The sequence below is a fragment of the Marmota monax genome, unplaced genomic scaffold (genome assembly GCF_021218885.2).
Source record: "Marmota monax isolate L192 unplaced genomic scaffold, Marmota_monax_Labrador192_F-V1.1 WCK01_AAM20220418_F8-fsc00099, whole genome shotgun sequence".
In the NCBI taxonomy this organism is placed as follows: Eukaryota; Metazoa; Chordata; class Mammalia; order Rodentia; family Sciuridae; genus Marmota; species Marmota monax.
In genome coordinates this window covers 405698-548356 of record NW_026692126.1, presented here as the reverse complement: position 1 = coordinate 548356, position 142659 = coordinate 405698, and the positions used below count along the sequence as shown (strand labels likewise).

At 44.3% G+C, this 142659-nt stretch overlaps 3 protein-coding genes and 2 non-coding genes across 12 annotated transcripts in view; 2 read left to right on the top strand and 3 right to left on the bottom strand.

The window, feature by feature from the left end:
- Ppp1r15b (protein phosphatase 1 regulatory subunit 15B) overlaps positions 1–6986 on the bottom strand; it is an 8739-nt gene extending 1753 nt beyond the window's left edge. Inside the window, exons 1-2 of one of the 2 annotated variants that reach the window (XM_046463132.2) lie at positions 4564–6973; positions 1–846 (exon numbers count right to left, since the gene is read on the bottom strand). The exon at positions 1–846 is cut by the window's left edge and continues 1753 nt beyond it. In XM_046463132.2, the coding sequence (XP_046319088.1) occupies positions 625–846; positions 4564–6471 (2130 nt within the window). In that variant the 5' untranslated portion in view covers positions 6472–6973 and the 3' untranslated portion in view covers positions 1–624. Of the gene's footprint in view, positions 847–4563 lie in introns of both variants that reach the window. The other variant, XM_058585619.1, reaches the window with a different exon arrangement.
- Positions 6987–23038: 16052 nt separating this feature from the next.
- Positions 23039–85755, bottom strand: Pik3c2b (phosphatidylinositol-4-phosphate 3-kinase catalytic subunit type 2 beta). 2 transcript variants are annotated; one of them, XM_046463122.2, is made up of 33 exons: positions 85329–85755; positions 64479–65498; positions 61230–61330; positions 60493–60647; positions 60062–60182; positions 57035–57146; positions 56821–56900; positions 56613–56676; positions 54778–54924; positions 54034–54067; positions 52698–52893; positions 51474–51596; positions 47181–47348; positions 46494–46605; positions 45247–45389; positions 43804–43992; positions 42688–42781; positions 42452–42546; positions 41890–42070; positions 40997–41104; positions 40310–40402; positions 38956–39085; positions 38030–38166; positions 33846–34015; positions 33219–33375; positions 32763–32872; positions 31744–31945; positions 31217–31341; positions 29711–29828; positions 27846–27927; positions 27345–27451; positions 25629–25757; positions 23039–25093 (listed from the first exon to the last, which is right to left on the bottom strand). In XM_046463122.2, the coding sequence occupies exons 2-33, from the start codon at positions 65409–65411 to the stop codon at positions 24905–24907; spliced, it is 4905 nt and encodes a 1634-aa protein (XP_046319078.1). In that variant the 5' UTR covers positions 65412–65498; positions 85329–85755; the 3' UTR covers positions 23039–24904. The 2 variants fall into 2 exon arrangements, with proteins under 2 accessions (XP_046319078.1, XP_058441595.1); XM_058585612.1 differs by lacking the exon at positions 85329–85755 and having other exon boundaries at positions 62676–64620.
- A 9029-nt stretch (positions 85756–94784) lies between these two features.
- On the top strand, positions 94785–94857 carry Trnak-uuu (transfer RNA lysine (anticodon UUU)). Its single transcript has one exon. It is a non-coding gene; the product is annotated as a tRNA-Lys (tRNA).
- A 347-nt stretch (positions 94858–95204) lies between these two features.
- Positions 95205–95277, bottom strand: Trnak-uuu (transfer RNA lysine (anticodon UUU)). The gene has a single exon. It is a non-coding gene; the product is annotated as a tRNA-Lys (tRNA).
- Positions 95278–101326: 6049 nt separating this feature from the next.
- Mdm4 (MDM4 regulator of p53) lies at positions 101327–135759 on the top strand. Of its 6 annotated transcripts, none has more exons than XM_046463079.2 (11): positions 101327–101474; positions 110203–110313; positions 110558–110632; positions 112923–113056; positions 114806–114861; positions 119404–119471; positions 120376–120475; positions 122188–122345; positions 124319–124468; positions 126050–126130; positions 128804–135759. In XM_046463079.2, the coding sequence occupies exons 2-11, from the start codon at positions 110236–110238 to the stop codon at positions 129374–129376; spliced, it is 1473 nt and encodes a 490-aa protein (XP_046319035.1). In that variant the 5' UTR covers positions 101327–101474; positions 110203–110235; the 3' UTR covers positions 129377–135759. The 6 variants fall into 6 exon arrangements, 4 of the variants coding, with proteins under 4 accessions (XP_046319035.1, XP_058441588.1, XP_058441589.1 ...); XM_058585605.1 differs by lacking the exon at positions 101327–101474 and adding an exon at positions 101644–101963; XM_058585606.1 differs by lacking the exon at positions 101327–101474 and adding an exon at positions 107117–108490.
- The last annotated feature ends 6900 nt before the right edge of the window (positions 135760–142659 follow it).

Here is a 142659-nt window from a genome sequence, read left to right as displayed (position 1 = left end):
GCACACATTCTGTGGCAGTCCTTGGAAATATCTCAAGTTGAACTTGGAAAAAAAAACCACATGTTTTCTACCAGTCATTTGAAAGGGTGGAAACAAAATAATGTACTTTCTGAAAAAAGATAATGTAGTTTTAAGTTGATAACATACACAAGATTATTATTTTTAGCCATAAGGCAGACAGGCCAAATCACTGAAATAAAAAAGTACAGAAAAACATCAAAGCCCATTAATTTCAGATGTTGGGGGAAAAAAAAAAAACAAGAAAAAGCCCAAAGTGTTTTGACAAGCATACATAATTTAAAATAGAACTGAAAATGAGCTCTAAGCCCTATAAATATTGTTTCCCAAGAAAATAAGTTTTGAAAGTGCAAAATTATAATTCAAAGGTCCCCTTTTCACCTCAAGCAAAGAATGTTAAAAACACATTCAACAAAATCAAAAAAGGAACATTAAAAAATCACACATCCTTCATTATCAGGGCTGACTTAAACCTGCACATTTCTAAGTGGAATATGTTGGGAAAAAATTTTAAAAAGTCAAAAGACAGCTGCCAGTATTTGTGTTAAAAAGAAACCTCTCAAGTAAGAGGTAGTGTATGCTAGGGCTACGGGCTGTCAGCTCATCTTAACGTTGCTCAGAAACATTAAGTCTTTTGAAGCATGTTTCCTGGAGTCTGTTAAACATTCTTTCTCTGTGCTCAAATGTCAAGCAATATCCAATAGCATCTTCTGTTTCTTGAATTCGTTTCTGGAACCTGCATCCATCCCTTGCAAGTTCTTCCCATGGTCCTTTGCGATCCTCATCACCACTTATATAATACTCCGTAACTTCTTCAAGGAAGGTTACCTATAAAGACAAAGACTAATTTTAACAACACTTCAGGATCTTAAAATCAGCACTGAAAGCAATAACCCTTTATGCTACTACTTCTTTGTTAAAAAAAAAAAAAAATTTTTTTAAGTTGTTGATAGACCTTTATTTTTTTAAATTTATGTGGTGCTGAGAATCGAACCTAGTGCCTCGCACATGCTAGACAAGTGTGCTACTGCTAAACCCCAGCCCCAGCCCCTACTACTTCTTTCTTAAGTCCAAGTATCTTAAATCACCTGAAATTTAAAAAAAGGACACTGTTTTGTTTGGACAAAACAGTGACCAAATGCCCTGAAATTTTCAACTATCTTTCATATAACTATAGACATCCACACAGTCTCCTCAACCTCAGTCCTTGGCTTTTAGTGCCAAGACAATAAATCCAGATGGTGAACTGAAACTTTTCTGCTATTATTAATTCCTGCTATTCTCTAATCCTTAGGGAAATACATACAGTTCTATAATATTCTTCCCCCACAATGTCAATGTATTTTAGAAAACAACCACTATATCCCTGGAAGGCAATGGCTTTATCATAGCAAAGGCTTTAACAAGATTTGTTTATTTCTACTTCATTTTTCCTTATTTAAAAGAAAATCACTTTCCAGTGCTTTCCAATTTTTGAATCATCAGTATTTTTATTACTTTTGTAATCAGAATACTGAAAACTATTTAGTAAACAAAATATATCAAAATTAGTACTTTTACTAGTACTAATTAGTACTTTATGTTTGAATTACTAAGAAAGACTTTGTAGTTAAGATTTTAAAATACTCTCTTTGTATTCAGTATACTATCACTATATTTTCAGGTAGGTGTCCCTTATCTGAACTATTTGGGACCAGAGATGTTTCAGATTTCAGATTTTTTTTGGATTTTGGAATATTTACATAAAGTTTACTTGGTTGAGTGTCCTAATCCAAAAATCTGAAATCTAAAATACTCCAAAATCCAAAAGTTCCTGAGTATGATGTTGCCACTTCAAAGTTTTAGATTTTGAGTTTTCAGATTAGGGAGGCACAACCTGTACATGAAACTGTGACTATTATAATATACATGATGACATGTAAAAAGTAACAGTCCCTACTCATTATTAGTAATTTCTACTTAATCTCCACTTACTTTTTATGAAGAAGTTTCTTTTGGGGCAGGGGTGCAGCACAGTGGTATCATGCATGAGGCCCTAGCTTCGCTCCCCAGTACCACAAAATAAATAAATAAAAAGTCAAATGGCATTCTAATACCTGATCCTTTGTGGTGTATGACATGATTTAAAAAAAAAAAAAGTTTCTTTTTAAGATAGCAAACTCCATGGGCTGTGGTTGTGGCTCAGTGGTAGAGTGCTCACCTAGCACGAGTAAGGCACTGGATTGGATCCTCAGCACCACATAAAAATGAAATACAGATACTGTGTCCACCTACAACTCAAAAATAACTATTTTTTTAAAAAGATAAATACTTGCTTTAAAGTATGTTTAACAGTTACATCAGCTAGTCCCACTGAGGACTACTACTTTCGTTCCCTTTACATCAGGCCGAGGAATGCCCCTGAGGACAATTAGTTGTATGTAACATCTTACTAGTTATTGCATTCTAGTCGTTACTCATTCATTGTGTCACTAAGATAAATAACAACAAGCACTTTATAATGTTTAGCTCTTTTCTAATAACTTTACAATTTTTATCTTATTTAACTCTCACATCAACCCTACAGATATATGGACTAATATCATCCCCATTGTACAAACAGAAAAAGAGAGGTTAACTAACATGTCCAAATCACACAGCATTTAGGTGGTATAATCAGAATTCAAACACTGTCTGGTTCCACAATCTGCACTATTTTGCCAGGCATGAGGTATTTATTTTAAACTTCTGGATCTGAAGGACATCTTTGAAGAATCAGGCACTATCCATTATTCCCATATACTAAAGAATGGCAGGTAGTCAAAGACTGCCAAATAATTTTATCATACTTAGACATTATCTTTTATAAGTTTTGCATCTGGTTCATAATCGACAGTCTTACATCCATTTACTCATTTAATTTTACTGAAGCTAAAATGAGATTGACTGGAGCCATTCAAACGCAAGGCAATGAATTCTGAGTTTTCTTTATTCATCTCATTGAAATTTTGCAAAAACTTGGGCTGGGGACATAGAGCTCGTTCTTGGGCTGCAGGAGACCTTGGGCTGGGTTCCCAGCACCACAAAACAATAAATCTTGCAATATTTGTAAACATTTATTATCATTATTACCATCAAGATAAGTAAGTAGATCAAGGCCTTTGAGTCAAGTAACTTCCTAGGTCTGGCTGTCTCCCCAAATCTCTTGGCCCTAAACCAGATAGGAGTGGAGCACACAGGTCTCCAGATGCAAAGTTCTCATTCCACCGCCCCACTCTGCTTCTTTCTTTATGTTGCAGTGCTGGGGACCCAACCCAGAGCCTCATGCATGCCAGGCAAATTGCTCTCCCACTGAGTCACATCCCCAGCCACCCCACGACCACTTTCTTTCTTGCCTGTTCACTCTAAATTGCTCATTTTTGCCAGAGGGGCCTTGGAAGAATAAAGAAAAAGCCCTTTTATCAAGTTACAAAGTATGAACTCAAATTTTATTTTAGAGGTACTAAGGATTGAACCCAGGGTTACTCTACCACTGAGCTAAATCCCCAGCCCTTTATACTTACTTGCAATCCTCCTGCCTCAGTCTCCCAAGTAACTGGGTTACAGTGCCACTGTGCCTAGATAAAATTTAACTTTTAATATGACTTACTCTGCTTCTACAAATTAAGACTACTAGGGCTGGGATTGTGGCTTAGCGGTAGAGCACTCCCCTAGCATGTGTGCAGCACTGGGTTCGATCCTCAGCACCATAAATAAATAAATGTGTTGTGTCCAACTACAACTAAAAAAATATTTAAAAAAAAATTAAAACTACTATCATTTAAAGATATTTTCAGCTGGGCACAGTAGCACATGCCAGTAATCCCAGTGGCTCTGAAGGCTGAGGCAGGAGGATTGCAAGTTCAAGACCAGCCTCAGCAATTTAGCAAGGCCCTAAGCAACTTAGCCACACCCGTCTCAAAAGCCAGGGCTAACTAGTATTTCATTCTTAAGGAAAAAGACAGTATCACTTCCTGTATTGTTTTTAAACCATCAAAAAGTTTGATACTAAAATTAGTGTTTTCTTTACTGGCAAACAACCAGATACATCTGACTTGTTATATGTTATCATCCCTCCAGGCTCTAATGGACAGGAATGAAAACACTGTTGTCATGCAAATAAATTAAGCATCTGTAAACAAAATACCACAAATAAATCTATTTTAAACCTCTATGGCTATATTAGGACCTTCTCAATTTCTAGAAATTTAATCATATATACACAAGGTTTAATATTTCTGTCCCTAAGAGAGTAAAAAGTTGGAAGAGTCCAGAGCCACAAATCCAAATGAAAATAATGTTTGCCTAACTGCTAACATCTATATACTGGCATCTTCCTTTTAAACAGGAACAGTTCTCTACACAGGAGAGGAAGTGGGGTCATTTGAAAATTTCTCACTCCAAGGCTATGAGCTCAGAGGCCTTCCTCAAAAATATGTACAACTATGCCTAAAAAAGTAAATTGTGCTGCTACATTGAACTATATCCAAACCAGACAAATTATCAGACATGTTAAAAATAACAAACCTTTTTTCTTTTGATATGCATGTGTCTCTCTCCAGAAGGAACCGCACACTGTCCCAGGTCTGGACAATCATTTTCTTGGCCCCCCAACAGTTGTACCTTACAAGAAAATAAGGTGTGACACTCAGAAATGGCCACCATGGACTTGGATGGGCTCTGGGGACCCTGACAGACTTTCCATTTTTTCCCTGATGTTTGAAAAGGAGCCTTAAAATTCAAAAGGTTGTAGGGATCATCAGAATTACAGAAAGAGTTCCACAGTTGCAGGTTTTCTGCCTCATCTGCACTAGATTCCCAATCATCTTCCTCCCCAGAATTAAGGTCAGATGTCTCAGGAAGGATTTCAGACTGGGGACAATTCCCAACATCAGACTTGTCAGACAAATCCCTCCTTGAATCAGAATGGTCTCCAGGAACAACTCTGGCAGCAGTCTGAAGTGTTGCTGTAAAGTTTTGGGGATTATAAGGATCTACACTGTAGAAAGAGTTCCAAAGGTGAAGCCCTTCAGAGTCGTGTTCAAAGTCTGATTCTGACAGTGAGCCATCACTATCAAAACCATCATCCTCAGCTTCCTCCTCCCAATCCTCACCTTCTGAATCAGAACTTGTTTCCGCATCACTGGATGCACCTCCCAAAATGTAATCTATCAGTTTGTTACTACAAGCTGGTCTGGCAGAAATGGGAAGATCATCTTCTATGTCTGAGGAATCAACCACACTGACTTGGTCCTCTTCAGGCTCTCTTTCCTCAGGTACCTCACAAGATGGACAGCTTCCAGAATGGTTTTGCTTTTCCAAGCCAAGTGGAACCTCTTTAGTCAACAATTCTATTTTTTCCTCCCTGGGCTCCTGGGTGGTTCCAGGAATGGCTTCCTCAAGGGGAACAGGCTGTGTAGGGTTATCCAAGTGGTGGTTCAGATCCAATCGGAGAAGGTTGTGTTCCTCCTCCAGGCTGTGGTAGCCATTATCTTGGTCAGGGGAGGGTAACTCTTGGCCCTTGCTAGCTTGCTGAAGGAACTCCAGCCGTTTCATACGAAGGTGCTGGATTTCAGGCAAGCCTTCTCTAGAAAGAGGTGGACAGCCCTGCCACGAAGCTGCGGAGATCTCTGCACGCAGTGGCTGGGGATGACAACGATCCTCAAAAAGGCAGCTGCTCTCTGGGGTTAATGCCTGGAAATCAACCAGCTCGCCACTTCCAGCACTGTTCTGACAGCCGAGCTCTAGCTGGGGAAGACAGTCATGGTAGGTGGGGTTCAGCACATAGGAGACGACGTTAAAATTGCCTAAGCGCTGAACTCTTAGAGACCCAGAGGGCGCAGAGCCAGGTTCTCGGTCAGGGAACAGACGGGCTTGAAGGCTACCTGGCAACAGCTCCACTCCCCACAGCTGCTGCTCCAGGAGAAACGCGTGTGCTGCAGGGTCCAAAGTCTTTCCCTGGGCTTTAAGCTCCAATTCTAGGTCTGAGGACGAGCACTGCCAGAGGATCCCCTCCTCTAGCCAATTAAGGGAACTGGCAACCGTGCTGTCCGACGGGTCCAGCCGGAGCGAACTCAAAGTTTTCTGCCCTGCGGGGGCAGCTGTTGCCTCCCGTCCCCTCAAGGCTCTCAAGGCGCTGTAGCCTCCCGCGAAATCTAGCCATCTGGTCGGAATTATGCCACTGAAAAGCTGGATCCAAATCAGCAACTTCTGAAGCAAGCTGGGGAGCGGGGAAAGCAGCTTCGCCCAGTAGCTGGTCCGAGCCTCGGGCTGGGAAGAGGAAGGTAGTGTGGGCTCCCCGGAGTTTTCAGGAGCAGGACGTACCGGGAACTTGGAAAAGCCTGCTTGCGATCGCCGAGGAAAGAAGGGCAGCCGGAACCAGGAGCCGGCCGGAGGGGCCGACTGTTTCCGCCATCCATGTGTCGCCGGCTCCATCTTCTTTTTCTTGGCAGTCTCTCGGGCAGACGGCGGAGCTCAGCGGCAACGGGTCGGACGGGACTCGAGAGGAGGCCTAGACAGCCTTGGCCGCGCCCAGCGGCGGAGTCGGGGCTCCAGGCCGATCCCAGCGCCAGCAGAAGAGCCACAGAGAGCAGCGGCTTCGGCAACGGGCGACAGACCACCGAGCAGGGCGGCTCACGCAGGAGGCGACGACCGAGGCGACATCCATCCTGACGGGGAAGGAGGCGTCCTAGTCCGCGCGAGGCCTCTCCACCATAGATAGGAGCCCTCCCGTGGCGGCGACTTCCTCGGAGACGCGGACCGCTGCAAAGCCCCGAGACCGCGAGACACCGGAAGGGCTGGGTAGGCTGGCGGGGGCGAGTAGAAGCGAAGCCCAAGATGGCCGCAGGGCCGGCGCCAAAGCAGGACAGCCAGAAACCACCGGATAAGACGAAGGACGGCCGGCGTCTACGCCACCAGCCCCACGCCTCCAGACGTCATTTGCAGAGCCCTAGGGGTGGGGGCGGGTCTTTCCTCACACTTCCGCGTGGCAGAGGATTGGTCTCGCCAGAGGTCCCTGTCGGCTTCCTTACTCTGGGTAAAGCAGCTCGCACGCGGGAGGTTGCATCAGCCTGGCACAGGCCGTACGCATGCGCGGCGAATCGCTGCGGTCTCCTGGGAGACCGCGCCCTCCGCCCTCTGGGTTGAAGGCTAGGCTCGCAAAGGTCGGAGGGTTAGGAATCCACGGAGCCCTTTTACGTGCCCTGCACACGGAGGGGGAGGTGTAAACACTCATTTTAGGCTTACCCATATTGGGATTCAGGGCTATCAGAACGTTTTAGCCGTGGGGCACATGCCTATAATCCCTACAAGATGAGGAGGATCACAAGTTCAAGGGCAGCTTCAGCAATTTAGGGAGACCCTGTATCAAAATAGAATTTTAAAAGAGCTGGGATGTGACTCAATGATTAAGCACCCCTGGGTCCAATTGTTGAGTGCTAAATACCATCACCCCAAGATCTGAATGAATGAGTTGGGCAATGCTGTATTGGACAAACACAGATTTGGTGGGTGCTAAGACACAAAACATCTGGAGTGAATAATAGGAGCGAAAAGCGACTCATTCTTAATGCATTTTTGTCCCCAAAGGGCTTCTAAGTTCTACTTGGTGTTGCCTGGTATCTAGGTTTGAGATCTTTCAACATCCGACTGACATCTATAACCCACCCCAAAAGAAAACTCAAGTGCCTCCCTGTTGGACTATTGTTACAGTGCAAACCGAATTCACAGTGGTGGGAAGAGACTTAGTCCCCCAAACTGTTAACCTTTTTTTTTTGCTTCCCAGCAGGCAACATATTCAATTTATATTACTTCCTGAACAACCAGAACCACAGGGTACAACACCCAATGTAGGAACACAGGTGACCACAATTCTGAGAAAAAAAAAAAATGGCTGGTAATTTTAGATGCTGTATTTGATTCTCTCTTATGAGTTTGGTCTTAGTTCATTTCCTTATTTCTGCTAAAACTTTTTTTTTTTTTTTCTGAGGATTGAACTAGTTTAGTCACACCCAGCTCTTTTTAAATTCTATTTTGATACTGGGTCTTCCTAAATTGCTGAGACTGGCCTTGAACTTGTGCTCCTCCTGCTTCAGCCTCCTCAGCTGCTGGGATTATAGGCATGCACCGTTGCAGCCCTGAAGTCCAGGGACTATTATAGAGGGACTAGTAATTATGAGAACCAGGGCCTGCAGCAAGATCTTTTGCTGGCCAAGGGCAGGCCCACTGCTGCTCCTGCAGAAACCTGCTTCCCCAATTTCCTCTGGGGTCAGGTCTCCCAAGCGGACTATCACGGAAAGGAAGAGTAAATGAAGCACGATTTATTTAAGCCAGAAGAGATAGAACTGACACCATGAGGGAGGGGGAGCCAGATAGCCGAATAACCCATATTAGTGTGCAAGTTTAGGAGTTTATATATGTTTCTAGGTAGAGCATGGAGTGAAATGTATGTAAAATAGGCATTGAAAAAGTATCAAGGCTATTATCTCCTTCCTTTCCATCTTCACCTGTGGGATAAAGGAGTTGGCTGGAAGTGTTCCCGCAAGTGAGCCTCCACAAGTGCATCTCAAGGTCTTTTACATTGAAATAGGCCTTGCAGGTGCTCATTAACATAGCTATAGGTTAACCTCCAGGTGTGGTTCCTGTGTTCAAATAAGAATGACCATTGAGGACTGGGTTATAGTTCAGTGGTAGAGCGCTTGATCGATCCTCAGCACTACATAAAAATAAATAAATGAATAAAGATATTGTGTCCATCCACAACTTAAAAAAAAAAAAAAAGACCATTGATATTCTTGTTCATTTTATTTTATTTTGTGGAGGGCGTACCGGGGATTGAACTCAGGGGCACTCGACCACTGAGCCACATCCCAGCCCTATTTTGTATTTTATTTAAAGACAGGATCTCGCTAAGTTGCTTACTGCCTCGCTGGCTTTGAACTCTGGATCCTTGTACCTTAGCAGCCAAAGACGCTGGGATTACTGGCAAGTGCCACCGCGCCCGGCCGACCAGTGACATTCTGATTCATTGCTTTATTGGGCCTTTTGAAGGAAGAGCTACTTCTTTCTATGAAGCAAAAAGGCCCTCAATTTCTATTGTTTATCCTTGTTATTATCCATATCTGAAAATAGATAGTTTCTCAATCCTAAGATCTTTAGAAAAATGTATCAATAATAGGAGTCAGTTTACATAATAGAAAAGCAATCCAAGTATGTGAATTAATTGCTGGAAACCTCTGTGCCTTTTGTTGTAAAATGAGGCTAATGCAGTAAGTAAGTCAGGAATTGGTGAGAGAACTGCATTCCTAATCCAGTGCCTAGCCCAGATAGAGTAGCAGCACAAACATTAGCTAATGTTCTGGTGGTGTTCTACTTGACAGTCTTCAATTGTTTCCCATTGCCTGCAGAAGAAAGACTCTATTCAGCTTGTGCCTCCAGGGTACTCCTCCAGCCTCCTCTTCCCCTTCTTTTCTTCCTGCATGTTATGCTCTAGAACACTGGACTTATCAGTGCTCCTGATTTCATGTCTTTCCTGGAACAGTTTCTAAGCCAGGAAAGCCCTCACCTTGTTTTCTTATACCTACTCCTGCTTCAGGGTCCAACTCATATGTCAACATCTGCTTGAAGCCTTTGCTGACCTTCCAGATGGAACTAATTGATCCCTCCTAGCACTTATACTATTACATTTTTGGAGAATTTAACACATTGCAGTCTATATCCCTATAAATGTTCACTCCTGCAGGTTCCTGAGCAACTTGAGGGCTGTATCCTAATACCTTTGGTTCCTAAAGTATGGTTTACGTGTTAGGTAGCAGCTAGCCATGAGCAATGAAACGCATGGCAAGGTCAAGAGCGTTTTTTAAATTATTTGAGGGTCTTCTTTAAACTATTTCCAAAGTAGTTTATTGTAGAAAATAAATAGAAGCAAAGGAGCTAGTTGGAAATCACACCAAGAGAAAAGGATCAATAGGACTGACTCTTGACAGGGTCGACTGAGGTTGATGTGAAGTTAGGAATATGGCCATAAGTGTCTCTGATTTTCTGGGAAGGAAGAGTCCTTTAGTAGTGCTAGTGCACTAAGGTAACTCCTGACCAGTTACTGACTCCAGTGCCCACATTACCATGGGATTGACTTGTAGATGAAACCCCCCTAAATAGGAGGGCCACCATGACAGTTCTGGAGAGTGGACCAACTAAGGCCAAAAACTCCACCACCCCATGTGAAGGAGGATTTGAACACCTGACTGGCAATGAGTACAGAAGGTGGTCCCCAGCTCTCCCGGTAATCAGCAAATAGTAATAAAATTGGAGACAGGCTGTTCTCTGCTCAGAGACGGCCCACCCTCTCTCTTTTGAGAGTGCTCCCTGCTTGAGCCTCACTTTGCTTTTACTTTCTGTTCACTCACTTTTACTTATAATAAAGTTATCTTGCATGACTTTTGGTATCTGACTGTAAATTTTCTTTCATCAGGACACAAGACCTGAGGTTTGGAGTTTTATTTCCCTGATTTCCAGTGATATAGGTTCCCTTGAAGCTGTTGTCTTGAAATCCTTTCAGAGGATCCTTACTAGGTAAAAAAATATTTTCATAATAATTCTAAGCTTTTATTTTCCTTTCTCATTCTCATAAACATATAATGAAGTCTTCGGGATACACGGGATACATGGTGTGTGATCTGGCAACAGATTAAAGTAAAAGCAGCTAAGTATGAAATTCCTGCTGTTTTCTATTAAGCCAGATGGTAAAGGCATTTGGAAAAAAAATGTACAACAATACCACTGTTCCTGATACACATTTTTATTTTGAAAAATAATTTTTAATTAGGGGCTGGGGTTGTGGCTCAGCAGTAGAGCACTTGCCTTGCACGTGCGAGAACCTGGGTTTGATCCTCAGCACCACATAAAAATAAATAAATAAAATAATTGTGACCAAACTACAACTAAAAAAATAAATATTAAAAAATAATAATAATTTTTCATTAAAAATGTTACTTACATTAACATGTAATGGGGTTTTTCATTTTTGATTTACTTATTTATTGTGGTACTGGGGATTAAGCACAGGAGTGCTCTACCATTGAGCAACACTCCGAGCTCTTTTTAATTTTTTAAAAATTTGAGACTGGGACTTGCTAAATTGCTGAGGCTGGCCTTAAACTTGATCCTCCTGCCTCAACCCCCTAAGTAGCTAGGATTACAAGTGCATTCCACTGTGACTGGCTGCTGGGAGCCATTAGCCAAGTAAGTATGACAATTTCCTTGCCAGCGTACCCCATGTTGCAGTGACATTGAATGTACTTAACCTTGCTCAAGGACCAAGGCAGATTAGGGTGTTCCCGGTTTTAAGATAGTCGTGTTTAGGGCGTTCCCGGTTTAGGTTCCAGGTTTAAGGTTTAAGATTATTCCTGCTGGGAATAGGGCGTATCCTGCTGCCTGAGTTCCCCTTGAGTTCTCACGGGATTCAGACAGTATATTTTGGGATAGAAGCCGAGTGGAGGTGAATTTGGGCAGAGAACGTGGATTTGGGAAGAGAACGTGGATTTCCCCAGAACGTGATTGTAGACGGCTGGTGTGAGTTCGGGAATAAAGAGTTGCTGTTTGAATCTACAAGCTGTGTGGTGGCTCGTGATTGTGTGCCCAGCCAGACTGCGGCATTTGTGCCCAGCCAGACTGCGGCATTTGGTGGCCCGTACGGGGAACTTCTGAAGCTTAAAGGTAAGTGAAATTTCTCACCCCTGAAGAAGAGCGAAAGAATGGGTGACCAATTCAAAAAACAATGTGTTCTTGTTTTGACTTATTTTGTTTTTATTTCAAGTTGCCTGTTCCTAGAACTTTCTCAGGCAAACTGGGGAAAATGGTTGACTCAAGGTTTGAAGTTGTTCACCTCCGAGCAAGAGAAATTGTTAGAGGAAGGAGGCACCCCAGTGAGACCAAGAACAATTAGGGCATATGTTGATACAATACAAAAATGTAGCCCATGGCTTTTTAAAGACGAGTTATTAAGTATATCAATGGGACCACCATGGTATCCTGTAGAAGGATTTTTCTTCAACAAGAAAGAGATGGCTAGTTCTGTTTGCTACACTTGTCTAAGATCTTGGTTTCTACAAAGTTCTGATTAATTTACAAAGCTAAAATGTTGAAACATCAACCACTCTTTACTTATTAAGTTACATAAGGTAATATATTTAAGCATGTGTGTTTTCATAAATTGGTGAATGGAAAAAAGGTTTAATATTGCTTTGGTCTGTGTCTTTGCTAAAACAAGGTTACTAAGAGTTAAGATTCTATCATGTGTAATTTATATACAAAGAGTATAAGAAGTTTCAGTTGGGTTTCAATTATAGTATTATAGTATCATAAAAAACATGAAAGTCTTTCATCTTATTAAAGTGGAGTAATTTGTCTAAATCAGAAATTTTATAAGAGTTGTTTCAGAATGTAAATTTATAAAAAGGGTTAACAGTTAAAAAAGAGATATAAAAAGATTCAAGATGTGGGAATATATTTTAATATAAAAGGTTAAAGGAAAAAGAAATGATTCTAGATGATATAATCTGTGTGGTAAAGTAAAAAGTTGTAAAATGCCATTTAAAAAGAATTTGAGGAAACTAGACTTAATTTAAAAGCTTGAGAAAGGAAGAAAGAAGAAAAAGATATTTGTACATGGCAGATTGAGACAAAGCTTCTCAATGGAGTTAAAAAAAAAAAAGCCTTTGGTTGAAGGGCAGCCATGTAAACTAACATTAAAGCGATTTAAACAGAATCTAAGCCTCGTTTAAAAGAGTGAAGTTGTAGGTGGTGAAAAAGTACATTTAAAAGTACAGTATAGATGATAATTAAAAGGCTTTAAAAGGTTAAATTGAAGGTGGTCGAGATACCTTCATGGCGGAAAAAAGATTGCTTTATTGCATCATTCGAAGCCTAGTTAATCTTAAAGGCATTACTTAAAAAAATGGGAAGATAATAGGATAAAAGATATTTAGATAAAGAAGATTAAAAATTTAAAGTGAAAAACTTTAAAGACAGAAGTATAGAAAGTTAAAAAGAATAAAGATAAAGAAGATGTAGAAAGATAAAAAAAATGTAGGAAGACAAGAATTTTATACCCACAAAATAGGAAAAAAAAAAACTAGGAGGAAAATAAGCAACTAAGGGTAAAAATACAAACCTTAGGGAAAAAAACTAGAAGATAGAAATAAGATAGAAAATGGATGAAAATGTCAAGTAAGGTATTACACAGATAGAAAATGCAAAAAGCTAAGACAACTATTAGATACAGACATATACTTATTAAAGCAAAAAGAGGGAATTGGAAGGGGGTATATATCCCCCAAAGATAAACTTAAAATAACGCTTTTTACTCTAAACTTTTTAAATTTGGATTCATCAGGACTTAGTGCTGCGGAAAGGCATATGTATCCAAAAAATGTATATAAGCCTAAAGTACTTTGGAAAGATATTCTAACAGGACAATGGAAAGGTCCTGACCCAGTGATTGTCTGGAGTCGGGGGTCTGTTTGTGTTTTTCCACAGGGAGAACAGCAGCCCATTTGGATTCCAGAGAGATTAACTAAAACAGTTTCTACAGATCGAAAAGAAGATGATTTGACTCAAATCCATAACAGCTGATATCCAGAGCTCCAGCTTGGCCATTCTTACATCTGCGACAGTGATTAACCAGGATGCTTTTTTCAATAGCTATTTTATTATTGCATTTTTCCACATCATAAGGTTCTATTTTTATTTTTTGAGCTCATAAAAACCTAGGTTAATGTTTTTCTGATCAGTTTTATTTTTTGACTGTGGAGTTTTTAAACATTGCAATGGAGATTTCACCTAGGTAAAGCTACAAGGCCTTTACTATTCTTATGTGTTGTACGTTTGTGTACACTCTTGTGTTTTGTGTTGTATGTCTGTATGTGCGTATGTCCATATTTCTTGTATGCGGAGCGCTCATGAAAAAATGGATCCGAATTATTATTATTTTTTTATTCACGTGATTTAAATGGTTTAATTTAAATTATGTAAACAGCTGTTAAGGATTGTTTTTAAAGGTGGTTAACAGATCTGTTTGTTTACTAATTTAAATTAGGTAAAAAGCTGTTAAGGATTGTTTTTAAAGTAGGTTAACAGATCTGTTTGTTTACTTTCACCTTTCCTTTTCATTATATTTAATAATTCTTTTCAGGATAATGTCTCTTTAGCATCATTGCCAGAATTCCTATCTCCATCCCAGTGCCGGTGAAGAACTCAACAAGTAATGCTCAATCAAGGAGTTAACTTACTTTGGGAGGAAACGGATTTTGGGAGGAAATGGACATATTGATAGATTCCTCTGCTTTGAACTGCTTGCAGAACTTGCCTGGACTATGTAACTATCGTTTGATGGTGTCACTAGTGATGCAATTTTTATTTCCTTGCCAGCGCACCCCATGTTAATTGTGGTAGTGCTGACATATCTTTGCTGATGGTGTCACCAGTGATGCAATTTTTCCCAAGGAGCCGTCAATTGGCTTGGTGTCGTGGCATTTCTGTATCCTCCTCCCTTCTGCTAGTGATGGTCTAAAATTTGGGGGCCAATGGCTTATGCTGGACCGGTAGTCAGTGACGGGTATGATTCAATTGCAGTGGTATCAACCTAAGACAGGAGGCTGACGCCTAAAGGTCAGTTTTCCGATGACGGGTAAGAACCATATGTTGAATTGGACAACCTACCAGGCACGGTCCATAAGCCACATTAACCTCACTCCCCCACTGGCACCAAGGCCAAATTTGGGGGCCAACAGAGGTGAGGCAAAGAACCTCACCCCCCCACTGGTGCATAGACCTATCCACAAGTATGGCTGTATGCTGGACCGGTAGTCAGTGACGGGTATGATTCAATTGCAGTGGTATCAACCTAAGACAGGAGGCTGACGCCTAAAGGTCAGTTTTCCGATGACGGGTAAGAACCATATGTTGAATTGGACAACCTACCAGGCACGGTCCTTAAGCCACATTGCTTGTTGTTTAATTAATCAGAAGGGGGGAGATGCTGGGAGCCATTAGCCAAGTAAGTATGACAATTTCCTTGCCAGCGTACCCCATGTTGCAGTGACATTGAATGTACTTAACCTTGCTCAAGGACCAAGGCAGATTAGGGTGTTCCCGGTTTTAAGATAGTCGTGTTTAGGGCGTTCCCGGTTTAGGTTCCAGGTTTAAGGTTTAAGATTATTCCTGCTGGGAATAGGGCGTATCCTGCTGCCTGAGTTCCCCTTGAGTTCTCACGGGATTCAGACAGTATATTTTGGGATAGAAGCCGAGTGGAGGTGAATTTGGGCAGAGAACGTGGATTTGGGAAGAGAACGTGGATTTCCCCAGAACGTGATTGTAGACGGCTGGTGTGAGTTCGGGAATAAAGAGTTGCTGTTTGAATCTACAAGCTATGTGGTGGCTCGTGATTGTGTGCCCAGCCAGACTGCGGCATTTGTGCCCAGCCAGACTGCGGCAACTGGCTGGCTTATTATTTTTAAATTCCTCGGTTTCAAGTTCAAAATTAACAAATATAGATAGATTTAATCCACACAAAGAAGTTTCCTTGGGGTCTTCAGTATTTAAGAGTATAACATTATCCAGGCACAGTGGTGCATGCCTGTAATCCCAGCAATTTGGGAGGCTGAGGCAGGAGGATCTTGAATTCAAAGCCAGTCTCAGCAATTTAGCGAGGCCCTAAGCAACTCAGTAAGACCCTGTCTCTAAATAAAATATAAAAGAAAAAGGTCAGGGATGTGGCTTAGTGGTTAAGCACTTCTGGGTTCAATCCCTGGCAGCAAAATGAATAAATAAATAAAAACAAATAAAAATGACTGGTCTAATGTGCTTACTGGCACAAAATAGGTTCCTAGTAATATTTAATAAATGGAAGAGAAATAGTTTTTTTTTTTTTTTAATTTACTGATTTGGTATTGGGGATTCAACCCAGGGGTACTTTGCCACTGAGCCATATCCTCATCCCTTTTTAAAGTTTTATCTTGCTACAGGGTCCCATTAAATTGCCCAGGATGGCCTTAAACTTGCAATCCTCCTGCCTCAGCCTCCTGGGTAGGTAGGATACAGGAGTACACTACCATGCTTGGTAAGAAATACTTTAAAATAGTAGTAGCTGGGCATGGTAGTACAAACCTGTAATCCCAGCAGCTTGGAGGCTGAGGCAGGAGGACTGTGAGTTCAAATCTAGCCTCAGCAAAAGTGAGGTGCTAAGCAACTCAGTGAGACTCTGTCTCTGAATCAAATAAAAAATAGGACTGGGGATGTGGCTCAGTGGTCAAGTGCCCCTAAGTTCAATCCTCAGTATAAATAAATAAATAAATAAATAAATAAATAAATAAATAAATAAATAAATAAATAAAATAGTAGTAATCTTCCTTATAACAAAGATTCTTAAGTCCCCTCTCAATATTTTCATTGAGTGATACCCCAGGGTCCTAAAATTTTTTCTTAAAACTTTATGGAATGGGCTTCCTCTTCCTCATTTAGTTACTGTCTTCCTTACCTTGGAAGTTGTTCTAGAGGGAAAAAATGCAATCATAAAGCTTTGGCCCTGAGTCTCCCTGGAAGATGAAGAGTGAGTCGCCTTCCCTGCCTGCTGTCAGCTGGTGGCTCTGTGCAGAGAGAACAGCATGTTGCCCTGGCAGTGTACAAGCCGGGGAAGACAAGAAGTCCTCACACTGGCAGCTGACTGGCTCTTTGGCAGAAGATCCTTACAACCTCGGTTCATTGTGTTTATTTGAAAAGATTTTGCCAGGCCTGAGGTAAAAGATATGTAGCTTTTGAGTATTTCTTCAGAGCTGGCACCGCCTCCAAAATCTGATTTCCGAGGATCCCATACTCTGGCTGCCACTTCCTCTTTCTGACTCATTTGTTCTGATCCCTGTTCAGCTACTTAATCCCTCAGAGACCACAGTCCATTCCCATTGCCACTCTTTTGGTGACCCATTGCCTCCTTTGCTCTCTTCTTTAACCCACTAACTCCCTACAGAATCCTTCCTATCTCTTGCCCCTCTCCTCCTCCAACATTCTTCTCAGGAAAAAATTCCAACCCAGCTGGCCAGCGTGGTGGTGCATACCTGTAATCTCAGTGGCTCTGGAGGCTGAGGCAAGAGGATCACAAGGTCAAAGTCAGCCTCAGCAACTTATCGAGGCCCTAAGTGAGACCTTGTCTCTAAATAAAATATTAAAAAGGTCTAGGGAGGTGGCTCAGTGGTTAAGTACCCCTGGGTTCAATCCTGGGTTCCAAAAAAAAAAAAAAAAAAAATCCAACCCAGCTACCTACTCATCCTGCACTTACATTCATACAGTGAGTCATTGCTGGAGAAAATCACTCAAGCATGCTGACCAAGGCACTTCCCACTGTGATCACTACTCCTGGGAATGCCAGCCCCTCCCACAATAGTTCCTATAAGCTCTGCTTCGCCCACACTGGGAGACTGTTTCTTCCAATTTCCAGCATATCCATAAACACACATTTGATTCCTCAAAAACACATTCTCAGTTTACAATCCTGTCTCATACTTTGTTGAGAAAATAGACCCAAATATAACCACTTCATGTTTCCCTGACAAATCCACCTGCATCTGGACCCCATACGCTGCCTTCAATTTCATCACGAGCCAAGAAACTTCCTGGATCTTAGCCCTTCACTTCTGCTCAAGGAATCCTGGCCTCTGTCATCCCTTCTCTCTTGTAAAGTTTCTCTTTCACTAGTATCTCGTTTATATTAGCGTAGCTTAATATCACCTGTCTTCAGAAACCTTCCCAGATACATGCCCCTCCAAGTATCTGCACCACTTCCGCTAAATTTCTCTAGAGTTGTCTAGGCTCAGTCTCCACTTTCTCCTCACCTGGTCTCCCTTCAACCTACTCATCCAAGCAGCTGTTGTCAAGGCCACCAAAAATATTTTGCCAGTCTCTTGATTGTTAGGCAATGAATTGTCCTCCTCCCAAATATATTGAAACCCTAACCAGGACTTCCCAATATGGCCTTTTTTGAAAATAAGTTCTTTGCACATAATCAAGTTAAGTGGAAGTAGTTAGGGTGGGGGCCTAATCCAATATCAGGGTATCTTGGTTAAAAGGGGAAGCTGGACACAGTCACTTGCATGCACATGGCCTTCAGGTGGACATGAAGGCCAAGATCAGGGGGTGTGTATCTCTAAGCCCAGAAATACCAAAGATTGCCAGCAAATAACCAGAAACTAGGAGACAGGCCTGGATCAGATTCTTCCTCTGGTGAAACAAACCCTGCTGACTCCTTGACCTTGGGACTTCCAGCCTCCAGAGCTATGAGACAAATTTCTGTTTGAAAGCCAGTCCGTGTGGGGTGCTTGGTAAGGCAGCCCTGGGAAACTGACCATACCTCTTTAGTTTTCCCCCAACACCATTCGTCTCGTTTTCCTATCATTTCAGTGCCTGTGCTTCTTCCTCTGAATGTTGGCCTCAGTCCCTCCTGTTCTCCTGGCTTCTCAAACCTGAGTGATCTCGTCCAGTTCCATGGAATTAAAGGCAGCCTACATTCTGATGAGTTCCCTATCTAAACTCCAGACAACTCTCCCTTGGACTTCAGGTTCCATTCTACTCCTTCTCCAACTGGGTGTCTATCGGGTGTCTCAAACTTACCATGATTAAGTCAAAGGTCTTGACTGGGCTTTTCCACGTTAACTCTTAGCACCTACCTGCTTTACCATTGAACTAGACTCCCAGACCCAGGTTCATCTGTGACTCCTCTTTCCCTTTCGGGAATTGAACCCAGGGCAGCGGAATCCAGGACCTCACGCTTAGGCGAGCACTCTACCATTGAGCTACACCCTGAGTCTCTTGTAAATTGGGCCTGGTGGTGGCCATACCTGTAATCCCTGCTACTCAGGAGGCTGAGGCAGGATTGCAAGTTCAAGGCCAGCCCTGAGCAATTTTGGGAGACCCTGCCTCAAAATAAGACAAAAAGGGTTGGGGATGTAAGTCAGAAGTAGAAATAACTTACCTAGCATGCCCCCTGGATCCAACCCCCAGTACTACAAAAAAAAAAAAAAATAGCAACACTGCCACCTTTTCTCAAAACCCACCAATGGCATCCCCTTTACTCTATTAGTAAAGTCCAGAGTGCTGACTTTAAAAAAAAAAAAAATTGTTCTTTTTAGATACACATGACAGTAGTGTGTATTTTGACATATTTTACATACATGGAGTATAACTTATTCTAATTAGGATCCCATTCTTGTGGCTGTACATGATATGGAGTTTTTCACTGGTTGTATATTCATATGTGAACTTAGGAAAGTTATGTCTAACTCATTCTACTGTCTTTCCTATCCCCGCCTTCCCTTCATTCCCCTTTGTCTAATCCACAGAACTTCTATTCTTTCCTCCCCCTCACCTTATTGTGAATTAGCATCTGCATCTGAAAACATTTGGCCTTTGGGTTTTGGGGATTGGCTTATTTCACTGAGCATGATAATCTCTAGTTCCATCCATTTACCAGCAAATGCCATAATTTCATTCTTCTTTGTGGCTGCATAATATTCCATTGTGTATTATATTTACCACATTTTCTTTATCCATTCATCTATTGAAGGGTACCTAGGTTGGTTCCATAGCTTGGCTACTGTGAATTGAGCTACTATAAACATCGATGTGGCCATGTCAGTATAGTATGCTGATTTTAAGTTCCTTTGGGTATATGCTTGCTGAGAGCCATTGCCAAGTAGGAATGACGCATGGCAATTTCTTTGTCAGCCTACCCCATGTTGCTTAGAGGAAGGACTCTCCATTGTGGAAATGGACTTGCCTTGGACCCAGGTCATTTGCAGTGACATTGCATGAAGTTTGAGTAAGGTGACCCTGCTCAAGGACCAGGGCAGATCCGGGTTTAGGGCGGATCAGGGTTTAGGGTGGATCGGGGTTTAGGGCGGTTCCAGGTTTAAGGTGATTCCTGCTGGGAATACGGCGTATCCTGCTGCCTCAAGCGCCCGCCCACTCCTTCAGTTCCCTTTGAGTTCTCCAGGGATTGAGAGAGTATTTGGGATGTAGAGTGCCGGTGGATTTCCCCCAGAACGTGCGTGCGTCTAGAGTGCCGGTGAGAGGTCGGGAATAAAGACTTGCTGTTTGAATCTACAAGGCTGTGAGTGGCTCGTGATTTTGTGCCCAGCCAGACTGCGGCATATGCTGAGGAGTGGGATGACTGGGTCAAAAGGTGGTTCCATTCCAAGTTTTCTGAGGAATCTCCGTACTGCTTTCCAGAGTGGTTGCACCAATTTGCAGTCTCATAAACAATGTCTGAGGGGACCTTTCCCCAACATCCTTGCCAATGTTCGTTACTTGTATTCTTGATAATTGCCATTCTGACTGGAGTGAGATGGAATCTCAAGTGTGTGTGTGTGTGTGTGTGTGTTTAATATTTTTTAGTTGTCAATGGACCTTTATTCTATTTATTTATGTGGTGCTTAGGATCGAACCCAGTGCTTCACCACTGAACCAAGCACTCTGCCACTGAGCTATAACCCCGCCCTTCAGTGTGATTTTAGTTTGCATTTCTCTAGTTGCTAGAGATGTTGAACATTTTTCATGTATTTGTTGACCAATCATATTTCTTCTATGAAGTGCCTGTTCAGTTCCTTTGCCCATTTATTGATTGGGTTATTTGGGCCTTTTTTTTGTTGTTGTTGTTGTTAAGTTTTTTTGAGTTATTTATAAATCCTAGAGATTAATGCTGTATCTTTACATGAGACTTTAAGGGGCTGGGGTTGTGGCTCAGCAGTAGAGCGCTCACCTAATATCATTAATTAATTAATTAATTATATTGTATCCAACTACAACGAAAAAATAAATATTAAAAAGAAAGAAAAGGAAAAAAATGAGACTTTAAAACTCAGTTCAAATATCTCCTCTGTGAAGCCGCCTCTGCCCATACCACCCCTCTTCTTTCCCTTTGTCACTGTACTATAATTGCAGTTGTCCCTGGGCATGGAGGTGGGTTTTTGTTTCAGGACCTGCTGCAATTACCAATATCCCCGAATCTCAAGTCTCTTATAATAAAAAATGGCCTAGTATTTGCACATAACCTATCCAATCCTCCCACATATTTAACTCATGTCCAGATTACTTATATTGCCTAACATAGTGTAAATGTTATGTAAACAATTGTTAGACTGCATAGTTTAGGGAATGCTGACCAAAATTTAAAAAAAAAAAAAAAACATCTGCACTTGTTCAATTTAGATGCAATTTTTTTGTTTGTTTGTTTTTTTAAATATAAATATCTTTCATCCCTGGTTGAAATACAGAGCCACCAATACAGAGGGGTGACTGCCTCCCTTGCTATACTAAGTTCCTTGAGGACAGGATCCACACCTGGGTCATCTGAGTAGCCACACTGCACCTGACTCCTCACCTGCCCGAGGGCCCTCAGTGTTGTCTACCTGATCAGATACCTCAGACAAGTCCCAGCCATCAGAATTATCCATCCACTTAAAAATGCTACTTTTTTTGTTGTTGTTGTTAACCTTTGAAATCCAATCTAATCTTTCCCCTCCAAATCCCAGCAAGTTGGGTAACTTGGTTTTCATCACCTCTTTGAAGTGGGAAAACCTGGCCTCCTGGGCCTCTGTTGTTCCCTGCTCTCCAGCAACCCTGTCCCCCACCCCCAGCTCTCATTCCCACTCCTCCCTCAGGAGGTTCAGGTTTCTACTCCACTTGGCCAGGAAATATCCTTGACTAAGACTCTTGCCAGACTCAAGTTTTAACTTTTAAAAGATCCATAGGGACTTGTCCAGAACAGCCATAACCCCTCAAAGGCACTTAGAAACATAACAGGTAACATTTCTACTGTTTACTGCTGCAAAATCCCCTGGAAACGCCACAAAATTCCCCAGTCTTATGAAATAAGACTCCTCACCAGAGAGTTTTTAACAACTTCTGGGTAAAATGTTTGAACAAGGGTCACACCCCCTGCATCCTCCATTTGGGGGTTCACTTCTGGGCTATAATTCTGCTCTAACAGCTTGATAGTTACCAGGCGCCCCAAGAGGTTCAGTTTCTTTTATAAAATGGAGTTGGTTAAACAGCACTAGATAGTAAACTTTCCCCCCCACCCCAGTACAGGGGCACTCAGCCACTGAGCCACACCCCCAGCCCTATTTTGTATTTTATTTAGAGACAGGATCTCACTGAGTTGCTTAGGGCCTGGCTTTTGCTGGCTTTGAACTTGCAATCCTTTGACCTCAGCCTCCCTAGCTGCTGGGATTACAGGCGTGTGCCACCACGCCCTACTTTAAATTTTTTGAGATAGTATTCTGCTAATTTGTCCAGGCTGGCCTCCAACTTGGAATCTTCCTGTCTCAGCCTCCAGAGTTGCTGGGATTAACAGGCACTTGATACCATACCCAGCTTAAACTTCTTAAATACAATTAATTGTTTTAATTTATTTCTATAACCTTCAGCTGCAGATCTGGTACAGGAAACAGTGTATAATTCCAGATGTACCCTCACAATGTGAGTGAAGACATGCCACTAGGTAGCACCAATACATTCATTATTGACAGAATTAATGAGCCATAGCTACTTCCCGAAGTGACTGTATTTAAAAACAAAAACAAGACATAATATATATTAAAACACTCCGGAAACTATCAAATAGTACATCAACTCCAGTGGTTGCATAATACATTTGCCTTCAGAGTCAAACAAACCTGGGTTCAAATCCTAGTTCCAAGACTGACTGACTGTGTGCCCTCAGGCAAGTTACTTAATCTCTCAGACCTTTAGTCTCCTCATCTGAAAAATGGGGATAATCATGTCTATCTGATGAAGTTCTTCTGAGGCTAGATTCATCTGACAAAGGTGAAATTGCCTTCAGCAGTGAGCCAGGAGGGCACATACATGTTACCATTTGTAAAACCCCTATCATTATTCTTCATCTTGTGCATCAGAGGCTGTCATCTAAACCTTTACACATCCATGTTTAAAATGGTAATTTCGTTTTTCTCAAATGTCATTTATTAGAAAATACAATTCCAGAGAAAGTAGAAGATACAAGGGGTTTGGGAAGTGGGTACAGTACACAGACCTCTTTACATCAGGAGCGTAGAGTCAAAATGTGCTACGGGCAAAAAGCCAGTAACATTTATGGTCCATACATCTGGAATAGTTCTGCCGTTTCCCTCTCCCCCAGCCTGTCTCCTCTGCAGCCAGCTTATCCCTGGCTTTTAAAATGTAAGACAAAGATTGAAACTTCCTTGCTGTTCTGTGGCTTCAATGAATGGAGCTTCTTTCTTGGCAATGGAAAGAGTCAGAAAAAAAAGGGAATTTCTGACCCTTGGAGTTGGGGAGGAGGCTGGTAGGGGACAGTTTGCAGAATGTCCTCTTCACTCCTTTCCCCACTCATGGGGCAGATCCAGCCAAGTGTGGTTTAAAAATTTAATATCATATCCAGAGTCTCTCCCTCTTTTCTCTTTCTGAAGGAAGACAACCCTTGGGGGAGGAACGCAACAGTGAATTTTAAAATCCATCTGTTAGGGAATAAAGAGTATAGAGAGGTAAGAGCCCCAGGTCCCTCCCTCCCAGCCCCTGAGCTCAGCTCCAGTGTGACAACCACGGCTCCCAATGAGCCTCCTGACCAATCACTGGGAATAATAAGGGGGTGGGTGGAATCCCTTGCCCCATGATGCTTTGCTTCAGAGTGGGCATCCCTTTGGCTCCAGACTATGTAGGTTGATGGCCCCACAGACGGAGGGAAATTCTTAGAAAACGTGACAGAAATGAATTTGGGAAGAGAAGCAGCTCGGCTGGAAGAAGTGGGGGGAAACGGGGGGATGCCCTCAGAAACTAAGCAGCAGGCAGCAGCCCTGGCACCTGCCACCTAGAGGCCTCCGCCTGGGGCCAGGGCACCCTTGGGTGTCCCACCATTCTGCCCCACTAGGAAAAAGGGAGAAACCTATGGGGAAGTGCCCCCAGCGTATTCACAGGGACTCTAGGGCCCACTGCAGGGCCAAGAGGGCTAGAGGGGCGGGGGGAGGGACAGTATTCAGGCTGAGTCCTAACAGAGAAGGGGAGATGGGGAAAACCCCCTCCCCCTACAGAGCATGGGTCCCTGAATACAGGTCCTTGGCAGGAGCCCGACATGGAAGGCCCTTCCTTACACATGTAGGTATCGCGTCGCTCTCCTTTGGAGGCAAAATCAGAACAGCCCAGTGGTGCAGGCCTCGGTCCAGCACAGACCACCCTCCCTGTCCCTCTCCAACCTGCCCTCAGACAGGGGGAGGCATTGACTGAGACCCACTGGGCCCCTCCTCAAATAATTCCTATAGCTAGAAAAAAACAAAAACAAAAATCCTAGGGAAAAGTCCAATAAGAACCTTAACCATACAAAAGTCCAAAGAGTCTTGCCCTCTTGCCTTCTGAGGCATATGTACGTCCCTTCTCGCAAAAAGCTTCCTGTCCCAGTTAGGACAACATTACTATTTCATTTTTTAAAAATAAAAATAAAGATATCCACCCACCCTCCCCTCAAATGCTACCTCGTCCGGCCCACCCCACACACACCCCAAACCAGGCATTGCTCCCTTGACACAAGGTAAACTTAAAACTCTGCTGCAGCCTCTCAGCTTCCAAGGGGCTGCTCAGCACAAACCAGCAACTCAAGCTCAGTCCGCAGAGGAAGGGCTGGCAGAGAGCACCCGACTCTCCCTGCCTCTTCTCATGGAGGCCAGGTCCACCTGGACGGAGGAGGAGGCCCACTAAGAACGCCGCCCCTTCCCGAGTTAAACGGCAGAGCAGGGGAGAGTCCACTGCCCCAGGTCCAGTCACCAGCTGGAGGTCCTGGGCTGTGGCTCCCATGGGCTCACAAGGTCCCATGGCCCCGAGACCCCAGCGCGAACCAGCCAGTCTTCTCCTGGGCCAGGTCCAGCTCCCGCAGGCGGATGTGCACCTCCCCAAGGAGGACGTTCTCCCAGAATCCTTGCTCACTTAGCACGCTCAGCTGGAGCTCCCGCTGCTGCAGGTCTCCCTTGGGAATCCCATCATACACCAACTGCAAACACAGGGGACAGGGGCGCGGTGAGAGAGAGAAGGGGCACAGGCCACAGGGGACAGGGAGGTGCTCATGTCCCTGTTGGTGGGATCTGGCTGTGACTGAGACCACTTTATTTCTTCAGACCAGCAGAGCCCAAGGGAATACAGGAAGCACACAGAATCCAAGGGAGGCATTTGAGAACTTTGTTCTCTGCTTAGAGTTCAAGCAGGTGAGGGCATTTTATTGGGGTCACTGGTCATTTCCAGCCCAGGACTCGCTTGCTCCTGCTCCCCGCAGGACAGGGCTCAGGCCTCAGTTCTGGACTCCCAACCCGAAGGGTCAGAGGCTTTTTATGTAAAGGAACACATGGCAAATATTTCTAGGCTTTCGAAGTAGAGTCTGTGCCAAAACTACTCAAGCCTGCCATTGCTACATGAAAGCCGTCACAGACGACGCCTAAATCACAAGTGTGGCGTGTCCCAATGCAACTTTCTTTTTAGGAACAGGCATAGTTTGCCAAACCCTGCCCAGCCCTGCCATGTCCCCTACACACCATCTCATTGTAGGTAGGGTTGCAGGTTTTCCGGGCCACTTTGGTTTTCCTTTTAGTGGTTTTCTGGGGGTCAGGAAGGAGGTAAATCTTCACATAGGGGTCAGGGTCGTTCCCATCCTGAAGCTGTTGCTAAAATTAAATAAAAAAAAAAAAAGATGAAGATTCTTACAGCAGCTGTCTCTTCCTCACAATGCCTGTGATGACACCCTAAGCCAGACTTTCTCTCCACATCTGGCTTCCTGCAGCGCACACCTAATTTGTTTGTCAGCTTCCAGCTCACACCATTCTGATAAAAATATCTCCTGGGACCGTGTTAGGTATCCTACGTCATTCAGATCCAAATGCTCAGGTCATCCCATAATGTGGTCTGTATTGAATGAGCCATCCCGCCCCGCCCCCCCCCCCACATCCCACCCCAGCCCCCAGGCATCTTCTTATGATGCTATTTTGTCATTTGGTCCATTTAACCCCTAAGAGGTGGAGCTATGAGTCAGAGTGATTAAGTTCCCTTATTCAAGGTCAGCCAACTAGTGATTCACCATATTACCATATTAATCCTTTTTTGGTTGGATCCAACCCGTGACACGTGACACGTTAAGCTATACATTCCAGCAATGAGAAATGACCCATCTGCCAAACTTGATCCTTTTACAGCTTATGGCTGGCCCAGGACTAGTCCACCACACCCTCTCCAACCTGAGCTCTGCTCCTCTGCCCTTTGCTCCATCGCTTCAGCCACTGGGCTCTTGCCGTTACTGACACATTCTGCGGGTTCCCACTCAGGGCTCTTGAAGGTCATTGCTCCCTCTTCCTGGAACACTCCTCCCTCAGATGGGATCTCTCCTCACCTTTGCTACGATCCTTCCTCATCCATGAGGCCTCTCTGTATAAACTGCCATTCCCCTCCTTCTGCCCTGGATTCCTTCTCTATTTCTTTCCTAGCTCTTACCTCCATCTTATATGCTGACTATTTTACTGGTCTTTTTATCTGTCCACCTTTTCCGGTGAGAATGTAAATGCCCTGAAAGCAGGGTTTTGTCTGGTTTTCTCCTGGGTCTGGAACTAATGCCCGAGGGCCTGGTGTACAGCAGGCACTAGATGATCATTGGTTGAGCCAATGAATGAATGACGGCATGAAAGCGGAAGCCAGGTTCCTGACTCCAAAGCTCATGCTCCTGGCTCTATGTCCCACTGCTCCAACCTACACAGAATACCTAACTTGGGGGGCAGCACACGGCAAGTATTCAATAAAAGTTCTCCTTCTCTTCCACCATGATGCTCTTAGAACCTGTACCAAAAATTTAGTGATTATACACTGCCTTGACTCTGCTCCAAGGATGTCAAGTGGCTGCTTTATTGCTACAGTCAGATAACGCGCCCCTGGGGCCTCCCTCTTTATAATAATGACCATAAAGTAAGTGCTCTCTCTGCATTATTTCATTTAATCCCCATAGCAACACTGTGAGGTAGATCCTAATATTATCCTTCCTATAATGAGGCTAAGTACTTAGGATATTGCCAAAGCACACAGCTAGCAAGCTGCTGGGTCTTGAATTGCCTGGTCATGCTACAGGCTAGCACGGGCAGGCCCCTGGAGGAAGCTCAGTAAACTTTTGTGGTTACTCTCAGACATGGGGGCAGAGGAGGTCTGACTACTCTAAAAAAAAATACCTGAAGAAAGATAAAGAACCAAATGAGGGTTGTGTGTGCACTTACCAAGCCTCGAATGTGCATCACCATGATGAAGAGCTTGTTGTTTTTGTAGGAGATGGACAGCTTCACCTCCCCCCCCACCTTCCCGACAGTCCGGGCCCATGTGCCATCTGCAGGGACAAAGGAAACTTTTGTCAACAGGCCAGCCGTGTTCCCCACTGGTGCCAGGGAGGTATTTCTACTTTCTTTTTGAACCCCCTGTGCTGGTCCTTCCATAACTAGGAAGGGGATCAACATGTGTGACTGGTATCTAACATGAGTTAGAGGGTGGGATCACTCTACCAAGCCCAAGAGTGTATTTACTAACTGAATATCCAACCTCTGGGGAACCCGACCAAGGAGTTGTGGACCCACAGTGTGAGTGGGAAAACAGATTTCCTAACCAGTAAGAAGAGGAACGGGGACAAGCCAAAGGAAAAAAAAACCTGAAGAGATGGGGGCAGGAGAAGTGACCCTTTGTGGTTCCAAGGGGTTGGCAGGAGCATCTCAGGGCAGGTACTGTACCTGAGGACTTAGGGGCTGGGCTGGTGCCTGCAGCCTTCTCATCCCGGGGTAGGGGGTGGAAGAAGGTGTACACCAGATCACACTGGAATGGAATCAGAAAACATGGCCATTCTTTAGTAAGATAAAGGCCCAGTTAAAAAAAAAAAGGAAAGACTGTTCTAAATTAAAAGAGACTATGAAACCTAACAACCAAATGCAATACACAGTTCTTGTCTGAGCAATGGCTCTAATAAATAAAATGTAAAAAGAGTTTGGGGAGTGATAGGGAAATTTTGAACATGGGCTATGTATTGGATGATGTAATGACACTATAGTTATGTAAGAATATATTTTTACTTTTTAGAGATGCACACTAAGTATCAGGATGCCTGTAAATTGCTTTAAATACGTCATAAAAATAGATGGAGCAAATATGGTAAAATACTGTTTAGGAATGGGTCTATAGGCACTAACTATATTGTTTCTCTACTTTTCTGTATGTTTGAAAGCTTTCATACTAAAATGTTCTTGAAAAGGAAAAAAGAAGGCAAGCACAATGTAATCCCAGCTACTCAGGAGGCTGAGGCAGGAGGAGGATTGCAAATTCAAGGCCAGCTTTAGCAAGTCAGTGAGAATGGGTCTTGAATTTAAAAAAAAAAAAAAAAAATTAAAAAGGGTTGGGAAATGTGACTCTGTGGTAGAGCAACCCCCAGTAGTATAGGGGTGGGGGGACAAAGAGAGAGGGAAAGAAAGAAAAACGGAAAACTAGGTTGCTTCAGGTTAAAATCAGAGTGTTCTTTTCTACACTGCTTCCTCGATCAACACACACATCACTCCAGCACAAATGCTTGAGTCAGCCTGGGATAAGAGCACAGATCTTGTTCTGGAGAATGTTCTCTAATGAGGGGAAGCAAAAACAAAATAAAAATCTTAAATATGTGCAAATGACCACTTGAGCATTAATAGTGGGAAAAAAATGGAATACTCTAATCTTTCAAAAGGCAAAAGGTTGAGATATGATACCGCCAATCCGTGTACTAATTTGGTTCAGATATTTAAAGCTGTGGCATATGCTTACCACAAATGCTAAGGGAAGAAAGTCTAAGAATATAGGTTTATATTTAAGCCATGGCCATCATCAAACTGTAAAAATCATGCCTGCATACAGATACATAGGAAGAAAACATAGAAAACAAAGTCAGATGATTTGCTGGAGAAATGGGATTCCCAGGTGACCATAGTAGGGCCATTATAATATCATTTGTTTTAAAAAAAATGTGTGTGTGTGTGTGTGTGTGTGTATAAATAAAATCAACCTGCTCAAAATTCTCTTTTTCCTTAAGAGGCACCCCTCTCTCTCTGCCTTCACAAGTTCTGATCAGTGCAGTCACTCCAGGATCTCAAATGCTGTTGTCTCTCTGGGACCCAGTTGTAGTAATGTTTGTTTTTGGTTTTTTTTGGTGGGGGGGATGTGCCAGGAATTGAACTCAGGGGCACTCAACCACTGAGCCACACCCACAGCCCTATTTTGTATATTTAGAGACAGGGCTCACTGAGTTGCTTTAGCACCTTCTTTTGCTGAGGCTGGCTTTGAACTCATGATCCTCCTGCCTCAGTCCTGAGCTGCTGCGTTTACAGTGTGCACCACGGTGCTAGCTACAGTAACATTTTTATTTACTTGTTTATGTGCGTGACACTGGGAGGCTGGAGGGCCCCCTTTCCTGTCCCTCATGGGCCCATGCTGTCCTCTCAGATCCAGGCCACTCCAGCAGACCCAGAAGCGCCAAGTCTCCTGCGTGACTCTCCAGGATGGAGTCCTCCTGCCCCCTTCCCACACCTAGCCTCATGGAGGTGACAGCCGGGATGCAGAAGGCAGGCAGACCCACCTCGGCCACCTCAGGGGCTGCATGGATCAAGTGCCAGATGTAGCCATTTAACTCTTCCTTCCTTCGCTCTGCCACCGCCTCTCCACGGGACCGGCCAATCACGAAGCGACTCGGGAAGCTGGTGAGGCAGGGTGGGCAGCGGGGAAGATGGGGAAAGAAAATAAGGCAGCAGGCCTTTTCCATTTCATCTTATTTCCCAGCAGCTTCCCTCCCCGGGAATCCTCACTCCACTTGACTCCACCCTGGCTCCCAGGTCTGTGCCCAGGTTTAACACGGCACACTCACAAGGACCCCAAACCATACTAAATTGTTGGGCAGAGTCCCGTGCTCCTCAAAAGTGCCCCTGGGGCTTTGGAGCCTCCAGTTTCTCTCTTTGGTGTAAAAATTCATTTGAAAAATGAATTGAAATAATTTTTTTAATTATGGGGAAATATACATGACATAAAATTGACCTATCTAGGGCTGGGGTTGTGGTTCAAGTAGTAGAGTGCTTGACCAGCAAGTGTGAGGCACTGGGCTTGATCCTCAGCACCACATAAAAATAAAATAAAGATATTGTATCCACCTAAAAAACTAAAAAATAAATATTAAAAAAAAATTGACCTATCAATCTTTACTGTTCATGGTATTAAGTATATTCACAATGTTGTACCACCACCATCTCCAGGAGTTTTTCATCTTGCAAAACTGAAAACCACCCATTAAACAATACTGCCTCAACTACCATTCTATGTTATGTCCCTGTGAATCTGATTAGTCTAGGTAACTCAGATGAGCAGAAGCACAGTTTTTAATCTAGGAATGGCTTATTTCCTTTAGCATCATGTCCTCAAAGTTCACTCAGGTTGAGTTACCTGTTGGAATGTCCTCCCCCCACCCCGCCTTCTTCTTCTTTTTCTTACCAAAAAAAAAAAAAAATTTTTATTTATTTATTTTAGGTGTAGATGGACACAACACAATGCCTGTATTTTTTATGTGGTGCTAAGGATCGAACCCGGGTTTCGCCCGTGCTAGGCAAACGCTCTACTGCTGAGCCACAATCCCAGCCCCCTACCCCCCGCCTTCTTTTTTTAAAATATTTTTTTAGTTGTCAATGGTTATATGCAGTGCTGAGAACTGAATCCAGTACCTCACATGCTAGGCAAGTGCTCTACCACTGAGCCACAACCCCAGCCCCTGTCGTTCCCTTTTAATGTCCAATAATAATATTTCATTGCATGTATATACCACGCTTTGTCCAACTGAAAAATGACCTAACTCTTTAATAGGTTGGAAACTGAAACATCTTCAGATTCAAACAAGGCCCCCTGCCTTTGCAGATGGGCCCAAGCTTATTTTCAAGGTTAGAGCAAGTGCACTGGCGTGTCAGGAGAGCTTTTCCAGCAGGGGGAGCACTTTTACCAAACTCAATACTAGGCCAAGTAATGAAGAGAGATGGGTATTCCTGCCAATCCCATCCCTTCCCCTCTCAGTCTCTCTCTGTGCAGGGAGTAAAGGGGAAGCTACCTGGGCAAGAGGGAAGAAGGGAAGAGCAGCCGAAGCTTATTGTGTAGTTCCTGGAACTCCTCAAACGTCCGCTGGATGTAAGTGGCTTCGTGGGCATTTTCCCGCATCACCTTTACCACGTATATCTGCAAAGTTTCAAATCGTAGAGTCTACCTGTCAGACCCTCTGCCCCCAGTGAACTCGTGGGTAGGTAAGGGAACTGAAGGGTGTACGTGTTGGGGAGCAGAAGGAAGAGGTCAAGAGAGTCTCCAATGGAGACAAAGCACATACACAGGAACTGAAAGCAAAGATTTCCTGTGCCTGTTTCTTTGGACCCTTGACTCAGAGGGAATTTTTTTACTATCTAATTCAGCTCTCTGATTCTAGCAATTCACTTGAGCAAGGAAAAAGGAAGTGATCTGGGACTGTTCCCAGCACAGGAGGCTCAATGAAGTCCAGTGTCTGCTGCATGGGTGTGAAGATTCAGAATCCCAAGGAGCCTGGGTCAGTGGGGAGCAGGACAGGGTCAGAGAGGAGGAAGTACTTACATAGCCCTTGTTGGGGTGGAAGATCTTCTCATGCCGGCAGAGAAAAACATCACTGATGCGGCCAGAGCTCTTTAGAGTGTGCGTTCGGGGGGCAAAGGAAAGGGTCAGCCGGTCGTCTGAGCCCGTGAACTTCATCTGAGCCAGGTTATGGATGAAAAAATTGAGCTTTGTGGCTACACTGCCCAAGCTGGACTCAATCAACCTGTGGGTGCGTGAGGACAGGAAGAAAAAGGCACAATCTTGGACCCAAGTCCCCTCTGCCATGACAGAGCTAATAAAGGAATATTTCCTGACTCCTGAGATTAACACCAGATAAAACCTCTTTTGCTGTGTAACATCCTCATGGAGGACATGACTGACACTCAACCACCTCGTGATGTATATTCATGTGACTCCTGGGGTCTTATTTTCCCTCTGAGTTGATCTGAGCTAAAGACATTCAAACTAAGGCAGGAAGAAGTTAGAGAAGAGCACTGGGGCTGGGATGTAGCTCAGTGGCAAAGCGTCTGCCTTGCATTCGCAAAGCCCTGGGTTCGACCCCCAGTTCCAAAAAAAAAAAGAGAAGAGCACTGAAGGGTCACCTCATAAATGTCTAGATAGTGTCATCAAACTGAACTCAAGGTTTAGTACAAAGGGACCTCACCAAGGAAATCCAGAGATTTCAACTTAAAAGTGAGGTCCCATCAAGAGGGAAGGATCTGACCCAGAGAACTAAAATCTATTACAAAATCCCTGTCCCCCATGCCCCATGCAGTCTTTGGCTGAGACCTGGTGAGAGTGCAGGAAAGAGCGGTGACAATATTCCTAAATACAAAGGTTGACACCAAAATGCAGACAGACACCCAAAGCTGGAGAGAAGTGATTTGCCAAAGTTAGAGGCCAACTTGGGACAACAGATCCAACACTAGGCTCTGCCACCTGAGCTAAGAAGCCTTTCCCATTTCTCTAGCCTGCTCCTGCCAATCAGGCAACCTGGGAGTGACGCAGGGTGGGCAGCAACTGGTGTGATCCAGAGTTACCTAGTGAAGTAGGTGGTAGCATTGGCCTCTGTGTCCTGAGGCCTCAGGGCATCATACACATACTTGAGGTCCTCCAGGTCTGAGAGCTCGGGGATCCCACAGGACAGCATCTAGGAGAGGAGGAGGGAGGGTGTCTGTAACAATAGAGAGATCTTGCTTCTTCCCAACCCTAAGGCAAGATTTTCTATAGCTAGGCTCTCTGATCCTTCTAGATGGTGGCAGACCGATGCTGTGGGCAGTGGCTTGAGGACCCCAGGAACTGAGGGACCGCAATGGGTCAGATAGCATTGTCCCTAGGTAGGGTAAGTCCCTGCCCTTATCTAGGGCACACAGGAACTCAACTGGGGCTCAGAGAAGTGGATCTCCAGGAATTCTTTGAAACAAGCCAGGGCAGTCTTTAAAGCTGGCACCAGGTCACAAGAAGGGGGTTTTCAGATGGGGCAGGGAGCTCCTCACCAGGCCCAGAAGGTTGAGGAAGAGGTGGGTATGCTTGCGAATGAGGTTGTAGGCTTGGCAGCAAAGGTCAACAAAATCATGGAAGCGGCTGGAAGGCTTGTCACCCCCGTTGATGACATACGCCATGTCCGAGGTGAAGACAAAAGGGGCACGGTCCCTGGGCCAAGGGGAACATACAGGCAGAAGGTCAACGTGGAGGAGGGAGCCCACCTGGTGGGCTGCGTGTGGGGGGGTTCCCTCATCCCAAGTATGAACCTGGATAGATGGGCTCTTTCTTTCTCTGCCCCTACCTTAATCTTAAAAGATCCCCAAGATAGATGTCCCACATCCTCCACTGGTTCCTTATCTGTGAGCTAGCAATATTTTCTCCCAGTTTCTTATTATGTTCCTTTTTTCTGAGTTTGGGCTCATTCCCTTTGCTCAGTCGTCAGGAAGGGGAGAGATCAACAGCTCCCCACCTTCTTCCGCAAGGCGCTGCCAGGACCTGATCTCCTTATGAGTCTCCTCTTCTCCAAAGCTGCTCAGCCCAGGGACAATGCACAGGCTTGTGTCCAGTCTAAACCATTCCTGCTGACCTCCCTGCCCTTCATACATGACATAGACATCTGGCTTCCGGAGACCACTTACCGCTTGATGTTGCCAAACATCTGGGCGTGGCCCAGGAAGCGGCCAAAATCTATGTGGAACATGTGACCAGTGGTCTTCAGCATGATGTTGTCATTATGTCGGTCACAGATGCCCAAGACATATGTGGCCACACAGCAGCCAGCACAGGAGTAGATGAAGTTCTCCACAGCCTGGAACAGTGAAGGCAGGTGAGAGGAGAGGACATGAAGCTGGCTTCAAGGGACTCTGGGGTCACAGCCAGACCAAATTCAGCAGCCCTGGCCTCAGTCTCTTATGAACCCCAGCAGCACCTCATATCCGCCTGTTCACCTTTACTGCATGTTAACACATACAGTGCACGCGTGCACCCACAGGACCCTCTCCCATGGATGCTGGAGGAGGAGATGCAAGGACTGTATGTCTGAACTTCATCTTCTTCTGGGAGACAGGCTGGAATGACAGTGACTGGTCCAAAAGCCCTGACATGAGCAGCCCAGACTGGGCTGAACTTAATGGACAGAAAGAGGGACGTTTACAACACTCCCAGTGGGTCACAATGACCCTAACTCAAGCATGGCTACCAAGACAGCAGACTTATGGGCGCCATCCTGACCCTGTACAGATTTCTTCCATCCTTCATGCTCCAAATAAAACCCCCTTCTCAGAACTCTTGGTAACAGCTCCACGCCTATCTAATTAAAGTCACTGCATTCCAAGGAAGAGCTGAGGCAGCTTCGCACTTCTAAGGAGTGTTTTGCACTTGAAAATCAGACCTCTCTACTTTGCAAAACGTGTTGGAGATATTTTTGAATTTAAAGGAGGAGGGTTGGTAGTGAGGGGTTGGGTCTAGTTGACATTTGTCCCCTTATCTTTTTTTTTTGTGTGTGTGTATGTGTGTGTGTGTGTGTGCGCACGCTGGGGATTGAACCCAGAGCCTCAAACATGCTAGTCAAGCACACTACCACTGAGCTACATCCCCAGCCCTTTATTAAAAAAAAAAAAAATTAGGGGCTGGGGCTGGGGATGTGGCTCAAGCGGTAGCGCGCTCGCCTGGCATGCGTGCGGCCCGGGTTCGATCCTCAGCACCACATACAAACAAAGATGTTGTGCCCGCCGATAACTAAAAAATAAATAAATAAATATTTTTTTTTAAAAAAAATTTATTTTGAGACAGAGTCTTGCTAAGTTGTGGACGCCAGCCTTGAACTTGGGATCCTCCTGCCTTAGTCTCCCTAGTACCTGAGACCCTTATCTGTCTTTTGAGAAAGTGAAAATAAAAGGCATCCTTTTTGTGAGATTTGAAGAATTCCCAAGAGCTCACGAAAGATGCAGAACACGATAGCCAGCTAGGAAGGGACCAAACTGAGAATGTGAGAAAAAACTGTCACAACCAACTAGGACTGTAAGGAACTGGGAACAAGAGAGAGCTTGCCAGACCCAGCAGACCTGCCCTCCCTGCCTCCCTCTGTCCTTCAAGGACCCACATCTTTCCACCCACTTTGAGCCCCTCCAGACTCACGGCCACCACCATTCACTGATTGCCTATCTAACCTCTTCCCAAGTTTAGGGATCTGATTTCCCAACAGCTTCTAGGCTGTTCCACAAGACCCACTCTTCAGCCAGCTACTCAACCCACCCCTTTCCAGATACTTGTCCAATCACAACCAGATGACTAATCCACTGGAAACTAAGAATAGAAGTTTGTAAAGACATCACAGAACTCATCTTCTGGAAGAAAAAGACCATTTCTAAAAAGGGAAATCTATGAATGAAAATAAACCATCCAAGAAGGAGCATAATCCATCCTCTCCCAATCTTGACCTTCATCTCCATCAATCCTCTCCTGTCATAGTCGGTTTTTTTTTTTTGGGGGGGGGGCAGGGGTACTGAGGATTGAACTCAGGGGCACTTGACCACTGAACCACATCCCCAGCCCTATTCTGTATTTTATTTAGAGACAGGGTCTCACTGAGTTGCTTAAGGCCTCGCTTTCACTGAGGCTGGCTTTGAACTTGCAATCCTCCTGCCTCAGCCTCCTAAGCCACTGGGATTACAGGCGTGCACCACCACACCTGGCACAGGTGTCCTTTTTATCTTAAATGAGTCCTATGTTGGCTCACAAAAGAGCTGTGTGCCCGGGGGTTAATGATTAAACTTGACTCCCCGAGTTAGGCAGTGCATAGTGGGTCCCTGGCAAAAAAAAAAAAAAATCTCACTCTAGAAATGGGCACCCTCCTGCTTTCAAGAGATTATCTTGTAGGATATGGGGTGCTACCTGGCTGAATACATAGTCAAGAGAAAAACCATCTCTAGTTCTTTTCTTCTGGAAGTTACCATCAGAAACTACCAGCATTGTCCTACCAAAAAGGCTCCCTTTGAAAGGCTGAGATTAAACATTAATATGCAAAGTTAGTTCTGTGTGAGTGTACACCTGTTGCACACACTTCCGTCACATTTATCGTGACTCTTTAGTACACTAGCATGGAGTCATTACAATTCTAGCACCTTGCACGGTGCCACTTTGTGGTGGGTGTTCAACACCTGAAAATACATGTTAACATAAATAGCATGTGGGCTTGGAGGAGGGAGGAGGAGGATGAGGCTGCAGAGTAGGGAGGGCCGGAACACAAAGAGCTTTGTGTGCAGGGCTGGGCAGGTTGGATATGCCAAGCAGCACTTTGAAGAACTTAGAGCAAAGGAGTGGGGTGAACAGGCTTGCACTTCAGAACCCCTCAGGAATCAAGCAGAGGATGGTGACAGAAGGAGGAGAGGCATTTTAGAGGTTCCGGGGACAGATAGCAAATTGCTGGACAAAAGTGATAGTAAGGAAATAGAAAGAAGGGGACACGCTGGTGAGAGAAGTGAAGGCAGAATCAGCAGGGCTGGGTCCTGCAGGAGGGAGGCAAACGGAAATTTCTGGAACTCCACGGCTCTGGCTTGGGTGATTTGCACAGAGTCCTACTGTTCACTGATGAGAAACCCACACAAAAAAAGCAGGCTTCAGGAGGTGAAAGAGAGGAAGAAAGTTCGATTTTGCTTCCACTGCTTTGAGGTGTGTGAGAATGGAAAAGTACAATAAGCCGGTTCCTACAGAGTATAAAGCGGGAGGAGGGAAGAGGGTTAGGGAAGGGCTTTGGAAGTCATCAGCACATGGGTGGGAGGAGAAGAGAGGATGAGCTGGCATAAGGAGCCAGCAAAGAGAGCTAGCAAGGCAAGGATTAAACCCTGGGGATGCAAACACTCAGGGCCATTTAAGATCATCTAATTACACATCCAGTAAACAACAGTCTGGTTATAATTTGGCTGCCCACGTGGGTCTAAAACACACTGATCAGTGTAAATTAGTATTTGGAACCTTCAAGGTGAAATGCAGTACAGCGTTGGCCTAGCCTGTTGGAGGCCCTGGGTTTGATCCTCAGTACCACATAAAAGTAAATAAAATAAATGTTTAAAAAAAAAGAAAGAAATTTATATAAATTAGCATTCAGGCACTATTATTATTATTATTATTATTTTGATAGCAGCAGGGATTGAACCCAGGGATGCAGTTTAGCCACTGTGCCACATCCCCAACCCTTTTTAAAATTCTAAGATAGGATCTCAATATGTAGCCGAGGCTGGCCTCAAACTTGGGATTCTCCTGTCTCAGCTTCCTGAGTAGATGGAATTACAGGCATGCCCAGCCCAAAGTTCCCCTTCTAATCTAATCTTTCATCTCTCAGGACTTAGGCAAGTCTCTTTTCTAGCCTCTGATCTCCTGCCTAATGTCAGACCTGGTTTCATGTTACAGCCTGCACAAACCAGCTCCACAACTGGAAGAAGAGAGTCTTAATTTGCATCCCTGAAAAGGTGGTGTTGGATTAAAGTGATGTCTAACTTGTCTTCCAACCAACTCTAATCCTCATCCAGTATCACAGAAGCCCTCTGAGAGCACAAGAGGAACCAACCCAGGACGCATGAGTAGCATGAGTAGGAGGCACAACAGGTCTCCCAAAGATGGCTCGGCTCATCTGAGATAGCTCACTGCTAGGGGAACTCATGTCCTGGTTTCCCAGGACAATACCAGGCTACTTCCTCAGTCTGCCCACAACAGTCACTCTGACCTATCCCTGCATATACAGAGGGTGCAGGTCTTACAATAATAGAGCCACATGCCAATCATGCACACCCACCCCAGCTTTGGACCACAAGGCTCCCAATCCTACCTTCTCATACTCATCCTCTCCAGGATTGTGTTTCTGCAGCCAGTCTGCCAAGGGCCGGTCCTTAAAGGAGCCGGTCACCCCATGTTCCACCTGGATCTTGCGTAGAGTCTCGGCATTAGGAATCATCTCTACCATGCCTGTGAGAGAAGGGATTGGGATCACGCTCAGAGCAGAGTGAAGGGGACTGTAGGGAGAGGCTGTGCTGGGTGCCTCCCTCCAAGGCCTTTGGACAAAGTCTGCTTAGGAGGCAAGCGGAATGGAAGAAAGGAAGGTTGCACCCCAAAGCTCCTCCTCCAGACCATGAGCCCTTGGTCTTCTCAGTTCATGGCTGCTGCACCTTTTACTATGGAAATCTTCAAATTTATAAGATATAAGAATAAAGAGAGTGGTTTCAGCAATTCATAGGTAATCATCACCCAGCTTCAAAACTTATATAGACGTTTTGCTAATCTTGTTTGTCTATTTCACCTACGCAACTAGTTTCCCCACTTCCCACCACCTTGGCTGGGGTACTTTAAAAAGCAAGACCCAGGCATATCATTTCACTCACAAAGATTTCAAGTATAATTAACAAGGACACCATCACCATGCTATTGTCACATCCAAAAAATGAATGATTATTTTTTAATCTAATTTAAACCAGTCTGAACTCAAATTTTCAAAAAAAAAAAAAAAAGCCTTTATAGTTGGTTTGTTTGAATCAGGATCCAAAGTCTACATGACACATTAAGTTGTTATGTCCCCAAGTCTATTTTATTTTATAAAGTCTCTCTCCCTTGCCTTCTGTTTCCATGCCACTCCACAGCTTTTACTGAGATAACCTTGACCTTTTCATTTTCCTGGAGAAGTACATGTTGGGGAGCGAGCAGAAGAAAAGGGGTCCCCTCCACACCGTCTGCCTCCCTTCACCTGCCCTCCCAGCTCACCTCTCCCTCGGCCAGTGGAGAAGCAACGGAAGATGACCATGCGCATGTCCAGCCCCTCCTGGACCCAGATCTTGCTCATGATGCGAATCATCTGCAGGGTGAGCATGTCCTGGCGAAGGTCATCCCCACACTGGAGAGAGGAAGAAAATGACCCAAACCCATCTCTGCCATGTGTCCCCAACCCCTGGCCTCCAGCTTCCAGATCTCCCAGGAGCCCAAACTACAGTGACAGAGAGAAATTGTCCACTTCTCCCAGCCTGCACCTCTGACCTGCCCACTCAGCTCACACTAGGTCAGAGAAGCGGAGAGGGCCAGTAGCTGTCACAGTTTATCCAAATAGTACCCCCACCTGAATTGAATTCAGGTTCCTCTTCCACAAGCACCCCTCCTGATCATCAGGGCTTTGTAAAACTTGAAAGCTTATCCCAGATTTGGAACATATACAAAATAAATAGGTACTATAATCTACAAAAATACATGCACATTTTTTTGTGTGTGCGTGTGGTGCTAGGGACTAATCTAGGGCCTTGCACATGCTGAGCATTTGTTCTACCACAGAGCAATTTCCTCAGCCCCAATCCCATGTTTTGCTAGGAAGTCTACTAGCCTATACACTCTGAGATCATTATTTACTTCTCAGAATCTCACAGGTACCATTTAGAAGGAAACATAGAGTTTGTCTAGTCTGATCTGCGCCAGGTATGTTATTTCTTCTTTTGTTACGAGGGGAACCCAGGGGTACTTTACCACTGAGCTACATCCCCAGCCCTTTTCATTTTTTATTTCAAGACAGGGTCTCGCTAAGTTGCTGAGGCTGGCCTTGAACTTCCAATTCTCTTGCCTCAGCTTCCCAAGTCACTGGGATTATGGGTGTGTACCACCATGCCTGGCTATGAATTTCTTCTTTAATATCCTTGCCACATGGTCATTCATTCTCTGCTGGAATACCCCCAGGGACAAGCAGATCATCACCTGACCCATTCCATTGTCAGGGCAGCTGAGCTTCCTAGAAAGTCCTCTATAAAGTGAGCTGTCATTTGCCTCTACAACACCTAACATTTTATTCTTAGCCCCTCTGGGTTATGCTGAATACATCTAAATCCTTTTAGAGCTGATAGTCTTTCCTATATTAAAAAGGCAGCATGGTGGGTGGGGATGTGGTTCAGTGGTAGAGCACTTTGCCTAGCATGCTCGAGGCCTGGGGTCCATCCCCAGCAACACACACACACACACACAACATGGAACTGAGGAACAGAGGGAAGAACAGTGACCATCCTGGGGTCACTCCTGTCACCACTGGGCTCCCTCCTTCTCTCTCACCTCACCCCACCAGGCCTGAGTGAAGTAGCCTCACCTTGAAGATGACCCGGATGTTCTCTCCCAGTGGATCCACATTCTGGAAGGCAAGCTTGAGGGGGACTGCATTGGAGTTGAAGTAGGAACAGTCCTGCATGGTAGAGAGGGCAGTGACCAGGCTCAGGTGATCCATGCCCAGGAAGGAAGATGACCTCTCCCATTGGATCAAGATGCTGCCCACCCTCCTGCTGTCAGTGCCCCCCAAGACCTGCTCATGCCCTCTCCTCACTGCCCTTGTGTCTTCGGCTTGTTAGGACCTCCCCTCCAGCGCCTCATCTCTCTCCTTCCAGTCACTCCTTTTAGTTTCCTGACTTCGCGTGAGTCCCACATCTCATCAACCTCAGTTTACTCCTCTGTCAAACGAGGATCACAACAGGACGACTTCTCGAGAGTCTTAAGGATGAAATGCAGAACAGCGCCAGGCAACGGGTGTCGGGAAATGACAGCCAATAGCTACCACCATCATCACCTTCCCCAACGTCATCCCCAACACCCTTGGGGAGAGACACTGACCCAGGCTCACCCAGCACAGTTGCCAGGTCCACACACATTAGGGTTAAGAATTGAAGAGGCCACTAATACACTTTCCCTCCTCTCTCTCTCTCAAGAACCAGGTCAGCAAGGACCTCATCTTCACTGAGCCCTCCCCACTCTGAGAGCCCCAAACCCACCACCAGTCACTCACTCTGGGCACGATTCCCTTCACCAGCAGACTGGGGCTGAGTGGCAGGCGGCATGAGCCATTGAGGGCAAAGAACTGCTTCACCTCCTCCAGGCCGGTGCGGAGGATTCCCTGGCAGGGAGCGGGGGAGAGTTGGGGTGAAGTGAGGGGCCCACAGGCTCCACACAGAACCAGGCCTCTACCAGGGTAGGTGCCTAGTGGTACTCCTGAGAAGTATGGATAACATCCAGGAGACCCATGGGAAGCAAAACCACCCCCACTATATTCTGACTTGGCTCAGTACGTGAGCAGCAAGTCCAAATACCTACCCAGGCAAGGCAGACAGAGAGACAGTGGGGAGCAGGCCACAAAACTGAGAGAGCAGGTGAAATCACCAAGGGAAAGTGCTGCCCAGGCTTTACCAAGGGAAGCTAACAATGTAGACATTAATATAAACATCTCTCAATTTTTAGATGTCAGCCACCAGGAATGCTGCTGCTGGCCTAATATGGTGCCTCATGTAGACAGATGAATGAGCCTCTGGCACCCTTTCCAGCCCTGAGCATGGCTCACAGCACAGTGAACAAAATATGACTGGATTTCAGCCCTCACTTGCCCCTTTGGCTGCTTTGTGCAGAGAGCATCTTACATACTGTGCTTAGCCTCGGAGGCAAATGGCTAAATAAAAATTTCAATATTTTGCAAGGAAAAAAGAAAATCGTACTGGCAGACTGTATCCAGGTTGTAGACTATCTGTTTGCGGCCTGTGGGTTATAGACACGGTCACCTCCTTCTAGCTTCTAAATCAGAGATGGTCAAGTGCCATCCTGCTGCTCAGAAGGCTTAGAGGTAAACTACTGGCCACAGCAGCTCCAGACTAGAAATGGAGACAGGTAGAGGCAGCCCTGCCCACTCACCTGCCTAGCAGATGGGGCGGCCTCCCGGACCTGCTGGGCCAGCTTGGCCAGGGCGTTGACAAGCCAGCACTGACGGTTAAACTCCTCCCTCAGTCCCTTGCCACAGCAGCACAACAGCGCTGCCAGCAGATACTGGTATCGGATGCTGAACTGAGAGTCCTTGAGGCCGTCCTTCAGCAACCTGCAAGGAAGGGAGTGGGGTGGTCGGGCTGCTCAAGGGATCACAGGCAGCAGGTAGGGGAGGACAGGTCACACCCTGCTCCAGCTCCCCAGAAGATCCACCCCATGGCCAGGAGAGAAAATATACTCTGAATGCTCTGCTCACCCAGCCACCCTGCCTGAGTAGAGCTCAAAGCCCCGCTGAAGCTCTCTGCTGTGGGTGGGAGTTACACAGGGGTGAACTGAGATCTCCCTGAGGAAAGATGCTAGTCCAAGGCCACATGGCAGCTCAGCCATGTCCTGGAACCCAGATCACTCAGCTCCCCACACCTACATGCCTAGGGGTAAAATACTCTTGTATGAAAAGCATGTCTACCTCCCACCTTTCTGCACTCGCTTTTACCAGAAGAAGTAGTGAGTCACTCTCAGGTCAGAGACAGCTCGTTTCAGGAGGAAGCGCACCAGAGGGCTGTCCAGGTAGCACTCATACTTCAGGGCCTGCTCAAGAGAAAACAAAGCAAGGCTTTATTAACTGCCTGAAATCTGGAGACCCTGGGTTCTCAGGGACAGTCTGCAGACTGACTTGGGGTCTTGGGGACCAGACTATCAGAACCAGAGGGAAGGTCAGCCCACCCGTACCTGCACCAGCTGTGGCAGATAGTCAAGCAGCTCAGCATCTGAGAGTGAGCCAATCCACTGGACGGCCATCCGGCGCACCTCCTGATCCGGGAAGCTGCAAAACAGAGCCCAGTACCTTGAGGACCCAGCCTCAGGGGTCCTTCACACCAAATGCAATGTCTCCCGGGATCTGTCAAAGCCACTGGAACAACTAGCACCTTCTCTGGAAAGCAACTTTTGGGAATGACACTCCCCATGATCAGAGTCTACTGCGGGCCATGGAGGGGCAGGAGAGTGGCCATGCTCATTCTTTAGGTGATTTAAATAAAATGGGACAAAGCCCTCCACCCTACTCCCAAAGATCTCTTCCACAAATTCCCATCACAGAAGAGCCCTCATGTGGGTTAAGGCATTATTTGTCTTGATAATATCCTTTAATGCAAAGCTTGCCAGGCAAATAACAGAGCTGCAGAATTTTATGTAAGCTAATACTTGGTATTGTGTGGAATTCATTTAAAAGAGATTAACAAAACCATTGCCTCAGACAGTCCTAAAGACAGGTCAGAGAACAGGTTCCTTTTGATCACTGAGAATAGCAAGAATTAAACTGAGAATCCTAGGTACCATCTAGAAAAGATAGTCCAGGGTTCTGAGACTTGGATCCTTTTGTCCCTAGAGAACTCTAGGGAAAGGGAAAGAAGGAAGACTATTGACATAGAAGTAAGCCACACAGGTTGAGCCTCAGGGCCTATGCATTTTCCAAAACTCTGCCAATGTACAGGTAAAGTTCAAGCATTGCCTTATATGTAAATGTTGACTCAGTAGAAAAAAACAGAACACTGAGCTCTAGTTGTGCTAAAGTATTTAGAAGGAAATTTACTGATGTCTGAAATTTGCTTCAAAATGCATTAAAAAATAGGATGGACTGACAGATAGAAGGATGGACAGATATACCATAAAGCACACAAAGCAAATGCCAATCAAAGAATCCAAGTGGTAGGCATATGGAAATTCACAGTGCAATTTTCAATTTTGTTAAGGAGAAACACAAAAGCCCTGACTATCTACGGGTATTTCACCATCTCCCCAGGGCTGGCCAGATCTGCCTGGGGTCAGGATGGGGGTGCTTCAACTCACGTGGCATGCAGGAGCCCCAGGGCATCCTGGTGGTTCATGTGGGTCCACTGTTTCAGGAGCGCATAGATGTCGGGCAGGCAAGCCCACTCCCAGCTGGGGGCACTGGCGAGCACCAGGGGCAGCGAGCTCACCTCCAAGTGGCAGTAATATCGCTTCTCCCACAGGCGTTTCTTGTCAGCATCAGTGAGCCTGAGTTGGGGGGAGGTTGGGGAGGGAAAAGGAGGGAAGGGGGCAGAGTCAGCCAGAAGGTGAGGAACTTCTACACACTGACATTCTGGGATTTCCCAACTTTGCTGCACAATATAGTCACCTGAGGCGCTTGGTGACTTTTCTGTGCCCAGGTCATACCCAAAGCCAATGAAGTCAAAATGTCTGAGCAAGCCAGATACCAGATTTTTTTAAAAAGATGACCAGGTGATTCCAAAGAGAAGCAAAGTTTGGTAAGCAGGGTCCAAATCTCACCTTTGATGCTGACTCGGGGTCATCTCAGGTGTAGACCCAAAGAATGGGCCAAGGATACCAAACCTGCTTCCCCTCCTGGAGATGTGGTGAGGGCACCATTCCCAAGCAGAGCCACCAGAGGGCAGTGGACCCCATGCGTCAGGGTCTGGGCAGCTGAGGCCTCCTGGGGCCTCCGGGGCCAGCTGTCTGATTTACAGGCCTTGCAACTAATTGGGTCTTGCCTGAGATCAGGTGTCTAATGGAGAAGGGAGCTGAGGGGTTAATGAAGTGAGGGGTCAACAGAGGGATGGGAGCAGAAGAGGTCTACATCACTCAGCTACTTTGGCACCCTGGGTGGACATGAGCGAGAGAAAAAAGAAACAAGCCCACCTCTCTCATTCCCTGGCCCAGCAGGTGCACAGGGCTATGCAGGAGCCAGAGAGGTAGGTGGGGAGCAGGTAGGGGAGGAGCCTGGCCCCACCAGCTCCTCCAGTGTGACCCCTCCTTCCTCCATCCTGGTGAATGCACAGCCCCAAGAATGAGATCAGCCTGGACTCATTTACCCTGAGAGCTACCAGCTTGCCTTGACACCTGATCCCTTTTAGAAAGTGACAGGGCCAGAAAATTGCAAAGGCTCTTGGTGTGGAAGGGGCAGGAGAGAGGCAGGGAGGTGAGACCAGCAGCCCCTTAGACCATTTGGCAGTTTATGAGGTGGGGGGGTGCAAAGCTCTGGTCTTCTTGGCAGCTATGGCCTGGCCACACCCCAGTGTGGGCGTGGGCATTCTCAGACCTCATTTCCTAACCTCTCCCCTTTTCCAAGTGTCAGCTCAAGAGGAAGGTCTGGAGGCTGCCACTTTCTGTCTCGGTGGCAACGCCTATCCTGTCCCACCTCCACTCCCAGAGCAGGACAGGGACCAAGTGCTGAGGGGTAAGAGAGGGTCAGATAAAACATGAGAGACTTAGGGAAGCCTGAGCCACATATGGGGGTGTCCTGGCCCTCACCAGTGCAGGGACTCCTTCTGCATGATGTCCTTAAGCCTGCGTTGGTCTTCTTCTCGGAGACTGCCAAACTCATAGCGGGGGCTGAACTTGTCTCCAGTGGGGCTGGTGAATTTGATGTCAAAGGCTGAGGTGGGGAAGTCAATCTGGAGGATAAGCCCAGAAAAGTGAAGACAGGGGAGGCAGCCACCTCCTTGGGTCCCCACCCTCCCTCTCACAGTCCAGCGTTGCCTCCTTGCTCCATCCTTCCCTGTCTTTGTAAAATAACCCAGTTGGACTTGGTGATCACCAAGTCCCTTAGAGTGATAACTTTCAACAAAACACAAAGGAAACAGAGGGAGGGAAAGTGAGCAAGGGAGGAAGAAGTTGGGTGGAGAGGTTCCTGGGTGAGGTGTCGAGCCCCAGAATTTTGAACAGGTGCCACTGAGAGCATACTAGCAGAGGCTGTGGAGTCCTGAGGGTGCTCCTGAGGCCCTCAGGACCTGGGGCCGGCTGGCAGCGGAGACCACATGCTGAGTGGGAGTCCTACCAATTCTAGGCCCTGCAACACTAGGTCCTCGTGCTCTGTGCCCCAGGTGTCCTCCTGAAGTGGTTATCAGAGCTCACTGAGCCAGTTCTCCAAAAGGGTTCTACTTTCCTCCACTTGACAAATGTTTACTGAGCCCTGATTTGGTGCATTATTCTAAGCCTCGGGTGCACAGCAATGACAGAGATCAAAACACCTGGAACATCCACTCTGTATCATTCTATTCCATTCTCTGTCAACTGTGATTTTTCCCTATTCCATACCAAAGCATCTCACGGTCACAACAAAGGGGAGCTGGGAACTAGTAACTAACTGGACCTAGGATCTAACAAGCTCCCCTCACCAGAAGAGGTCCACCCTGCAAATGCACTGAGTGAGCAGGAGGGTCAGGCTTCCCCTCAGGCCCCAAGAGGCGAAGCTCTGATTTGATGACATTTAGAAGCACGAGAGTTCAACACAGGGACTCTGATAAGCAGAGCCCTGGATGGGGAAGGTCTCAGACTCCACCTTCAGGCTCCCTGAAATCAAAGTTGACCTCCAGGAGATGGGAGGCAGCAACCACAGCGCTCAGCCTCTAACCACATTCACCCAGTGGCTTCCGTTATGCCATCACCCTGTGCCAAGTTCTAGCACTTTCTACTGTCCCAAACCAAACTTCAAGGGGGAAAACTTGGATCTGACTCTGAGGGTGTCCGATGTGGGGAGAGAAGGACTGGGGTCTCACCTGGAGGATGACACTGTCTGGCTGGTGGAAATTAGGTGCACTCCAGCGGGCACTGGGGTTTTCCTGTGTTGCTGGCCACAAGCCCAGAAGCTTCCGGCCACAGGTCAGGACTCTAGGCGGGAAGGAAGGAGGGTGAGATGAGCCAACAAACCCATAGGCTAAGTGGACGGCTTCCCTCCTGCTCCCCAATTCAAAAATCTGTCTTCACTATTGGAAGCCACCACCCTTCCTCACTTGTACTCCATAGACTGAGGCCTCTTCCTTCCTCCAAGCTTGCCCCTCCAGGAGGCCCCCTGAGCTGACTGCTCCCTGGCCTGAGTGACCTGGTGGTAGAGATACCTTCGTAAGGTAGAGAGGCTGGGCTAGATGACCTCTGAGGTCCTTCTAGTGACCAGACCAGGTGACATGTTACTGAAGCATTGTTTTCCCATGCTCCCTTCCCCACTACCTGCCAGTCTGTGCCACCAGTCCTGTCTAGTGCCTCTTGGTCACATCAGCAGTCCTGGTCACTATTTCTGTCTTTTGGCCCTTCATCCAGGATGGGACCAAAGGGACTCCAAACTTCACCACTGTGCTCCACGTAGCTAACTCTCTTGAGGGACGCTGGCTAGTCCAGCACTCAGCCCCCTGTCTCCCTCCCACTTCTCCCTCCCAAACCAAGAAGCTGCTACCCTGGGGTTCACATACTGCCTGAAATTGAAGAGTGGGGTAGTGACCCAGCCCAGCGCCTCAGGTACCCGTCGCTGCTTATTGGCCTCCGAGGAGCTCCCAGGTGGGGGGATGGGCAGAGCATAGAGAGTGGCACACAGTAGGGTCTCCCGAGGCAGCCGGTTCACCTGCACTGGGAAGCAGATCCTAGGGAGGACAGGAGACCAAATCAGGAGGCTTCAAGGGACAGGCAGCCTGGGAAGTCAAGTAGAAGCAGAGAATTCTGCCTCCCTCTTAGGGTGTCAGAGGTGTGTTCCTGGATGTTGCGAGGGGAACCTTCTTGATGAACCAGGATGGTCCGAAACTATGCAAAACCTCTACTAGAAGCTCCTGGAAGCACACAGTGTCTCTGGGGCCAGTAGACACAGCCAGCAACAGGAACTTCCCTGATTTCAAGACTACGCCTGGTACCTGACAGGACTCAGCTGGAGCCACCTCAGAATCCAGCCTCCTTCCCTCGAGGGCAGGACTGGTGTGGAGGGTCAGCAGAGCTGCTCCTGTGTCCTCTCTTTCCATTTGACAGTCCCCCCCCCCCCCCCGCCGCCAACCCCGATAAGAGACACCAGGAAGAAGCACCATGTTCTCTGCCCTCAGTTCACCCTCCCCCACAGCCCTCCCCCTCATTGGTGTCCCTTCTCCTAGCTCCAGGGACACATGGTGGTTTTTTCTCACCCCCAACAAACTCAAAGCTAAAGGGACAAAGCGAAGGGGCTTCTTGAAGTCCCCAAATGGTCAGAAAGCCAACTGGCAGGGACAAAAGGAAAGGACTGAGAGAGGCAGGCCGCTGGCTCCACGCGCCCAGATGTCCCCTCCTGGGCAGCTCTGCCTGGATCACACCCGCCACTCCCTGCGCTCAGGATGAAGAGCTGCAGCTGGGGGAGCTGTGGAAAGAGGGAGGACCCGCCATACCTTTCCCGGAAGTTATCCCTGGACCAAAGTCCACACTGCCACACCCTCCTGCTGCCCAGGCCCAGCAACTTTCACACCCAGAGGGCACAGAGGCAGGAGGCCACCCCCAAGGTCAGCAGTTTCAGATAAAACAGCTCCCCTGCACCCACAGTCCCTTGCCAGTCTCCTCCAGGGGACTCTCTACCTAGGTGAGGTACTGCTCCTGCCTGTCGCCACAGACTGGCACAGCCCGCTGCGTCCCAGCTGCTGCTACCCTGGGGGCCCCACAGCTATAATTAGGGCCCCTCCAGCAGCCAGAGAACATGCCAGCCAGGGTTTGGCTAGAAGCGACAGAGCATGGGCCTATTTTGAGAGTTAGCTGATCCCTGTACTGCGGCAACGGGAGACAGAACCAGCTGACCCTGATGCCCAAGGAGAGGGAGCTGGTCCCCAGCCCTTTCTTGCCGCCCAGGAAGGGAGGAGCTTCCAGCAGTGTCTTAAGGAAAAGGAGAATGAAGAGACTTTCTTGCTGAGACCATAGCACTAGATGCAACAAAGGCACCCAGTTCCTCAGGCCCTGAATGTATCTGGTATGCCTGTCCCCAGGACATTCGCCCAGGGTGGCTCAGGAAAACCACCAAGTTGCTGAAGACCTGAACTTCCTGCCTGCCACCATTCCTCAACATCACATCTTCAGGACTGCCTCCTCCAGGGGGGACTCCCAGAATGTGCTGGCAGGTCGAGTCCTGGACTGGCCACTCACAGTCTGAGCCCACTTAATTTATACCTCTGGCCCCACAGTGTCCTCTTCAGGGAAGAGGAGAAACAGCTTCAGTAGTGTGACATGAGCACATACTCTGTACTTCTTGCTATGTGACGCTGTGGTCACTGCTCTGAAACTAGGCTACACAGATACTGTTTCCATGCACAAATACTTCCATGTGTCAATCACTTTATCAGTCACCTGGAACAGAGAAACTGGAACTGAGAGGGCCCCCCAGCTAAGAAGACCACAATGAAGAAGAAAGCATTTGCTATGCACTGGGCGCTGAGCCAGGTATTTTACTTACAGTTTCCTCCTAACTGCTCCTCCAACAACCCTGTAGGGGAGGCCCTATAATTGTCCCCATCCTAGAGTGAATGGCTGCCCAGGATGGCATCTATAGTAAGAAGGAGAGGACGGTAGGCCAAGCTTGTGCTCCAAACCCCCTAGTTTGGTGCCTTCTCCCGAATGCCATGGTCTTGACTAAGAAGGGCCCACATGTATCAGGTGGAGCATCTGGATTGCAGGGCTGAGATCATGCCCTCCACAGGGCCAGCAGCGCCCCAGGAGACTGGCCCTTTAGATTCAAGGTGGAGATCTCAGACCTGGAACAGAATGAGACCCACTGGGCAGGCTGGGCGGATTCTGTATTTCTGATTCTGTCTGAGAAAAGTATCTAAAGTCAATTTCTTGTGGTTCTCCTGAGCCAGAACACTGTAATAGCACCACTCTCCTGGACATCAGCAGTAACTAAGGCCAAAGAAATCCCAAGGGGATAGTGAAATTCAAGGGCCATTTAATGGAATGATCCTGTGTCTCCAAGGAGTATCTCCAGCCCTGATAGTTGTCGGATTTACCAGCAACTGCAGTTATTGCTCTAAGAATTACTTAAGTGTGAGGCTGGGGTTGGAGCTCAGTGGAAGACCACGTGCCTTACACACACCTAGCATGTGTGAAGCCCTGGGGTTCGAGCCTTAGCCCCACATAAAAATAAATAAATAAAATATCGCATTATGTCCATCTACAACTAAAAAAATAATAAAAAAAGAATTACTTAAGTGTGAAGGTTTGCCCAGTTGTCCATCTGTAAAATGTCAGATTCCAACCCTCCCAGCATTTGCAGACTCTGTCTACCAATTTGGTTGTCTTTGGCCTCTCCAAAGACCCTCCTTGGTCTCTTTAATCTGCACTCCAAATACCTGAGTAGCATCTGCAAATGAGGACCCTGACAGTCAGTCTGGGGAAGGGAAGCTGGGAGCCGCAAACAAGAGGTGGTCTGACCATCTGGAGGCGGGGGAATTGGAGACAGCACAGACAAGGCACAGGCAGGCCACACCTGCCGTGCCACCTCACCTCAATTCAAGGCCACCTCACCTCCATTTTCTTCCTGCTTTGCTTGGCTGAACCCCACCTTCCTGACATCAAATTGCCATTATTATTAAATGGTAATCAATATTACCTTTTTTAAAAAAAATTTTTTAGTTGTAGTTGGACATTTATTTATTTATTTATTTTTATGTGGTGCTGAGGATTGAACCCAGGGCCTCACACATGGTAGACAAGGGCTCTTCCACTCGGCCACAATCCCAGCCCCCATCAATACTATCTTGTATTTGTGATTTCATATTTACAACCTGCCTACCTTACTTCAGTGCTGCAACTGCCTCCGAATTAAGCAAATGTCCCCATTTCTCATTTTGAGAAACTGAGGCACAGATGAGCTGGAGAAAATGTAGGATTAGAGTCAGAACTAGAACCAGAGCCTTATTCCATGGCTCCATCTCATTTCTCCAGAAAATCTCCCTTCTCTATCTGTGGGGGACAAAGCTCAAGATCCTTGGCCTTTTCTTTGTTTTTGGCCCATCCCCACCTCCCAGTACTAAGGATTGAACCTGGGGCACTCTACCCCTGAGCCACATTCCCAGCTCTTTTTATTCTTATTTATTTATTTTGGTGCCAGGGATTGAACTCAGGGGCACTCGACCACCGAGCCACATCCCCAGTCCTATTTTGAATTTTATTTAGAGACGGGGTCTCACTGAGTTGCTTAGTGCCTCACTAAATTGCTGAGGCTGGCTTTGAACTCGTGATCCTCCTGCCTCAGCTTCCCAAGCCTCTGGGATTCAGGAGTGCACCACCGTACCCGGCTCACTTGTGACCCTTTTGTCTCAGCCTCCCAAGGACCTGGGATTACAGGTGTGTACCACCACCCCCAGCCACCATTTGCCTATTCTAAGGGAACTCTGGGAAGAAGGGAGAGGATGAGAGTCCCCCAGACTAGTTAAATTCTTTAAGAGAGACAAGATCAAAGCAACGAGATATTATTTAAATTAACAACTAACAGTTACATGGCCCTTTATAGATTGCAAAGAGCTTTTATGGACACGATTCATTGGATCTTCCTAACAACTTGAGAGGTAGAAATTTTACATGTCCCCATTGAAGAGTTAATGAAATGGAGACTTCAGGGTTGATGAGTGACTTGTCTGGTTAGGGTAGCGAGGGAGCCTGGTTTAACCCAGGCATTCGCCCCCAGTCTGCGTCTGTTCATTTGCCCAGGAACATTCCCAGGGATGAGCAGATCCACAGGAGCCGGGGTGGGGGGATGGGGGAACGCTTACTGCTGGTCCCAGATGATTAGGTGGAAGAGATACTTGGAGAAGTGGGCTCTTCGGGTCTGCAGCGGGCTGCACAGCTCCTTGCCGCCATGGCTGAGGGAGCAGGAGAGGTAGAAATCTTCATAGCTACGAAAGACAGAAGGAAGTCAACCCCCAAAACCCGTCTCAGTCACCCAAACCTTTGCATCCCCTTCCTGCCAAACCCCACTTCCCCCCAGTAGAAGTGCTCTGTTTCTGGAAACTGAAACATGGGTCAAGGTCAGGCCAACCAAGCATTATTGGAGGAAGCATGCTCAAAGAGAAGTCTGAATCCCTCTGCTGATAGCAGACTCCCGGCTGAGCATTGAGATTTTTCTTCCTATAACGGGAATGGCCATCCAGCGCACTCTTCAAGGTCAGCTTCAGTCCGGGGTGTGCCCGAACACATATGCATGTGTATGTTTGTGTGGGTGCGTGCACGCGTGTGCATACATATGCGCACAAGAAAGCGGGTGGGGGAGGAAAACGACATATGCGGCCATGAATGCCAACACATGGGGGTCCCTGTGGCTCATGACAGGTGCCTGACAGAAGAGGTCAGAGAAGGCCCCGGTTTCCCAGGCTGCCTCCTTTGTTCTCTGCCAATCGCCCAGAGGAATACATTAAGTGAGGAACAAAGAGAGAAGGGGAAGGGAAGAGAGGGGGAAGGGGCCCGGTAAGAGTGGGGTGGGACCAAATGCCTATTCCCCCAGGCCTCGGATGCTGGGGACCCAGTGGAGGAGCTAAGGATTACCAAATGAACGGTCTCCTCCACCCACCCACCCCTGCAGGCCTAAGGAACCCCAGACAAAGGGTTATCCCCCACCTCCCCGCCCCTCCCATTGTGCTGTCTGCAGGGGAGTGCAGTCATTGGCCTGGGGCACGCACTCTATCTGGGAACTGGCCATCTGTCGCATGTCTCCCTCAGCCGGCCTTGGATCTGGAGGGGGCAGGGATGCTGAGGCAGACAGCGCTGAGAAGGAATGGCAGGTGCTTCTCCATCTCCGGGAGGACCTTCACTCTCAGCAGTGTCCCAGCCTGGATTCCCCTCGGGCACTTGGCTCACCCCCTCAGCCCTGTTGTACCATAATGCCACACATCCTAGCACGGAGGTGTCATGTGAGGTCACTCGTAGGTAGACAGAAGGGGAGAAGCCAACAGGAAGTTAAGCTGAGGTGGCTCTCTAGAGGTTACTGAGCATCAACTCACCTGGTAGCCCAGGTGATGGGGATACGGTGGGTGGCATAGACAGTGAAGGCTAGGGCCCCAGAGAAATGGCAGGCCTCCTGGACTAGATCATGCTTGCGGCTCCCAGGCACTGCGGTCTGGAAGTCTGCATTGAAGGTATTGCAGTACAGCTCCACAAGGTCCAAGATGGCCGCAGTCAGGGCCTCCACGACCTTCTCTATGAAAGAAAGGGGTCAGAAGGAACTATGAGGCCTCGGCAAGCACCATCTTGTCATCGTGGCACTATCCAGAACGGGCAAGTCTAGGATAGTGGTCCCCAAATGCCCGTCCGTTCCTAACTGCCGTGACAATGCTCACTCATGTATGGTGAAATGGGAAAAGAGGGGAATGTGGTTGTGGCTCAGTGGTAGAGCACTTGCCTACCCTGTGTGAGGCACCTGGATTCCATCCTTAGCACTACACAAAAAATAAATAAAGTTATAAAAAATACAATGACATTATTTTAAAAAGGAAAAAAAGAAATGGGAAAAGAGAAGGAGGGTATCCTGAGCTTTGCATAAAGAAATAAGCTACTTGGTTTCAAACATGGTCCTTGTTTTTACATATTACTGCTTATATTATTGTGTTCAAATATTCTTCCTTTTAGCAAATGATAGTACTGAGAAACTGTCAGTTGTTTCAAAAAGTCATTTCTTGGCAAAGTCAAAAGCTCGCAGGGTTGGGGGAGTAGCTTAGCAGTACAGCACTTGCCTAGCATGTGCAAGACTCTGAGTTTGGCATGTGGAGAGAAAAAAAAAATGCTGGTGATTCTGTGTTGGTCTCCCAAATACTTTTTGGGGCATTTTATTGGTCCATGACACCTAAAAGACTGGGAATCACGGTACGATTTCCAGCAACATAGGCTTTTAAGGCAAAGTTCTGTATTAAAGTCTCAACAGGGAAGTCCTAGAGAAATCCTAGTGAAAAATCCTTTCTCACTCTCCCAAGATCTGTTCTAAATTGGAACCGTAGGGGCTGTGAGCAGCCTGGAGAAGAAGCACAGCCTACGTACTTACGTGGGAGCTTTCCCATCTGGGTGGGAAGGCTGGCTGCACCTCACTCCCCCCCCCACACACACACTTATCCCACCTCATCACCCCTTCCAGGGACACCACAGGAATGACTAGCAACAATAATGAGAAAATGATTTGTGGAAAGCAATGTGGGCTCCAGCTGTGTCCACACCTCGCAGGGAAACACACACACACACACACACACACACACAGAGCAGGCCAAGCTCAGCCACATAAATTAAAGAGGCAGAGCTGGCAGTTTCTAGCTGCTCCTAAGGGACAAAGAGGGACAGCAGTCCCCTTACCTCGGTTTTCCCTCACTGCCAAGATGCTGGGATCCTGTTGGGTAAAAAGAAGAGGGAGGGAGCTTCAGGACCGTGGCCTTTTTCATCACAGCTGGAAAAAGGGCTTTGTACAGCTGCACTCATCTGGGCCAGGCTGGGCTGAAATGTGAGGAGCAGAGACTCCCCAGGGAGGATGGAGTAATGGTTTCTACCAGAGCCGCATGATGGACAGAGGGAGCTGATGGGGATAAAAATCGTCATTGCATCCACCCTAGTAAAAAGCCCAACCCCAGGCCACTCCGCTGAGAGGATCACAGTGTCTGTGTCGCCGGCCCCATCTGCACGGCACACAGCCCCCGCTGTGGCGTCACAGAGCCCCTGGCTCTTGGGGCACACAGCCCCCGCTGTGGCGTCACAGAGCCCCTGGCTCTTGGGACGTTCTCCTCCGGGTTTGGTTTTTGTACCCTGATGGATAAGCAGACCGTGAGGCAACGCCCGGGTGGTTGTGAATAAGCCTTCACTGGCCAGGGCTTGCACAATCCGTCCCAGGGGCAGGCCCTGGCCCACCCTCATCCTTGCGAAGAGGGGATGCACTTGGCATCCATTTTCCAAGAATTCTTGTGTTTGTACTGCTTAAAAGATAGAAGTAGCAAGAAGAGTCTTTTTAGCAAAAGGTCACCTAGTCACCCCAGCAACCAGCAACCAGTAACCTATGAACATTGCTCTCCCACTTCCCCACGTTTACAAATGCCCGGGCCTCTTTACCTTCTGGATTTTGGGCTGCATGCGGGAGGCACAGGGGGGCAGCTGGTTGAGAGCGCTGGTGATCTCAGGGGTTTCCACAGCAGCCAGGGCATTGCAGATGGCCTTGACAGACTGGACCACCCTGTCGGCCTTCAGCGGGAAGTCCCCCTGTGGGAGGCCACACCGTGAGGCTTGGCAGCTCTGCTCTCACACTGGCGGCCCCCAATCCTCCCCCTCCCCACTTAAATGAATGAGTCGGGAAGTGTAGGGGATAATGACTCTAAGGAAGAACTAGTGGAATCCATGCTTCGTGTTCAAACATCCCGCATCCGCAAACAGCAAACAATCTGGTGTTAAATGAGCCAGGCCCACGTTCTCAGCCCATTCGCCCAACCACCTCTCATTCCCAGCCTCATCGGTCTGCCCCTGGCCACTTCTACTATTCAGACATGCACAGGTCTCCCTCAGGGGCCTGCAGTTGGAAGAAAATCGATCTGTAGGGAAGAGTAATGAGGCCAAAGAGACCATGCAGGCCTCCTTGCCCACTTTCTGATTTCTCATAACTCAGTACACAACCTCCAGGCCAACCCATCCCACTTCCATAGATAGCCCATTCTATACTCTTCCCCTGCACCTGGCTCCCGTGTTTCCTCATGTGGAATCCCCTCTCCTGTCTGGCCCTGATTAATTTAAATTAAGGGCCAGAAAAAATTCTACCAGCTCCTTGACAAGGGCTTCCCTGTCAGTGGCCCTCTCCAGCACCCTCCAGGGGCTCCTCATTAACTCCTTGCTGTCCTTTTATCTCGACTCAACTATCGCTTTTTTCTAATCACACGAGCTGCCCAAAGGCTAAGAAATTTCTTATACTTTTCTATCCCTAGCACCTGCCAGCACAGGGAGGGCCACAATTCGCAGAATGGTCAGAGAACTCTCTCCTCGTCATTGCAAAGTTTAAGTAGAGGCTACTGGTGAAGGGATTCTGGCAGTGGGGAGAGGATGAGCTAGACACAGAGTCCAGCTCCCCAGAAGGAAGGATCCACGATGCTAACTAGATCAATGAAGCGAGAGTTGTTTTGATTTTTTTATTTGATTTTGGGGATTGAACCCAAGGGCAATTGACCACTAAGCTACATCCCCAGCTCTTCCCCCACACGCTTTTTTTCCTTTCTAATTTTGAGACAGGGTCTCACCGATTGCTTAGGGCCTCTCTAAATTGCAGAGGCTGGCTTTGAACCTGTGATCCTGCCTCCCACTGGGATTACAGGTGTGTACCACTACGCCCAGCAGGGAAGGTTGTTTTTGAAGGTCACTTCAAAGCAGATTTGCTTTTAGCTTCCTGACATTTGGGCAAATGTTTATTCTCATAATTCTGAGGTATGAGGTTCCTCACCAGTCTAGGTAGAAAGGGCGCTAGCCCCTCTGCATTTGGGACCTTCCACCTCCTGAGGGTTTTCTACCTGTGACACCAGCTCAATGCAACCTTTCAAGCCCAAGGTTCCTGAACACTGCTAGTGGGATGCACACGCCAATGCACATTCAACTGTGGCACTGGGAAGACAACTCTAGTTCCCTTTGCTTGGAGATGTCCTACTCCAGAGACAGGGATCAGCACACACTTCCTGACCTACTTCTTCTATTTGGGAGCGGAACCCCTTTCTACACACTTGCCAGCTGCTCTACAGCCAGTAGTGATCTTGGCTGGCCTGTGAGCTAGGGGGATGGAAAGAAGGACTCTTCCAGCAAGGTTTCAGCTCTACCCAGATGCCTGGTGGTGCTGGCTGGTCCCAGGAAGCCCTGGTAAGAGGCAGAGGAGCTTCCAGCAGCTCCCCTGGGCCAGCTGCAGGACATGTACTCACATCAGCCAGCAGGAAGGCATCCACCTCATTGTGGTAAGTGTCAAACAGAAGACTCAGGGCCTGCCTGGGAGTTGGGGGCAGAGAAAAATCACAGGAGAGGTCACAAAAGACCCAGCTCTGGCAGACCCATTCCTTCCCTCCCTGTCCTCTGCTCAGGGATTAGGCTCTGATGTCAAGGGTTCCCATTCTTTCCAGGTCCCCTACTCACCTGCTGATGGTCTGCTTGACTGGCCTCTCTTGCAGATGGATGAGGTAGTTCAAGGTGGAGGGGCTCTGGTCATCATTCACCTGTGTACAGAGCACTCTGCTCAGCAGGGGTGATGCCCTTATCTCAGCACTCCCACTCCACTCCCCTAACGTGCCCCATATCACTTCTCCACCTCCCCGGCGCTGGGCACCCAACAACCACTCCCCACACGGACCGTCCTGGCCAGGTCACTGCGCACGGCCTTCCGTTCCATGAGTTGTAGCCGGATGTCAACATCAAACTTGCGGCAGTACTGGATATACTCGTGGCTGCCCAAAGCATGTTTGCTGGAGCGGTAGGGGGACAAGGCCATTAGCATCCTAGAGAGTCCTTGGGAAGAGATACATACCTTAGCCTTGGGGAGACAGAACCAGGAAGAAACCGGAGGAGTCCGAGTGGGGCTAGGACCTGTGTTGCAGGCCCTACCCTGGGCTCCTGGAAAATGTCATGGTGGAGTCGGGGAAGGCATAAGGATCTATCCAAACAACCCTGGGCTGTACACATATTGGCTGTCTTAGTGTTTAGTACCTGTGTTGTTATCACTGGTTCATTTCCAGGCTGGGAACTGCTTGAGTGAGTGGGGAAGAGAGGGAGTTTCTCAGGGGACAGCTCTTTACACCCCATCTCTTAGCTTCAGTGTAGAGGACAACCAAGAGAGATCCACTGTGCCCAGGCTCTGGTGTTCCTACCCTCTTTCTATATTAACGACTAAGACGCTGGTCCCAAACAAAGCAAATCCATCATGATTATTCTCACCCAAGTTGATTCTCCCTTCCTCTGGGGGTCCCGCCGGATTTGGACTTCCTAAAAACGTGCATACTATTCACAGTGTTCAAGCATCCAGACAGGAGACTCTCCTCCCCACCTCAATTTAGAGGAGGAGGCCTAGGGAGCCCCTCTGGGACCCAGCCCCTTCCTCACTTCCAAATCACACCTTAATCAGAAAGGAAACCCACAAGAAAGGGCAGAGGGAGTCCCACCTCCAGGCCAACACTGCAACCTGGGCCAGGTCTCAGCAGCTGGGTAACAGGAGCCGGAAACGGACTTCCTTCCTCAGCAGAGCTGGGAATCTAGGCCAAAAATGGAGGGGAGGGGAGGGGAGGGGAGGGGAGGGGTGTGAAAGGGAGGGGAATGTGCAGAAGCCAGTGGAGGTGCAGGACTGGAGGCCAATCCAAATCCAGTCAGGATTTAGGGGATTCTCCACATCCTGAGGGGCCTGGCCTCTAATCTGGAGCCCAAACTGCTAAGACTGAAGAGCAGCCAAAGCCTGGGGGTAGGGAGGCGGGGCAGAGGGGCAGGCCCTGGCGGGAGTGTCTAGGAGGAAGGAAGAGTGTGGTGGGGGTGGGGGAGGTGGCAGGAAACCCAACCCTCCCCTAGGAGTGTCTCAAGGTCCTTATCTGAGAGCAGCCTGCATCCTGGACCAGCACTCCCCACCACCACCACCAATATCAGCCCCTCCTGCCAGGCATGGAATAGGAATCCTGAGGGGTTCCTCGGGACTAGTGACTTTCTGAAACTTCCAGAGGGTCCTTGCCACCCCTACTGCAGGGCAGTTGCCCTATGTCAGGAGCCTGTGGCTAGGTCAAGAACTTTCAGGAGGTGAGAGGCTGCTGGACCAGGTCTCCAGGGGCCTGCTTGACCTTCTCTGTGGAAGGCTTTCTTTGGGTGCATTTAAGACAGAGTGGAAGGGGTGTGACCCTAGGACCACTGACCCTGTCCCACTACGTTGGTAATATTCTACCTGGGTCTTGGCAGAGAGGCAGAACCTGACATCTCCTACTACTTCTGGACTTAGGGGCTTCAGGACTAGGGGTGCTGCAAGGGAAATGGTGGGACGTGTCTAATCCAGAGCCCCATTAAGACCTCTCTTTGGGCTGATCTTTTCCTGCTGGTATTCACTGACTGCTCACTGGGTCCCTCTCACATTTAATCCTCACCAATATTTTTGGGGGGGTGCTGTGGATGGAACCCAAGGTCTCATGCATGCTAGGCAAGTGCTCTACCACTGAACTACACTCCCAACCCAAACCCTCATCATTCTTTTCTGAGGACACTGAAAGTCAGACTTCACAACGAGTTCATGGCAAGCCAAAATTCAAGCCAGCGTAATGGTGTTTCCCAGCGCCCAACTGACCCACGATGGCCCTTGTTTCCTCCAACAGTGGAGGCTGCCTAGGGCTTCCCTGTCACAACATCATGACCTCAGACCCCTATTATTACCTCTAGGGGAAGTAAGGACATAAGTAAGAACCACATGGGGCATGTTTGAATGTGTCCCCGGAGTTGTGGGGCTTGTCAAAGACCCCACAATATCCCTAAGGTTGAAATCAGTCAAAAAAATGAATCTCCATTCCTGACTACCAATCCTGTGGTCTAGTCACGGGTGACCATCTTGGTATCTAGACCTGCCTGCAAGAAGGAGTGAGTGGCGGTGCCCAGCAGGCTCTTCGATGGAAGGAGTGTGGCTTTCACCTTTCTCTACTCCCAGGGCCTGCTTCTTCCAAGTGGCTGGAAATGCTGGGCAGTGGCCAACCTGATCTGTCTGCTGCCACACAACTGTACCAGCCAGGGGTGGGAACCTTGCCTCTGCCTCCCCTGCAGCCCAGCCCTCCAGAGCCCTGGGGTAGCAGAAAGGGGGCTGCTTCAGCTGGTCCACATCACACTTTCCAGGGACGCTGCCTTCTGCAGAGGGCACTGGCTGAAGAGGAGCTGGAAGCCAGCCTTTGGGAGGAGGACAACCCGCTGCATGGGCCAGCGGGACAAAGGAGTGTTGGCAGGGGAAGGGGAAGACAGCAACTGTATTTTCTCCCCTAGGTTCCGCGAGGGTGCCTCTGCCTAGTCCTGCTACCTCAGCTGTGAAGACACCGCACATCCTGTGGAGAGGAGAAACCACCCTCCCCCAGTATGCACATCTCTTCGAGCAGAAGTCTGCAAGCAGATAGGACCTCAACTTTGCCTAATCCCAGCTCCAAGCACTTTCCACAGCAGATTTGGCTTAGGATCCAGCCAACTCTGCTGGAAAACGGAGCTCCTGGGGAAAGCGCAACGTGGCCGGGAGTGTGCCCAGAAAGCAGGAGTCCTGACTGCAGGGAGGGGGCGGAGCTGCCAGTGCAGGAGCCTAGCCCTCTCCCAAGCCCTACACCCCAGGCCTCCAGAAGGCAGGTGCTGCCCCACCCACAAGCCTCTGCCCCCTTTCACTCACTTCTGAAGGAACTCCTCCAGCCCACAGGGCTTTAGTACAAAGTCCCCCACGTCCACTTCCCTCAGTTCATCGTGGGTGTAACACAAGGTCTGGTAGATGAGCAAGTCTACTGTGGAGGAGCCTGAAAAGAGCAGGGTCGGGAAAGCAACGGTGGTGGGCAAGGGGTAAGCAGGGCTCAGCCCCTATTGATCTCCTGTCCCCAGTAAGCCCTCTCCAGCATCACTGCCAACCACATGATGCAGGCAAACAAACAGCTTGGGGTTTAAGAAAGTGGCTGTGGACACAGAAAGATGGCCCCGGAGACAGTCTCTTTCCCACTGCTCTCCATCCCCATGGTCCACAAGGTGAGGTGGGATGGAGACCAAAGGTTCATAACTACAGTCCAAAACATAGCTACCCCTCCCCCAGTTCACATGCCCTCCCTAACTTACAGTTGCAGGTGAAAGTGAGTGGCTCCCGAAGGCTGTCACACAACACTGTCACCTTCAGGTTGACCTCATCCCCAAGGTGTTCTGGGCTTGGGGTTACAGCGCTCCAGACATATCCGGTGAGGGAGTAGTCTTGGATATCAGAGCCAGATCGAAGGCTGTGCAGGAAGAGGGAGAAGGGCCCTTGCTGTGCCTTCAGAGAGTAGTCGACAAGAGATTTGTGGGAACCCTCCTGGCCAAGGGTCCCTCTGTCCCCACTCAGCTTAGCCCTCTGGGTCTGCAGGCCAGACTGGGAGCTGTGGGGAGGCAGCTTGTGGGAAACTGGCCTCTTCATTCTCTGCTACAGTTGCAAAATATTTCCCACAGTGGAACAGCAGAGAGAGTTCCAAATGACAAAGATTTCCATATTAAGTTTAACAGAAAACTTTGATGAATCCATTTCCTTTTTTTTTTCAGTTCAAGAGAACACTCTTATTTTACCTGGGGTGCATCTGCTCCTAAGGGCCACTGAGGGTCAGGGCCTAAAGTGGTGAGGTCGACTGGACTGTTGGATGAATTTTATGAATTTTAATAAAAATATGAGGCTTCTAAGATTTCAAAAACCCTGCAGACACCTGATCTGGGAGGCATCTCATAGCTCTGAATTGAGGCTCTTCTTCCTTCTAAAGTAAGTTCAGAAATGGGTGACCCTCCTCCCCCACCCCAATCCTCCAAGCCCCCACCCATTCTTGAACTCTTACATATCCAACATGTGGCAAAACGCGGCAACTTCCTCGTCTCTCTCCTCTGAGACTTCAAACAACTCGTGGCCGTTGGCAACAGTGTGGTGCCGGGAGACCACCTTGAAGGGAAGAGCAGCCCACTCAGTGCCTTTCCCCTATAGCACCCCCTTCCTGAAGGGACTCCCACATCTAGGGGTGAAGACTTTCCAGCTCTTCGATACAGTGAAAGGGGCATATGAAAATATAGAAAACCCATAAATACACTTGTGTGCCATCCTGGGAGACCAACAGCCACATTAAAAGAGAAGAGTTGACGCTTGGGCTGAGTATGGAAGTGGGGTGCCGTGGACAAGTCTCTGACCAGCTCGGGGCAGCCAGGTGGGCCATGTGCGGCCATGCGGGGCGAGAGTTTTCTTGGGGAGGCTCCCAGAGGTGAAGTGGGAGTTGATCTGGTGGCCATTTATCCCAGCCCTTCCACTGAGACCAGGGCAGATAGGGGTTCCAGATGGTCCCAGGAGGGGCTTGGCCCTCTGACACCCCAGAGGTGCAAAGGGAGCTAGATCTAGAGCCCTTTGGTAGACGATGACTCAGACACATGTGCCTTCTCCGTAAGTGCTATTTGAGGAAGAAAGTGTCAAAGCAGAGGTCTGGGCAGGACAGAACCTGGGAGAAAGTTTGGCTCCCTCCAGCTGGCTCCAGAGCTTGCTGGTTCTGAAGGGCTGGAACTTGGACAGCCTGCCCTGGCTGGCCTACCTCTTCTCCCAGAGCATGGTGTGGTGCTGGGGTTGTCAGACAAGACCCACAACTGTTTCCCATCCATAGCTGCTCTCAGTCACCCAGGAGGGGCCTAAAGAAGTCCTCAAATAAGCCTCAAGGAGGAGAAAGTAGGGGCAAGTTGCTGACAGGTTGCTGCCTGACAACCTGCCCAGGTCGGCCATCCCAGAGAAGGAGGCCTGCGCTCCAGGGAGTCTCAGCCTGCTGCAGGAAAGGCAGCCGGTTCTAACAGCTGCTTCCAGGGCGGAGCCTGATGCTCGGGTCTGTGCACACCACACCACCAGCACCTCTCATCTCTCACCCTCCCCACTGGCTGTTTTCAGGTCCTCCCTGCCCCTCAGGGCAGATGGCAGCAACTGAGCTCCTCATTTGAATATGTGACTGTTTTCTCTGGGTGACCCTCTCAGCAGCCTTGCTCCCCTGGCTGTGTGGGGTGGGGGACACAGAGGGGAGGGCAGTCGTAGGGGCAGTTGGCATGTGAGGCCCTGGCTCTGCCAAGTGCATGCCTGTGTCCCGGACAAAACAATAGAACCACTGTCAGCAATTAACCCACAAAAGAGAGAGAGACAGAGAGGAGAGGGAAGCGCAGGCAGGAGAGGGAGAGGGGCAGAACAGAATGGCTACTGAAGGCCATTTTCATGCCCTTTCCGTACCACTCACTGGCACTGGAGGAAAACAAAAGCCACTTACGTTTGCCCGGCTGGCAGGCCCTGGTGCCATCTCCCGATGCTGGCTGGGGGAGTCTGCCAGGCAGAGGCTGGCAGCGGGGGTACCAGGCTGGCATTTGGAGCCAACCATTTCCAGAGATGGCTCAGCAGGCCTGGGATGAGGGTCCCTCCGGCTGGAAGCCCGGCGAAGGCGGGGTGGGGGTACAGGCTGAGGGCCCAAGGGATCCCCCCTCCCGGCGGGCTGAGCCCCTGCCCCCAGCTGAGGTGGGGAGGACCAAGGCCGCATTTCCCCTCCAAATTGGCAAGAGACGTTTGCTCTGCCCGTGCTTCTTCAAGGAGCCTTCAGCCAGGGCTCCCTCTTAGAACTCTGATGACACTCAGGATGGGGGAAGGGTGAAGGAGTAGAGGAGGCAGGAGAGAGGACAGAGCTGACCACCTCCCAGGGTGGCCTGAGCAAGGCCCAGCTCTGAGCAAGGAACAGGAATCTCCCAGTCCCTATAAATAGCGGGAGCAGCCCCACCTCTCAGAGCAGGGCCTTTAAAAAGCCCTGAGCTCTGGAGCGGTGGCTTATCCCAGGAGCTGGTTCTGCTTTTGGGGGGACTCTCTCAGCAGAGGAAGGAAGGACTGAGTAGCTCTTCAGAACTGGGATGGATCCCAAAGGCTGGGTGTGAGGTGGGAAAGCCCCAGTGCCCCTTGGACAATGGATAAGGAGGAAACGGGGATGGAATGAAGAGCCACAGAAGTCGTCAGCCCTGGGGGAGGACGCCTGACACCTTGAGGCCACGGTGGGCAGGGCCAAGGGTGACACACAAGGCAGGCTTTAGGTCCCACCCATGGAGATGCTGTGGACACACTTCTCTCAGCCAGAAACAGACCAAAGCTGCCCTGGAGCCCACCTGGGGCGAAACGGAGAGACTTTGCTACTTTATACTACATAGTGATGCAAGTCAAATTACTCTCATGATTCTATGTTTTTTCTAAATATTTTCACTAGGAAAAGAGTGGGTGGGATGGATAGCAGTGAAGACACACACAATATGCGACTGTACTTGGTACAATGAACTGTACACTTAAAAATGGTTAAGATGGTTAAGTCTTGTGTTCTGTAGTTCTTACCACAACAAAAGGGACAGACAGGGGAGGTTGGGCACAGAGGGAGAGGGAGAGGGAGGAAGAGGAGGAGAAGAGGGGGGCTTTGGGACAGGGAGACCAGGGTTGGATGCCAGCTCTGCCATGTCTTGACGTGGGGCTTTGGACCATCAGGCAGGGTTGTTGTGGAGACCTGGATCGGGATCTGGTATTCAGTGAGCACTAAACAAGTGGCTGATATTATGAATGAGCCTCGAGGTTGCACAGCGCTTTGTCAGAGCAGGGCCTCAGGCACCGGAAACAACTTGCTTAAGTCCACAGGGCCATTCACCCAGAGTTAGTGACAAATCCCCTAACTCCTGGTATAGTCCTTACATGATGAGGTCAGCACATGCTAGGAACCAGGGTTCCAAAGCTCCTAACCCCAGAAAGTCTCTTTTGGCTAAGAGACACGAAGAGAGATTCATCAATAATCTGATGTAGGTGACATAGTCTGGGCTCGTGCCCATTTCTTCTTTACTGGTGTCCCTCTCCTGCCCCCCCCACAACACAATCAAGCCCACCTTGGACCTTTACCCACCAGGGCCCAGATTCCCGATGGCAGAAGAGGGGAGGAGAGGACTAAAGGGTGAGTACTTGGCAGATTTGAACTTGGAACAGCAAAGAAGAGGGCCTGGTCCTTGTTTCTGAATGACATGGGAAAAGGGGAACAGAAGAAATACAGTGAGGTCCTCACCGGAGCAGCAGAAATCCGGCGGTTCTTGCCTGGTGTCGCATTCTTCCGGTTGGCATAGCGGGAGGCATAGGTTCGGGGAGGCACCTGAGGGGGCATGGTCTTGCTCCGGGCCACAGGTTTTCCAGGGGTGTCCTTGCTGAAATCCAGGGGCCCTCGGCCTTCCTTCCAGTCCCGAGTGGCATCCCGCAACATCTCCGCATCATAGGTTGACTTCAAGTTGAGCCTTGTAATTGCGTCATTGATACCATCATAATCCACAGACCCCAGCAGGCGCCCCTGCCCCCCATTTCCTGGCAACTCTTCCTCTTCCAGGATCCGGTGCCCCAACAGTTTGTTAGGGGGTTGTTCCACCAAAGAAAAAGTGTTGATGTCATTGGGCTGAGAGATTTTGGAGGATGAGGGGGACCCCTTTCTGGGAGGCAGGGGAGGGGTATCGCAGATAGAGACTCGGGGAGGCAAAGGAGGTGGGGACAGTTTCTTGCAAGAGTCATCTACATTCCCTGGTCCCGGGGACAAAGAGAGGTCCCTATCGGAACCATCAAAAATGTAGAGATAGTCTCCAGACAGTGAGCCTTTGGGCCAGGGATCTGGGCCAGGCTCGGGGCCCGGGGAGGTAGAGTGGTTGGGCGGCTCTTCCTGTGGGGAGAGCGAGTTGTAATTGAGGGTAGGATCAGAGCCAGAGAGACCCCGTAACAGCTTGAGGTCACCCCGCCTTGCTGCGGGCTTGTGGTAGAGGTCTGAGACAGGCTCATCCCAGCTGATGAGAGAGGGCTCCAGGTTCTGCTTAGCCCTGCTCTCCTCCTTATCATGCCGGAGACGGGACAGAGCATCATACTCCATCTGCAGGGCTTCTGCCATGGCCAGTTCTTTGCGGCTGATCCCCACTGACTCCAGGGACTTCCAGTGCTCCCCATTGTCCTGAGTCGAAGACATGGTGAGGACGGGGGCACGCGACAGAAGGAAGCTTTCTACTTCCTACCAATGTCAGGACTGGAGGGCTGAAGCATGGTGTCTGGATACCTGCAGAGGAGGAGTAAAAATATCATTCAGCCACAAAGAGAGACTCATTAAGCAGCTGATGTAGGTGACATAGTCTGGGCTCGTGCCCATTTCTTCAGTGCCTACCACAGATGGGAAACAGAGAGATGGAGGAAAAATGAGATACCAGGTCAACTTCATCTATTATATCCATCCCCCCACCCACTCATCTATACATGTCTCCATCTCTGGTCACTAACTCCTATCTTCATCTCTCTCCTGTATGCCCCAAGGAAAGAGAGGGGTGCCTTTCATCAGACAAGAAGAAAAATTTAGAGGAGCCAACTCTCCAGTTTAAAGGGGATGAACGTGGTGGCTTATGCCCATAATCCCAGGGACTCAGGAGGCTGAAACAGGAGGATTGCCAGTTTGAGGCCAGCCCGAGCAACTCAGAGAGACCCTGTCCCCAAATAAAAAATAAAAAGGGCTGGGGATATAGTTCAGTAGTAGACCATCCCTGGGTTTGATCCCCAGAATTGCAAAAATAAAAAAATTTTTAAAAAAGAGGACAATTGTCTAGGGATGTAGGAGGGCACAATGGCAGAGCACTTGCTAGCATGCAGGAGGCCCTGGGTTCAATTCCCACACTGCAAACAACTGGTAACCTACCCAAGAAAATTGAAAGCATATATCCACACAGATTTAGAAATATTCACAAATATTCACAGAAGCCTTATTGCAATAATTCCAAACTGGAAATGACCCAAATGTCCATCATCAGGCAAACAACTTTTTAAAAAATGTGGTATGTCTATGTGTTTACAATTGAATACTTCTCAGCAAGGAAAAGGAATGAATTATTGATTAATGCATGCACATGGATGAAAAACAAATTAGCTATGCTGAGGGCTGGAGATACAGCTCAGTTGGTAGAGTGCTTGCCTTGCATGCAGCAAGGCCCTGGGTTCAATCCCCAGCAACACACACACACACACACACACATCAAATAAGATAATATTCTATCCATCTACAACTACCAAAAAAAAAAATTTTTTTTTAAATAATAAAATGTGGCTCAGTGGTAGAGCACTTGCTTCTTTTCCAACCCCATGTATCGGCACAACCCTCTTCTGCTCATGTGCCAACCACTGATCTCCTCCAGGGTGATGTTACTGGATTTCCCTTCACTTCTCTGTACTTCAACCTCTTGACCTTATGTGGTTTCTCTCTTCAGCCCATCAACAGGCCTCTTCCAGCCTTAAAAACAAAACGGGATCTGTCACCCCCACTACTTATAACCTAAACACCTTCCCTTGCTGCTTGGTCCTCTGCTCTCTTCCCTTCTCGCCATCCTTCACAAGAGAGCAGCAATACCTGATGTTCCCCAACTCTCCCTTCCCATGCCCTCTTTAACTGACTGTCATCTGGCGTTTCCAGCAACAATGCCCAGGCTGCCCGGCTCAGCAGGCACTTCCCTCTGCCCAGAAGTCCCTGCAGCACTTGGCTCTGCGGACCATCCCCTTCCTTCCTAAGACTCTGGCTTTCGATGCAGTTTTCTTTCTTGCTTTTTGCCTCCATCTGTGTCCTCCTCTCCCTCTGCCCAGTCCTGACATGCTGGTGTTGGCTCAGGTTTCCTTTCTTGGCCCTGTGTCACCACGCGACCCCCCTGCTCAGGCAGTCCCATCTATCCCACCACCCACAGGTGCTGGTTCTGAATGTGTATCCCTCCTTCAAGTTCATCTGCCCACCTGAATCTCAAAATCCAGATGGCCCAAACTGAACTGTCACCTTCTTTCCTCCCTACGCCCTGCTCCTCCCTCCTGACTCCTGAGAGGCATATTCTACCCCCAAGCTAGAAACTCAACAGACACCCTAGTGTCCTCCCTCCTTCAGCCCCCACATCCAATCACCAAGAACTGCCAAGTCTCTTCCCCTTCAGGACTTCCCCGGACTAGGGCTCCCTTCCATCCTAACGGGGCTGTCCTAATTCAGGCCCTTATCTCCTCTCAGTACAATAGCCTCCTAACAGTCCTTCCTCCTCCTAATCTTCCCATCTCCAAGGCTTTCTCTACAGAGCAGCCTGAGGGCTTTCTGAAGTGTAAATTGGATCATCTCACTCCCTGCTAACAACCAATCCTTCAAAGGCTCTCTATTTGACTCCTCCGCAAAGCCTTTATCATCTGCCCCCATCTCCCACTCACCTCCAGCTCATCCCCAACCCGTGATCAGTGTGTATTTGATCCCTCTGTGATGTGGCTCAAGTGCTAGCCCTTGAGTTTGGCTGCCCTTCCTGGTCCCATTTGCCTGTGTGACTCTAACTCACCTCTCCGAGATTTGCTAAGAGATCAGGCTAAGAAGTCTTCTCTGAACCCCCAGATTGGATCCCTTCTTTCTGCTCCACACAGCTACCTGTACATATTCCAAACATGGGCTTAAATTATTTTATTCAAAATCACACATTTCGGGCTGGGATTGTGGCTCAGTGGTAGAGGGTTCTCGCCTAGCACGGGCGGGGCCTGGGTTCGATCCTCAGCACCACATAAAAATAAAGGCATTGTGTTGTGTCCATCTACACCTAAAAAATAAATATTAAAAAAAAATTACACGATTCGGGATCTGTCACCCCCACTAAGCTCCTCAAGATCCCAATTCACCTTACTTCCACGGAGAAAGAGGGTACCTGAACATTCTTTGAGAATATTGAATATAAGGGCAGAGGTTTGGTGTCTGGTGTCTGGTGCTGCTGGCACAGACCGGTTTTTCCTGGCACCTCTCTATGTTTTTCCACATGGAGAGGCTGACCAGGATACAGGTGATGTCTTTCCTTAGAGTCCTTCAAACACAGGACTGGGTTTCAAAAGTAACTGGGCTGGGTGTGGCACCTGTAAGCAGGTGTACAGATAGGCAGGAAAACCCCGTGCAATGCCTTCCAGCTCTGAGATTCTTTGACTCAGACCTATGGATTCCCCAAGGTGAATTCCTCAGAGGACTCCAAAGTCACAGAGAATGCAAGGAAAAGCCCCAGGGGTGAGCCAAGCAGGCCCAGCTCCTGAGGCTTTCCCAAGACACAGGAAAGGCCAGCTACCCTCTGTAACCACCATCCCCCTGCCCACCCCCCCCCATCATGCAGGGAAGGAAGCCCAGCCTGTGCTGACACATGTCACACCAGGGGCCAAGCTGGCAGCTGCTCCTTCCTAAAGGCTCACACGGATGCTGAGAGAGTGGGACGCGGTGACGGTGACGAGACAGGACAAACAGCATCCCCTGCAGGTCCACGAGAGCCACCTCCAAAGTGAAGTGAGCATTCAGAGACCAGCAGCCAGGCACAGGGAAAACCAGAGAGGGAAGCAGGAAAGGAGGCAGCCACCAGTCCCAATGACCTTGAGACAGAGCAAGCTGGCTTGCTCTAAGCCCCAAATTTCATTTTCGGGGAGTGGGAGCCAAGTATTTTAGGAATCAGGTCTCCTATTTCCTGCCTCCTCCCTACCCCAATTCAGTTTCTCTGAAGCAGCCTCTACTGGGTTGACACATTGGAAACTGCTCTAGTCCCTTAGTCCTTAAGGGCTACGAGGGATTCCATTAAAAAAATACATATACATAGAGTCACATAGGTCTCAGGAGAGAGGGTAGGTGAGTGAGGGCCTCTGTCCTTCTCTTCCACAGCCCATCCAGGAAGAGGTATCTGAGGCCAGCACCGCTATCACACAACCCCAAGAGCACGCCACACTTTGTATTTTATATCAGTGGCATCCTGACAAAGAAACCAAGTGAATGGCGCCCCCTGGAGTTGTGCACATTGGCAGTCCTGTGTTGTCTCCTAGTGTCCATCTCTCAAGAGAACAGATGGAAATGATCGGAAAGGTCAGTTTCCTATCCCCACCTGCATGTGCTGCTTTGTGCTCACTTGAGCGCTCTCTCTTCTCTCTTCTCTCTCTCTCTCTCTGCTTCACCACTTTGCCTCTAGTCATTCTCCTATGTAAACACGATGCCCTTAGCACACCTACAAAATTTCACATTGATACAACATGATCTAGCATACAGCCCACACCTGAATGACTGCAATCATCATCTGGGAAATGTTTCAAACACATAAATTCCTGGCCCCTCCCGCTGGAGGCTCTGATTCAGTAGGGCGAATCCCTGGACTCCGTATATTTCCAGAGCACCCCCCACCCCACCCCCGCCAGGTGATTCAGAAGTGCAGCCAGATTTCAACCCACAGACAAGGGTTTCAGAACCCGTAGGAAGATAAGAAGAAACCGAACAGAAGGGGACATGTTTAGGCCGAGCAGGTCGGTGCCAGGGTCTAAGCAGCACCAGACACCAACCTCAGTCTACACAGCTGCCCACAGATGGCTGGGGGCTGGGAGGGAGGAAATGGGGTCAGGGCAGAGCCACACAATGGTTCAGAGTCAATGGGGGAGAGAAAGGGAGAAAGCCCTCCCTCCCGAGGAGCTGGCTCTGTTTGGAACCCCTGCCAAGGAGGGAGGGGCCGAGGGCACCACTGAAGCCGTGGCAGAGAAGCTTCCTGCTCTCTTGCTGGAGGGCGCCGTGCCAGCGTTGCTCTGGCTCGGGACTGGAAGTACCTAAAGGGCCTGGGTCATCTCCCCACATCCTGAGCCATAGAACCGGATCCCAAAGGGTGTTGAGAATCAGGATTCAGGTGACTGTGGCACAATTCTAAGGAGCTTAGAATCTAGCAAAGGTGATGGACGCATGTGTTAAATAATTCAATCCCCCCTTGGGGTATAAAACTGGGCGGCCCTGCGTGTCTCAGCCCATCTCCACTGGGCAGGGGAAATGGGGAACTCTCAAGCAAGATGGCGAAGAGTGAAGTCTCAAGCACCTGGGACCTTGGGCATCCCACCATCTTAGTAGTTTTTAGGCAGGGAAGAGAACTCGGTTCTAGGACTTCCCTAGGAAGGGCCCCCCAGTACCTCCCCTCAGGACAGATAGGATCCAAGGGACTGGAAGGCATAAGGACTTAACCCCTTTGGCTTCTAGATTTTTCTCTTCAGAGAGGACCTCTGTCTCTATCCATCCCCCAACACCTACAATCACCACACCCCAATCCTGCAGGCTTTGCCAGCCCCAGACCTCATGCCACACACTGGCTGCCCTGCTCCAGCTGTCGCTTCCCGGCTCTAGCTCCGACAGTGATATCAATACGTCCTGTACCAGGAACCACACTCCTCCAGCAGGAAGTGATTCAATGAGGTCAAGCAAGCCAATTCCCTGCCTCCAACAGATGTGCATCTGACCTCTGCTTCCTTATTGAAAACCCACAGTCTCCGCCGGGCACGTGGTGCGCACGCCTGTAACCCCAGTGGTTCAGGAAGCTAAGGCAGGAGGATCACAAATTCAAAGCCAGACTCAGCAACTTAGCAAGACCCTGTCTCAAAATAAAAAAAATAAAAAGGGCTGCAGATGTGGCTCAGTGGTTAAGTGCCCCTGAGTTCAATCCCTGGTACCAAAAACACAACAAAACAAAAACCCACACAGTCTCATACACCTCTCTATACGCGTCTTGATTCGGTCCATTACTGAAGCACGTGTATACCAAGAAGGCAATAAGGTCTATTTTCTAGCCTATGTTCCCTCTGAGCAGTTCTCCTTTAGCCCCAAATGTGAGGACACAGAAAATAGCTGCTGTGTTTTCTTCCCACTCATTTATTCCCTCTCTAGCTTCTTCTTAGTCAAATTTTTGCAACCCCGAGTAATTCACCATTTCCTACCAGGACTCACTCTCCATCTCTCATTGCCTGGGTGTATCCTGGACTCTCCACTAATATGAAGCTAAACTAGACACAAGAGTTTAAGAAGAAGCCAGGCACAGTGGTTCACGCCTATAATCCCAGTAGCTTGGGAGGCTGAGGCAGGAGGATTGCCAGTTCAAAGCCAGCCTCAGCAATTTAGTGAGGCCCTAAGCAACTCAGAGAGATCCTGTCTCTAAATAAAAAATGAAAAGGGCTGGGGATGTGGCTCAGTGGTTAAGCACCCCTGGGTTCAATCCCCTAGTGTGTGTGTGTGTGTGTGTGTGTGTGTGTATGTATAAAGAGTTTTAAGAAGAGGCTTTCATGTACAACAAGAGATATGAAAAATTGTGCTCTATATGTGTAATATGAAAAGTAATGCATTCTGCTATCATATAGAACAAATTAAAATTTTTAAAAAATGAGAAAAAGAAGAAGAGGCTTTCTGTGATAGAGATGAGCACAGGAACAGTGGCAAGGAGCCTGCTGGACGTGGTTAGAGATAGTCCAGTCTGCATGCTCTGCTAGCTTCCATCCGACCCCAGCTCAGAAACTCCCAGCACACTCCTGCAGACGCTGGGCTCTGTGTATAAAGACAGACAGGGGTGGAAGACGTGAGGCAGCTCGTGGCTCCTCTCAGAATATTCCTTCCTCTAGAGCCGACAAATGAGACCACAGGGCCAGGACCTGGAGCTGGCAGTCAGCTGAATGGAACATTTGGCAAAGGGGAAGAAAAGCCTTGGCAGCTGTGGATTCCTAACCCAGGAACCATCCCGGGAGCCGGAACAGCCACATCCCCTTTGTCTGGTCCCTGCCTCCTTCTTTCCCGGAAAAGAAGCCACAGCCCCACGAACCTGCCCTTCTCCTTCAGTGAGCCCCAGGTCCCTGTAGGGCCACAGGCATTTCAAAGGACTCCTCCACTACCTCTACCAACCAGAGAAAGGTGAGGGGGCAGGATGTTGGTGAGGACAAGCAAAGATCCCAGGATGACCTCCCCTTACCAATCTTGACCTCTAGCAGGGAGGCCTCCTGAGTATCATCACATGCAACCTTCACATCCTCCCAAATCCAAAAAGCCACCCCTGGGAACAGCAACACCTTGGAATCCTGGTCTCTCTGAAAGTACTGTGGGTGCTGTGTAGTAAGAGGCTGAGGCCCCTCCTCAGGAAGGGGACACAGAAAAGGGGTTGTATGGGGTTCAGGACATAGTCACTGCCTTCAGCTCCTCCCTCCCCCCATCTGCTATCCTCCTCCTCCCCAGCTTGGCTTCAGCACACCTTTTTCTTCCTGCAAACCGAGGCCTCCTGCAAAGCCCAGATTATCACCTGTCACCTTCAGCCTAGGTTCAGTTTCTTAGCTGATGCCCCGTGGAATCCAGTTCTCCAGGATTCCTGCCTGGGTGGGGAAAACGCCCCAGAAGAGGCCAGCCCATGAAAGACTCCATAAAGCAGGTCACAGCTGTTCCCTTCCAGACAGGGCAGCAAAATGAGGACAAAACAGACCAACAAGGCCCTGCTCCGCCCGGAGGGCATCGGTGAGATCTGCTCCATCATAGCCCGGGACCCCTGGAGTCCTTGTGCCCTGGCTGGGCTGATCCACCAGTGTCTGCCTGGAGCACAGAGGCAGCACTGAAGCCTGCGTCGATCAGGGGCAAACCCCTGGGCAAGCAGATGAGGATGGATGGCAGGGTAACTGCAGAGGCAGAAGACTCACCGGAGGACACCAAATGATGCCATTGAGATCATACCTGGAAGAAAGGCATCTTTGCTAGGAGCCAACCCTTGGTTTTCTTTATAGAGGGTCTCCAATTCATTCAGTTATAATTCCTTGAGTGTTTTCTTTTTGGTAGCAACTTTCTCAGAAAGCTCTCACTTCTGGATGATAAATCCTCCTTTCTGTTACAGATGAAGAGAAATGAGGCCCACCGGGAGGAAGTGCCTTTGCCCTGGGCCTCACGCTGAAATCACTGCAGAGTTGGGAAGGACCCACAGACCTGGCATGGCGAGGCTACCGTGGTGCTGATACCCAGAAACAACCTCAGCCCCAGCCCTGGGCTCTCCCTCCATGATTGCCAGATTGCCAGAGCCATGGGATTAAGAGGGCCCAAGAGATGGCAACCAGAATGATCAAGCACACAGAGTAGGGAAGGTGGCCAGCAGCTCCCTTGGGGAGGTACTCTCTGGGGTGCCGTTGGAGGCCTGGGTGTGGGAGCCAGTGGGCAGGGACAGGCTGTGTGGGCGGTGGGCTGCCGGCAGCTGACTACCACCTGCTCTGCTCTGAGGAGGGCCAAAGGAAGTCAAGCAGAACAAGGCCGAGAGGGGCCAGCCAGCCAGCCATGGCAACCGGCGGAGGTGCCAACCAGCCCCCACACCATGCTAGAAGCAAGCTCTTTCCCTCCCTCTGGGCACAGAAGCTCTGAACCACATGCTCCGCCCCTCCCCAAGCCCTGTCTACTGTGCCTCTGCTACCAGGGCATTCCTGGACCAGCAGTGTAGACATGTGGGCTAATCATAGAGCAGAATGTCTTCAATTAATGCTAACTCTCCACATGGATGCAATCTCTGATGGACTATAGTCATTCGCAGGGACCCAGAGCCACTAGCATGAGCATGAGCATGTTCATGCCAACTGAGCACGCTCCCCAACACCACAACCACTCCCCTTGCACCCACACCTCTCTCCCATGCCCTCCAGCCACTCCTCAGAATTCCCATTCCATACTTACCCACACTTTTCAGACCTTCTCCCATTCACATCTTGTACCCCACACACCACCCCACAATCCCTATACCTCCCCATCTTCCCAACCCCACCCCACACCCTTCCCACACACCCTCCACCCCTCACATCTTGCTACGGACTCTCCACCCATCACCCTACACACACATCCTCCAAATTCCGCTCCCTCCCTCCCAGGCTCCCTGAGGAGAGGAGGAAAAGCTGGCTTAGACCCCACGAGGTCATGCTCCTAGTGTCACTGGCAGAGAAGTCTGAGAAAAGTAGAGGGAAGGTTGAACCCGGAAGAAAAAGAAAAACAGGACCTCTGGGTCCCAGGGACAGTTCTGGCCCTTCCCCAGGCGGGCTCTTCCTTGTTTGCATTCCAGCACGCCCAGGGCAGGCCCCGCAGCCAGGACAGCACCCTGGGAGACACAGCCTGCCAGGAAGGGAGATTCAGACAGCTTCCCCAGGGCCGCTTCCCATTTCCCAAAAGCCTCCAGGTCTCTGGCAGGCCCCTGGGATGGACGGTTATTTCCTAAGTCAGAAAGGTGTGGAAAAGCCCCACAGACTAGGGTGGGAAAGGAAAGGGGAATCAGCTTGCAAGCAGGCCCCAGCTTTTACAGACTGGCACCAGTCAGCCAATACTAATTTACACAGGGGTGCTAGAGGCCAAGGTGTGAGTCCTTCCCACGAACATCTGCCTCTGTCACCGGAAGGCAGGGAGCTGAAACCCCAAACCTCAGGTCTTATGTTCCCACCAAAGAAAACTTAAAGTCAGACACCAAAAAGTCACACAAGAGAACTTTATTGTAAATGAAAGTGAGGTGAAAGGAAAGTAAAAGCAAAGTGAGGCTCAAGCAGAGAACACTCTCAAGACAGAGAGGGTGGGCCGTCTCCAAGCAGAGAACACAGAGAACAGCCTGTCTCCAATTTTATTACTGTTTGCTGATTACCAGGAGAGCTGGGGGCCACCTTCTGTACTCATTGCCAGTCAGGTGTTCAAATCCTCCTTCACATGGGGTGGTGGAGTTTTTGACCTTAGTTAGTCCACTCTCCAGAACTGTCATGGTGGCCCTTCTATTTTGGGGGGCTTCATCTACAAGTCAATCCCTTGTTAATGTGGGCACTGGGGTCAGTAACTGGTCAGGAGTCACCTTAGTGCACCAGCGCTACTAAAGGAATCTTCTTTCCCAGACAATCGGAGACACCTATAGCCATATTCCTAACTTCACATCAGCCGCAGTGACCCTGTCAAGAGTCAGTCCCATTAATCCTTTCCTCTTGACATGTTAAAAAAAAAATAGCTCCCTTGCGTTTGTCTGTTTTCTACAGATTATGTACCACCATTTGATTTCTTAAGATAGTTTAAAGAAGGACCCTAAAGTAATTGAAAGAACACTTGTGACCTTGCCATGCATTCACTGTTCAGTACTAGTTACCACCTAACATCTTTAAGAAGCAAGTCTGAGGAGGGGAGTGTCCACCCTGGCAGACCCTGGGAGGAGTGTTCTACTAAGAGGTAGGAGAACTGATCTCTAGTGTAAGCCTCCTGAGTGCAGGAATCTCTTGCCCTTCTCTAGAACATCTCCCCCAACACTGCCCACCAGGCAATCTATCCCTTTGAGTCAGTGATCCCTTCAATCGTGGCCTTGGCTATTATTAGCCTAGCCCGATCCAAGTGGCCACCAGCCTTCCCCAGTAGCCACGCAGTTCCAAGCTGGAAGCCTGGAGCCCAGAAAGATATCCTGCTCAAGGGTCAGCCAAGGACACTGAACTCAGAGGGCTGACCAAGGATGCTCAACAGAGAAACACCATATGGGGTGCAGGACTCTAAGAGAGACTGAGAAGTGAGATCCTCTATTGACAGCCTCTCAGTGTCCCAGAACTCCCAAACCACAGCAAGGGGATGTCTAGAGGGGGAACTGGGGAGTAGGGGCAGCAGGCAGGGTCCTGATGGTGCCAGCCCATGGGGTTCCAGTTAGGGATCCCCAGCACGGCCTGGCTAAGCCCTGAACTTGTGGCAGTGGTAGGTTTCAGTCTGTCCTCAGCCCCTCATCTGCATGCACAGCAGGGTGTGGTCTGCCCTGTCCTATTTTTCATTCACTAGGGACCCTCAGGCCTGCCGGCATGGCAGTCGCACACCCCTTCCCCTTCCTCCTGCTTGCTCTGGGTCTTCTCTTTCCATCCCAACCCAACATCCTCAGAAGCCTCCCCAGTTAGCCCCTGCAATCTCTCCTCACTGTCTTATTTTCAGTGTCTCCTTAATGCTCTGCTGCTCCCTGCCATGCTGACTTATCTGGTGGCCCTGGTGTCTGCTGGACAAGAGCAACACCTTGCCCCAGAGCCTATTAAACTGCTTTGCATCTCTATGCATGGAGAAGTCGCAAAGATTTTCAAAGAAGAAAGTGACTTTGGTGGGAAGGGCAGGGTACAGCAAGGAATCACACCTAGGGCCTGATGCCTTCCTTTGATCTCCTATCCCCCAATTTGCACAGGAAGTTCCCAAAGGAGACGGAGCCCAGGTCTACGCTAGGCAAAGAGAATACTCAGCAGGGGGGATGACCACCCAACAGAGCACAGCACACTCATCTTCCACATAAGACCCTCCCCCAGGGCCTCCCAGGAGAGCTACAGTCAGAGGCCTTTCTCAGCACAGAGTAGGTGACAGTGCTTGCAGCTGATGAGTGTAGTGGCATGTGACTGTATGGGTAAGCACACAGGAGCCAATGACCCATAGGAGCTGGGTTGAAAGACCTCTACAACACATGTAAATGCCATTTGCAAAGTCTATACCTTGAACATTGCAAATTAGTATCTCCAGGGACGTGCTCACCATCATAACTGGAGTGAGGACATAACACTTTGTTTGGGTGGGAGAACAGAGGCTAAACAGCTATGACCATCACAGAAATAGAAGGAAGCAAACAGGCCTTTTATTTCCTCTGGCATTTTGTGCCAGGTATTGTCTTATTTAATCCCCACAACAGTCCTTAAATGTGGATATTATTATCCTTATTTTACGGATGAGGAAACTAGAAAACAGGAAAGGGATTGAGTAATTTGCCCAAGGTCACGCAACCTGGAAATGATAGAATCAAGAGTTACACGGAAGCTTGTGTGAGTTCAAAATCCAGAATCTTCTTCCTGCCCTGCCACAGAAACCCAGCCACATCACATCTGACCAAGAGTTCTCCATGATGCTGGTGATGACTCTGGGGCACCCTTATCCTCCCCCTCCATATCCCAAGAGCACTTCCCTCCCCCAGGCCACTCCAAAAAAGAAACCAAGCACCAAAAGCCAACAAGCCCCAACAAAACAAAACAAGACAGAACACGGTTTTGCAGATAAGAGAACCAACGGCCAGAGGGGAAAAATGACTTTTCTGAATTCACATAGCTGGTCAGCGGCCGAGGTGGGACCTGATGGGGTGCAGGCATTCCAGGGCTCTTCTCTTGTGACATCTCAAGTCTCTTGCTCCCTTCTTAAAATCCTTCGGGGAAGATAATCCCCACCCTTCCTCTTCTAACCTCTCTTAAATTGGTCCGTTCCTTTCCAAGCTTTGGCTTCTTTTATTAAATGAAACTATTTATATAAAGCACATATTGGCCAGGCATGGTGGCACACACCTGTAATTCCAGTGACTCAGGAAGCTGAAGCAGCAGGATACAAGTTCAAGGTCAGGCTTTGCCTTCAAATAAAATATACAAAGGGCTGGGGCCTGGCGCAGTGGCACACACCTGTAATCTCACTGGCTCATGAGCTTGAGTTGAGGTAAGGGGACTGCAAGTTCCAAACTAGCTTCAACAATTTAGAGAGGCCCTAAGCAACTTAGTGAGACCTTGCCTCAAAATATAAAGGACTGGGATGTAGCTCAGTGGTAAAGTACCCTGGGTTCAATCCCCAGTGCCCCCCCACACACACACACACATACACCACACACAAGGCACATATTGGATACCAAAGAATTATTATGCCTCTCTTTCCAAACAATTACTCTCTTATTTGAAAATTATTTTCTGGGGCACAAAAAGAAAAAAAGAAATTACAATTCCTCTCTCATACCTAAATGATTGAGATGCCCCTTAACTAGTCTGTCTACCCTGCCCACCCCAAGAAGGTATATGCTCTCTGTTGCCAAGAGTCTCCCTCCGATGAGAACACTTGCTTCTCCCTTTCCTTATCCAATATTCAAGATGCTCCAGTGGAGTCCTAGCCCCATTCCCTGAATGTTACCCTAGATGCCAATAAGCATTATCCATCCTCCAGAGCCCCAAGTTTTCCTACAAACCTCTACTCATGCTGGTGCACCAATGCTCTGCCCTCTACAAAGTCCCACTCTGAGACCAAAGCCTGCGCTCATCTGCGTTGTCCCTTTGGAACATCTCCAAAATGTTAAATGTGTCCTACCGCAGTTGGATACTATTTCATATTATCCCTATGAGTGATCAGAATATAAATAATAACTTTTATTTGTAATTATGAAGCACTTTCACAGACATTAGCCCACTAATATTAAGAATAAAGATTACCTCTCATTTATCTTGGATTCCCATTCTGCCTAGTAAACTTTTTTTTTTTTAATCTGCCTAAGTTATACTAATCTCAGAGCACCAGATCACTCATTACCCACTGTCATGAGGGATTCATCCATTCACCTGCATTCTGCAGGAACACAAGGTGGTAAGGACCACGCTGGACTCAAAGTTGTATCCCTAAATTTAGCATGAACCTACTAAAGAGGGATGATTAAAAAAATAAAATAAAATAAAACAGTAACAAGCTGGCCTGGTGGCGCATGCCTGTAATCCCAGCGGCTCTGGAGGCTGAGACAGGAGAATGGAAGGTTCAAAGCCAGCCTCAGTAACTCAGTGAGACCCTGTCCCTAATTAAAATACAAAATAGGGCTAGGGATGTGGCTCAGTGGTTGAGTCCCCCTAAGTCCAATTCCCAGTACCCAAATAAAAAGAAATTAAAAAGGCTAGAGTTGAACTGAACCCTGGGTTCAGTTCCCAGGACTATTTTTAAAAGAAAACAACAACAACAACAACAAAAAAAAAACAGCCAATGATTAACTTTTGTCTCAATCCCATATTATCCATGGGTATACTGCAGGTGTCCTTCTCAAACCTTCTTTGAGATCAGCCAAAGTTTATCTCTAATTCCCTGATCTATCAGGGTAAGATCTCTGTCAATAAGTAAAGAAACCTGGTTTTAAGTCATTCTTTTTTTTTTTTTACATTTTATTTTATTTATTTATTTTCATGTGGTGCTGAGGATCGAACCTAGGGCCTTAGCACATGCTAGGCAAGCACTCTACCGCTGAGCCACCAACCCAGCCCAGCTTAAGTCATTCTTAGTGAACTAAGTTTTCTCAGAACATAAACTCCAGGAAGACAGGGATTTTATCTAACTCCTTTGCTGCTGCGTACTTAGAATGTCAGTGTGCATTCACATCCAAATGCCGAATGGTTGAATGAATGAATACAAATAAATTGCAGACTCCCTCAATGGCTCTGGCCAGATTCAAACTACATTGGGCTCACCTCTTTCAGCACATGCTTCCATTCATTCCCCATCTTGCCCCCATTCATTCCCCATCCTGCCCCAGTTCCTACTCATTGTTCAGATCTCAGCTAACATTTCATTTCCTCCCCAAAGTCTGACCACCAAGATGCCCCACTCATGAGTTCACAGGCATCCCACGTTTCCCCCACCACAGCCTATTGACTTGCTGGACTCCCCACTCAGAGGTAAGTTCTGGGCTGTCACTGGAAATACCAAGTCAGGAGCTTGGGTGCAGCTCAGTGCTAGAGCACTTGCCTACCAAGCATAAGGCCCTCCATTCGATTTCTAGCAGAGCAAAAATAAAAACAACCAGTTGGGCGTGGTGGTGCACACCTGCAACCCCAGTGGCTCCGTGGGCTGAGGTAGGAGGATCACAAGTTCAAAGTCAGCCTCAGCAACTCAGTGGGGCTGTAAGCAACTTAGAAAGACACTTTCTCAAAATAAATAAATAAAAAGAACTGGGGAATGTAGCTCAGTGGTTAAATACCCCTGGGCCAATCCCCAGTACCAAATCTCAATTCTCTCATCTGTGAAGGGGGAAGAGACAATTTCATCATTATCCATTTCCTCTGAAGCTGGGGGCAGAGATAGAAAATTAAGAAAATGCTCAAGATACTACAGGTGGACAGATGCTCAGTTTGACTATTCTCCATCGTGTGCTCTTAATTTTTACTGTGGACCTGAACTTTGCCCAAGGGCCTCCTTTTTTGCCTTCTTGGTTGGGATTATCTGCAACAGCATAGTCAAAAGCTCATTTATTCTAAGGTTTTTTTTCAACTCTTTGAAAAAACCAATCTGTAGTCCAGGAACTGTTTTTTTTTTTTTTCTTCATCCCTGTCCCCACTTCCCAGCCCCTCTCTCTCTGTGTGTCTGTGTGTGTGTGTCTGTCTGTCTGTCTGTCTCTCTCTCTAAATGAATTAATCATTATACAATTTTTTAAAAATATATTTATTTTTGGGGGGCTGGGGATGTGATTTTTTAATTCAGGTGGACACAATATCTTTATTTTTATTTTATGTGGTGCTGAAGATCAAACCCAGGGCCTCATACATCTGAGGCAAGAGCTCTACCACTGAGCTACAGCCCTAGCCCCTCATTATTCAATTTTTTATTCATATTATTATTGTTGAGGAACCTGGGGACTGTACTCAGGAGCACTTTACCACGGAACCCTTTTTACTTTGAGACACAGTCTGGCTAAGTTGCTGAGGCTGGCTTCAAACTTCCGATCCTTCTGCTTCAGTCTTCCAAGCAGCTGAGATGATAGTTTTGAACCACCCCCACTTGGCTTATTAATATTATTTGTAGCCAGGTGCAGTGGTACACACCTATAAACCCGGTGGATCAGGAGGCTGAGGCAGGAGAATCACAAGTTCAAAGCTAGCCTCAGCAACTTAGGGAGATCCTGTCTCAAAATAAAATATAAAAAAGGGGCTGTGATGTGGCTCAGTGGTTAAAACCCCCTGGGTTCAATCTGCAGTACACACACACACACACATATATAATTTGTAATTGATAAATCATAATCATGTACATTCATGGGGTATCTAATATTGTCTCTTTATTTAAAATCTGCCTTCTTAGGATCTACAGTGGAAATCTGACATCCCTGGCTACAATGTTCTTGGGAACATATTGTCTTCTAATATGCAGGCAATCTCTCCTTTCTTGGTCAGGATTAAATCTACTCTCTTGGCACTCCAACTCATTCGACTTCCTTTCCAGTCTGGAAGACACACAGCATAGCAAGTCAGGAATGTGACATATGCTCTGCCTTCAGAGAGTAGGGCTCTTGGGAGATGTCAAAAGTTGGGGACTCCAACATTACATTATCTGGGCTCTAGATGAGTTTGTGAAGTGACAAGAAGAGCTCCTGCACGTAGGAGCTTCTACCTGGCAAGGCCAACTAGTGTTTCCAATGTTATCTCGTGGCCCTCTATTTCTTTTTCCTCACCCTTATGCCTTCTGGTGTGTTGCAGAGGATACCATGTAATCAGAGAGAGACAGGCAGACAGCCAGCTTGGCTGGAGAGAAGGCTTCCACTCAAGCTTGTTCCTGGTGGGTCTGGCTTAGCAGGTATGGGGTGTGGAGAAGAACCACATGTGGGCAGCAGCTCTCAATCCTGACACCCACCCCCACAGTGGGCAGGTTACAGGGAGAGGAGGAGATGGCTCCCCTTGCCTCAGCACAGAGACCATAGACAGAGGTGCAAAGCATAGCAAGAAGAACTGTCAAAAAGAAAAGAAGCCAATGCCCTGGAGAAATCTGTGGGGAGGACAACTCGCAGTCCTTGGTTGCTTAGGGTGAGCTAGTGTTCACAGAGGAGGCTGGGGCTGGGGTTGCAGCTCAGTGGTAGGGTGCTTGCCTAGCATACAGGGGGCCCTGGGTTCCATCCCCAGCTCTGGGGAAGAAAATGGAAAGGAAGACCCAGGAAGAAAGGAGGTAAAGTAAGGTTCCAAGGAAGGTATGGTGCAGGGGTGACAGAATTAAGGTGGAAGGATAGTGGCTTCCAAAAAGGTACAAGATCTTTGGCTTCTTTGAAATATGAATCTTCAAGGTCTTTTCCAGTTTTAATGCTTTATATCAAGAGGAACTGCAAGAATCATCCCTAAAATTCCATTGTATAGAACAGAGACAAAATGAAGCAGATATGAAACTACCAAAATAAGAACCCTGCCTTAGTTTTCCCAGGGCCAAGTCCCAAACCTCCTACCAGAGTTGTCCACACAGCTATGAAGTCAGTCACACCAGGCAGCAAAATTATTTGATCTGATTATCCCAAGTCTTCTCCCAGGAAAGGTGAGGATGGAAACAAAAAAAAGGTGGTGGCGGTGGGGCAGCAGGTAAGGATTCTCATACATGTGCCTCGACCCCAAACAATCAGGAATTAAAAAGGTACTCAGCTGGGCAGGAGCTGGGTAGAGAAAAATCATCCTCCCAAGCCCCTGTCCTGGAGAAGTAGATTATCTAAGGTAGGTCCCAGGCTGGTGGCATCTTAGGGACATTCAAGGAGTCCACTACAAATGAATTCTGCAACTCTGCTGCCTCTGTCCATTCTAAGACCCAATATCTCTGCTAGTGGTATTGAGGCTACAAGCACAGTGTTATGCAGTGAGATTGCCTGCATCAAATCTCACCTCTGTCATTTCCTAGTTGGCTGACATCAGTGTTAGCTGTCATATTATTTGCCAGCTCAGCATTACCCTGTCCATAGGAAGTAGCAGCCTTTGGAAGGTATTTGTCTCTACCAGTTCCCTATTAACATTAAGCAGCTTTTCCCCCCGCCCTCCCAGTTCCCATCCTATCTCTATTTAAAGATGCCCAAGGTATAATGCCTTCATATTGTCACATCACTCTTCCTTTAACCAAAAAGGAAAGGTTCTGGAACATTCCCTACTCCATATTCTCCTCATCCCACCCCATCCACACCCATGATTGCTCTTCCTCCCTTATAAGGGATGCTAGACCCAGGATGAGTAACAGGCACTTATTATACAGGACTCTGCAGTTTTCAAAGTGTTTTTTTTTTTTTTTGGCAGGGCGGGGGAGTGCTGGGGCTTGAACCCATGGCCTTGTGCATGCAAAGCAAACACTCTACCAACCGAGCTACATCGCCAACTTTTCCCCCACATTTTTTATTGGTGCATTATAGTTGTATATACTGATGTGCACATAGTTATACACAATACACAATATAACAATATAGTCAAAGAGTTTGCACACATACTTTCATTTGGTTCATGGTAAGCAGTGTATTTTATCCTTAAAACAATCCCAGGAACCTAGGTACCCCCATTTTATAAATATTGCAAACTAAATCTAAGGTTCACAAATTGCCTATGCTCACACAACTATAAAGTCAGTCACACCAAGACTCAAAACTGGGCTTCCTAACACTGTTTTCTCTACTACTCCACATCCACACTATGATATCCAAGTTCACATTGTGTTCTCCAAAAGGAACAGAGACCCTCCCTCAGTTCTCTCCCTGCTGGCACAGGCAGGCCTTCAAGGCTGAAAGCCCATAGACCTGAGACACATACAAACACAGGCCTATCTGGGGTGGGGATACCACAGAGGGGACCAAAGGCTCAGGAAGGTTTGGAGCACAACTTTATTAAAGTGCAACTAAGTTATGGCAATGACCACAGGCATTTCAGAGGACTGGGAAAGCCCAAAGAAGCACCCCCAAAATGCTTAGGGCCTTAAATAAACTGATCCCAACACATCTCCCTTCCTCACCCATGCTTCTAGTGGAGAGGAAAATGGACAAGTGGCTTTCCTGCCAGACCCGAGAGCTTCATGGGATTCAGACATACACACCCATGCACACTCAGCAATAAGCTCAGAGCCATGGAAATCAAACCTTAAGCTCACCCAAAAGCCAAAGGAGAAGCAGCCACAGCCTGGGTCCAGGGCTCCGGCTCAGAGCCACTGTCTCCTCAGGCGCTGGCTGCCAGGAAGAGCTATAAAATGTGCCTCGACTTAATTTTTCCATGGACACAACCCCAGATGGGACTGCCAGGCTCTGGAGGAGCTGAGATTCTAAAGGCTCACTGCCCCAGGATCCATAGCTGTAGCTGGGGAGAGGGAAAGTATTCTGGGGTCAGGGTTGCCACCCTCTGGGCCATTTTTCTTCCTAATATCTTTCTAAGGCCTAGTGCAGCCATAAAGTAAGTTTTCATTCAAGACTGATTCTGGGTTGGAATTCAGTGCAAATTGCTTACATCTGCTTGGCCATGTCCCAGACAGTCAGGTAGTTTAGAGAAAGGAGGGGCAGTGTTGGCCCACTTCTGGGAGCAGGAATAACTGTGTGCTGAAGAATCTCTGGTGTTGTGCTAGACCAGCTGGCATAACTCCCCACCCAGGTTGACGAAAAATATCATCAGGACAATGGAGATTTCATCCCAAGCTTGACTGGGACTGGGGCAGGGAAGCCACAAAGACCTCAAAAGATGGAGATGGAGACTGAGGTAGAGGTTGGCTTGAAGGAGTAAGTGCCATGACTGATTCCTCTGGTGTACACACACACACACACACACACACACACCCCACACATTCCAACCTCAGCCAACTAGGGTGTGTGCACTAACTAACCTCATATATTTGGTAACCTTTTTTCACAACTCAGGATCCTGCCAAGCCCCTGGGCTCCCCACCCCACCCCACCCCACCCCAGCTTGGCAGCCTTGCCTGGGCTTCCTGCTGTGATTGCACCCCAACATCAAAGCAACCTCTGTCGGAAGCTGAGGAGGAACGAGAGACAAGTACAGGCCAGGAGAGCAGTGCTTTCCCAGAGGGCCGGGAACTCAGGCCTGAGGGTCCCTTTCCCTTTTCCAAGCTTTCTGTCTCCTTTGCTGCAATATCCTTATAAGGGAGAAGGCAATTCTCTTCGCAGGGTTAAAAAATGTATACAGTGCCCAGGCTAGAATCTGACTTTTCACCCACTGTACGCAAAGGCACAAGCCGCATCGCCCCCACTCCGGGACAGGTTTTTCTTTTCTCATCTTAAACAAACAAACAAACAAATCCCCAAACCATCGGCTGGTTCGGATCGCCCTGCAGCCAGGAGCCAGGAAGTGTCTTCAGAGAGCAGGGGTGGGCCGGGGACCTGGGCCTCGAGGCCGCAAAGCCGCAGGCGCGCGGTAGGTTTGGGGTGAGCAACCTGCGAGACGCCGCGGGGGAGCTGGGGCTGCAGGGCGTCCCCGGCGCAGCCGGCAGCCGGGCAGCCTCGGCGCTCCCATTGTTGCACCTCGGCTGTTGCCATGTTGGAGGGGGGCTCCTTGACCTCAGCTGCCTTGGCTCGAGCGGTGCTCCCGCTGGGTGCGATCGTACCTGTGCTCGCTGCCGGCTTTGCTGCAACACCCGACGGGTCCTGGACTCGGCGACGTGGGCTGCCGGGGCTCGGCGCCTCCCCGGCTCGCTCTGCAGCTCCGGGCGTCCTTTGCACCAGCGCGATGTGGGGTGGCCGGCCGCACGCCGCCTCTTCCCGTTCGGCTCGCCTCTCCCGCCTCGCGCCGGCTCTGGGGTCCCCGGCAGCGAAGGGCGCAAGCACCAACCTGGAGCGGGGAGTGCTCTCGGCCGAGAGCGTGCGCGAGCTGGCAGTCAGGCAACCCCGGGCGAAACAAAAGCCGGAGCAGCGGGCGAGAGGGGAGAAGCCATCTCCCGGACAGCCGGCGCACTGCACGGCGACGCGAGGCTCGGCCAGACCCTGCCTGGACAGGCAGCCGCCGGCCGCCAGCTCCAGCCGCAGCGCCGAATCGCCGCGAGCTGGAGGGCGGGGCGGCGGCGGGAACCCCGGCCGCCCCCTGCTCCCTCCCTCTCCTCCCGCCCTCTGTGCCAGTGCGTGGGGGAAGCGAAACGCGCTGGCGTCAAGTTGGGCTCTGCAAAACCCGAGAGCGCAGATTTCCACTTCTCGCTTGGATGAGGGTTTTTGCAGATGGTCGTTACTTTTTCCTGCTGGAACCCGTTGGCTTTGGGTCAGACGAAAGCCAGCCAGATCAATCATGGGGCTGGAAGTGCCACAGTGTGGAGGTTCAGTTGTCGATTTGAGGAATTTCCCCCATAAATTTGCTAGCGATTCCCGAGAGAACCCCTTACCTTGTGGGTGGAGGTGCAGGTGCAGGGAGCTGTGTCCCCACTTTAAACAATCTCATTCCTTTTTCCATTCGCCCAAGTGGGTTTTCCAACCTGAGGGCGGAGGAAAGGCAGGAGACCCTCCAACTCAACTAGGGCAGGGGAGAAAACTTCCATAAAATGTGTCCTAAATTTTGACCCTGGGTACTTTTCTTTGAACGGTGGTCTCCAGAAGCATTTTCCTAAAGGCTCTACCCCATAATAGGCTTGCTCCTTCTGCGTTTGGTTGGGATGATAACTGCTCTCTAGTCTACAAGTACCTTTTCTTGTTCTCTCCTCTGTCTTCCTTCCTTCCTTCTTTCTTGTCATATTAGGAAGACCAACAGCTGGTTCTCAGCCTCCCTCCTCTGCGTCCCATCAGGTGTCCGAGGTCTCAAACCATCAGCTTCCCTCAAATGCCCACAGCTCCCCAGCCAAGGCTCCCATGGAAACAGCTGCCAAGCTTCCCCTTTGTCAAGATGGTACTACCATTGCAGTCTGTCTTTGGGTTCACTAGAGGGTTTTTGTTAAAACTTTTTTTTTCCAGAAAAGTCTTTTTTTTTTTTTTTAAGATGTGGGGCATTTAAAAGTTTTCCCATTAATATGAAACTTTGCAGCAAACCCAAACAGGATTCTCCAAGAGACAATTGTTAAAGGTCATCCTAAAATCATAAGAGTTCTAGACTGGGATGAGAGTCTAGATCCCCAAAAGTGGATAACTATCTGAAAAGCAATGAAAGAGAATACAAAAAGAAAAAGAAAGAAAGACCTGATCAGCGATGCTTTTTTTAAGCAACAGAGGGTCACATATCAAGGGGGAAATGGCCATGGGCTACAAACAAGGATCTGAGTTTTATAGGGTTTAACAGGGCCAGGTCTTGGGAGGAGTTGGTCAGTTACTTTTGGTGGGCTGACTTGCAGCGGGCAGGGGGATTCCGATAAGGGAGATTGCAACAAGTCATTTTCCTGAGGTTTCTTTTTCCCCCCGAGGGTTTTATAAGTCTCCATTTACTTCACTATCTATAGGGAAGAGAATTTGAATAATTAGAGGAAGTCCTACATAAGGTAGAATAAAGCAATATAAAAGGTGAATTCCTGTTTCTGAAGGACTTTTTGGTATTATTTGATATTCTTTGTTCTCATGAAATCTGGGGAAGGAATGCAAAGGAATTAAATGCAGGCAATCCTGGATAAGGCAATAGGAAGAAAAACCCCCAAAAGAAAAAAGAAAGAAAGAAAGAAAACCTGAAGTTATTATTGATGTTAAAGGGTGAGGTGAACTACTCAAGGTCACACAGCTGTAGAGACACACAAGTCTAGGTCTTTTCTTTTGAGGGTTTCTCTGGTTGTTCGTTTGTTTGTTTTAAAGATAAGAATTAAACATATTCATATGTTGAGAGAGAAGACCAAGGAGAGGGAGAGAGAGAATGAGAGGTGATAAATGAAAATGTCCTAGTACCAGGGATTGAATCTAGGGGAGACTGAGCCACATCCCCAGTCCTTTTGTGTTTTATTTAGAGACAGGGGCTTGATAAATTGCATCAAGCCTTGCTAAATTGCCGAGTCTTGCTTTGAACTTGTGAACCTCCTGCCTTCAGCCTCCTGAATCTCTGGAATTATGGTCATGCTCCACTGTGCCTAGCTAAAGTTCAGATTTTGTAGATGACAGAGAATCTGGCTGTAGACAAATGATGTAACAAGTGATGTAATCAGAAAAAAATCCTCCTGGGATAGCAGAGAGGAGGATTTGGAAGATGCACCACATGCCTTCCCTTTGTCCCTGCAGATCCTTCTGTCCTCTGTCTTCCTGGTGGGGGCTGGCCAATAGGCACAGCCGTGAGTGAAGGAGGCTGGATGGGGAAAGGTCAGGGAGGTCTGGACATTTATTCTTCAGGATCTCTGTTTCTGGGGTCACTTCAGCCAAAGATGATAGCCCCCATCATATGGCCGTCTCCCCCCTTTTCACTCCCTTCCTTTGACTTATCAGGATTGGATATGGAAATGTTGCTTGGCTACTGGCCCAGTGTATTACATGTTATTCCTTGGGGCTTTCCTATATACTGCCCACTTTTTTAAAAAAAATATTTACTCTTAAGCTTTAGGTGGACACAATATCTTTATTTTACATTTATGTGCATGCTAGGCAAGCACTCTACCACTGAGCCACAACCCCAGCCCCAAGCCACAACCCCAAGCCACAACCCGAGCCCCCTGCCCACGTTTTATAAATTGTCTTTCTTTCCCCCTCTGTCCCTCCCTCCCTTCCTTCTTCCTGCAGAGCATGGGGTGAACCCAGAACCTCTCACATGCCAGGGGAGTATTCTACCACTGAGTTACACCCCCAACCCTCTTTATTTTTTTTAACTTCCCCCAAGATTCCCCCTCAAATTGGAGTGTGCCATTTGCTTCTGACCAGGAATGTTGGCCAGGAATACAGACTAGGAGCTCAACAAAGAGACCATGGCTACATTTCAACTGCAAGATCAGGGAATCGAAACTGTGACAGAGAGATGAAAAGGAACAGACAGATAAAAGACACAGGATGTCAAATCAATGATATTTAACAGTGTATTGAATGTAGGGAATGAGGGAGGGGGAGGAATCTTGAATCGCCCCCCTCTGCATGCCTAGGAATTTATGGCAGGAGGTACCATTCCCTAGATTAGGGACCATAAGATGGGGCCTAGGTGTTGGGAAAGCGATCATGAGTTGAATTTTGAACAGCTTGTGTTCGAAGTGTCTGTCAAATGCCTAGTTAGCAATGTCTAGCAGACCAGGGACTTATGACAATAAAAGTAAAGGTGTGGAAAGTGATATCAATGTTGGGCTCTAGGTTACGGGCGGTCAGTAAAATGGGACTATATTATATAAAAACTGGCATATGGAAGAAGGAAAAGGCCTACAAAAGAAATCTAGAAGAAATAACTGAAGAGGTAGGAGAAAAACTGGAGACCAGAGTGTCAGAAGAAGATCAGACGGAAAAGCTTGTCAGGAGAGAGTGAAAGGTTAGCACAGGACAGCAGGGACATCTAGGAGGACAGGGCTGGAAGATGCCCTTAGGAATGGGAAGAAAGTCACTGGTACCTATGGAGTGGGACTAGTCCGTTAAACCAGGTTCCAGTGGCTTAAAGAGTAAGAGAGACCCATTCTTTCTAGAAGCTTGGCAACAAAAGTGAAGAAATATAAGACAGTGGAGAGAGAGGAATGCAGGATAGGGGGAGACTCTTTATCTCTGTTTCTTTCTTTGTAGCAGGGATTGAACTCAGGGGCACTTAACCAACGAGCTACATCCCCAGCCCTTTTATGTATATTTTATTTAGGGGCCTCTCTAAATTGCTGAGGCTGACTTTGAACTCATGATCCTCCTGCCTCAGCCTCCTGAGCCTCTGGTTGTTTGTTTGTTTCTTTTAAAGATAAGAAGTAAACATGTTCATGTGTTGAAAGAGAAGACCAAGGAGAGGGAGAGAGAGAAAGAAAAAGTGATGAATGAAAATGTCCTAGAGAAAACAGATGGAAGATTGGAAGATGCCTGGGGTATCTTTGAAAAGAAGGGTATAAACAGATGCCTTTGTAGATTGGTAAACAAAGAAACTAGATGTTTAGAATATTGATTGCTCCTTGATAAGTCTTTGAGCAATCTGCTGAGAGTGAGGGATTCAAGATGGTTGAGGGCTTAAGAAAAGTGGTTAAAGGCTAAAACGGCTATAGAAAGGAATGAGTGGGCTGGGATATAGTTTAGTGGCACAGCACACAAGACTCTGGGTTCAGTCCCCAGTGCTCTCATTCATATATGTATGTATGTATATATATATATATATATATATATATATATATATATATATATATGCGCGCACACACTCACACACACACCCACAAAAAAAAGTAATGAGAGCAGTATCTCCTTTGAATGGGATTAGCAGAACTGAAGAAAGCCAGCATTGTATATTCTAGTATGTCATTGCTACATTCTGAATGTTTTCCTCATTTTCTTCTTCAGTGTGTTCTACACCTGGAGCTTGGTGTAGCATGTTAGGTAGGAGTCAGGGTTTGCAAGATAGCTACAATGGAGGGATAAGGAAAGGGGCAGGCGTGGTGGCACATGCCTGTAATCCCAGTGACTCAGAGAGGCTGAGGCAGGAAGATCACATGCTCAAGACCACCCTTAGCAATATAGTGTGGCCCTAGGCAACTCAGCAAGACTCTGTTTCTAAATAAAATATAAAAAGGGTGGGGGATGTGGATCAGGGGTTAAGTGTCCTTGGGTTCAAAAAAAAAAAAAGGCTCCTGACAAAAGAGGAAATGCCCAAGAGAGAAGTATAATTAAGGAAAAACTAAATCTTGATGAAGGACTAGTAAGGGATTTGACTATAGTCTTATTCCTTCTCCATTTTTTTCCTTCCAGCACAAACTTCTTCCCTTGTTTAAAATCAATTAGCATAAAGGGATTAGTTTTTTTTTTCTTTAGTTTTTTTACTCTTCTGTATTCACAGAACCTATAACAGTGCCCAGCACATAGCATGTTCTCAATAAAATTTTGTCACATGAATGAGTGCATTGTTTCTTGGAACTCTAAAAGTTCAAACTCCTGAAGAAAGTCTTGAAGCCTTTCAGGACTGGTCCTGGCTTTTCATTCTCGTTTCAGAGGACAAGGACTTTGTCTTTTTCATCTCTGAATTCCCAGAACAGGACCAGCCACATAGTATTCAATAGATTTGTGTTGAATAAATAACCTCTCAGTCCAGTACAACTTATACTTTGGCCTTACCAAACTTGCAGTTCCTAGAACACACAATATTCTCACCAAAGCTTTTCCCCCTGTGTGGGAAGGGTCTCCTATCCCCAGTCCCCACCTCTAGCCTCTTCCCTTTAGGGGCTGCCTCTGTACATGGTAGGTGGAATAATGGCCCTCCTGAAGGAAGAAGCGTCCACTTCCCAATCCCTGGAACCTGTGAATGTGTTATTTACAAAGTGAAAAGGCTTTTGCAGATGGGATTAAGCGAAGGATCCAGAGATCCAAAGATTATCCTAGATTTTTAGGTGGGCACTATTTAATCACTTCTGTCCCTAAAAGTAGAGAATTTCTCCCAGCTGAAGTCAGAGGGAGATGTGATATGGCAGAATTGCTAGGAAAATGCAATACAGCTGGCTTTTGAGTTGTGGGATGGAATTCCTGAGCTGAGGGATGGGACTAGATGAAGAAGGCAAGGAAGAGGAGGAACAAATTCTCCCCTGGAGTCGACAGAAGCAACACAGCTCTCCTGCTTGTGTTTAAGCCCAGTGAGATCCATGGTGGGCTTCTGACCTACAGAATGTAAGGTAATAAATTTTTGTGTTTGAATCCACTAAATTTGTGGTAATTTGTTACAGCAGCAATAACAAACTAATACACTCTCCAACTGGTTCTCTAGGAAACTTCCCTACTGTGACTCTGAAGACTGTCTACACATACCCTGCGAGCTGCTTGGGCTGTATCACTAATCACAGGGTGTTGTATTTTAGGAACAGAAGAAAAGAGCAACTACACTAGAAGCAGCTTTTTTTTTTTTTTAAATTTTATTTTATTTATTTTTTTTAAGAGAGAGTGAGAGAGATAGAGGTAGAGAGAGAGAGAATTTTTCAATATTTATTTTTTAGTATTTGGCGGACACAACATCTTTGCTTGTATGTGGTGCTGAGGATCGAACCCGGGCCGCACGCATGCCAGGCGAGCGCGCTACTGCTTGAGCCACATCCCAGCCCCCTAGAAGCAGCTTTTTAAGGGCAAGAAAATCTCTATTGTGAATCTCAGGGCCTAATTCATTGCCTGATTCAAAGCAGTCTCTCAGTAAATATTTGGTATTTGAAGACCTAGAGCTAGATCACAGGAAGAAACACAGTGACTCAGACATCATCTAAGTCACATGATACAGAGCGTGAATGGAGGGATAAGGAAAGATTTCAGTGATGCCAGGCATTCTGACACATGCCTATAATTCCAGCTACTCAGGAGGCTGAGGCAGGAGGGTCACAATTTAAAGGCTAGCCTGGACAATTTAGCAAGATCCTGTCTCAAAATAAAAAGGGTTTGGAATTTAGCTCATTGGTAGAGGCCCTCTGGGTTCAATCCCCAGTACCAACAAAACAAAACAAAACAATCAAACAAACAAACAAAAATCCCACAAAACCAAACCAAAAAAAAAAAAAAAAAAAAAAGTAGAATCTGTGGGTTTAGCCTGCCCTCTAGTGGAGAAAATTAGGTTCAACATCTATGTAAAGTGAGAAGCTTGAAGTACATGGGGAAGATTTGATTCTAAATAAGGTACAAGATGGTACTTAATGGTGGTGTTTTTAATATATCATAGGTGAAACACATTCATTTCATGCTACCTCAGGGGGACTTTTCAATATTAACAAGCTCAATAGCTCACAACTGTTATAGTTAAAATTATTTTTCAGAGCCTGATAAAAGTCTGGTCACCGGTCTCTAGTTTGGCCTTACCTTTCTCTACCTCCCTGCGCTCTGCCAGATTGTCATTTACCATTTCCTAAGTGTACCTTGCATTCTCCATGTTACCTTCAGATTTTACTGTTTTCCTCTCCACTAAGCCTGGCTGTAACTCTCAACTCTCAGCTATGGAAATAGTAGGTAGCCAATAAGCAACGTATTAATTAGTCAATCCCATTTAGTCTATTTAACTTTTTCCTTTTGATTGGTGCATTATAATTATTAGTATATTTAATCTTTAACACATGTCTTTATTATCTTTTTTTTTTTAAGAGAGAGAGAATTTTAATATTTATTTTTTAGTTCTCGGCGGACACAGCATTCTTGTCTGCATGTGGTGCTGAGGATCGAACCCGGGCCGCACGCATGCCAGGTGAGCGCGCTACCGCGTGAGCCACATCCCCAGCCCCTGTCTTTATTATCTTGAAGTAAAAAGAATATGATGGAACAAGGCTTTTGAGTATGACAGAATTTTGAAGTCCCCCTTATCTATTCCTGCTCCTCTAAGGAAGCCTGAACAGACACCATTTCACTTCCTTGAGAATGTGAATGTCTGATATCCTGGCACATGCCTGGAATCTCAGCTACTCAGGAGGCTGAGGGCAGGAGAAACCAGCCTGGGCAATTTAACAATACCCTGTCCCCTCAAAACAAAATAAAATAAAACAAACAAACACCTGAGGATATAGCTCAGGGGGTAGAGTGCTTACCCAGCATGTGTAAGGCCCTGGGTTCATCCTCAGAACCAATCCCATCAAAAAAAAAAAAAAAAATGGAGGTTTAATTCATTCCCACATCATTTGCAGAAACAGCCAGAAGATTTTCCTTATCTAACACAGCAGGTGATTATTTAGTTCACTCTAATTTCTTCTCTAAGACTCTTGACAGATGCTGATCATGTAGTTTCCTTACATTTTATAAGCCCTAACCTCTGTTCGTCTTCATCTCCTGCCATTTCAAATCTTGAATTTTTACTGCATTTATTGCTTTATGTTAAAAATTGTTCAGTTTTGTGTCTGCTTTTCTTTCTAGACTGTTAGCAGGGTCCATGACCTATTCATATCCCACTCCAGAGCTATAACAGAGCTTAAGACATAATAAATGATCAATAAAAATATTTCTTGCATTAAATCTCTACTTTCTGGTACCTGAGCTTGCTCCTTGTGATCTTATTCACAGCAGAAAAAAATAACAGAAAGGTAAAACTTTAGACTTAAAAGGTTTTTTAGAGGTCATCTAATCAATTTCCCTGATTTTATACACGTGGAAACCTGAAGACCTATTCAGAAGAACACAATTTGTTGGTCTTTGTTCCAAAAGAACCAGACAATTCTAGGAAAGAAAAATTCCTTCCACTGAGGCTGGGCTATTTTGTTGTCCATTGTGTTCAGAAGCCTCAAGTTCCCAGAAACAAAAATGAATTCCCTTATCAGTCTTTGAAACTCCACAATTCTGTGTTCCACACCCTATGCGTCAGTGCTGATGAACTGATTTTAGGAAAAACTAGGCTGATCCGGGGAGTTTTATCCTTAACACTTCGTGTTGCTCCCCCTGGTGCACACGAAGAAATACTACTTTGGAATGATTCACACAGTGAGCCTGACTTAAAAACTGCAACTTGCCTGAAAGGGAGGAAAGAAAAGCTCAATCAAAATTCACAATAAAATTCTAAACTCCCTTTCCTACAACCTAAATTTGGACTCACCTTTCTGCAGTCACGTCTATTTTTCTACGATACTAACTCCTCTGTTCATGGATTGAACGTGGTTTTCCTTCTTTTCTACTGAGGAATGCTCATAACAGCTGCATCGTGGGGTGAATGAAAGTGTTATTTTTCATCAATCGGAAAAATGCTGTAATCTAGCTCCATAAGTAAAATTAAGAGGTTCTAACTGGGGAGTAATAGAAGAGAAAGAAAGTGTAATAAAAAAAGGTCGCAATCCTGTCTTTGAAGTTTGAACGTTCACCTTATTTGCTGTTTTATTGTAATTGACTACCATTAATTTCGTTTTAGAGAATTTATTAGATGTTGGAAATTTATCAAACATGAAATATGAGAAAAATCTTGAAGACACATGCCTTAAATAAATGAAGCAAAAAAAAGTTTTTTTATTATACATTTTAATCCACTGGAGAGAAATAATCTGTTACCTGTATATCAAGTAAACAGAAGAGCAAGCCGCGCAGAGAGCGCCCGGATAGCTCAGTCGGTAGAGCATCAGACTTTTAATCTGAGGGTCCAGGGTTCAAGTCCCTGTTCGGGCGGCTGTGGTTTTTGTTCCCAACTGCGTGTGTTAGCTCAGCCGGTCGCGAACGTACCTCCATTTTAAATTGAATTCGATTCATTGATTTCAGAATGTGCTTGGAAAAAGTGTTCTTAGGGCGGATAAGAGAGAAAGGTGACTGGGAAGAGGGTATGGAGGTTTCATATGCCGATGTTTGTGAGCAGAGAGACATTTTTTCGGATTGCAAATTGAGGAAGGGAAAAAAAGGGTTAAAACGAAATCCCCCGTGTTCTCACCACAAAAGAATAAGAAGCATGTGAGGTAATGAACGCATTCATAAATTCAGATGTCATTTTTATTGGTCAGTTTTCAAGCCAAAAACTGAAGCGCCCGAACAGGGACTTGAACCCTGGACCCTCAGATTAAAAGTCTGATGCTCTACCGACTGAGCTATCCGGGCTCTCGCAGAGAGAGGGCGCCTCTACACCGTCTTACATAAAATTAAGACGTCTTTTATAACTAATCCTGTTCCGGTTTTTCACAAAACGGTTTCAACTTTAAAATTCGAGCTTTATGAGCAGAAGAAAAACAAGAGGGCCAAATTCGGCACCTTTCGCCAGCAATACCAGCTAATCCCGAATTGCAAATGTGTGCGTGCCTAACACCCAGACATCGATCTAATGTAAATGAGCTCCTACTTCTGAAGGGCTGTGGGACAGGGGTCCTACTTTACGGTTGATAACAGGGTGGATCCGCGCTAACTCCGCAGCAACAAGAAAAAAGTCTGAGAAAGAATATAAACCTGCCGTTCTGAAACCATTGGGTTGAACTAGTATAAAGTTGTAAAAAGAAGGGATGGTGAGGTGGCCCTATAGGTCGCCTGAAGGCGTCCAAGTAATTTTCGGGGCGCAAACCCGAGAGAGCACCAGCAGTACATTGTGGGTAGAAGCCCCACGGAGTCGGAAACAGAAATGCTGAATACGCGGTGGAGGGCTTACCCCGATTTTGGTGTTGGAAATTTACCTCTCGCAGCCATCTGTAATTTGAGCACAGCTCTCTCTCTGCTAAGGAGCTAGTTGAGAATTACTCACAGGGGAGTTGAGTATGGGACACTAAAGGATCTTTGGTAACTGACGTTGCTTCCTCTCAATTCAATCTTTAATTGGGGAGTGACTGCTTTGGTCTAGCAAAGCCACTTTTAAGAATTTGTCCCAAAGAAATAATCAGGGACATAAAAAACATCTGACTACAGGAGAGATATCTGATCATAGCATTTTTATTGGTAATGACATAAATATATCAATAACTATATCAATTATGGTATAGCCTTAATATGAAATGTTACGATGCAGTCATTAATATAAAATATAGACAAAAACAACTTGGGAAATTGAAAATATTGTTTAGAATAGTTCAAATTGCTTGCTTTTGTTTTTCTCTTTTTTTCAAGAAAAGAGTGCACATATATACACACACACTCAAAAACTAAAAGGATAAATGCTTCTACAAAGTCTGAGTTTTGAAGGTAGGGTGTGTCTGTTTGAATCCTGACTGCCATTGTGTAATCTTGAATTAACTGCTTTTCTGTGTCTGGGGACAATAGGATGATCATGAGAATAAATAAGATAGCATTATAAATTGTTTATAACTGGTCTGACATTTAATAAGTATACAGAGGGCCTGGGGTTGTAGCTCAGTGGTAGGGCGGTTGCCTCACATGTGTGAGGCACTGGTTCCATCCTCAGCACCACATGAAAATTTAAAAAAAAAAAAGATATTGTGTCCATGTAAAACTTAAAAATATATATTAAAAAAGTATACGTGAGGTCACATCAAGATTTAATGGCCCTTTAAGAAAAAAAGACTTAATGGCAAAGATGTCACAATAACAAAGCTGTGTGGGTTCTGCTCTTTTACCAGTCCTTGAAGCTGTCCACCTTCAACAAAGATTAACATATTTGATTAGAGCGGAGGCAGATGTAATCATAAAAGCTGACAAACTTAATTCCTGGCAAAAGGAAGAATTTTATCCCTTAATTAGTGAGGTGCTATTACAAATCTGTCACATTAATATTTAAGTTTCCCACTCAAAGGGGAACACATCAGATTTGTTCCATTCATGTTATATTAAAAACAATCACAATGATTACCATATTAAATACTCTTTATTATAAAAATCATATGCAAATTCTACTCAAAACTAATGCAGAATGGTTTCTAAAGCGGCTGTGTTTAGATGGGACACTGAGCCATGAAATTAGGACTATTATAATACTGGCTTTTCTTTGTTCAGAACCTTTTATTCTTCCTTACTACATATTGAATAACACATTAAATTTTTATGGCAGTCCTTACAGTAACTTTTTAAAAAATTTTTATTTATTCCTTACAGTAACTTTTGAATATTCAGGCATCCAAAATTCTCCATAAAATAGGCCCAGCCTATTTTGCTAGCATTCTATACCAGCACCATCTACTAGAACTGTATAACACAACAGTAGTTAGAAATGTTCTAGCAGTAACCTTTTAAGATGTAAAAAGAAACAGCTGAAATTAATTTTAATAATGTTTTATTCAACACATGTAATCAATATAAAATATTATCAACAAGATATTTCACATAATTTTCTTCCTTTCTAAGTTTTTGAAGTCTGGTATTTATTTGTTTTTAATTATTTATTTTTTACTTATAGGTGGACACAATGTCTTTATTTTACTTTATGTGGTGGACACAATGTCTTTATTTTACTTTATGTGGTGCTGAGGATCTAACCCAGTGCCTCATATATGCTAAGGCAAGTACTCTACTTCTGAGCCACAACCCCAGCCCCCTCGTACATATCTTATGGTATATATTTTATATTTACAGCACACCCCACTCACCACATTTCAAGCCACCTGTGGCCAGTGGCTACTATATTAGTGTGATTCAATATTATCACAATCTTATACACAACAACTAACAATTCATCAAAGTGGACTCTTCTCAGTCTGTGTCTTCTGAACCCTCCTTCTTTCTCTCCCCATTTTTTTATGCCATGTCTCTTCTTCAAGTGCCTTCTCCCACCTCTGCCTCTTGAAATCCTAATTGATTTATGTATTTAAATTTTTACCACAAATTGAACCCAGGGGTGCTTAACTATTGAGCCACACCCCACACCCCTTTTTATTTTTATTTATTTATTTTTTGGGGGTGGGTACCGGGAATTGAACTTAGGGTACTGTTGAACTCTGATCTTCCTGTCTCAGCCTCCCAAGCTGCTGGGATTACAGGCATGCACCACTGCATCCAGCTCCTACTAATTTTGTTAAGGCTCCACTTGAATTATAGTTCTTTTACAAAATCTTCAATGACAATGTTAAATAAGAAGAAATGATTAATTCAAGAGCTACAGACTTATGTTCAGTTTATAGATTCAGTAACAGAGCCATAATATTATTATTCAAATTGAAAAATAAAATTGGAATCCTATGTTACAACATGCACAAAAATCAATTCTACATAAGTTAATGACTTAAATGGGAAAAGCATATCTTTGGAACTTTTAGAACAAAATACATGACCCAGACAGGGAAGAGTCACTTTAAAAATATATCTAAAATTTACAAAACAAAGAAAATTACTGATACATTTTACTTCATTAGAAATTTCTGTTCATCAAAAGACAAAATTAAATAGTAAAAACAAGCTACAGATGTGAAGATGTTATTTGTTATACCTATCACCAAGAAGGACTAGTATCCAGATTATATAAAAACTCATACAGATTAATAAGAAAAAGACAGTCTGATAGAGAAATGGACAAAATATTTAGGCAATTCATAGATGAGGAAACTTAAGTCAATAATTATGGAAAAAATACTCATTATATTAATCATGAACATATAAAATAAACCACTATGGGAAATTATTTCATAGGAGAAACCATTTCATATCTATCATGCTTTTTTTTAAAAAAAAAATCTGAAAATGCTGATGATCGGCAAAGATGTGGAGCAACAGAATTCTTAACACTTCTGCTGGGAGTGTATACTTTTATAATTACTTTGGAGAAGACACTGGCATAATAGAGTGAACAGTATATATATATAGTCAATAATTCTCTGTACTGTGCGCATGGAGACAAGTTAGAGAGAGTGTCAACAGCAGGATTGTTTGTAACAGAAAATTGTAAACACTTAATTCTTCTTGTTCTCCTCCTCCTCCTCTTCTTCCTCCTTCTCTTCTTTTTCTTCAGTGCTGGGGATCACATCTAGGGCATATGATCACACCACATGCAAGGTCAGCACTCCACCACTAAATATATCCCCAGCCCTTAAATATCATAAAAAGAGGAAATGAGTAAAAAAATGTGATGTAACCAGGCTATAATGGCACATGCCTGTAGTCCTAGCAACTGAGGCTGAGGCAGAAGGATCACTTGAGGCTAAAAGTTCATGAAAGCCTGGACAACATACACAATTTAATATCACCGAACTTCACAATAATGAGCAAAAATGTAATTTGCAAGCTGGGTGTGATGGTGCACACTTGTAATCCCAGACTAGGGAGACAAAACAGGAGGATTACAAATTGAAGGCCAGCCTCAGGAACTTATCGAGATTCTCAGCAATTAAGTGAGAACTTCTCAAATTAAAAAATATAAAGGACTGGGGGAAAAATGGTTTGGACTGTAGCTCAGTAGTAAAGCTTCCCTGGGATCAATTTTTGGTGTCAAAGGAGGGAAAAAAAAAAAAACAATACTACTGGAAGATGAATGATTAATCAAAAATCAGAGTCAATCATGATGGAAAAATTTCTATTCTTTTTTGGGGAGTGGGGTGGGGAAGAGACAAGACAACCAGGGATTGAACTCAGGGGCACTGGACCACTGAGCCACATCCCCAGCCCCTTTTTTTGTATTTTATTTAGAGACAGGGTCTCACTGAGTTGCTCAGGGCCTCTCAATGGCTTTGAACCCTTGGATCACAGGCCTGAGCTGCCACGGTCAGCTAAAAGTTCTACTCTTTAAGATTTCATAAATATTTAACGTATTTATCAAGACTTTATTATTTTTATATTTATATTCTTTTACTGTCTCTGGGAGACAGTAGGAAGGGACCTAAGCTAACCAAAGGCTATTTGAAAGATACAAAACAAATTCCTGTTTGGAAGTTAAACAAAGGATATGGGGGGGGTGAGATTGACAGTGGTTCACCCCAAAAAGCCCTCCCCTCCTTTTTTTGAGAGGTTGTTCACTTTGAGTTAGCTGTAAACAACCGTGAGAAAGGAATTATTTCTTCAGCTTCTGAATCTTCCAGCCATGCAGGAAGTTATGCTAGAAGAAGAGCAAGGGGCAACTTGCAAATTACGGAAGGTTATTGCCTAATTTTCTTTTGCATGGGTATCTAAGGAGCCATGTTTAAACAGAAGAGAGCGATCAGTGTGGTCAGGAGACTCCAAGCAAAGTTAAAAAAAAAAAAAATTAAAAACCAAGGGGGCTTTATCCTGCAGAGAAATCAGGGAGAGAGTTGGAGACGAGAATTGATAGCTGTCTTCAAATAACTGAGCAGTATTCATACTGGAAGCAATGAAGCCTTAACCTGTTCTCCAAAGGACTGCGCTAAAACCAAAAGAAATTGCCAGGCGAAATAATATTACAGTTCAGAATATCCTCCAAATCTCAGGATCATCCTGAAATAAGTAAAATGAGAGCCGGGCCCACGCCTGTAATCCTAGCAATTCCAACTACGGAGGCAGAGGAGGAAGGATCACAAATTCGAGGCCAGCCTTCTCAATTTAGCAAGACCCTGTCTCAAAAAATAAAAAAGGACTAGGGATGTGGTCCTGCTGTAAAGCACCCTTAGGTTCAATCCCCAGTACAAAGAGTCGGGGGAGAGAAAAAAAAAAAAGGAAGGAAAAGAAAATAAATGAAATTAGGTAGTGAGGAGTAATGCCCTCTTCCTGGATGCGACAGAAGTTGAAGGCAGCTTGCCTGCCGCCTTGCTGAAGACGCTTTTGTGGCTTTGGGAGAGATCAGACCAGATGGCCTGGCTGTGTGATCCAAGCAAGCTCCCTCTCACTATTCTTGGCACCTCTCTTTTAGTATTTGTCACATAATTAGCAGTTATTTGCGAATATACCAATCTAATCTCCCCCAATTAGTGACAACGCTGGATGCTCCGTTTTCGCTCTCCGGCCACCCCAGGGGCATAACGACGAATAAATTGCATTAAGGAACAGTGGCAAGGAAGCATACGTAATTTTTCCGACGAGCTGAAGGCCTCCTCTGATTTTGTTCTAAACTTTCTCCCTTCCCTGTTTTGTGATCTCCTAGGCTACTTCTGTGACTATCACAAGACCCTACGACTTCCCCCAAACGTTTTCTCTCGAAACCTCAACTTCCAGTCGCCCAGGTGCGTGACTCTCTCCCTGGACTAGGATCTACTCTATGGTAGAGAGCCCAGCCTTTCTAGCTCTCGTAGTCCTCCAGTTGCCCCATCTATGGTTTCCGGAGGCCTCGCCGGAAGTTCTCGTAGGAGATGGGGGTTTAGGAAGCCGGAAGTTGCGCCCTCATTCCTCGCCATTTCAAAAATGCTGCTGGGGGTTTAGGACCTGCGACTGCCACTTCTCCCCCCCGGGCTCCGAGGGGGAGCGACTCATGGAGCGACCATAAGGTGTGGATCTTGGGTTTTGTATGCGGGGTTTCGGGAGGACCCGAGCGGGAGGTGGAGAGGGGGGAGCTGGCCTCGGTGCGGGCCGCAGTTGTGCGGGCCTCGGAGCGCGGGAGCGGCTGGAGGAACTTGAGCCGTGGGTGGCGGCGCTGAACGGTCGCGCCGGGCGGAAGGAAGGCTGGTGGGGGAAGGGCTGTGAGACGCGCGCCCGCGGAAGAGAAAATGGAGGCTGAGGGAGGCCAGCCGAAACTTAAAATCCAAGTAGTCTAGTTGAAGACGCTTAACTCGGCGCAGGATCTGAGGAGTACCGAGGCACTTTGGAGGAGAGCCGGGGGGAGAGAGTGAGACGGGAAGGATGATATTGGCGTGACCTGAGCTTTAATCATTTTAGACTGCGAATTGTCTGCCTCATTTGAATGCTTATTTGAAAAATGCCCGTTTGGGGGCCACACCCAGACTTACGGAAACTTTATCCTGGGATGGGGCTCCAGGGTATGTATTTTAATCAGTGCACCTCGATGGTGGTCGTACTTGCTGAAGTTTGAAAATGGGCTGCTCTTGGCCTTAGGACGTTGCACGCGGAACAATTTTGAGTCAAAGATATTTGGAGTCTTTAGGTATTAAGTATTAAGACACGTCAGTTCAGATGTATTCCCCTCCTCGTACGTTTCCCATATGAAAACGTATTTTAGTTTAAAAGTATTTATTTCACAATATTTTGCTTCCCGGTACTGGTCAGGATCACAAGTCTTAAAAGTGCAAAATACACAGGTGTGTAAAGGTAGCAGTCCAACATTCTTAACCCAGCTCTTCCGGCTAGCTAATGTTAACTGCTTGATGTTTATCCTTTCTGATTGTACCTACCCCAAGTCACATTTTTAAATCATAAGGGCACCCCTTTGTATGTATTTTTCCACTCAGTTTTTCAGATTATATCGTGGGCTGCCTTCTATAAATACATACAATTCTTTCTTTTAAAGACTTGTATAGTATTGTGCTATAGTGTTGTACAACAAATATCTGTAACCAGATCCCTATTGATGTATTTTTACGTTATTTCCTGGCGGCTTGTTTGTTTTGCATATTGTGCTGGAGTATACTGTAGGGACACATTTCACGTTTTTAAACGTCTGGTAGTAGTTTCTTTTTTAAAAGAAAAAAATTTTTAAAGGAAAAAATTGTTTTCATTCTCATGTGCCAGTTGAAAAGGTTGAAAACTGGTGTTTAATATAGGGCCCACAGCCCCCCCCCCCCCCCCCCCCGTATTGGGGATTGAACTCAGGGGCACTGAACCACTGAGCCACATCGATAACCCTGTTTTGAATTTTATTTAGAGACTGGGTCTAATTAAGTTGCTTAGTGCCTTGCTTTTTCTGAGGCTGATTTTGAACACGCAGTCCTTCTGCCTCATCCTCCTGATCTGCTGGGATTACAGGCGAGCACCTGGCTCCCACAGCTTTAAGGAAGTTATAGAACAGTTAGTTCTGCTACTGATAAGTTTTTATTTTACTCTTAAAATCATAGTTGTCTTTAAAGGTAGAGATTTGAAGATGAGGTATATAGGAGTCTCTTGGACTGAGTATAGGGTGGAAACCACCCTTTTATCATCTCTGAGATGAATAAAACTAACTGTTCAGCTTTCTGGGATTTCAGTCTAGTAGGCACACAGATGAAAAGATAAAAATATGTGGGTTTTTTTTTGTGTGTGTGTGCGCTAGTGTTGAACACAAGGTTTTGCACATGCTCTCCCACTGAGCTACACCCTCACCCCCAAGTAAGTATTTTAATAGAGGTGCTTTGACATCATTAACTTCCCTTGGGATTCAGAAAAACTGTTGACTAAGGAAGTGACTTTTGACCTAGGTAGAAGAATGAATAAAAATTTTGAGTCTTGGAGAAAAGACAAGTACTAAGGCTTTCAAATTTTAATCATGACCCCCCAGTGAAAAATAAATTTTGTATTGTGTCCTATTACACATGGGAGTAATAGGAATAGTTGTGGCTTCTGCAGCCATAGTGCTTGTACTCCATGATTTGGGCATGTTTTCTTTCTCTTTGCTTCAGTTCTCTTTCTGCAATTGAGGCAATACTGTCTACCTTTTGGGGTCTCCCTAAGGATTAAATGCGTTATTATATGAAAAGTGCTTTAAAGAATGCATGATCCGAAAGTGCTTAATATAGAATGTGGTAGTACTGTGAATTGAACCCAGGGATGCTTTATCATTAGTTACACCTCCACCCCTTTTTATATTCATTTTTCAGGCAGTCATGGTGGTGCATGCTTGTACTCTTAGCTACTTGGGTGTCTGAGGCAGGAGCACCACAAGTTTGAGGGCAGCCTGAACCATGTCTCAAAAAAAAAAAAAAAGCCAAAAATGACTGGGGATGTAATTCAGCATTAAAGTGCTCCTGGTACCACAAAAACAAAACAAAAACCAACTACTTTATTATTTTTTGGATACTGGGGATGGAGGAGCACTTGACCATGGAGCCACAACACCAGCCCTTTTAAATTTTTTTGTTTTGAGATGGGATCTTGCTAAGTTGCAAGGACCTTGCTAAATTGCTGAAGTTGGCCTCAAATTTGCAATTCTCCTGCCTCAGCCTCTTGAGTTGCTTGGATTATAGGTGTGTGCTACTGGGCCCTGCATGCTTTCTTTCTTTCTTTCTTTTTTGGTATTGGGGCTTGAACCCAAGGGCCCTTAACCACTTAGCTACATCTCCACATTTTATGCTGCTGTTATTTGTTTGTTTCTTTTTTGATTTTTATTTTGAGACAGGGTCTTATTACTTTGCCCAGGCTAGCCTGGAACTTCGATCTTCCTGCCTCAGATTCCCAAGCATGTTCAGTAAGTGTTAGCTACTTGGAGTAACAGAAATGGTTTCCATGATATAAAATATAATTTTGTTAAGCATTGTTTTATTTTCTATTCATTAATTCTGAGGGAGTGTTTAGGCCTATTGGGGTACAACTTAACAGTTTGAAAACTCAATGCTAAAAACTCTTGAGAGATGAGTGGTAAAGGAGGCAAATTGAGTTTGCCATTCATAATGGTGGGTGTTGAGTGGTGGAAGTGGAGACTTGGAGAATACCAAGATGGAATGGAAAATTAGTCGAAAACCTGTAAAGAAAGCTTGTAGCCAGGTACAGTAATGCAAACTTTGTATATCCAGCAGCTTTGGAGGTTGAGGCAGGAGGATCTTGAGTTCAAAGTCAGCCTCAGAAATTTAGTGAGACCCTGTCTCTAAATAAAATTTAAAAAAGAGGGCTAGGCTCAGTGGTAAATGTCCCTGGCTTCAATCGCTGGTACCAAAAAAAAAAAAAAAGAAAAGAAAAGAAAGCGAGAAAGCTTGTGTACACATACCCTGTGAGGGGAACGAGTTTCTGTATATGGGAGTACCTCTTATAAGTTGTGAAAAATGGTTTACCTTTCTAGATTCGTTGGGCTGTGAGTTAACATAAGACATTAATAAGAGAGAAAAAAAAACATAGTCATGTACTTACAAATTCTCACAAAATAAAGACTGGAAAAAAGGTCCAATATTGAAACTTGTATAATCTCCTGAGCTACAGAAGGCATTGGGTTTTGGGGGTTCTAGGGTTGATGGCCACATGCATTATGGGAGAATGAGGGAAGGAATTGTGTGGTGAATAAAGGTTGTCTTGTTATGCAGATAAAGTCTCTTGGGTAATAAAAGTCATCAGCCATTTTCCTGATACAGATTCTTTACTGATTATAGATTTCCTTTCTAGATGTTTCTTTTACAAAAGGACAGTTTTTAAGAGCTACTCTTATATTTGCATTTTCTCAGAAACACTTCCTCAAAAAGGTTCTTATATTCATTATCTTTTTAATGGGACAACACTTTCTACCAGGTGTTAATGTAAGAAACCCTCACTGTGGTTTAAATTCTTCAAAACTGCCAAGAAGTCATTTTCTGTTCCCATCTCTATGCTGAACTAGCGTGACTGCTGGCTCCCTTCCCCAAAGTCGTGCTTGGAAGAACTATAAAAGGAAAATATTGTGAGAAGTAATGGGTGATGGGGATCTTTTTGAACTGATGGGAGAAGGGAGGACTGTCTTGAAATAAGTGTCAGGCATGGCTGTGTAAGAATACAACTGTAGGGAAAAGGAACTGTTGGAAAACTGCTCCTATTTCTTTCCTGCGTTGTTACCTTGGAGTTACCTTTTTCCACACCTGTGGCAGAGATTCCTAGTTCACTTCCCCTCAAGTACCATGCTTGGTACCCATCTTGTGAGGAGTTGAGAAAAACAAACTGGGAATCAGGTGGTGACAAAGACTTTAGGCAGTCTCTGTCCCTTATCCTTAGGTCTTGGTAAATCTCTATCATCATGTTTCTGTCCTTGGGGAACAAAGAGTGAAACCCTGATCTGAGGAGTGATTTTGTAGATTCTGGTTTGGAGTGGCGCTTTCTACTGGAGCCCTCATTTCTTTCTCCAGCTTACAGGGGCTGATGGGCTGGAGTCTGGATTTCCCCCATATGCTTCACTTGTTAGAGTACCTGATCAGATCTCCCCAGAAAAATACAGTTGAAGGACACAAATACTTTAATCGAAACTATATAGGCTTAATTGGAACAGAAACGTGAGGACAGATTGACCAACAATTTAAAGTTAGCTACTGATAATCATCCTAGAAGAAATGAAGGGAGATGTTAACAATTTGAAATAAGAATTCACAGGGGCTGGGAGAACCAAACAAATAGTAGGCATGAAGAATACAATGGTTATATTATACATGGGAAGCATAACAGAATGGATACAACTGAGACATTAAGAAAATCTTTTATAATAAGGAAAAAGACATAGAAAAAGCAAGGAGAAAAGTAGAGTAAATGTAGAGATGCATCTGATTTAATAGAAGTTTTAGAGAAATAAAAGGGAGGAAATGCTTGAAGAAATAATGGAGTAATTCTCCTTCACAGTTACAAAGACCTGTGCTTGAGATTCTTTAGAATGCTAAAGGTGAGAAATAAGGAAAACTCATTCCTAGGTGAGTCAAATTAAGTCCTAGCTTAATAGTCAAGAAGATCAAAGCAAAAGAAAAATACTAGGATCTCAGAACAGATCACTTACAAGGAAGCAAATAAAAATTTCCTGCAATATCACTAGATGCAAGAAAACAAAAAAAAGAGTTTTCAGAGTATTGAAGCCACCTAGAATTTTATAGCCAAGCACATTTATTTAAATAGGACATGAAGTATGATCATGTGCCAGGCATGATGGCACATAATGCCTGTAAATCCCAGCAACTCTGGAGACTGAGGCAGGAAGATCCTGAGTTAAGAGTCAGCCTCAACAACTCAGCAAGGCCCTGCCTCAAAAAGGGCTGTGAATGTTGCTCAGTGGTTAAGTGCCCTTGGGTGCAAAATCCCATTAAAAAAAAAAAAAAAAACTCAGGCTATGAGGTCTTGTAAACTCTGCCAGCTGTATTAAAGGATCCGGTACATATATTAATGAGCAAATAGATATAAATTTCTGCCCACTTAGAGTTTATGTTCTACATAATATATTAATATGTATAGTATATAGTTTGTAATAAGGATGGTGGAGAAAAATAAAGCAGGAAAGGAGACAGTAATACAGGGGGTTGGGAGTTGCACTTATTAAAAATGGTTGGTTGGGCTGGGGATGTGGCTCAAGCGGTAGCACGCTCGCCTGGCATGCGTGCGGCCCGGGTTCGATCCTCAGCACCACATACAAATAAAGATGTTGTGTCTGCCAAAAACTGAAAAATAAATATTGAAGTTCTCTCTTTCTTAAAAAAAAAAAAAATGGTTGATCACTGGGAGACCTCAGGGACAGACTGATGGACAGACTGACGCTTAAGTGAAGACAAAAGGATAGGAACTAAAGGACAGGGGAAGCCAGAAAACTTTAAAGAGGAGTGATACTATGTGCATGTGTTGTATGTGTGTGTACATTTTTAAAAAATTTAACCTGAGTTTCCTGGCATGCAGTTTCAGGAGTACTTGGAATCTCCAAAGTGATAAATGCCTTTTGTATGCTAATGAGTTTACTGGTGGCTGGCAGCCCCTATGTAGCTATGAGATGGGGGCTGGTCACCAGAAAATCCAAGGTAGGATTACTGTTGGGACTTTCAGCCCTACCCTTCTGTCTTTGGGGGAGGGGAGAAAGGCTGAAGGTTAAATTGATCTTCAGTGGCCCTTGATGCCTATGATACGCAAATCAGTCTATGTAATGAAACCTACATAAAAGCCCAAAAGGACAGATTTTTGATAGCTGAGGTTTTTGAAGGGTTGTTTGCCCAGAAAAGGTCTTGGAATTTTCTTACTCCTTCCCACATACCTTGCCCTGTGCTTCCCATTTGGTGCTCATCGATATCCTTTATAATAAATTAGATGTGGTTTCCATAACAAATTAATTGGTTCTAAGAAGGGGGTTGTGGGAATCCTGATTTGTAGCCATTCAGTTGGAAGTACAGGTAAAACAAGCTGCAGCTTTCAATTAGCATTGGCATTGGGGCGCAGTCTGGGATTGAGCATTCAATCTGTAGCATTGAAGCCAGATTTAAAATTAGGTAGTCAGTGTAGTTAGGTAAATCGAGTCTAATATCTAGTGAAATCTAAATGGAGGCCATGTTGAGAATGAATTCCAGAAAAGTTGAGCAACTCTCCTGGAATGTTAAGGAAGTCCAGGAAAAAGTCCAAGGCCAAAGTCCATCCCAAAGAAATGTTAATGAACAGCAAACTTGAAGATGCTGACTCGGAAGTGCCCACCTGTGTCCCACTTCTCGGGCCTTCCCACCTACATTCCATCACTGAAAGAAACTATAAAATGGAGAGACAACCGCACTTCCATCTTTTGGGTCCCCTTCTTCCTCCTGGAGAAGTCTTTTCTGCTGTCCTTTAATAAACTTCTAATTTCTACTCTGACCTTGCCGCGGCATGCTTCTATGGTGTTATTCTTCAACATTGGGGAAGCAAGGACTCGTCACCGGTCAACAGCGGTAACAGCATCTGACCCTATCTTCAGGTAAAATTAGAGGATACCCAGCTGGGTCTGCTGCAGAATTGGTTGGTTACTGATGGGCCCAAATGCTCTTAATTGGTGACCATAGGTCACAGAAGTCTGTGTGGATTGTTGAGTGAGAGTATATGAGAAACTGAGTTTGTTATTCTCCTGATGCAATTAAGAGAGAGTTGGGTTATATTAATGTAGTAATAACAAGTAGTGAGAAGTGATTAGATTTTGGACATAATCTGAAGTCGCAGCTTAAGAATTTATTTATGGACTGGGTGTGGAGTGAAAGAGGAGTCAAGGGTGGCTTCATGAGTTATTGACCTGAACAACTAGAAGGCTGGAATAGCCATTTACTGAGAGGGGGAAGACTGCAGAACTGGCAGGTTTGAGGAGATCAAGTGATTTTTATATTTGTAGGGTTTGAAGTACAAATTAAAAGCCAGTTTTAAAAGATTTAAGGATTTAAGTTGTGTTTATATCCTGTTTGACTTCCTTTTATAACAAGGGAAGCTAATGGGGCAGAGAGGAATTATAGTTTAGCTTTCTCTGAAGAATAAGGGATTTTGTTAGCTTCAGCCAGTGCATTTGTTTGTTTTTCTAAGTTCCTTTCACTCTTTTCCTCATGTGACTTGTAAGTCACAAATTTCACTAATTGAGTTCCATCTATTTTTAAAAACCTGAAGGTAAACTCAAGCAGTTAATTTAAATATTTATTTTCCTTCTGTATAGTTTTTTTTTTTTTTAAAGAAGTAGAGAGTGAACAATTTTAAATTTTCTTTCAATTCATGCTGCATTTTTCTCTGATGATATATGTCTACCTTGGTTTAACCCATTTTTAGTTTTTTTTTTTTTTTAGTTGCCAGTGAACTTTTTTTATATAGGTGCTGAGAATCGAATCCAGTGCCTCACACGTGGTAGGCAAGTGCCCTACCACTGAGCCACAACCCCAGCCCTTTTAGGTTTGGTGCATTCAGAAGCTTTTTTTTTTTTTGTAGTGCTGGGGATCAAACCCAGGGTTTTGTGCATGGAGGCAAGCACACCACTAACTGAGCTATCCTCAGTCCTCAGAAGCTGATATTGAAAATGTTGACTCTCACTTTATTCAATGAGACATGTTCCAACATGTTGCTGAGATTTTCCTTGAAATGCTTGGAATCTTATCTTGGCATTTCTCCAGCTTTACATCTGTCTTCCAGAGAGGGTCTTCACATCACCAGGAGAAAGGAACTTGATATCCTTTGAGGAAGTAATGATTGTAAATGACTTTCAGCTAAAACAATTTACTCATTTACATCAGTATGGAGGTTGGAGCATGCCCAAACCTGTTTCTTTTTCATGCTTCACCTGAAGACATAGATGGTTTTTAGTCTCAGTTAAACTTTTTAAGTTTTTGCAGGATCTGAACTAGAAAATGATTGGAAGATACGGAGAACCTCAGCATGAGTAAATTACATTCATGTAGAATGCTCTGATAGATATCTGCATTACATGTGTCTTTTAAAAAAAATATTTTTTAGTTATAGGTGGGCACAATATTTTATTATTATTATTATTTTTATTTTTTATGTCGTGCTGAGGATCAAACACAGTGCCTCAGGCATGCTAGGCAAGTGCTCTACCTCTGAGCCACAACCCCAGCCCTACATGTGTCTTTTTATTTACTTTCTTTGACTTTTTTTTTTAGTGCTAAAGACACAGTTTTCTATATATACATTTCCTTTTAGTTTTATCAACAGACTGCAGTTTCTTCAGTCAAAATGACATCATATTCCACCTCTGCCCAGTGTTCAACATCTGATAGTGCTTGCAGGATCTCTCCAGAACGAGTCAATAAGGTGAGTCATTATTGGGCATTCCTGTTTTTCTTTAAATTTTTAGGAAATTGAATTGAAGAACATAAACATAGCTGCATTCACTGATTAGGATTTATACAGAGCAGATTGTACATTATTAAGTGATAAGTGTCTTCCAGAGTTTGTTTAAAAAAAGAAAGTATTTAAAGAAATTTGCTTGTTCCATAGGATTTGAGACCAATATAATTGAAATGTAAATAGCAAATTTATTTCATGTTTACATCAGGTACGACCAAAATTGCCACTTTTGAAGATTTTGCAGGCAGCAGGTGCAGAAGGTGAAATGTTCACTGTTAAAGAGGTAAGACATCAATGAAAATTCTCAGTTTTTAAGAACAGTTGAATAGGAGCATCCAGTAAATAGTTCTGAAATCAGAGATAAGAGTTCTACTCTGAGGTACCAGAGGGAGGTGATTTTTGCTGTTTTGTCTTTAAGACTGTTAAGTTGAACTTCATACTTTCTTTAGAATTCATTTTGAAGTATCTTTTAAATATAAGATTAGCCATGAATTCATTGATCTCAGAGTTAATAAGCAAAACATGGACAGATTTAAGAAAATGACACTATGATTTACAAGATATGCTGCTAAGCAGGAATTTATAGTAGTGTTTCATTATAAATGTGTCAGATACTCTTCTGAGAACTGAGTTATTTTAAACATTTATGCATTTAAATAACTTATTTAGCTTCTGAAGTTGTTTTTTTTTTTTTTTTTTAAGAAACAAAGACAAATTGAATTCCTTAAGTGGAAAAGACCCAATATTAAAATGTTAATCTGTTGGAACTGTTTGCATTTAGAAGGGTAGATATCTGACTTTTCCTAAAGAGAGGAAATAAAATTATGAAGTGTGTTTTTTTTTTCCCTTGAAAAACTCCATATCTGTAGTAATGCTGTGCTCCTGAGCTATAATATGCCTCTCAAAGAAATGAATCTGGAGGCATTTCAGATCTTTATATGTGAATTTGTATCTTTAGAATCCTTATATGTAAGACTCCTGTTACTAAAGTCTGAATTTTTTTAATATCATTAAAGTTGTTATGCTGAATTATGCCATCTTTATTTGTGAAGCAGATTTGCCTATGTTTATATGATAAGCTTTTATGAACCATGACCCTATCTTGATCCTAAAGGGGAATTCTCTGATTTTTTTATTATTAAATCATGTTTCTCAATGTGTACGTTGAGGCAGATGATTTAATGAGAGTATTATATATAAATTCAGAGTGTTTTAGGAGATCCTGTTTATATACTTAGGTTAGTTTATTTTTTCGGAAAGTTGGATGGATATAAAGAACTTCCTCCTATTTCTTCCAGTAGGTGCTTTTCTCCATCTTATTTTCCCATAATAGATTAGATATGAGATCTCAGTTAATCCATTAATACGTATTTGGGGATGTTATTAGGAGCATCATTGCTTCAATATAGTAAGGATTATGTTAGAAAAGTTCTATACAGATATTTAATAATTCCTAAGAAGTTGGAATCTAAAGATAGCTGGGCTGGGGATATAGTTCAGTTGGTAGAGTGCTTGCCTTGCATGCACAAGGCCCTGGGTTCAATCCCCAACACCACATAAAAAAAATAAAAAATAAGAAATAAAGATTTTTTTTAGTTTGTGATCTATGACAACCAATTATTAAGTTAAAAAATTTTTTTTCCAAGTCTTCTACCTTTAGAAAACATTTATTTTCAATAAGTTTCATTAGTTTTATCCTAAAATGCAGACAGGTCCATTGACAAAATGTTCCAACCTGGATGACATAATAAAAGTTACAGGAAATGCTTCATCTGCATTTTAAAATATAATGTTCAGGTTTTGAATCATGAACTTGTTCTTTTCCATTTTGTGAATTCTGTGGGGGAAAAAAACCTCAGACATAAGTATTTATTTGTCAAATACCTAGATTCTATTTTGTGCAGATACATTGCTTATTAGCTTCTTAAACACTGTACATGTGCCAGAAAGAAAAAAGTGAACTCAGCAGAAGCCTAGTTGTTTATATGCCTCTGGGATTTAGGAAATATTTTTATGGTCCAGGCAGATTTAAAGCTTATTGCTTTTAATAATAGAACAGACATTTTCATTTGAACTAGTGAACATTTTTGAGGGGATATTAAGTAGATTCATCACTTTTCTCACTGTTGGATGAGCACATTTCTTTTCTTTTCTTTTTTTTTTTTAAAGAATACAAATCCTAGTTTTTTTTTTTTTTTTTTAAGAGAAAATTTAATATTTATTTTTTAGTTGTCGGCAGACACAACGTCTTTATTTGTTTGTGGTGCTGAGGATCAAACCCAGCACTGCGCACATGCCAGGAGAGCGCGCTCTGCTTGAGCCACATCCCCAGCCCTGGATGAGCACATTTCTGTCTGAGTCTGTTGATGGCCGGAAAGATAATGAGTGGATGTACTTAGTAGTTGGGAACAACTATCCTGTTGTAGGACCCCTTTTATATTGCCAGTGTACAAGCACTGACAATCTTATAAATGTGTTCTCTTTCTCTAGCATACTTCCTTATCTACTTTTTATAATTTTTGTTTTAGGTAGTAGTCCAGCAGATTCTTTCATGTTATTTTATTCCCACGCAGGTAATGCACTATCTAGGCCAGTATATAATGGTGAAGCAGCTTTATGATCAACAGGAGCAGCATATGGTTTATTGTGGTGGAGATCTTTTGGGAGAACTACTGGGACGTCAGAGCTTCTCCGTGAAAGATCCAAGGTAGAAAGAGTTAGGGATTTGTATCTTTTTGAGTGCTTATTAATCTTCTTGGGTTATTGATGATTAATTCGTTTACTCAACAGATATTTAGGGGTTGGCATACGTTTGCTAGGCACTGGGAATATAGTAGTGAGCAACACAGTCTTGATTTTTAGAGCTTTAAGAATAAATGGTCTTTCCCATTTTAATCAAATAATCACACTAATATGTGGTAAAATTGCATTACAGAAACGCTACAGAAAAGAAGTACATAAAGTTAGGAGTGGGTGGAATTTTAGAATATTAGTGTTTCCATGAGGAAGTGAAATTTAAGCTGAGAACTAAACAACACAGAGGGGATAGTTGAAGGAGAGCTTCAGATTGGATATCATGCAGGTAGGAGATAGTTTGATGTAGCTAGTTTAGGATTTTGTGAAGTAATTATTAGAAATAGGAGGAAAGATCAAAGATGAAAAATAGGAGCAGATAAAAAGTAGAATTGCAGGACAATTTGAGGTTGATGGTGAGCCTAGGCAGAATCATAGTAGAGATAAGATGATCTTTGTGTGACTTTCTCCTCTTGCATGGGGTGTATTGCATTAGGTCAAGCTGGTCAGTCATTGAGAAACCATTGTTCACTTTTCTTTGTAGCTTAGTAAAGACTACTTTCTTCTAGCTCATTTTCTTAAGTTAGTAAGACTTTTCTCCACCTTTGCCCCTCAATTAAAATGAAGGAAATATCCCAACTTGGGTAACTGTTAGCTAATGACATAAAATGTAAGCAAGTGTTTTTTGTTTGTGTTTTGTTTTTGTCTTTTAAGCCAGGGTCACTTTACCACTAAGCTACATCCCCAGTCTTTATAATTTTTTATTTCGAGACAGGGTCTTGCTTAGGGCTTTGCTAAGTTGCTGAGGCTGGCCTTAGACTTGTAATCCTCCTGCCTCAACCTCAGGTATGCGCCACTGTAACTAGAAACTAATCATTTTTTTTTAAACCAAAAACTAATCAGTTTTTTGGTACTGGGGTGGGGATTGAATCCAGGGGCACTTAACCACTGAGCCACATCCCCAGCCCCCCCCCCCCCTTTTTTTTTTTCAAATTTAGAGACAGGGTCTTACTGAATTGCTTACATTCTTGCCAAAATTGCTGAGGCTGGCTTTGAACTTGGAATCTTCCTGCCTCAGCCTCCTGAGTAGCTGGGATTACAGGTGTGGGCCAGAGTGCCCAGCCCTAATCAGTTTTTTAATGGGGGCAAAGTAGTCACAAGAACCTGGACATTTATATCTTAACATTTAATATAGCTTATTTATTTATTTATTAAAAATATATTTAGTTGTAGATGAATGCAATACCTTTATTTTTATGTGATGCTGAGGCTCAAACCCAGTGCCTGACACATGCTAGGCAAGTGCTCTAACCACACCTGCAACCCCAGACCTTAAGAGTGATTTTTTTTTTTTTTAAATCAGTTCTGGGAAAAGGATTCTCTTTCTCTATACTTAATAGGGAAAGTTGGGGGATGACATATCAGAGATACATGTGTTATATAATGGAAAACCACTGAAATGGTTTTTTTTTTTTTTTTAGTTTTAGATGGACACAGTACCTTTACTTATTTATTTATTTTTAATGTGGTGCTGAGGATTGAACCCATTGCCTCATATATTCAAGGCAAGCACTCTGCCACTGAGCCACAGTCCCAGCCCATGACCAGTATCTTAACAGTGGCATTTAGAGTTATTAATTTTTTTATTTTATCTCTTTTACAGCCCTCTCTATGATATGCTAAGAAAGAATCTTGTCACTTTAACCACTGCTGCTACAGGTATGTCACATATTTCTTCAGTCTATATTACAGCTTTGAGTTCAAAGGGGCAAATTATGGGAAAGCAAGAGGATGGAAATAGAAATGGAATGCAGTCTTTTGTATGACTGGGGATACTGTCTGTCTTACAGAATGTTATTACTATATTATTTAACTTTTCACTGTGAAAAATTTCAAACATACTGAGAATTAGGCAGATGCCTACATAGACTTGGCAGTTATTAACATTTTGTCATGCGTGCTACATTTAGACATAACTTAAACATTTCTAACAGATAAGGACATTTTTCATTCAAACATACATCCATCATTATTATACCCAACAAAATTAATAATTATTCCATAATCCTATTTCATATGCTAGTTACTGTTTTATTTTCACCATTATCTCAAAATTTTACAGTTTTAAAATTTAATTTTATTTTCACTAGGGATCAAACCCACGGCCTCACAGCCCTGCTAGGCAACCACTCTACCATTGAGCTATATCCCTAGCACTTATCTTTTATTTTTGGCTTGTTCAAATCAGGATTCAAACAAAGTCCACACATTGCATTTGGTTGATACATCTCATATTTCTTTAATCCGTAAAACTTAATCCTCCTTTTTTGTGTGTTTGGTTTGATTTTAATTAATACCTTTATTTAATCACAACTTTTTAAAAAATTTACATTTTCATGAGATACAATTATACATAATTGTATTTGTGGTGTATAATATATTTTGTCACATGTATACAATATGCAATGATCAAATCAGTACATATCACCTCAAACATTTATCATTTCTTTGTGTTGGAAGTATTAAAAAATCCTCTCTTCTATTTTTGAAATACATAATAAATTATTAACTATAGACACTCTACTGTGGTATAGAACACTTGTTTTGTTTCCATGTCATTGATTTATTAAAGAAATGGATCATTTATCCTGTAGAATTTCCTATACTCAGGAGTTGGAGATTGTATCCTTGTGATTGTTTAACTTGTTTCTTCAGCCTTTCTATTTTTCCTACGCTATTAGTGCTTGAATACATTCAAGTTTAAGTTTTTTGTCAAGAGTTCTTCCTAGGTGGTGCTTTTGTACTGTCGTCTGATTACATCAGTCATGTAAGGTCTGTGGGCTTAGGTGTTGTCAATCTGATCCATTTATTATAAAGGTCCCATAAAACCATTCACCTAATGATTTGAGTAATCTGTTTTCTGAATGCCAGTTTGTCTAAGTCTTTGCTTGATTCTAGACCTTTTAAATACAGTCCTTTGAATTTATTAGGTATGTTCAGGAAATTGGCCTTGGAATCTGAAGACTCCAAAGTAGTGGTATGATAGACATGGGTGAATAAACTGGATACAGCTGAAATGTAACACTGTCATTTCCAAATAATGACAATTCCTCCCCTCCACTCCTATATGAAGCCATTTTGTGAGTTTAAATTAGATTGTAGGTAGCATTGTTCTTTGAAGAAAGCTCAAAATAATCTCTTTAAATTGGCTATGTTTGCTAAAGTAAATAGATCGGAAAGAATCAATTTCTAATATTGATTTATGCTTTAAAGTTAGGAAAAGAGGTTTTGCTCTCATTGCAACATGATTTTGAACTTATATTGACTTTTGAAGCCTGTTTGTTTCATTGAGCCATTTTTGCTCACTTCACCCATTTAGAGATGTAGCTCTAAGTTTCTAAGAAGTCTTGCAAGTGATGGCAACTTTATTGAATATCAGCGATTTGTGAAATCATACGGCTTTCTTGTCATAGTCATTAATGGCTGGAAGTATATAGAAAAACTTTTTAAATTGCTGATCTACTTTTTTAGTAATTTTTTTTTTCTCATTGATCTAAGTCTGAAATATGGAGTGAGTATAATTTCACCTTTTCTCCCCTCTCAATTTTTTTTTGGTACTTTCTCTGCAGAATTTAATATGTCATATATCATAAAGAACATTTCTATAACAAACACTTCAATTTATGTAACAACCCTGTGAGGAGGGTCTAGAATTAAAGAAACAGGTTTTTTTTTGTGTGTGTGCCTGTGTAGAATGAGTGATTTGCTCAATATTAGACATTACTGGTAAATAATAGAGCAGAGATTTCTGACACGCCAGTTCTTTCTCTGCCCATTATACCACATATTGATGTCTCTTTAACCCTTGCCTCTAACAATTTGACCCTCCACCCATTTTTTTTGGACACATTTTTTCCCCCTGAACATTAATTTAAAACACTTTTATTCGTTATTTAACTTGTCATTTTGAAAAAATTTCAGACTTTAACATTTGCAAAAGTATGATACAGAGTTGTCATATACTCCCAGATTGTCTAACATTGTCTATAAAACCATCATGCAATAATAAAAACCTGGAAATTGCACATCATTTTTTTTTTTAAGTTGTAGATGGACACAGTACCTTTATTTTTTTTAATGTGGTGCTGAGGATCGAACCCAGTGCCTCACATGTGCGAGGCAAGCACTACCACTGAGCTACAACCTCACCCCCCCCCCCCCATTTTGATTGATTATCTTCTCTGATTAGCTCTTGCATTCGTGCTCCTCATTGGCCGTCTCCATTAATTTTCATAAATTGAATTGCATGTGTTTTACTTGAAAAGACAAATCAGAATGCTTGTCATATAACTATTTTACACCTTTGCAAGTGGGTTAGGTTAGACCTTTATTTTTTTAAAATTATTATTATTTTTGGGGTTGTCAATGGATTTTATTTATTTATATGCAGTGCTGAGACTCGAACCAGTGTCTCACACATGCTAGGCAAGTGCGCTACTACTGAGCCACAACCCCAGCCCTAGACCTTTATTTTGAAGATGCCACTTTTTAAAGCAAATTTTTTTATTTTTTTTTTTTTTACTTGTTGGTGGACCTTTATTTTGTTTATTTGTATATGTGAATCTAACCTAGTGCCTCTCAAATGCTAGGCAAGTGCTCTGTCACTGAACTACAACCCCAACCCTGTGAAGGTGGTTCTTTTTAAATCATTTAAGTTTCCCCGAGTATTCTAACACAATGAAATAGATATGACAAACTGTGTGTGTGTATGATTTATTTTTGTAATACTGGGGATTGAAAACTTTATTTATTTTAAAATTTCTTTTTACACGTGACTTTCCTAGATTTTTTTGTTTGGTTTTTTGCTTCTAGTGTTTTAGCCTAAGTGACAGTAATATAATTGCTTTGTAGGAACTGTTTCGCCTGCGTTGTATATGTTAGTCAAACTGCTTGGAGGGCCACTGTAGTCAGAACTTTTAGTATCATCACTTAGCTTATATAAAAACACTTCTAGGAATAATGTTCTTTATATTACAGTTTTGAAGATGTTTGCATTGCACGAAACAACTGAATTGTCAGACCAGTTGTAGAATCTGGATTTTTTTTTTCCTCTGGCAGTCTTGATTAGATGAGGATGATATTTTCTGTAAATATCTTATCTCTGGACCTGGTAATGGCTGATAAAATCTATTGATTTATTTGGATGCATTTCCATTAGCTGTAGCTTCATATAATGAATGAATCGGGTTACTAAATTTTCTTTTCTGTAGCCAAGGTTTTATCATCTGTTCTGCTTGAAAAATATTTAAGTCTTTGGAATATATTTCTCTCTTAGGCTAATGCAATATCTAAGAATTTCTCTCATCTAGGATAATCTTTTATTTTTCTTTTCTTTCTTTTTCTTTTTTTTTTTTTTTTGTTAGTAGCCTTGAGAAAAATTTTGTCTGCTTCATCTCCTTTCTTAGGAAATGTTTGTAATAATTTGGGAAAATTAAGTTTTTGTTTAAAAAAATCCAATATATATTCAGGTAATAGAAACTTAAATTATAAATCATCACTGACACTTAGAATATCAGTTTGCTTGAAGATGCTATTGTTTTAAAAGCAAGTGGGAGAAAGTCTACGTTTTCAGATTTTATAATCTGACTCTTAAAAAAACCAAATTAAATTAAAAAAAACATTTTTTGTTGCTGTTTGAAGTTAGGCAAATTAGGTAGTAAAGGAAGAGATGATAAAAATACTCTTATTTCTTGATTGGGGCTACTTTTCATATAAAAAATTGAAAGCTTGTCATTTTTAGTAATTTTTCACTTCTCCCCAGATATATTTTGGTATTATTTTGAATGTGGCCTATCTTGGTCTTTGTTATTTTTATTTTTCAGTACTGGGGATTAAACCCAGGGCCTCATGCATGCTAGGCCAGTACTCTACCACTGAACTATAGTTTATTGTTTTACACATTTTATTTTGAAGTGAGGTCTCAGGAAGTTGCCTAAGCTGGCCTCAAACTTGCAGTTCTCTTGCCTCAGCCTTGCAAGTAGCTGGGATTATAGACCTGTACCACCATGCCAGGCTGGTCTTTGTCATTTTTTTTATTAGTGCTGGTTATTTCTTTCAAATGAGAGCCTTGTCCAGCCAGAACAGTGAAGTATATCTGTAGGGCTCAAATCTGGCTTTAGTGTTGTTTGCTGAGGTCCTTTTTGTGTGGAAAGAATGGTTATTACCAGGGAAGGTTTTCCTTTTGTTTTACTTGCTATCCAGATGCTGCTCAGACTCTCGCTCTCGCACAGGATCACAGTTTGGATATTCCAAGTCAAGACCAACCGAAGGTAAAATCACCACACGGTGACTTCTTTTGTTGTACAGAGTGGCCCCTTCTCTGTACCTGTGGATCTTGGACTCCCAAGGCCTTTCCTCAAATGTGGTAAGAATTTAATAAGAAAGGTCCTTGGGAGTTCACAGACCAGGGACAGAGTGAACCTTCTCTGTTCTGCCCATAACAGAGTTCCAGTCTCTGAATCTTTCTTTGGGATGTAGCACTTCTGATCTTCAGTTCTTCCAGTTGCGTTGTCTTTGGGTTTGTGTGTGCCTGTGCGTTTGTGAAGGATTGTATATGTATTTGTGTATATAGGTGTTTGAGAAAACTGCTTTATTAAAAATTTTAACAGGGTTGTTGCAATTAAGTTCATGTTAGGCCATTTCCTAAAGTTTCCTCAAACCTGGGGAAGTTTTAAAATCATTGGTAAATGGTGAGAGTTTCATATTCTGTCTGAAATATGCCTAATTTTGTGGTAGGCCTAGTGGCTTTTTTTTTAGTTGTAGTTGGACACAATACCTTTATTTATTTATTTTTATGTGTTGCTGAGGATCGAACCCAGGGCCTCGCATGTGCTAGGCGAGCACTCTATCTCTGAGCCACAACCCCAGCCCCTAGGCTAGCAGCTTTATACAGATCATATACTCTTAGTGTACAGGTAAATACTCTTAAAAAACAGTTTTGACCTTTTTGTAGAGGTCATTGTCCCCCACTCCCAGGTTTGGGATTCTCGTATCTTTGCTCATAATGGGTTGAAGAGAGGTGTTGTGTTGCTTTACTGGATGACTGTTGTGAATTGTAGAGATCTTGTGCATAACCCATTGTGTTGCACACACTGGTGAGCCAGAATGGAACTGCTACATCCCCTGGTCTCAGTCATTTCTACTATACTGATAGACATCTTTCCCTTCTTTCAGCAAAGTGCAGAGGAAAGTTCTAATTCCAGGAAAAGAATTGAAGAGGGTGATATTCCCGCACTGCCTACCTCAGAGCATAAATGCAGAAATTCTAGAGAAGGTAAGTTTTGGATTAAGACTTCCTTCTCCTGTTCGCACCCCCTCCACACACACTTTTTTTTTTGTGGAGGGGTAATTATTTTTTAGAAAAGGTATCTGGATATCTTAAGCACTAGCTGTAATTAGGACCATCATAGAAACTTGAAGATAAGAGAACTCAAAAAAGTAATTCATGTGAACTAGGAGGGGCATATGTCATATTTTTCATTCTTTTCTAAAAATCCTTTTCAACCATTGTTAACTTTAAAGGTGATCTAGTGCTCTTTTAGCAACCTGGGATTACTGCAGTAGTGTAAGATCTTCTGTTAGATAGGATGCCTTAGAGAAGATTAGAAAATAGCTGATTATTGATTGGTTTGCTACTGATGAATTTTTTTGCATACATAAATTCATCTGCCTTGGTAGCTCCTATATATAAAACAGTAAGTAAAATAAAAGAATAACAAAATAAAAGAACCATTAATTCAAGACACAATATGAAGTTTGTGATGGAAATTTGGGAATAAATAGTTTAGGATTTTAAGAGAGATCTATAGATAGGGTGAGGGTTTTTTTTTTTTTTTTTAAATGGTATTAGGAATCAAGCCCTGGGCTGCTTCATACTTGAAAGGCAAGCATTCTTACCACTGGAGCTAAACCCCAACCCATGGACGGAATTTTTAATGGGAAGATTTCCATTTCCTTAACAGTAATAGAGCTTGAATAGATAAGGATACTTATGACTTCATCTCAGAAATTTGACTTCTGATCATTTAATCAATGAATAAATAGAAAGATGCCACCCATATGCCTATGATAAGCAGGTTGACTTATTTTGTAAGTAGATAAAGGATCAAGAGACAAATTTTTTGCAGAAATTCTTACACCCCTATAGAGCTCAGCACGTTTAATAAGCACTTCTGATTGCCTTTGGCAGGCCTAGTGTATAAGGTAGGTAGAAAAGAGTCTGAAAGTAGGCAAAGAGTGAATTAGAACAAAATCCTAGAGTATGGGAAAGAATTTCATGTGATAGCAGCAGATTTACAGTAATAATTGCCTTGAGTGTAGTTCACATGTACAATACAAGATCTTTTATGTGAAATAAATGGGCCTTAATACTTGTGGTGTTTCTGAATGCTTAATTCTAGTAAGAGTCTACCAATCCAGAAAGGACTTAATGTATGTGTATATTTGACAACTAGAGTTCACTGTTAATAAATGGTTGTTATCTACAAAAGCATATGAATTATTGAGAACTGTCTCAAAGTGTGTGATAACAGTATGACTGCTTTAACTACCCTGTGATTGCCCATTTTGATCTCATGGTTAGGCCACTGTGTTGTCAATGATTTTGCAGTCCTGTAGATTGAGCCATTACCAGGCACCGTGGACTAGAGCAAGTCATTGTTTAGTTATTACAGTGATGTGAATGTTTAAAATGCCAGTATGTGGTGGTTTAGAAATCTTTTTAGAATGATACCATTGTTCAAATAGTTTTTGAGATTTAGATTCCTTCATAAATGATCATCTACTTCTATTATCATTACTAGCTAATAAAGCCTAAACAGGAAGCAATTTGGGTTCTGCCACTAAGACAAATAATTGATTTCTGGTTCTAATTAAGAATAGGAATTTCTTTTTACCTATCTTATAAAGAGATTGTTAGTATTATGAGGAGACTGTGAGTTCTTAAATGTTGTATACATAGTTATTCTTTCTATTTAATTTCTATAGATGAAGACTTGATAAATTTAAGCCAAGATGAGACATCTAGGTTGGACCTTGGGTTTGAGGAGTGGGATGTAGCTGGCCTGCCTTGGTGGTTTTTAGGAAACTTGAGAAACAACTATACACCTAGAAGTAATGGCTCAACTGATTTACAGACAAATCAGGTAAATTTCATGTTTGAAAGGGAACTTATTTTTTTTTTTAAAGAGTAACATTCTTGGTTACTCTTGACCATAAGTTGCATTGTCTTAAGAATTCTTTTTTTTCCTTTGACTTTAAATACTGTCTATATGTATATGATGCCCACATTTATATCTCTAGCCCTGACCTCTCCCCTAAATGCCCAACTTTCATATTGCACTCTTTATTTAACATCTTCCCCTTTGGATCTGATATGTAAATGAAATCTTGATTTTTTAGTTTTATTGAACTTTCCAAGCCTTCCCTTTTTCATAAATCTACTACTACCCAATTATTCCTGCCAAACACAAGGACATACTGATTTTCTCTGTCATAGACCACATTCATAGTTATTAACTCTTTATCCAAAACATATACAGAACCTCACTAACCACTTTTTACTGTCCCACTGTCATAAATTAATTCAAGTCATCATTCTTTCTCACACAGATATGGTAGCCACCTCACACCACAAATGTTGTTATTCTTGTTCGTCTAATAGATAATTTTTTCTCGAGTAAATTTTTGTGCCAGTGATTGAACCCAGGAGTACTCTACCACTGAACTACATTTCCAGTCCTTTTTTTTTTAAATTAAAATTTTGTTGTTGTTGTTGTAGATGGACACAATACCTTTATTTTATTTTTATTTGGTGCTGGGCATCAAATGCAGTGCCTCACATATGCTAGGCAAGTGCTCTACCACTGAGCCACAACCTTGGCCCCCAGACCTTTTTATTTTATGTTGAAACAGGATCTTGCTAAGTTGTGGAGGCTGACCTTGAACTTCTTATCCATGTCTCAGCCTCCCAAGTCACTGGGATTACAGGTGTGAACCACTGTACCCCACTCAAAGAGTAAATTTTTTAAAGGATAAGTTACACGTATAATTGCGTGTATAATTCTTCAGTGGCTTCAGGAAGCAAGTAGAATAAATTCTAGGATCCTTTCCATAGCCGTAACTGAACTGTCTGGCTTTCCTCATCTGTCATTCTTTGTGTACATTCCAGATATACCAGGCTTCTTTCTGACCCTGTAGCCCAAAATTCCTTCCTCCCTCAGGCAACATAAATTTATTTTTTTCCTCTTTCTGAACTGTCTTCCCCCAAATTCTTTCATTGCCTTCTCATGATTTAGGACTTACCGCAAATGGAATTTCCTTATAATTATCCCTGGTCACCAAGGCTGTCATGTTGAACATTTCCACTGGGATACATTTACCTTTTTTTTTTTTTTTTGTAGTTGTACAGTTTTAAGTGGTTGCCCTGCCAAACCATCCCTAATTGTCTCCTTCTCAAGATCTGGTTCCTTAGCTTAGTTTATATTCTCCATTGCATCTTATATATGCAATTATTATCCAATTCAGTATCTTACATATGTATTTAATTATCTGTTTACTCTCACTAAGATGTAATATTCACCGCTCTGTTCCCTTACTTAGCACATAGAACAGTGTCTGGTACGTAACAGGCGTTTATTGAGTAGTTTTTGAATAAATGAATGGACATATAGCAAGGGCAATGTAATAGGTTTTAGGTTACCATTAGTATTTCTTCAGGAAGCAGTCATTGTCTATTAAAGGAAAGAATATGTCAGAATTAATGGAATGATTTTACAAATCCCAGAGGCCACTTGTAGAAACAAGTGTCAATGAATTCTATTAAGTTAAGTAACTTTGGGTCCTTAATCCTTAAACTCTTTGGTACTATTTATTGAATATTATACCTGGTTTACTATTAAAGTAGAAAATTCCTTGCCATATACACTTCTATCCATGAATTTGTTTATCCACAGTAGGTGTCAGCTAGATATGTGTTGAATATATACACTTCTGTTGAGGAAAGGTGAGATGTTCTCTGGAGATGTAATGTGAAGATACAAAGTTTTTGGTTCATTTCTATTCAACATTTTCTGATAAACACTGATTATAGAAGTTCATGTTTGTTTTTCTCTATTAGGATATAGGTACTGCCATTGTTTCAGATACTACAGATGATTTGTGGTTTTTAAATGAGTCAGTTTCAGAGCAGTTAGGTGTTGGAATAAAAGTTGAAGCTGCTGATACTGAACAAGCAAGTGAAGAAGTAGGGAAAGTGAGTGACAAAAAGGTACGTTCTGGAAAAATTTAATGTTCATTGTTTTTATGTGTTCATAGCATGATCTCTTTAGGTTGCTGTTATCTGTTTGTACAACAAATTTCTCACACACTTGTCCCTTTTTAGTTTTTAATGTTTCCCTATATCCAATTTTAAGGTTCATAATAAGTTATTCCAGAAGTTAAGATAAAGTTTCATGGTGAAGCCCCTACCTAATTAGAAGCAATAAGCTATTCTTTATCCTGTTGCTTATCTAGTTTCTCCTCTAGAAATTCTCCTTTGTCCATCTTTAAGTATATCTATAAAGCACCAATTTAGAAAAGGAAGGAAAGGAAGATAAGTAGAGTAGAGGAAGAATAGGGGGAGGGGGCAATCAAGAGAAGGGGCGGGCATTGGGGATTAAAATGAAGTAAATTAAATTCCATGATGTATGATTTTTATCAATGAACCCAACTATTACGTATAGCCGTAATGCACTAAAGGAAAAGAAATCCTGCTGTGCTAACAATTCAAGCTTCTAAATTGTCTCAGTATTTGCTCCTGTAGGAGAAGAAATACTGGTATCTTAGAAATATTCATAGCTTTCATGATCATTTTATAACTAAATGGTAAGATAGAGAATTTTTTATACCTATTTTAGAGTTAAAATGGGAGAAGAGAGGAGTGTTATAAATGGTGTGAACACACTAAAATGAAGTGACACTGGCAGCATAAGTCTCAAAAGAAATTGGGCAGCAGATCTAGTGGTCAGCCTACAGAAGATTTTCATTAGACATCCATTAAATAAATATGTGGGAGGAGAGGCTTATGTAGAGGTTCATAGTTGTTTTCCTAATTGTTTTTGTTCTATTTACTGGACCACAAAGCTATCTACTTGGGTTTTAAGTAGATATTCCCCATATTTCTTAACTTTTTGTTTCCTGTTTTTTTTTTTTTTTTTTGGCAAGGCAACCAGAATATCGCATAACCAGTTTTTAGTCTTGTTTATTTTGGTTCTGTTTTGGTACTGGGAATTGAACCAGGGTTGCTTTACCACTGAACTATGTTCCCAATCCTTCCTTCCTATCTATGTATCTACTTACTTAGAGGCAGGGTCTTCCTAAGTGGCTGAGGCTGGCATGAAATTGTGATCTTCCTGCCTCCGCCTCCCTTGTTGCTAGGATTACAGGCGTGTACCACCATGCTCAGCTTAATTTTATTCTTCAGTGTGAAGAATAAAATTTTAAATGGCTTTGTTTTCATTCTTCGAGTCTTCCTAGATTCCCAAGATCGATTTCTATTTTTAGTATTTTGTAACTGTTTTACTCTTGATGTTATTTATTTTCTGTAGTTGTAAATTTGGACACCTCCCTTCTAAATGTAGAAGATATTTGGTAACCCTTCTGAGGGCCTTTTCAATCATTTGCTGCTAAAATGTCAGCTGGGTGTGTGCTGAACCATGTTTTTGGTCTTATTTAAGCTAGCTCCCTTTTAAAAGTGCTAGTGATGGAGGCAGAATGTAGTTTTAAATTGAAGCTATTTTGTCTTGCTTTCAGGTAATAGCCTTACCTATAAGAGATAACCCTTATTAATGATATGTCTTTGCCTTCACAGGTGATTGAAGTGGGGAAAAATGATGACCTTGAGGACTCTAGGTCCTTAAGTGATGATACTGATATAGAAGTTACCTCTGAGGTATGAATGTCCAGTAAAAGCTGTTTTGTACTGGCCACATCTTTAATCCCAGCAGTACACTGTGTTGAAGGAACACCTTCCCCTGCCCTTAACTAGCCACCATTCTTTGTTGCTAAGAGATACCAGATTTTTTTATGTGTGTCCCTGCCCCCACCCTTCCGAAGTACCAGGGATTGAATCCAGGGGTGCTTTATCTCTGAACTATATCTTCAGCGGTTTTTATTTGGAGGCAAGGTCTCACTTAGTTGCCCTGGCTAATCTTAAATTTTGGATTCTCCTTCCTCTGCTTCCTAAGACCTTGGGATTACAGGTGTGCGCCATGCACCCAGCTCTTTACTTCTTATTAGGGGTTTATTGGAATTTGAGAAGGGAAAAGGATCAAATTTCTCCCTACTTTGGAAAGGATGACCAAAATTCCTCTGTGTTCCTGCCTTCAAAACTCTTTGGACTTGGCATGATGGAGATATAGTTAAAGTACTCCTGTGTTACTTTTTCCTACTAATTATCTTTTCGTAATTCCATGTACAGAATTGTAGGCTATCTAAATTTTTTTGACGAGTACAAAATAATTTTGTCATTGTTCTCTTAAGCAAATGGAGGGGCTGGGGTTGTGGCTCAGAGGCAGAGCACTCACCTAGCATGTGTGAGGCACTGGGTTCAATCCTCAGCACCACATAAAAAAAAAATATTGTGTCCAAATGGAAAACAGCTTAGTTTCCATATAGTTTAATATTAATTGAAGGTTATTAAAGATTTGGTATTAACCTCTTAGATAATAGGCATGAATTTGTACCAATTGACAAATCTAACCCCAAATGTATATGTTCCTTTTCTCTTTTTTTTATGTTATTTCCCCATTTTTCCTTCTAGTGCCTCTTGTAGCTAACTCACTTTGGGAGAAAGGAAATGGGGGATAATTAAGAAGGGGATTTTACATTTTGTAGTTTGGTGAGAGAAACTTATTTAGGTTGTCCCTGGTGTCCATCCTCCCCCTGCTCCCTCTGTACTGCTGTTGATCATTATGGTAATTCTTTGAAGTTATCTACATAACTAATAAAATGATAAAGTAGAACATATTGGTCCACTAAGTGTTCTTGACCATAATGTAAATACCAGAGATAAATGCTTTTATCTAAACTTATTAAGCAAATAGACTGTAAATACATCAAATCAAAGACGCCATTGACTTTATTAAGCCCTATTATTATTAAAAGAGAACAAATGATGCCAGTTAAACTGTGGCATATTATCAATTATGAATTCCAAATCTCTGAAATTCCTTTGAGTATTTGTGTAGCATTTCAGATGAGATTGGGAGATCTTAAACTTAGTGAGGGTGTTTTGTGGCTCTCTGGAGAACAACCCAGTTTTACAGATGGATGTGTCCCTGCTGCTCAGTCTGGACAATTGAGTTATAACTTCTCAACTTGAAGTGCTTGGCCTTTGTCCTGAAAGAAATCAAGTCTGCCAGTGTCAAATCATTGATCTTGTCAAAGCCAAGCAATTATCTACATTAAACACTCAGGACTTGTTCCAGGTAGCTACCTTTGAATTAAGTAAGGCATTTAAAATTCATCGGGCTCTAATGTTTCCTAATGTATATAGGGGAAAATTACTTGGGCATTCAGGACAAGAACATTCATTTTTCAGAGGTTATGATTTAGGCATACAATTAATAACCTGTGATCTTGAGAGCAGTGAGAGAACATGAGTAAAATTGAGTAGTTTTCAGATCTCACTTTTAGTTTTCTCTTTGTCAAGTTTAATAATATTTGTTAATTAGTAGGAAAGAAAGAATATTGTCTGTTTTTCATTCTTTACCTTCTCATTGGATAAAGGAATGAGTTGTACATAGTAAAGTGACCTAAAAAAGGCATCAAGGAAGAGCAAACAATGTAAATTTTATTCTGACTGGATAGAAAATAATAATTTAAACACCCCCCCCCCCTTTTTGGTGGTACTAAGATTTGGACTCGGGGGTGCTGTACTTCTGAGCAGCCCTTTTTATTTTGAAACAGGGTCTTGCTTAAGTTTCTCAGGCTGGCTTTGAACTTATGATCCTTTTGTCAGCCTCCTGAGTCACTGGGATTACAGGTGTGGGCCACTGCACCCACATAATTGAACTTTCTTAAAAATAGCTATATCAGGGCTGGAGATGTGGCTCAAGTGGTAGCACGCTTGCCTGGCATGCGCGGGGTGCTGGGTTCCATCCTCAGCACCACGTACAAATAGAAGAAAGTTGTGTCCACTGATAACTGAAAAATAAATATTAAAAAAAAATAGCTATATCAAATTTTGACTTGAAAATGGCAGGGTTTTTTTTTTGTTGTTTTGTTGCTGTTGTTTTGTTGTTTGTTTGTTTGTTTGTTGTTGGGGTGGTGGGGTTTGGTGCTAGGGATTGAACCCAGGGCCTTGTGCATGTGAGGCAAGCACTCTACCAACTGAACTAAACCCCCAGCTCCTGAAAATGGCAGTTTTGAGTATCCTAAGTGTAAAATTTCCAAAGACTTTCTTTCATGTGGCTGTAGACTTTATTCAAATTCTAGGCTGGACCACTGGTGTGTCTTGACTTCTTCATCTATCATTAACTTAGTGAGATGTCAAGAATTCAGCTTTCCTTCCCTTTTCCTCAGTTCACTACTGAGTATTAATTGGCTGTATTTGTCTTTATAGGATGAGTGGCAGTGTACTGAATGCAAGAAATTTAATTCTCCAAGCAAGAGGTACTGTTTCCGTTGCTGGGCCTTGAGGAAGGATTGGTATTCAGATTGTTCTAAATTAACACATTCTCTCTCCACATCTGACATCACTGCCGTGCCTGAAAAGAAGGAAAGTGAAGGAATTGATGTCCCTGATTGCCGAAGAACTGTTTCAGCTCCAGTTGTTAGACCTAAAGCTGTATCTATAAAGGAAGGAAATTCTAAACTTTTAAATCCCTGCAACTCAGTGGAATTCTTGGATTTGGCTCACAGTTCTGAAAGCCAAGAGACCATCTCAAGTATGGGAGAACAATCAGATAACGTCTCTGAGCAGAGAACAGATGTAGAAAATATGGAGGATTGCCAGAATATCTTGAAGCCATGTAGCTTGTGTGAGAAAAGACCACGAGACGGGAATATTATTCATGGAAGGACAAGCCATCTTACGACTTGTTTTCCCTGTGCCAGAAGACTAAAGAAGGCTGGGGCTTCATGTCCTATTTGCAAGAAAGAGATTCAATTAGTTATTAAGGTTTTTATAGCATAGTTGAATCAATTGCAAAGAAATATTAATTAGGAGCACCAGGTCACGTATGGAAACATCAGTATTGACTATCTCTACTAAGTGTAACCCATTTTATATGTTCATTTGTACATGTAAACATCTGTGTTTTGGATTGTTTTTGCTTTGAAGCTTATATGGAACTTAAGACTATTTTAGAGCTAGATTTTAGAGCTAGATGATCAGTTTGGGGGCTTCATCAATGTGAAAAGATACATAAAAGTCACTCAATTCTCCCTCCAAAGATGAAGATCTGGGAGGGAACAGTTACCAGTATAAACATAAATATTCATTCATTCATGTATCAGATTATTTGAAGATTAACCCTTTTTAAAATTTTATTCCCTAGCCTTCTATTTAATGTTGTTCTGGAGTCAAAATTCAAGGTAGTTATTAGAAAAATACTAGGATTAACGATGAAAAAAACAAATAATCTGATTAGTTAATAATGTCTATTTTATTCTGCTGTCCTTCCATTCTCCCCTTCTCCTCCCCTTTAGTTCTAAAAGAGACAAGATCTCATTGTGTTGCCCAGGCTGGCCTCCAGCTCATGATCCTCCTGCCTTAAGTTTTCTAAGTAGTTAGGTTTATAGGCATGTGCCACTGCACATCACTTAAACTAGGTGCAATGGTTATCAAATATTTGGCTAACACAAATAGAAACAGAAAGTAGATAAATTTTTGCACATTTAAAAAATCTAGATATAATTACATAATGAAATGTTCCCTTTGGGTGAGTTTTAAAAATCTGAGTAATTGCACAAAGCCCTGCGTTCAGTCCCCAGCACCACACACACACACACACACACACACACAAAAATGGTCATCACCACTCTAAACATGTTGTAGGATACTCCTCTCACTGCAAAATATTTACTTTTGAGACAGTCCTTTAACCATTTCATCGTTCTCTCCCAGAATAGTTTTCCTTTTGCACATTTTTAATATGAGATCTCAATTTTTAAAATTTAAAATTACACAGGGTATACCTACCATCTTAGTATATTGTATATTATATGTACACTTCAGAAATATTTTTGTCAAAGTTTTGGAGCTATAAATTTAGCAGATTAAATTTATAGAAAAGTACTGTCACATGAACTGGCAAAATCTATCATTTTAAGATTGATGAGCCAAATCACATGAAACTTTGAGTCAGAAAATGTTGTAATTCAGATAAATATATGAGCGTATATCTGGCACAGCCTTCTCAGTGATAAGTTGTGTCTTTTTTTGTTTCCCTGTGGTACTGGGGATTGAACCCAGGGCTTTGTGCATTCAAGACAAGCACTCTACCAACTGAGCTATATCCCTAGCCCTTGGTGATTAGTTTTTAAAAAGAAAAGGCACAAAATTTTTTAACCAAAGCTCCCCTTGCTTTGCTTTCTTGTATTCATTTTCTCTTAGGAGCCTTCCAGGGTTTTTTTAGTCTCTTTGTACCTCTGGAGTTGTTCATACCTCAGGGCAAAGACCTAAAGTAAGATTAGCGTGAGAGAATTAGGGAGTATGACAGTTGTAAAAAGGGAAGTAGTTCAAGAAAAATGAATATCTCTAAATCTCTTTAGTCACCTTAAGTCACATCAGGTTTAGGACAATACATGTAGACACTGAAGATTTTCAAGTTGATTTCCTTATTACCATACATATATCATCATACACAGTAAAATCTTGATGTATCCTCAGGGATAGGAATACATCATTTTGCAAATGAACTTGGGGACCAAAAAAATCACCTGGTTACTTATTAAAGTACCCAAATTCCCAGAGACGGAGCTCTGAGGTCTGGGCCATTTAAACAAATATTCTTGGAGACTTTGATTCAAGTTTTCTTGAGTACTCTAGTGGAAGCCCCGCCCCAGGAGGGCTTTTATTTCCTGTTCTTGTAGGTTCAAAACAGGAAGTAGGCAGCACAAGATCCCTTTATCATATTAGTTTCTAGAAGGGAAGTTTTCTTAAAATTTTTTAGAAATTATTTTTAAGTATACATTTTTTAGTTGTAGGTGGGCACAATTTTTTTTAATTTTTATGTGGTGCTAAAGATTGAACCCAGTGCCTCGCACATGCTAGGCGAGCACTGTACCACTTTAGCCACAGTTTCTGAATTTTAAGACTGATGTATTCAGTCCCTCTTACTTTGCACATGAAGCCAAATGATAAAGCTGATGATTGGGGGTTACTAGAGTCCAAGTCTCATGACTAGCAAATCTTAAAAATACCTGTTAACTTTTGGTAAATATTTTAAAGAGTGGTACTTGTTGAATTTGGGACAAGTAATAACCTTAAAATATATATCTTCTAATGTTTTTAGAGACTCTGATTTACAGCCAAAATGAGACTTTAGAAAGAATAAAGATTTTTAACATTTCTCCCAAAAGAAAGACCTGGTAAATGTCAGGCTTAGCGAAATCAGAAAACTGCTCCCACTGTGAGAAAAGTAAAGGTAACAGAGGGACTCTGAACCATTTTCTCTAGGTATTATTTTTTCCTGGGAACTGAAGCTCAAGTGTGGTGTGCTCTCTGCATTTAGGGATGTTAGTTTTCCCCCTAGTAAGTAAAGCTTACTTACTAAATGTTTTGTTAGAACATTGTGAATGTTGTAAAATTTTAGAAAATTTCATCTCTGTCCCTCCCTCTATACTTACTTTGTAAAGTTTGATAGCTCTCCATTTTTTTTGGATTTTTGCCAGTCAGATGCTTTCGTAACTTATAAATCAGAACTGAAGATCTGTAGTTGTGCCCTGTAATCCACTTATATAACTTGCAGTTTTTTGTAAGACTTAAATGAGAGAAGAACTACACATTTATTTATTTTTGTATATTTATTATGCTAATTTTGGTACATTCATACTCAAGACTTACTCCTGAGTCCACTCAGTTTCCTTCCTTTTTCCTCAGCTGGGGTTTTCACTGCCTTTTCCACTCCCCCAAACCCCAGCACCAAGTACTTTACTTACAGAATCCAAGGTATGTTTTCATTTTCTTTAGTTTTTGTTTTGCAGTGTTAGGGGTCTGTGTTTGAGCCAAACTTCCTGTTTACCTGCAGAAAACTAAACTATCTTAATTTATTTCTGATTTTGTTTTTTCATTGCCTCTAAAGCAAAGGTATAGTTTGTGAAATCTTTTAGAATTAACTAAAAGATAGACCCTTCATCTTTTAGTTGTGTCTATGGGGACGTAGGCTCTGCTTTTTTGGAGGTAGCACCAGTTTTCCCTTATCTTTCAGCATCCTACTTCTGGTTTGTCTCCATCTCTCCCCTTTCACTTTTCAAATGTCGTCTTGGGCATTCAATTACAAGATCACTAATCTTGATTATTAGGAAGGAGCTTTTAAAATAAATATAAAATAAATAACAGTATAGTTTAGTGTTTTCTGCTGCACAATGCCATAAGACATTAATGAAATCACAGCATCTAATTTTTTCTTTTAGTGCTTAATCAGACTCTGATAATCTATGCCAAGTTTTTAAGCTGGTATTACTATTTCTTTATAGTCCATCTGAAGATATCATATCATGTCTGATCATAGGCTGAAACAGTAGAACCAAGTTCGGCCTTCAAACTGCCATAGACTTGTGTAATTTAAGATTGAATCACTGCCAAGTTTTTGAGATAATATTGGGGTCTAGTTATAATTTGTGTATATTTAGATGTATGTAATATGTAGAATGTTCCTTGGTTTGGATGAGTTCTTTTTTTTATTTTATTTTTTATTGTGGTGCTGAGGATCAAACCCAGTGCCTCACATGTGTGAGACAAGCGCTCTGCCACTGAGCCACAACCCAGCTCCTGGATGAGTATATTTAAAGGTAAAGATCCTTGTGACAGCTTTTTGAGTATATCAATTCAATGCCACGTTGGCTCCTTTGAAAAGTAATTAATAAGAAGTTGATGAATGTTTTTGGGTTCTATAAAGCTGTTGTAATGACACCTCTTGGTATACTTTAGAAAAGAGGAAACTTGCTGACCACCTGTTTGGATTTTGTTTCCACAGAGCTATGTGAACTTCTGAAAGTATGTGGCTTTAGATACTGTGAATTTTTTGTTTTCTGTTTAACCCTTTTTGTGCCTAAATTGTTCAGACTTACAAAGAATAATTTTGATGATCCTTCCCATGCTGAGTGTATAGGTACATGCACACATACCATGTCAAGACTGATGCTGCCTTTGCTACAAGTGGTTGTAGATAAAGAGCTAGTTGTATTTAAAATCTACACTTCAAAGAACCTGCAAGCTCTCCCTGTGCCAAAATTAAAATGTACAGTGTTTACAAATGTTTGGAATTTTGCACTGCCATAGAGAATGGTGAGTTTACTTTGCTGGATTTTCTGATTTGTGAGTAGATGAGCTATAGTTTAGCATAGGAGGGGAAATTTTGAGCATCCTAAGGCCAAACTGGAAATGAGTATCTGAGACAGTTGTGAAAGTGGTTTCCTAGACCGAATTTGGGGACAATTTTTCCTTACTGTTTTGAGATGTCATTTGTGTTGGCAAAGCTCTCCTTATTGTCCTTGCTATATTCATTTATAGACAACACCAAATCTCCCCTCCTGTGGGAGAATGTGAAATAAGCATTTTGAAGTCTTCTGATGTAATGAATGTGCAATTTCATGTAATGCTATTATTGGTGAATGGGGCTTTGTTAAAATTATTGCAGTAAACCTACCTTTTAGATTTACTGGACCTCCAGTAGCCTTTTGAATGACTGAAAATGTTAGAAATAGTCATATCTGTATAAAGGAGTGATTTATGTTTCTTGGTAGCCTATCTGAAATCATGAAGCCACCTCACTTGCAGGTAGTCATTACTCCCACTTAGGGTCTTCATTAAGTGCTCTCTGGTTACCCATTTCTTCAGGTAGAAAGGTCAAGGCCCTTAAAAGGGCCAAATAGTGTTGTCAAAGCAATTCTTTTCTCAGAGCAGTTCTGTAATTGGGCAAATGCTTTATTGAAAATTGGCATTGTCGTTATAACACATGAGAGTTAGCAGCACATTTAATTTCTTACCCAAAGGCATTTTTGTGTTTTAACAGTAAGTACTTTGTTTTCAACAGACATTTCCACTTCCTTCCACCCTCACACTGTTGCTCTTAAGTCCTCTTAAAGTTATCTGTTTTGGGATGTTGCTTTTATACAGAGGCCTTGTGTGTCACTCTTGGACAGTTACAACTATAATGTCTTAAGTTAAGATTCCCCTTTCATCCAGTCCTGAGCAATACTGTGTTGCAGAGTGAGATTGTGGGTTCCAGCCATGAGGGAGGGAAGCCATGACACTAGAGGCTCCTGTCTAACATTATAACAGTGGTAGTTGAGGCTTCCTTTGTGTGTGTGATGTGATAGCAGTTGGCTCCCATACTCTCAGCATTGTCTCCGCTTCGTGCAGGGGAGAATTATTCCTTTTCCCTGTTGTTTGTCTTGTTTTTCACCAAGAATCAAAATGTTCCCTTTGCCCACCCCCCCTTACACCATTTTAAAACCAACAGAAAATTAAATGTCTTTTGGCCTCCTCAGCACTCGGCACAGAAGTCATAATCAGCCTCTTAGTAGGACCCTCTGTAGTCCATAGCAATGCACTAATTAATGCCTCTTGGATAGAGAAAGATTATCCCCCTTATTTGAGTTTCAGCCTTGAACTTCTTTAAGCTTCAGTTTTATCATTTGTAAAATGAGCACACACACACTTACCCTTTCTACCTCATGGTTTGTTGTGGGAATTTAGTATGGGGGAGAACCTTTAAAACCTATTATTGCCTTGAAGAAGGTGTAAGGAGTTATTATATTCTTGGTTGATCAGGCTTTGGGGTATACAGAATACCTCATGTCCTGGAAGCTGAGTTTTTCATGCCTGCCTAGCAAAGCCAGTGTTGCTTACCAAAGTCCACACTCTGGCTCCTGTCCTGTCTTTGACATGATACTCTTGATTAGAAGAGTTCTGTCACCCGGTGTCTTGAGAGAATTGTGTACATTTGGATTAAAGATTGTACCCTGATAGACCTGTCTTGCTGTGGCCTTGATGTGCAAAAATTCTTTCTACCTACACTTGAGTAGGTGGCGTGAACTGTACTGTCACTATACAGAAGCCGTGGCTTTCTTCATATTTCTAATCAGGTGGTCATTGTCAGCAGGAATAGCAAATGAGGTTTCATAAAGTAGGAGAAAAAGGCAATTAAAGTAACTCAGAAGTGACCAGCTCACTAAATGAGGACTGAGGGGTCTGTTTTCATATATTCTGCCTGGTTTTTATAAGTACCGCTAGGTTAATAGCTCTGTATCTTTTTGGTGTTTGCACTATGTAATGCTTTCAATGCCTTTTGATTTTATTGTGTTTTTGGCTTTTTTTCATATGTATATATTAAAATATTTTCACTTTCATACTACGTTGTCATTATTGGGGAAATAATTTTATATAGAGCTATGATTTGGGAAAGTTATTGAACTGAAAATCAATAGTAACTTTCCTTCATGTTACCTATTAGAGTAATTGCTGTATTTCATTTTCAGGTCCCCAGTACTGAAGGAAAGCCTCAAATTTTGCAGAGTATTTTTAGAAATTACGAGGTTATTATGTTTTTGAATTGGGATTAGTGCAAGAGATGACAGAGAATTCGTCACAAAATATAAGCATATATGTGCCTACTAGCAGTGGTTCTTAAACTTTTGGAGATAATAGTCCTTGAAAAGCTAATGAAATTTATGAAACCAGTTATAAATAGCTTAGCATTTTATGTTGAATTTCAGGGGCTTTCTCAAAGCCACTGGTCTGTGGCCGTCGGGTTCTGCATATGGTCTAAGAGCTTGATAGCGAGGTCAATGGCTCGGTAACATAGGCGTTTTAATAAGTCATTCACTTAGGTTTAAGGCGAGTGAAGCAAATCAGTTGTTCCAAGCTTCAGCATGCATAGGGTCTCCATATAGTTGTTGCAGACTGGTGTGTAGAGCATAACTGGGGCACCATTCATAGACTGCCATGTAAATAAATGATAGTCCCTAGATGAGTGTAGTGGCCAGTTTTTCTGTGCAATCCTCAACATGTTTTGTGACCTGGGTTGGAACCTAGGGCTTCCTGTGGTAGGTAAGTACTCCTACTGAGCCACAAAGCTACTTTTTAATGTGATGACAGCATAATGTTTTATTTGCTGGGTTTTTGCATCCAGCTCACCTAAGAGTTCTTGGTGCTACAGGTTTATCATGGTTGAGTTGTCTTGAGACTGAAGGAAGGTAAACTGAATCTGGTAACTCAGCTTAACAAACTTGTGAGACAAATTCTAAGTTAGTGCTTGGATTTTCTGTGTGTGTATGTGGGGTGGGAGGGGTGGGGGTGGGGCAGTGGTGATAGAATTGCAAAATCCAACTTATAAAGGTTAAAAAAAAAGTGTTATTAGAAGTTCAGGAGGGGGCTGGGGATGTGGCTCAAGCGGTAGCGCGCTCGCCTGGCATGCGTGCGGCCCAGGTTCAATCCTCAGCACCACATACAAACAAAAATGTTGTGTCGGCCGAAAACTAAAAATAAATAAATAAATATTAAAAAAAAAAAGTTCAGGAGGTGGTGGGTTGGGGAGATGGTGGAATGAGATGGACATTATTACCCTATGTACAGATGGGTATGATTGCATGAATGGTGTGACTACATCATGTACAACCAGAGAAATTAAAAGTTGTGCTCTATTTGTGTAAAAAATAAAATAAAGTTCAGATCATTACAACTTTGAGGATATGGGGATAATCTTGTTATATACATCCCCAACCCTGAACTCATTGGATTCAACTTTCTTCAAAATAAACCTTAGGGGCTGGGGTTGTGGCTCAGCAGTAGACTGCTCGCCTAGCACATGTGATCTTCAGCACCACATAAAAATAAAGATGATATTGTGTCCAACTAAAAAATAAATATTTTTTTAAAAAAACTTGGGAGGTAAAATTCTTTACTTATTGGCATTCACATGAGCCAGAGACTGCTTTGTATTGGGAATACAGCTGTGAGTCAGGAGAGAGCCCTAGGATTGCCTAACAGCCTTCATGGTACGAGAACAACTCAAGACAGTTCCTGCAGGTTCAAGGAAGCAGGTGAGGAATTGAAGGTGAGTGAACAGCTTGTTTGGGAAATTATGTTCCCTGAGAGGAGCAAACCACGTGACTGAGGAAGTGAAGAAGGGCCTGGAGTGGCAGGGGGCAGGGCAATGAATGTGTGATATGCCAAACTATTAAGTTTGAATCTTAGCCTAAAGGCGGAAAAGGGCCACAAATGGATTTTAAGGAGAATGACATTTCATTTGCATTTGTGAAAGATCATTCTGGCTGCACTGTTGAGCAAGGGTGCTGGCTAGAGCAGAAGCAGAACAATTAGGCTGTGTAGCAGTCTGGTTGGAAACGATGATACTCCTAGGGTAATGGCAGTGAGCCAGGAAGGAGTAAGAACATTACTGATCACTTAGTGGGGCACTGATTTGGCATCTGTTATCACGAGGCATTTTAAGACATAGTGATGTTAAATAACTTGTCCAAGGGCAAATCTTTACCTCTCTCACATCAGAGCACTAATCTCTAGGATATACAGAGAACTCAAAAAGCTAAGTGCGCGCGCGCACACATAAAAAAAATGGGTCAATGACCTGAACAGATACTTCTCATAAGATGATATATAATCAGTCAACAAATATATGAAAAAATGTTCATCATCTCTAGTGATTAGAGAAATGCAAATCATCTCACTCCAGTAAGAATGGCAGCTATTATGAAGACAAACAACAATAAGTGTTGGTGAGAATGTGTGGGAAAAGGTACACTCATACACTACTGGTGGAACTGCGAGTTGGTGCAGCTAATATAGAAAGCAGTATGGAGATACCTTGGGAAGTTGGGAATGGAACCACCATTTGACCCAGCTATCCCTCTCATAGGTCCATACCCAAAGGACTTAAAAAACAGCATACTACAGGGACACAGCCACATCAATATTATTTATAGCAGCACAATTCACAATAGCTAAACTGGAGCCAACCTAGGTGCCCTTCAGTGAATGAATGGATAAAGAAAATGTGGCATATATATATACAATGGAATATTACTCAGCAATAAAAGAGAATAAAGTCATGGCATTTGCAGGTAAATGGATGGCGTTGGAGAAGATAATGCCAAGTGAAGTTAGCCAATCCCAAAAAAACAAGTGCCGAATGTTTTCTCTGATATAAGGAGGCTGATTCATAGAAGGGTAGGGACGGGGAGCATGGGAGGAATAGATGAACTCTAGATAGGGCAGAGGGGTGGGAAGGGAAGGGGGGCATGGGGTTAGAAATGATGGTGGAATGTGATGGACATTGTTATCCAAAGTACAAGTATGAAGACACGAATTGGTGTGGATATACAAGCAGAGACATGAAAAATTGTGCTGTATATGTGTAATAAGAATTGTAATGCATTCCGCTGTCATATATAAACAAAAAAATTAAAATTATTAATTGAATTTTAAAAACAAAAAAATAGCCTGTCCAAGGTAACCAAGAATTGCAGAAATTAAACCTAGTATGTTTGAGACAAAACCCCAAAAGAAATGCACAGATTTCAGAGAAATCAAGGTGAAAAATATGAATGTTAGTATGAGGGAAAAGGGGAGCCAAGACCAGCTTGGGCAATTGGTGAGTGGTAGTGCCATTCATCAGGATTAAGAATATGGGCAAAAGAGATTTTTGGCTGAGCATCATGGCACACACCTGTAATCCTAGTGCCTTGGGAGGTTCAGTGTTTAAGTGCCCCTGGGTTCAATCTCTGGTTCCAAGAAAAAAGGTTTTTGGTGGTGGTGGTAAGAGGAAAAAATGTTAATTTTTTTTTTTTTTTTGGTTTTGTTTTTGCAGTACTGGGAAAGATGAGACCCAAGGGTGCTTTACCACTAAGCTACATCCCAACCTTTTTTTTTTTTTTTTTTTTTTTTTGGTATTGGGAAGGGAACCTGAGTCAATACCTAGCCCTTATTTTAAAATATTTTACCTTTTTAAAAAAAAATTTATATTTTTTAGGTGTAGATGGACAATGCCTTTATTTTTATGTGGCGCTGAGGATTGAACCAAGGTCCCACCCCTGAGAGGTAAGTGCTCTACCGCTGAGCCACAATCCTAGCCCCTAAATATTTTATCTTGAGACAGGGTCTTGCTAAGTTGGTTAGTTAGGCCCTCACTAAGTTGTTGAGGCTGGCTTTGTATTTGGGACTCTCCTGCCTCAAACCTCTCCAGCCACTTGGAATCAGAGGTATGCATCAACATGCTTTGCCCCAGCCCTTTTTATTGTTTTATTTGGTGACAGGGTCTTGCTTAAAGTACCAACATTGGCCTCGAACTTGTGATCCTTCTGCCTCAGCCTCCCAAGTAGCTAAGATTAGGAACTAGATATGTGACTGTAGGGATGTGACTCAGTGGTAGAGCATTTGCCTCATGCATGTGAGGTTCTGAGTTTGATTCCCAACACTACAAAAATACAAGAAAAATGCCTAGTTATAGGCATGTGCCACTGCACCTGGCTGGATATATCAACTTTATGCATATGAGGACATTCCAATGGAAGTGGAGATTAGAGGCCTGTATTATAAATATTAAAAACCTATTATGTATGTTATATTTTCTAGGTGCTAGGTATACAGTGAAGAAAATGGACATGATTCCTGCTCTCCTGGCTTAGGGAAATCAGTTAAACAATATTAAGGTACTCAGCGTTATATTAGAGCTACTATTAGGTAGCAACTCAAAATTTGTTTAGGGTCAAGGGCTGATTACTATAAATCTACTCTCCAGAATTGGGCCAAAATTTTATATGCTGATTCAAAAAACCTTGAAGACTCTAAAACCATCTCTGGGCACTTGGTCAAGAAACTTGTTCCAGAACAGAGGCTCTTAAGCTTTAGCAAGCACCAGAATAACTGGTAAGAATTTAATATCAGGCCACCTAGAGGTACCAATCAAACAGGGCTCGTGGGAGGGTGGGGGAGGCCTGACAAGCATCTGCATTTCTATCACGTTTCTGGGGTGATGCTGGTCCAGGAATCACACTCTGAGAACTGCTGCTGACGTCTAAGACTAAGATAGACGGAGACAAACAGTGGGAGGTTGTTAGGGACAAAGTCAAAAACATAGGGGCGATTTTTGTTTTGTTTTATAGGATATATAGGTTTTAGTTAGGCAGATGTTCAGTCTGCCACATAGGAGGCCATTCAGGGTGGAGAAAAGAAGGGATAATGAGCACTCAATTCACGTTTAGGGCACTGTGAAAAAAAATGTTTTAGGTTAACATGGCCTTAAAGATTGTATTTTGATCATCCTTACCAGAAGTGACATCAAGCATCCTATGGCTGAGTGACGTGTTTGATTTGTGTGGCCTGATCTTGCCTCCTCTCAAGCTGGGGCTCTTTTCCCTTTATCACTCTCTCTAAAAGATTCACCAATGGGAAACGGACCTATGTTCAAATTATAATAAAAACTTGAAACTTCCAATACCCTATCAGAACTGCTAACTTACAGGAGACACATTTGGGGATATGCATCTGCTTGCTTTTTAATTTTCGTGTGTGCATGAGTGTGTGTGTGTGTGTGTGTGTGTGTATCTGTGAAACACCATTAGTATTCTTGGAATCCTTGGTACCAAATTAGGATTGCCAGTTAGCTGCTTGCTAGGTGACCTTGGGCAACTTCCTGGTGTGTAAAACAGGCAAGGGGGCGCTGAGGTTGTGGCTCAGTGGTAGAGCGTCTGCCTAGCACGTGTGAAGCACTGGGTTTGATTCTCAGCACCATGTATAAATTAATAAATAAAGGTCCATCAACAACTAAAAAATTAAAACAAAAAAAAAAACCAGGCGTGGGTACATGAAGTAGTGCACGTGATGTGAATTCATACCGCCTAGTTCTTCTACTTGCTGATATGTCAGAGCTGGGAGGTTGCTGTTTCCTCAAACTGGAACAAGCATTCAATTCTCTGGCCTCCAACCAGTGGTTAAAACCTTTATCTTCCGCCAGAGGGCATCATTCACTTATGAAATCTAGGCATGGGGTCCTTCTGCTCTTAAAACCACATAGTGGAATCTGCCTGAGGATAACCCGCTAGGTGCAAGTCTCTATTTATTTAAATATTCTTACTCCTGGTGTTTTGAGGATCATTTGTAAGATTCATCTAAAATTCATCAGTACAAATTTTAGTAAAAAGGTGCATGGACTTGAACTAAACACCAGCTCCCAAGAGTGTTATATTTCCATGTTATTTTGTCCATTTTTACCATCCGTGCTTCATCTCCTCAAGACTGTCTGTAACCTAGTTACAAATTATTCTCTCAGTAATAATCTATCGCAGTTCCTTTCTTCCTGGTTTATTCAAATGGACTGCACTGCTGTTTCTCCCTTTGACACACAGTCTCCCCTCCTTCTCCAGTTCTGTGGCTGACCTTCCTCCAAGTAGGAAGCATGGGAGGGATCTATTTCTGAGCCTCTGTGGAGGCTCAGAAGCTGTTTCCTGAACCCATTGTGAGAGTCCAATGATTGATAGGTGCCCATCACAAACTGTTTTTTTGCATAAGCATAGAGCAGTTAAATAATCTAGGACACAATTAACCAGCATTCTATTTAAATCAGTTTTTCTGTGAGGGTTGATAGGATTTTTGAATAAGACAAGTTTGTTTGTAATTGGATTGTTCCTTGCATAACAAGATGTTTTATATCTCTGGATCCCAAGTACTAATTGCCCTAGTCGTGATGATAACATCTGAAATTTCCAAAAGCCCTAAAGTTCCCTAAGAGGTGGTGTGGCTGCTATGAGACCACTGATTTGGGTGCATGGGTGGAGGGAAGGGAGGAGTGAGTACAAGATGCTTTGCTGGCTTGGTTGTTTTATGTTAATGAAGACCACAGGACAGAGCAGGACAAGCCGAAGGGAGGGAATACTTGGGGGCAAGCATGGTTCTGGGCTAAATCATAAAGGAAGGGAATGAACACTGGGTAAGGGAGGATCCTGGTACATGGCCACTGGTAAACCTAAGGCCTGGACAAAGTCTGGCCTCAAAAAACTCTTTAACTATGAGATCTAATAGGGGAAGACATCAACTGGGCTGGGGTAAGCTGAGGAGCCATGCCCACACCCGGGGGCAGCACTGTCCTACTCCAGCTAGGTGTTTTGGGGTGGTAATGTGAGGTTATTGTTGCCAGCTGCTGCTTAGATATCAAAAGAATCTGCAAGGGCAGATTTTTCTAGGAAATCTCTGTTATAAATATTAAACATTAAAAAAATGTTTTATAACACGGGGCA

What these genes read in the sequence shown, in the direction of transcription:
- Pik3c2b (XM_046463122.2), bottom strand. Translation starts at nt 65,411, where the DNA reads ATGTCTTCGACTCAGGACAATGGGGAGCACTGGAAGTCCCTGGAGTCA. An exon ending in CTGGGGCTCCTGCATGCCAC is followed by an intron (nt 42,782 to 43,803) that starts GTGAGTTGAAGC and finishes TCTGTTTTGCAG; the next exon opens with CTTCCCGGATCAGGAGGTGC. An exon ending in GAGAGGATGAGTATGAGAAG is followed by an intron (nt 34,016 to 38,029) that starts GTAGGATTGGGA and finishes TCACTGTTCCAG; the next exon opens with GCTGTGGAGAACTTCATCTA.
- Mdm4 (XM_046463079.2), top strand. Translation starts at nt 110,236, where the DNA reads ATGACATCATATTCCACCTCTGCCCAGTGTTCAACATCTGATAGTGCT. An exon ending in AAATGTTCACTGTTAAAGAG is followed by an intron (nt 110,633 to 112,922) that starts GTAAGACATCAA and finishes ATTCCCACGCAG; the next exon opens with GTAATGCACTATCTAGGCCA. An exon ending in CTGATTTACAGACAAATCAG is followed by an intron (nt 122,346 to 124,318) that starts GTAAATTTCATG and finishes TTTCTCTATTAG; the next exon opens with GATATAGGTACTGCCATTGT.